Here is a 144,179-nt window from a genome sequence, read left to right as displayed (position 1 = left end):
AATGCTCTTGAGATCTGTGAGAGTGAAAGAACAACTGTGTTGCCTGAGTGGGGGAGGGATTGGTAGAGGTCAGCTTCCACCCAGGAGATGATACGTCAGTTGAATTTTGATAGATTTGCAATGGTTCATCTCAAAAGGAAAGATTGGATCTATGACCCAATCACTGATTTTTCCAGTAGCCAGGGAAATAGGTAATTGCCCTAGAGTGAAGAAGTTAACATCTTTGCTAACAGTGTTATCATTGCCATTTGCAATTTTGACCACAATGTGTAATCTTTCTTCGAATTATGTCTTTCCCTTAAGCTTATCTCTACTTATACATGTTTAAGCTCTTGGATTCAGGACAATTTAAAAGTTCTGATCCCAAAATCTTCATGAGGAACGTATGAGGTTCTTCTGTTTTAATGATACCATACACTATTTACATAGGAACTTTGCATTGTAGGAGCGACAGCTTAGTCCCCTCACTGTATTTTAAGTGCTCTCTGCATTTTATCTTATTTATTCTTTGTCTGGATTGTATAGCTAAATCCTTCTATGATCCACATTTTACAGATAATGAAACCAAGATATGGAGAAAATATAGAAATCAGCCAAAGTCATTTGAAACTACATAAGGTGATACTGAGAGCCCCAAATGTTAGGATCTGGTGAATTTCATTAACCACTTCTGAATAAGGGATGGCAAGCTTTCCTCACAGGGAAGTGTTACAGTGCTAAGAGCTTTTCTGCACAAGACAATGGCAGGGGCTTTAGTGGGATCATCTAGAGAGCTCCTGAATGGTATTCCATGTCTTTGATTGGTGCAGAACTTGACACCTTCCATACCTGGAATTCTAGAAAGTGAGAGACCAAAGAGCCACTTTAAGGAAAATCAATTTTTCAGAATAGTATTTACCATCTTTTGGTCTCTCCCTCTGCCTCTTTAACTAGAGAGTTTGGGATATCAATCCAGAAACCAGGAAGAGAATGGACTGCAATAAAAGGGAAAGAGGGCAGTTAAAGAAGTATAAATCAGAGAAATGGAGACTGTGGCCATGCCCTTTGTTCTATAGGAGGTTTCAGAACCCAGCAGCTCTGGGGAAAGGAAAAGTTGAAACGAAACCAAATTCAACATTGTGATTCATTTCTGGAAGTGAATGCATTTAAGTTTCAGAGTTGAGATTGTGATGTCAAATGAAAGGCCCATTGCCCCATGCCCCACAAGGAAGTGAGCAGTGAGAGCCTGCTCAGAGAGGAGGAAGTCTTCCTGTACTGCTCTCATTCTTCTCTTGCCAATTCTCTTTCTAGCCCCCACATCCCTTGTCATTTCGTTCATATTTCTTCCTCCTTCCTTAATAATGTCTTTAGGAAAGAATTGGATCTTAAGCTCACTGAGTCATTCTTCTGTTATATTCTCTTATGTTTTTCATCACTAGATTTGCCCCATATATTATTTAGGTATTCTAGGTTTATTCTTAAATTTACTACTTGAGATCTTGTGACTTCTTGTTTACATTTTATATGACCAATATCCCTCATTCTTTAAGAATATTTCTGCATATTTTAAATTCTTGTCCCTTCTGTAATTCAGCTCTGTATATTGTGATCACAGTCTTTCTTTTTGACTAGTTATACCCAGCTATTTATTTTGGCTTATTTCCCCAGATAATCATGCCTGAGCCCCTCAAGGTGTTTTGATGGAGAGAGAAAAACCTTGTCCCCAGTGGGTAAGCCAAAACATTAGCCCTTCCTTCTTGCTGCCAGGACACGAAGTGCTTCTTTTTTTTTGTTTTGTTTTATTATTATTTATTTATTTGAGAGTGACAGACAGAGAAAGAGGGAGAGGGAGAGAGAAAATGGGCGCTCCAGGGCCTCCAGCCACTGCAAATGAACTCCAGACGTGTGCGCCTCCTTGTGCATCTGGCTAACGTGGGTCCTGAGGAATCAAGCCTTGAACCGGGGTCCTTAGGCTTGACAGGAAAGCACTTAACCTCTAAGCCATCTCTCCAGCCCCCACGAAGCACTTCTTGCTAGCAAGGAATCTCTATTAGATTCTTTGAAACTAGGCAGAAAACATCTTTACACTATCCACCTATCAGCCCAGAGGATAGAGAAGGTGGGAGAGAACAGCTGATTGGGAAGGGCCTGGTTTCATCTCTGTCTTCCCCAAGCCACTTCGTCCATTCACATGATTCCTATAGTTGTGTAGTTATGACATGTTCTTTAACGATTACCAGAGCATTTCCAGCTGCCATGAGTGAGTCATAACCTTCAGAAGACTCCCTAACTTACAAGGGAAGGAAAGACCCTTGATAGCATCACTATAGCAATGGATCTGTAGGGCACCCGGGGAGAGGTAGACAGTCTTGGGAATGAGTTCCCAGCTCAGGCCAGTTCCTTATGGGGAGATGATTAGAAAGTTAATTAATAGCTTAGAAATCATTACTCGGCTGTTACTGTTAGCTGTTAGACTTTAGACAAGTTGCTCATGTCCTTGAGTCATAGTCTCTTCATCAGGCAGAAAGGCACAGGAGTGCCCCTCCCTTGCCACTGCAGGAGGGCTGCAGGTAACCTCTGTGGTGACAGTGAGTGAGCATGTGAGAGACTAGCTGCCATGGCCCAGGCAGCACTCTCAAAGCTCTGGCCCAGCTAGACTCCCAAACTCAATGCTCTCGCTCTGATGACTCTCTACTTGGCAGGTTGTGGGATGACCATTCCTCAGTGGCAAAACCAATGCTGTCTGTGGGATCATGAACAGAGTAGGTTTAGTCCCTGGAATGACAATAGCATGCTATGGTCTGTCCTGTCCTTACAAGCTCCCAAAGCTTCAGAGCCCAGTGAGTTTAGTCTCTGTCCAGATTCCTTGCTGGCTGGAAGCCCACGTTGATATTCCTACAGCTCTTGTCTTATCTTCCCAGACTCCTCAGGCCTTTGACAAAAGCATTTGCCTATATGGACTACATCGCCTGCTTGCTAAAGGATTGAATTTGTTCATGTTCTTCCTTTAGTGAAGAGGATCCATCAAAATGAGCCAGCCATGGCTTGTCATGCCATAAAAGTACAAATTAATCCTTAAGGCAATATTAGTACTTTGAGGCTCTGTGGACTGACCGTACATGTCTTTAAGGTGCTGGGTCACTTGATTGACAGCCATAAGCAAGAGAACCTGAAGGAAACTGCTGTGAAATTACACAGAGGTTACTGCAAAGAGAAGTAGGGCAAAACAACAACAACAATAACAACAACAAAAACCCAGAAAATATCTCCCTTTCATTTTCTTTCAATAAAATGAGTCACTTCCTGCTGTGACAACAACAAGAGAATGGACATTGGAATCATGAATTCTGGGTCTGAATCCATTTTGGGGTGTGGGCATGTGTGCATATGTATTCACATATGTGGGACCATTCATGCTCATGGGTAAGAGTGCACATGTGAATGGGGGTTAGAGGTTGATGTTGGATGTCTTCCTTGATCATATTCCACTTATTTACTGAAGTAGGGTCTCTCACTTGAATCTAAGATTCACTGATTTGGCTAGCCTCACTAGACAACTTAATGTTGGTATGTCCTGTCTCTACCTTCTGAGTGCTGGGGTTACAAATGCATACCACCATACCCACCCAGCATTTACATGGGTGGTAGGTATCCAAACACTGTTTCTCATGCGTGTGAGGCAAGCACTACTTTATCCACTAAGACATCTCTATAGTACCTTGTGTTTAAGTCTTGACTTCATTACTGGTAACTTTGTGACCCTAGACAAATTACATATTCCTAATGCTCATTGCCCTCATTTGGGAAGGATGGTCATAGCTAATATACCATAGAATTATTTCGGTTAATGAAATATATGGTGATATAAAGTTAAATAAATGCAGTTGAAATGCTAGAGACATGGAGAAGCTCTACAGATATTGTCACCAATGTCACTGGTGCAGTCCTTAGAATATGTGAATTTTAATAACCAGATTTCTGAGGTAATGGTCTTGGAATTATTGTTAAACTTTGGTATACTGAATATATTCTTCAGTTTCCAAAATGTATGTCTTAAACCCATAAGACAAAATTAACATATTTTGAGAAAGAACTATGTTCTACATGTGTAAATATCCTGCTAGCAGCTGAATAGGAGAGATACGGTACTCAGTCTCCATACATTCTCTAATGATCTTGTCCCCTGGCATTCACATTCTTGTGTGGTCTCTTCCACCTGTGCCAGGCTTGGTCTGTATCACCACCAGAATGTGACAAAAGTGATCACACGTTCTGTCTAAAATTCGATTATAAGAGGCTTGCTGTGACTTCTACATCGAGTCTCTTACTCTCTCTTTCTCTCTCTTCATCCTTTCCTCAGAAAAGATAGTGACCACTCTGTGAAAGTCTTGCTTGAAAGGATAAATTATATGACTAGCTTAGAAGTGTCTCTTCAGCCTTGTGATGAGTACAACCCCAGCAGACAACTTGATGGTGAACTCATGAGAGATCTTGAGCTAGATAGAATCAAGCAGCTGAGCAACTAGGCCCCGCAAACCTCAGAAACTGTGAAATCATAAGAATGTGCTAGTTAGCCATTACATTTTGGTGTAATTTTCCAACCAACAGTTGATAACTAGCATCGGAGATTTGATCATTCCTCTTTTTTAATTTTTTTAAAAAATTGTTTATTTTTATTTATTTATTTGAGAGCAACAGGCAGACAAAGAGAGAAAGAGGCAAAGAGAGAGAGAGAGAGGCCTCCAGCCACTGCAAACAAACTCCAGATGCATGCTCCACCTTGTGTATCTGGCTTATGTGGGTCCTGGGGAATCAAGCCTTGAACCAGGGTCCTTAGGCTTCACAGGCAAGTGCTTAACCACTAAGCCATCTCTCTAGCACTGATCATTCTGCTTTTACGCTTGTAGAAACTACAAATCAGGAAACCTAAGTGTTTTCTAACATCAGAACCAGCACTTGCTTGCCACCACGTATGCTGCCTTCCCAAGTGGGAATACACTCTTACCCTGAAGAGGGAGAAAAAAAAAAAAAATTAAAGAAACCCAGCACACTCTCTTCAAAGAAAATGTTCATGTTTACTTTCCTGTATCAAAGAACAAATTATTTTGAAAATGAGTAACCAAACTTAATATAAAATAGATGTTCAGAGAAAGGAAGAATAGATGCTTTTCAAGACAAATATCTTGCTATCTATCAACTGGATGCCAGGTTCTGGGGATAGCACTGAGCACAATGTGCAGGTTCCTTGTTCCTGTGCAGCTCCCAATCTGCTGTGAGAAATGCCTGGGTGGATTATAGCTGATGAGATGGTATGAAACTGTAACCAATAACCTCAGAGCCTGGCATAACTTGTTAAAATTTAGTACTTAGCACACATGTGATATTGGGCAAGTGACCAGTTGCTTAGTGTGTGAAGCACTGGGCTCCACTCTTCATGTTTCTCTCTCTAGTCTTACCAAATGCTAAGCTCTCTACTGCATTATCCAAATTAACCCTCATGACAATCCTATGAGTAAGCATCATTACCCCAATTTTATGGATTAGTCCCGATATCATTGTGTTTGCTAAGAGAATTAATATGTATAATCCAAATACAGAGCTTGACCCAGCATCCAGCTCATGGCAAGTGCTGACTAAATGGCTGTGACCCAGGATAAGAGAGTGTGACCAGAGAATGGGCATGTGTGCAAGTAGCTTGTTTGGGAAGGATACAGAAATATGTGAAGGAGTTGGGAAGTGACAGAGGGGGGAAGAAGAAAGCCAGCCAAGGTATACCAATTGGCAGAGCACTCCTGCAGTCACCTAGGGCGCAGGCCCACCAGGATTCGTTGAGACAGGCTTGAACATGCCTCAGAAATGAGGCACTTGGGTGAAAAGATGCACTATTCATTCTCCAGCTCTTCTGCTTTGTTGATTGAGGTTAGCTTTGCAATGCTTCCAGCTTCCCTGGCTGTCAGACCAATATGCTTGCTCTGTGATCAAAAGACATCTTCAAGCCAAGACGTCAAAACTCTTGAGTAGTTAGGAAATATCATTGATCATTCAGCAGTGGTCACAAAACTTATGTTACAAGAAGTTATTCATGCAATTGCTGCTGTTAATACTATTACCATATGATATGCATATGAAACAACCCCCATAACCTCATGTGTTAGGATATGTCATCTCCAGCTGGTGGCACTATTTATTTTAGGGGGGAGGGTTATGGAATCTATGAAATATGGTGGGCCTTTGAAAGTTATACCAGCCTTTAGTTCCCAAGTATCTTTTTGCTTCATGTTTGCTGCTATATGAAGAAGTAGCTACAATTCCCTCCTCCACAGCCAGGAGCAGCTCTGCCATGCCCTTCCTTTCATGAGGATAGGATATAACACAGGATAGGACATAAATTGTCATGGAGCACAGAATGATTATCTCACAGCCATGTGGCTAAAGGGGGATGAATAATACATTGAAGGTAAAGAGAGCAAGGGAGTCTTCCTAGGAGATAGAAGCTTGTGTAAAAAGGCCGACCAAAGGACAGGAACAAGGAATGCCTACTGGCAAACTGGAAGCAATCTGGTGGTGGTCTGAACTTTGAGTTGAAAGAATCATGAAAGATGATTTCGGAAAGGACAGCAGAAGTCAGACCAGGTACGCTGGTAAAAGTTGCAGTGGGAAATACTCAAAGCAGTCCCAGTAAGATTTGAGTTTCAACATCACACCCAGGTCCACATGCAAAGAGTGGATGCAAAGAGTGGATTTGGGGAAATGAATAAATTGGGGAGCAAAGAGTGCATCAGAGAAGCAGTGGCAGTAGTCTAGCTGAGTGCATGTGACTGGGGACAAGTGGACATGACAAAGGCTCTAATGATGATGTGTCTCACTATGTGTGTGATGTGGGGGGGAGGGGGGTCAGGAATTTGGGAACAGCTTATCTGGAGGCTGTGCCTCAGGACTTCCCGGGAGGTCAATGTGGACTGACTCTGAATTCCTGGCTGGGGCTAAGGATCTACTTCCAATATGACAGACTCTGCTGGATGTTGGGAAAAGGTCCCAGTTCTATGACCCATGAGTCTCTTCATACAGCCACTCAGCGCTCTTCTGCCGTGGCATCTGGCTTCCCCAAGAGTGAGTCCAGAGAAGGTAAGAAAGATGGAATCTCCTGTCTTTCATTACCTGGCCTCAAGAGTCAGGCCCCACCATGGATTCTTTTTGTATGTGCATGTTTGTGTGTCTGCTAAGAATGAATGTATATGTGTGAGTTTGTATGTGTGTGGTTCAGTGTGTCAGTGTACATGGAGGCTAGAGGTTGATGTTGGTTGTCTTAAGCTCTCTCCACCTTATGTTTTCAGAAAGCATCTCTCACTGAATCCAGAGATGACTAACTGGGTACACAAGCTAGCCAGCAAGCGCAGGGGTTCCTCTTACCTCTGCCTTCCCAGCAGGAGGCAATGCAGGTGGGTGCCATGGAGCCAAACACAGGTCTTCCTTCTTGTGTAGTAAGCACTTTACCCACTGAGCCACCTCCCCAGCCCCAACACTCCCACATTTCTGAAGTAGCCTAATGGTGATCCATGCCAGCCCTGCCCAATATGGGAGGTCCATACAAGGATGTGAATGCCAAAGATTAGGATCATCCAGGCCTCTCTTGGAGGCTGATTATGTGTCTGACCTCAACTCTCAGTGGTTTCCATCTCTCCCATACATTAAACCCATTCACATGTCCCAAAGCCTTGTCCTATTCAGTTAACCAGTGTGAAGTTCAGAATTTGCTCTCAAAAGCAAATTTAATTGTATGTGTCATTGGGCATTTTCCCTTGAATATTGTTAATCCAGTACAGATCTTCTCAATATCAACTCTTATCAATCAAAGAGGTAAATTTCCCACCCCCCAGCACACACACTATAATTGGATAAGCCTGGAATAATTGCTAGAGATGCCTGTTAAGACTGTTTTACTCATTCTGAAATCAAGCAGGGAAAATGTTGGGATTTTGTTAACTGGTGCTCATTCTTTTCATGCCAAGGAATGATGCTCTGTGGTTCTTGGATCTTCTCTGCTGTTTCCTTGTGTTGGACATGTAGCCAAACAAGCAAAAATCCATGTCACTGATATGATAAGAGTTGTCCATAAGCACACCATAACCTAGCCCATGTTGAGTAGTAAAACTACCATGGAAGCACTGAGGAGGATGTAGAATGGGAAGGCAGAAAAGGGAAAGTCTGCATTAGAAAAAGAAATGGAGAGGAGAGAAACCAACAAACATTGGACTTCAGGGAGAATCTTTTAAGAAGGAGGAGTAATAATGGTGTCAAATACTTTTGAGAGGTCAAATTACAAATGCCATGGGAATAATCAGGGTTCTAGATTTGGAGAAAAAGGGAAATCACAGCAATGTATAATTTCAGTAGAATAACAAGATCAGACATCAGGTTATAGTGGTGTGGGAGTCAGCAGGAGTTAGAGAGTGAGAAGCATGAAGTATGCCTATGAGAAGGAGGGAAATGTGGGTATTAAGAAGTTTTGCAAAGGAAAAACAGATTGGGCCTTATTAATCTTATAAAAGGGAATAATTAAACAACTAAAACAAAAAGCAAGTAAACAGAAATGATGAGGTCATAAGAAAGGAGCAGGGATGGGATCCAGAGTCAGAGAGAAGGAGGGCAATGCAGCTATCCTAAGAGGACAGGAAGAGACAATGGACGTACTTCCTGAAGGGTCTGGTAGAGAAGATGAAGGCTTGAGGTTTGCTGTGTGCAGGTTCTAGAGAGTTCGTCACAGCTGCAGAGAGGCAGCCCTGGAAGCCAGTGGGAAGAGACTGGAAGAACTAGAGAGGACTGCCAGGCAGAGACCATGACTTGCACAGAATGGAGTCCCTTAGGGACGTCACACAGCCAAGTGAACTTTAAGACATCATGGGCAATTGACGACTCATGAAGAAGACATGGGCAATCCATGGTAGTGGCGTTTCTAACACATTGGAAGGCTGTGGGATGTTGATGTCACCCATCTGCATAGAGACTAGTGGAGCAATAGGATCCAATGTTTATTTTGGCAAGCCTGGAATGAATTTAGAATTGTTGCTGAGGTGAGAAAAAGTAAGCTTGCTACCAAAGATATAAAGGAGACCCTGTGGGTCTGAATTTCATACCGAAGGTCAATCAGGACCCACCAAAACTACATCTCATACTGAGTAAGATGAGGATGCTGGAAACAGCCTTCCACACCATCAAGAGCAGTGCTGATCAACTTGACTGTGCCCTTTACCTGTGTGTAGCTGCTACCACCAGAACCAAGGACCAAATCGAAACAAAATGGTCAGTGCATTGAGAGTGACCTCATAGCTGATCTAGCTCTAGTAGCAGTGAGGAAGTGGGTTGGTGGCCAAGTCTATCACTGGCCATGCATATGTTTCTACTTGAACCTCAGGTGCCTTGGTCAAACAGGGCTGGGGATGTCCATTAAAAAGAGTTGCTGTAAGATGATTATTTTTCTGTGTTCATTACTGTACAGTATGTGTGTGTTTGTATAGTGTGTGTGCATGTGCGTATGTGTATTGTATATGTGGCTGTAGGTGTGTGTGATGTATGTGCATTTGCGTGCATACATGTGGAAGGCAGAAGTCATTGTTTGGTGTCTACCTCAGTAAGTCTTCATCATATTTTTTAAAGATGTAGACAATTTTTTTCTTTCTTTAAAATTAGTTACGTACACAGTGTGTATACTGTCATGTTGTTACTATCATTAGCCTCCTCTCTGTCCCCCCCCTTCTGAAGGGATCCTCCTCATTAGGGAATGTGGGTTGTACATTGTGGGGTTAACCACCACTTATGGGGAAGAGGCAATGTCTCTGTGCATAATGTGACAAGTTGTGGCTCTAATAATCTTTCTGCCCCCTTTTCTGTAAATCTCCCTGAGCCATGTTGGGTTCAATTTAAGTCTACTTCAGTGATGAGGTCTTGGGAGCCTCTATGTCTTTAGGTATCTGGTTTTATAGGAGTTGAGTGTTCTCTGTGTCTATATCCTTCACCCTTGTGTTGGTACCAGGTTCACCAAGGAAACAGCACTCTTGATCATTTTCCCTATTACTCTGTGGTTTCAGCAGGAGCCTTGGTGTGGTGCGATGGGCTGATGATCTCTTCAGGATCTGCATCCATCTGAAAAAGTGAAACAGATTCTCCAATGGAGAGTGAAGTCAGCACCAGATAAATATAGTTGAAATCTGCATTTTATCATAGAAAGTTTTTCTTTCACCATCAATTATGAGGGGTACTTTTGCTGAGTAGAGTAGCTATAAGTTTGAAGCTATAAGTTCTTAGACTTTGCAGTGTTCCATTCCAGGCCCCTCTGGCTGTCAGGTTTTCTGTTAAAAAGTCTGAAGTAATTCTAATGGGGATACTTTTATATGTAATGTGTTGTTAATCCCTAGCTGCTTTTAAGACGTTCTCTTAGTTTTCAATGTTTAGTGTCTTAATGATAGTATGCCTTGGATAATTTCTCCTTTGGTCCAGTCTGTTTGGAGTTCTGTTAGTTTCTTGTAACTTGATGAGACTTTCTTTTGAGAGAGTGGGAAAGTTTTCATGGATAATTTTGTTGATTAAGTTCTCCGTGCCTTTGGTCTGAATTTCTTCCCCTTCTGGTATTCCCATGATCTGAATGTTTGGGCTTTTAAGGGTATCCCACAGTTCCCTCATGTTCTGTTCACAGAAAATTTTGACCTTATTGAAACTTTTGGACTCATGACCTGTTTCTTCTGTTTTGTCTTCCACTTCTGAGTTTCTATCCTCCACATGGCTGACTCTATTCTTGAGAGCTTCTATACAGTTTTTGGCTTGTTCAACTTTGTTTGTATTTTCTACTGCTTTTTTATGTATAGTTTCCATTCCTCTGTTGAGTTCCTTTTTCATGTCATTTTCTGATTTTCTTAATATTTCTTGGAATTCATCCTTGCATTCCTTTATGTCTTCATTGAGCTTAGCCAGCTGGTTATTGAGGGTCCTTTTTTTAAACTCTCCTTCAGATCATTTAACTGTCTTTGGAACCCTTCCTGGTTCTTTTCTACCAGGTCTAATCTAGTGAGGACAGCATTCATACTATTGATCCTTTTTTGATTTTCTGCAAGTTCTGCTATTTGCTTGGCCAGGGTTGCATAGCTTGTATCTTCATTTTGGGATTCTGATCCTATTGTGCCTTCCATGTTTTCATTAGAGACATCCATTATGTGACTGGACAATCTTGTTGGATTTACTTACATTTGATTTTTTCATGTTATTCTTTTTGTGCTGTGGTCTGGCCATCACAGTGTAGGAGTCTTATTTAAGTTAGAAGGAAGCTGCAGTCTCCCCTTGAAGTGTCTTCTGTGATTACTCCTTTTTCTGTTTGCTTCCAGTAGGTTTCTGATGGCAGTGGGGCCTGTCTGCTCAGAGGAAAGGAGCCCGTGAGGCTGTGGTAGGGGCCAAGGGACCTGATGAAGGGGCTTGTGGTTTGGTGGTTTGGGATATGGGACTGGATGGTCAGGTGGCCTGAGGGGATGGGAATGGAACAAAGCAGATTGGTGTTGTGGATGGGCTGCGGCAGTGGGGAGGATGGGAATGCATGGTGGTTCCACGATGCTGCGTGGTGAGGGGATGGGACAATGTGTCCATTGGGACTATGTAGTAGGGGGTGGATGGGACTCCCTGGTCCTGTGACAAGGCAGGGTGGGGATATGGTATTGCAGCTGGTCAGCTGATGCATGGGGCGATTGACAAGGGTCCAGGTGGGGTGGCAGCAGGAAAAGGGAAGAAGGGGTGAAGAACAGCCTTCTGCACTGCAGGAAGTGCAGGAGGACCTGGTCTGCATGGGGCAGGGCGGCAGGTGGGAGGGCAGTTGTCCCCTGCAGGGACAGCCCAGAGAGGGGGGAATGCTAGCCTGCTGGCCTGGGTCCTCATAGCCTGTGGTTAGTGCAGGAGGACCCTGAGGCTAGCACTGCAGCGGGGATGGCTGCTTGAGGGGCTTGAGGGACTGGTGGGCCACCTGGGAGCATGGGAACCAGTGGATTCCCTGCTTGGCACCTTCCCACTGGAGGACTACTAGGATCTGCAAACCCTTAAAAGTCCCAACGAACCCTAAAGATCTTGCCTTTCATTTCCCGTGAGGTGAGGAATGGTTAGGTGGACACCATGTTAACCAGAAGTCTTGATTTACAACATTTTTATTAAAAATAGTACTTTATAAGGAAACAACCAATGACTTTTTATAGAGTGACTAGCCATTCTATTTTTCTTTTATTTATTCTTAGTGTTTCTTTTTTGGAAATAGGGTTTCTCCCTGAACCTGCATCTCACAAATTCTATTAGACTAGCTAGGTAGTGAGCTCCAGGGATTCTTGTTTCTGCCTCATCAGTACTGGGATAACAGGTACTCGCCATGTCTGGTGTGTGTGTGTGTTTGTGTGTGTGTGTGTGTGTGTGTGTGTGTGTGTGTGTGTGTGTGTGTGTATTGTGGTTTTGTTTTTTAATGGGAGAGCTGGGAATCCAAACTCAGCACCTCATACTTGTGCAGGAAACATTTTACCAACTGAGCCATCTCCCCAGTCCCACAGGCACATTTGTAAAACGGGAAACTGAGAAGGAAGAAAGGGGAGTTGGAAAATCCATCCTAATATTTAGAGGCAGAGCCAGAATGAGTAGCAGGGCCTGTTTCCACTCTTCCATCTGAATAAACACAGGCATTTCCAGCTGTCTCTTCATGTACCTGTGTGGGGGCCTGTTTCCAGGATATGGCTTCTGCCTGAGGAAATGCTGGGAGCACTGTGACGCTAAAGGGTCACAGCCATTCCTATTAGCGTTTCACAAACATCCTCTCCCAGGCCCTTGATCCCATGTGTACTAATGCTGTTAGCTCTGCTCTGTGCAGGGATGTGGAGACAGCCCACAGTCTGGTCAACTTCTCAGCCATAGGGTCAAAAAGACTGGCTAAGTTTGGGGAACCCCTTGTCCTGAAAAAAGACATCCAGAGTCAACCTGCTATGACCTTATGCTTCTTGTAAGGATTGTTTCTGCATTGGCAGCATCTCATTTCCAAGCTTCACTCATTTCTTCATTCATTCATTCATTTGGAGAAGGCCATCAACTAAGATCATAGACTTATGACAGTAATTGAAAGCAATCGTATGTGTATATACATGTATGCATTTACATATTAGTTTGGGGCTCCTACCCATTATTGTTGCAAACAACACTAATTCAACTAAGTGGGTAGGTCACAAAAAGTAGCAAGTAGAAAGGGGGTTAGTTGGGAAAGAGTAGGAAGGGGATAAGAGTGGGCAATGGAGAGGGGGTTGAATATGTCCAAAATACATTATATACATGTATGAAAATGTCAAAGTAAAATAAACATAAAATAATTTGGATTCTCCATTTGTGTCTTAAAGAAATATCAAAATAAAGTTGGTAAACCTAGTTTGTAGGTAAATAGCAAGAATTATATCATCTCTGAGTAAGAATAGTCAATATCTCATGGTCGCTAGAACCAGCCAGCACAAGTTACTTGGACAGTTAAGTTTTAAACTCAAATTGCCTTGGGATGCTAGGAAATTCTTCATGACACTATTGAATGGCCATAAAAACCTTCAGCTCACTCCTGGTTTCTGAGGAGAAGCAAGTAAATCCCTTATTGAGTTGAACAGATCCTTGTCCAGAAATTTCTGAATGGTGGAAGCTCATTATTATTCTGAGTTCAAAGATTTCTTTCCACAGCATCTACCTACTGGGACCAGTACCAATTTGCTAGAGTGACTGCACGGTCTTCATATTATGGACAATAGAGGTGAGTTATAACTGTCTTACAGAAATATCTTCTTCTATTTCTTTGTTTAAAATGGAAGTAGCTGTCTTTTTTTTTTTTAAACCATCAAAGTCTTTTCTTCCCCAACTTCAAATAAAGTACTTTCATGGTTTCAAAGCTTTTCATATTCTAAATGGCCTAATTGTTTTATCGAAAGAGAAAAGAATGGAGCCACCCAACCCCTTCCACATGCAGATATTTGGGGAACACCTGGTACCTGGGAAGTATTAAGCCAGGTCCTGGTCACAGGAGGGAATGATTTGGATAATCATGTCCGTTGCTGGACACCATCATGTTGCTGTTCTATGTGGACCCAGGAACCAGCCATGGCTCAGATCAAAGGCACAGTCTGAACTGCAGGGGAGCTGGTGGGGGGTCACCAGGAGAGAGGCAGCTGGAGAGGGACAGGGAAATGGTGAGTGGTCAGGAAAGACAGTTTCCTGGGAAGGACTGGCTATATAATTTGTGGAGTCCACTGCAAAATGAAATACAGAACCTCTTGTCCAAATGATGAAGAATTTTAAGATGACGTCAGAATACAAAGCCAAGTGTAGACCCAAAGAAACTGTGCGAGAACATTAGTCCTCAGGACTGCAAGGTTGAAATCATTGATTCTGCTCAGAGAATGCCCGTCACACTCACCCTCCTGGGGATGAGCAGGGGGGTGGGGGGGGGGTGGAAGGAGGGCGGGAAATTAAAAAGAACTTTGCCTAATCTTCCTAATCCAATGGAAAGATACCAGAACTATGTGTCCTGGCTTCTTATTTAGGACATTTCTTACATTTACACATTATGTTTTCATCTAGCAGAAAGAACGCATTGACACCCAGTATGGAGGCAATCTTCCAGGCTTGCTTATGGCGCAGTCATCTACATGGAGCCTCTTTAACTTCACTGGGCCCTGTCACACTTTCCAGGCTGGCATCTCCTGCTTTCCTCATCTCAGTGAGAGAATGATATTTTATTCTGCAGGATGCAGAACTGTCCTCCAATGTTCCCAGTTGCACCTTCTCCTTCAAGCCTCCATCATCAGCCTACTTCTGGCTCCATCACCTTGGATGTGAAGTGTTGGAACAATATTTACCTCCTTCCTTCCTCCTTCTGGTCTTGCATAAGGCCTCTGGGCTACAGCAAAGGACTTATCTATCCTAAGCCTATATCACAGTCCCCAACAAACCTTTTAGTCTTTATAGGACAGACTCCTTGGCCCGACTTTCACCACAGTCTATAGTCTTTCCCAAGCCTGCCTTTCTGCTCTTATCCCTTCCCACTGTGTCCACTTATCCCAAACATCAATCATATGTCAGATACTGCCTTCTTTTTTATACCTCCATGTCTGCTCAAGCTCTGACTTTCTTTTGCTACAGTGCAGTCCTGATACACATGTGTGTTCCCTGGACACACACAGTGGAATGCTAAGCCTCCAGTACAACTCTTACTCCCAGCCTGCTCCATAGAACTGGTTTAGAGCAATGATCACCTCGCATGCTAATTAGCAGTCATTGCCTGACATGTCCTCTCTGTGTAGGAGGTTGAGGGCCCTTGGACATCAGTGGATGGTTGTTGATCTAAATATTTTACATCTGGAACCTCATGCTCACCATGGTGGGGCTGCCATTGTCTAATTGAACACACTAGAGACATTCTGTCTCTCCTTGTATTAATTCTGCCCTGACAGCTCCTCTGAGGGAAGAGAAAATATTAGCATGAATAAGTACATTACAGTAAGTGGTGCATTGAGACTTATAATTAGGAGATAAGCATCTGGAACACATGCAATTCCGTGGTTGCAGAGAACCTGCAGGCAAGACACAGAGAGTAAGTCTCAGGTCGCAATGTCCAAGTCAGGTGGCTATTTGTCAGTGCAGTTATATAATGCTCACATGCTTGTCTGGGGAGAGTGTGTAAGCGAGATCTTGGTGAATCTGCAGAGATTTGAGTTGCAGAATGGTAGATCAACTAGTCCAGATGTGATCCAAAGTCACCAATTTTGTGTAATCTGTGGGACACTATGACCATGAGGAAATGCTTTGGGGCAATGATTTTAGCTAGCTGATGTCTAAAATTCCCAAGTGCCAGTCTTCTTTGTCACTGGGTTCTTTTATCCACTTTCCAATTATAAAACCCTGGGAGGTGTTTTATGAAGTTCAGAAAGGGGACTTGATGGGGCCAGAGCTACCCGGCAAGTGAGTGGCATGTGGCAAACAGGTTCCATAGCTTGAAACTTTTGCTAATAACTTATCCTCGGTTTCTGCTGGGAAATCCATCTACGGTGAATTAAGTAGCCACTTTCCCTAAAGTCATGCCCACTTGAAACTCAGAATGGGACATTTAGTGATCTCTACAAATGGAATTAGGTTAAGAATCACAAGATGAGATCATCCCAGATTAGGAGAGACAACAAGTCCAATTGAAGATGTTTTTGTAAAAGACACAGATGCAGAGAAGATGGTGTGAGGATAAAGAGAGAAGTTGGAAAGATGAGACTATAAATTAAGGAATAAACATTGCCAGAAGGTCTAGAAACCAGGAGAAAGGCATGGAATATATTCTTTCTCAGAGTCTCTAGAAGGAACCAAACTTAACAACACCTTGACTTTGGACTTCTGCCCTCTAGAGCTGTGACAGAATATACTTCAATTATTTCAAGACAGCCAACTGCTGGTAATTTTGTACAAATTCCATAGGAAACCAAAGTAGCACACCATGTAAGTTGGCCTTTACTGCCAATTATAAAAGTAAATTGAAAGCCCTTACTACATATGCCACTAAAGATGAATGCTTAGCAGCTACAAAGCTAGCTCAGGTGCTAAAATGTTTGCCTCTCGAGTGTGAAGATTTGAGTTGAAAATGATGGGCATGATGGCCTGCATATATAACACCAGCGTTGGGGGGACAGACACAGGAGGACTCTGAGGGTCTCTTGTCAGCCCGTCTAGCCTATCTGATGAACTCTAGACCACTAGGAGGCCTTGACTGACAGTGATAGGTAGCACTCTTGGGGATATCACCCAAGGTTGGCCTCTGACCTCCACATACATGCATACATGTGTACATGCACTCACACACAGTGAACATGCACACACACACACATCAGCATGCAGCTGTTTAGACCATTCCTAAAAGGCAATACATCCCATCAATGCCTTCTTTAGATCATTATCCAGAAGATCTAAGTTTAATAGAACATGGAGAAGGAAACAAAAGGTTGCATGGCCCACTGCATTCTATCATGCCTTATTACCTTGCTTATTAAATAAGTTAGTGCAATCAGCAGACCCTGAGCCTATTTAATAAATGAAGCAAGAGAGGCTCTAGTGGCTAACCTAGGCTAGGAAGGCACACTGAGTAATGATGGCAAACTACTCTCTTGCCTGATTCCCAAGGATCCTCCAGACTAAGGGCCCATAGCCATGCTCTGCTCACAGGAGCCTGAAGCCTGAGCTACCAGAGGGCCTGGACCTGCTTATCTGTGCCTCAACCCTGTCCCTCATTCTCCTCTTGTCCTACAATAGCACGTACTAAAGTGTGAGGTGAAGGAGAAGCCAGACTCTTGCAAGAGGACTTACGAGTCTTATAGCCTTGAAATCAGTCTGGCAAGAGGCTCTGACTTAGGACCTCATTCTTACTGAGCACTGATCTTTTGCAGAGGGTTTTGTATGACTCCTGAAAAGAGGAGTATGCATTTATCTTACAAAACTCTACTAGCCTCAGTCTACCCTTATGTAAAATGGCCATGAAGAAATCATCTTTATTTGGACTGGGCTCTCATTCTGATTCTGCCACTTACCACTAATATCACTTTCCTGCCCTAAGGATTGTACAGAATGCTGAAAGACTATATTTGATTTGCACTATTTCTTTGGCTGTTTTAACAGCCCACCATAGTACCTAAAATTGTGACCTGGGAGGCAGATAGCCTGGGTCAAATCCCAGTTCTTGTGTTTAATAACAGCATGTGATCTAGTCTCTGTGGTTATCAGTTTCCTCTATTGCTTAAGCACTTTATGGTACTACCCCATGGAGCTTTTGTAAGGACCGCATGGGTTAGTATACATAAAATGCTAAAAATGGGACCTGGAATAGGAAGTTCAGTGAGTCTTGGCTTTATGTGGTTAATATTTTTCAAAACTCTATTTTTGTACTCTGGTGACCATGAAATCATAGAACATGGTCTACAGCAGGTCCTGCTGGTCTGCCACTAAGGACATGGTTTGGAAAAAGTTACTTCTCTTTGCTGAGATCCATGTTCCTAATCTGTAACATGTATGTGCATGTTCACTGGTGAAAAGCAGGAGGGTGGAGAACCAAGGTGGCTAGATAGGTGATAGTCTAGGCATTGACCTTCAGCATTTGAAGATCATCTATGCCACTCAGCAGAAGATGCTGTCTCCAAAGGTCTACAGGGCACCTCCATCATGCAGCTTTAAATGCATGGAAGGCGTAACAAGAGACCTGTTCAGTTTGAGACAATGTCACGTCACAGTCCAGGCAGCAGGTTTTAGACTCAAGCAAGGCAGATAGAAGACAGATCTGATAAGGCCCGGCACCGCAACATCAGCGTGGAGGACAACAAGGAAGTAGCCAGTTGGAACACTCCCCACATCAAACTTAAAGTAGAACAGTACTCTGAGCTCATGTAGTGTCTCACGCCAAAACCTAAGGCACTGTTCTACTCTGTCTTCCCTCTTTCAAACTTCCTAAATAACCTGAGTGTTAGAGTCTCAACCTTCAGGGGTACTTTTCTACACAGACAACAACTTCTTGCTCCCTGTCCTCAGAGCATAGTGTAATGGAGGGTTATATATGCCTGATTGACTTGCAGATGGTTAGAGTAGACACTTCCTGTGTGACCTGGAGTACAAAATTCTGTCTGCTGGCTTCTGCCTTCTCAATCAAGCAAACAATAGGATAGAATAATCAAACTAAATTTCCTCTACCTCTAGAAACCTAAAATTTCAAATTTTCATGATAAACCTCAGTTTTTCATGCCTAGAGAGTTCTAGACCAATTTTCTATCCTGTTCTTAAAAATCTTAAAGGAAAAGGAAACTTTGAATCAGTGTTCCAAACTATAAAAAAATTCCACACTTGCCAGCTGTTTTCTCCACAAAAACACTTTTAGAAACACTCTTTTACTTAAAGGAGAAAATTTGGGCTTGAAAAGTCCACTAACCTTGCTCTAGATTCTGTTTACCTACGCTTAGCCTCAAAAATTTTTTCTCATGGGCACATACTTATACATATTTATGAGGCATTTGACTTATGTGTACAATGGGTAATGATAAGAGTAATTAGTATATTCATCACCTTAACGTTTCATGGTAGCCTTCTAGAACCCTGTGTTCCTCAACTATGAAGCTGGCATGAGCTAGTGTGAACATCAGTAGCTCAAAGATTTCCAACTTGACATTCCTAACCCTTGTTTGGTTTGTTTTTTGCTTGGACTTTAAAATTCTGCCTCTGCTTTATGGTCTCCCTGATTCAGGGGTCCATTTTATGGAGCAGCTTTAACTCTTTGTGCTCAAAAGAATCCTGTAACTTCAGCCACTTGGTTAAGAGATGCTGACCCAGAGTCATTCTCCCCCTTCTTCCGTCCCACTTTCCTATAAAGAAAGGGCTTCATCAGTAACCTCACATCTATACTGGGCATGATACCATAGTGCCCAGCGAATGGAGAGGGCTTTACAAATGGAAAACTGCCACTTGGACCTCGTGATTTGAACAACGGCTCAGCCCCATGGAGAAGGCAGCCGTGGGTTGGGTACTGCTGTTGGTCCACTGTGTCCTTGAGGACAGCAGCCGCTCAACTGCTTGTGGTTCTTGCAGATTTCAGAATTTGCCAGCTCTGCCTCAGAGGGGTCATGATGTGGTTCCTCTTAATACAATAGGGATTTCAAATCATACTGTGCGGCATAAAATATCAGTTCATCCCGGCCTCTGAGTGCTGCTGCATGTTGGAAAGGGGGAAGTGGCAGGAGGGGTGTAATTTGCGTGGAGGAATGGCAGATGTGGTTGATCCATTTTGGATTTATCTGCCCATCTGGACTTTCAAAAGAAAAGAAAGTGGTGTGGTAACAATTTCATAGCAAAGGCCACAGGCTGGTTAATCTTCAGGGATTTTTTTTGAGTTAACTTCTGAAAACGTCGATTTGGCCTATTGATTTCATATGAATTGGCTCTGACTAGCTGGAGCCCCGCCAGAGAAATCCCCCCTCACTTGGCAGGCTGTAGTCAGTCGGCCTCCTTCTGAGCTCTCTGGGGTGAGGTGCAGCTGGGTGGCTCCTGCCACGGCACGTGGGCCTTTTTCTAGGAAGTGTTTTGGGCCAGGATCAGAGATTCTAAAATGGAGACAAAGTTGATGGAAAGGGGGAAAATTTACCCTCAAAATGCAAAGTTAGCTGTATTGCAAATGGAGTCTATTTCACTTGGGACCTGGGCCCAAGCTGCCTAGCTTCAGAAAGACAGGGAGGGAGAAAAGGAAGAGAGTGAGGGGAGGGAAAGAGAGAGGGAGAAAGGTAGAAATACCAAAGTAAGGAAGACAGGGATTGTGAGAGGAAAGACAGGCACAATGAAAGTGGCAAAGAAAATCAAAAGAGATACAGGAGAGAGAAAGAAATTTGAGACAGAAAATCAGACATAAAGTAAAGCAGAGAATAAGAGTGAGAAAGCAAATGAAAGATGCTGAAGGGTTTGAGAGATGGTTTAACAGTTAAGGCACTTGCCTGTGAAGCAGAAGGACCAAGGTTCAATCCCCCAGTACCCACGTAAACCAGATGCACAAGGGGGCGCATGCATCTGGAGTTCATTTGCAGTGGCTGGAGGCCCCGGCATGCCCATTATCTCTCTGTCTCCCCCCCCCACCTCCCTTTCTGTCTACAAATAAATTAAATATGAAAGAAAAAGAAAGAGGCTGAGACAAAAGAGACCAAAACAAGAGACACACAGAGACAGAGAGATTTAGCCAGGCAAAGAAAGAGACAACCCTAGAGGCAGACAGGTGTTATTTAAAGACTGTCTCAGTGGGGCCATGAGGAGGTGTTCCTTAATACAATGGGGAATTCAACGTACACACTACAGCATAAGATTCACACATTGAGGCTGATGGCTTGGACATTTATCTCCCTGGAGAGAAAGACAGAAAACAAACGCTGGGAGGTGGCAAGGCTTCAGATAGAAAGGTAGAAGGTGGCAGCCAAGATTCCAACAAGCTGAAAAAGGAAATGTCAGCCCCTCAGTACTAGAGCATCCCTAAAGGTGCTGCTTAAGTGAGTCCCTGTGGTTCAGCAGTACTGGCCTGGGCCGCAGGAACCCAGGCAGCCCCAGCCCCGATGCAGTTTAGAGTCCCCGGCCTGCAGAACCGGTTAGTGTGTTGTACGATGGACCAATGCGTGAATCACGAACGACTGGAAACAAAACCGGAGAACAAAAGCAGGGAGGAGAAAACCCACAGGAATAGTGTGGAATCCCAGTTTCCTAGGTGCAGTTGCCAAGCAGTTCCCTGCTGTGTGCAGCACCGTGTGTCTTGAGAAGTACAAGGGCTGTGAGAAAAGCAGGGGTCAGGGAAGTCGGCTGTGTAGTCCCGAGTTCTCAGGCGCAGGGGGCTGGTCTTCTTGGGAGACCAGGAGAAATGCAGCTATCCTGAGACACAAAGGATGAGGCATTGCACTTGGGAGCAGTTCTCACCCCCAGCCTCAGACTGCAAGATGAGAAGAAGACGGCAGCTCTTTAGAGTCTACAGGAGGGAGGGCTAAACATAGCTTGAGGCAGGAAACTGGGTGGCCTGGGCTTCTCCCTTCAGGCTATGAAGTGGTTCTCTGAGGCCTCTCTGCCCACAGATATATTCCTGGGGACTCAACAGATAGTAGTGTGGATACTGGCAGCTTTGAGAAGAGAATGAGCACAAGGCTCTGATGCCCAATCCCGGGAACAATGAGCCCTGTCCGCATTCCACATCAGCCTTAGAAGTCCTAGGAGAGAGCCTGAAGACAGGGTCAGGGGTCTCCTCTTGACCAGAAAAGAGAAGTTCTTAAGCAAATGTCCCACCCATACTCACTCCCAGGACTGGTGAAATGGTTCTGTGGGTAAGACTGTTTGCTGCATAAGCCTGAGGAACCGATTTCCATTCCCAGTGACCACACCAAGCCTGGCCACACAAGCCTGTAAGCCCTGCACTGAGTGGGGACAGAGACAGGAGGGGTTTCTGGGGCTCACTGGTCATCCACTCAGACTGAAAAGAGCAAATAGCATCGCTGGGTTCAGTGAAGGACTCTGTCTCAAGGAAATACGTGGATGAGCGATAGAGGAGGATAAACTGACATATGTGTGCACAGAGCACATACATTCACATGCACACATACATGCATATATCACACACTCACACATGAAAATAAATGACTCAAAGCCCCATAAAGGCATCATGACACAGAGGAGTCTTTTCTCAGGGAGTAAGTTGAGTGATGTTATGCGTAGGAGGGATAGTGGACTAGAGAGGTGACAGCGTCTACTCCGTGAACTCCACAATTTCGCAGATGTGGCTGTGTCCTGCAGAAGAAGGATAGAAAGCCCTGGTGTGTGGGTGGTTCAATCATTAAGATGAGCTGGTGCCTTCTTTAAAGTTGTCTTTGGGGTGTCTCATGAAATTGGGGATCCAGGAGACCCCTTGTATTGGAGAAAATGGGAAATGACCCTGGGTTGGTTAGTGGGGGCCAGAAGACTGAGTGCTTGTGGGCACCTGAGCCTGGGCAGAAGTGGAAGAGGCGAGGACTGCACTATCTATACCCAGAACCAAGGTCCCGATTGTTCTTTGCTGATTGCCTGGAAATTCCGGTTTAGTTCAGACCCAAGGTGCTTGCCCGCATCAAACTTACAAAAGAACACTTGAAGATATGATCAAATGATTGCAGTCCTTCTTGTTCAAACAGCTGAGCTTTTCCTTTGGCCATCTTTGTAAATGTCCCATAGCTGGGTTGGATCAAGGGGACAGCACCGGGTGCTTTCAAGTCCCAGTGAAAACCAACTGCCCACCAAGTCCTTTCTCACGATGGAAACCACCACGAATGCCTCGTGATCCATTGTGCGTCCCTTTTGCACTATTACGAAAGCTTACTTTGAAAGAATGGAAACAAAGCGTTTTGTTTGGAAACACAGACGCTGCTCCCATTTGTAAGCATCAAGTTTGCGACTTGGCGGGTCTTTATGCTGAACACCTGGGCCGCTCTGGCTGCTGCCACTGGCTCAAGGAATGCTTCTCTATTTCAGGACAGCCCACACAATAATTAAAAGGACAATTTGCTTCTACATAAAGAATCACAGAATGTAGCCTCAAACCACATAAAAGCCATTTCTGCTCTCCCTGCCGCTCAGCAATTCCCGGCTGGCCTCAGTCTGCCCTGGGATGTGTGTTGGGGGGAGGGGGGGGGTTGGAGGTTGTTGTGTCTAGTGGTGCTTCTGGGACGTTCAGGGTCAGCAAGGTAGTGGGCAAGAGCCCTGGGTCCTACTTCTGGCCCTCCTCCATCATTCTCATAGAGTCACTCTGAACCAGCTTGCTGATGTGCAAACTATAATTGAGAATCCTAGCTCTATATCTTTTCAGCATTGTGGGACAAATCCAAACAAAGAAATGTGAGTGACAGCATTTCAAAAACCAGAAGAAGGATCTCTGCACACATCAACAGTCTATTGGCTTACCCTGTGTGAACAAATGACTAATTTCTCCGGAAGTCTGCATCTGCACAGATAAACAAGGAGGGGTAAAATTCAAAAGCACCTTGTGAGCAAAGGAGAAAAGGAAGGTAATCCAGATAATGCCAAATTGTGGGCTCCATACTTGAATGAAACTTTCTTTTTTATTTTTATGTTTTTTGTTTTTTGAGGCAGGGGGTCACTCTAGCTCAGGCTGACCTGGAATTCACTATGGAGTCTCAGGGTGGCCTCGAACTCACAACGATCCTCCTACCTCTGCCTCCCAAGTCCTGTGATTAAAGGCGTGTGTCACCATGCCCGGCTTGAATGAATTTTTCAGTTAGTGGTGTGTTTATAAATACTTAACAAACTAGCTTTTTGGACCAAAGAAAAAAATCTTTCTGGTGTAAGTACTACCAACTATGGTCAATTTGAAGATGCCAATGTGATGTCATCTAATTAGGAAAGTTCCTGGAAATGTAACGATTCTCTCTCTCTCTCCTAAATCATAGCCAAGGTTGTTGTCTTTTATAGTTTAAATTTAAATGTCACCAACAGACTCACGTTTTTCTCACTTGTTCCCAGGCAGTGGCACTAATTTTAGGAGCCCTTGGAGCCTAAAGGGGGTAAGGACTGGATGGCAGAAGTTATGTCACTAGGGGGAGGCTTTTGAAAGTTATACCCATTTCTGTTTCTGGCCTGGTACCATGGGCTGAGCTATTCCACCATGCCTTCCTTGCCTCGATAGATTGAAACTTGTGAAACAAGGAGCCAAAATAAACCCAGTCCTCCTGGAAACTTTTCTATAAGGTATTTTTAGTAACGGAACTTTGTCAACATCTGTTTGTTTAGTGAATTTCAGATTGAGAAAAGTAGAGAGTATGCCTCCTCCATGCTGTGTGACTGGGATGACTCAAGAGTACAACTATTTATCACAGGAATGCTGACCCCCTCCTGTGAAAGGCTGTCAGATCCCTGCTGAGCAGTCCTGGAGGTTTAAGTTCAGGCTGACTCACTGGACCACTTAGACAGAACACAGGGCATCTCTTCATGTTTGTGTGTCCTTGGCTCATTGCTTCATGCCTTTTGTCATTTATACTTTCCTTACCCTCCACCAACCCTGCCACTGTCATTGAAGAACTGTACTTTCCACTTAACTTTGGGAACCAAGAAAATGTAATAAAAACAGTATTGTTTCTAGTGGGACAAAATACAAGGGCATTCTAGAATAGGCTCACACAGGCTAGGGAGCTCAGGGATGACAGCCCAGTTTTGCATGAAAAGAAGATGCCTTCTGCTAGTAAATAGCTTGTGTAGATCATCGTGGTGTTTTGAACACGATCAATTTGTCTGCTTATTAAGTTAACACAACAGCCTGGAAAGTAGATCCTGGGGAGACTTGAACTTTCCTCCTAGCATCTACACTTCTCTGGGCCCCCAGGGAGGCAGAGAAACAATCTAGAACCTTGGTAAAGACAAGACAAATATGCCCTGTGTGTGGATGCATTGCCAACTGACTACAGAAAGTGAGATTTGGGGACTGGAGAGATGGCTTAGCAATTAAGACACTTGCCTGCAAAGCCTAAGGACCCATGTTCAACTTTCAAGATCCCACATTAGCCAGACACATAAAGGTGAGGCAAGCACAAGGTCACACTTGCCCACTAGGTGGCATAGCATCTGGAGTTCGATGGCAGTAGCTGAGGCTCTGGCATGCCAATTCTCTTCCCTTCTATCTCTCTCTCTCCCTGTCTCTAAATAATACTAATACTACTAATAATAATAACAATGGTATAGTTTTGATCTTGAAGAAGTTTTTGTGTAGATTATTGCTTTGTTCTAAGATTTCTAAAATAAAGGGAGGACTGTTCCTGGTTGGTTGCCCTTAACTGCAAAAGAGACACAGTAGCTATATACTGGGAATTCTTTCACAGTCCCTAGAAGCAAAAGCTATCTAATCTGCTTGTGTGCTTTCTGCCAAATGACGTAAAGGAGATCCATTTCAGTGCTCTGGCCTTCCATGGATTCTAGAAGTAAAATCATGAGGTGAGATGGACTTCTCTCTATATGTGTGTATGTGGTGTGTTCTTATATTTTCCTCTGGTGTTTGTGAAATGGGACCTTCAGAGACTGCTATGATGTGAGTGATGTGACCAGGGGCGGCTGTGAGGTGTCTGTGTGGTTAATGGAAGTCCTTATCCTGAAGCCAGTATTCCCTCCAGTCCTGGATCTTCTGAGTCAGATGGGATTATTGGTGACTATCAGGTCACATGGAACAAACTTCTGTCTTCATTCACAGCAACCACTGTGCAAATCCCTCCTTTGGAAATCATCTTAAGCAGCTAGAACATCAGTCCTCTGCCCTCAGACCTGGCTTTTTAGTCTCTGAGGGATCCATGGACCGTTAGCAGTTAATTAATAAGACAGCAGTTTGGAGAAACCCAAAGGAAACTGTCTCTCTCTGCTCTTCCTAGATCAGCCAAAATCCTCCAGTAGTCAGAGCTGGGAAAGGAGAGTCCTTTCAAATCCCCAGGAATTCCTGCTCATTCATGATACTGAAAAGAAGTCTGTGGTCTCAGACTTGTGCTGGGGCTTAGGGGAGTGGCTCTGATCTAGTCCACATTGCAGGCAAATACTTTCCAGGAAAGGCATGGGCATCTCCAGATGAGGGATGCTGTTAGTCCACACATCCAAGCCAGGGAGGAATTCCTGCAGAGGAGAAATTCTTCCTGCTATCCAAGTAAAGAGTGATGACACCTGCCAATTCTCAGAAAATGTTGTTAATAAGTACCATATATAGAACAGTGTGTACCGCGACTGAGGGTTTGGAGAGAGAAGGGGTAGACAGCCCCACCTTTCCTCACAGCCACAGCAGTTCATGCTGTGCAACCATGACAGTGAAGGTCTCAACAGAGTCATTTGAGGGTAACAGCCTGGACATAAACTAGACCCAGGATCCGATCTCCAAACATGGGAAGCACGTTTATGTGACTTTTGTGCTTTATATGGTGAGAGGAAAACTTGGTTTTGAAGTCTTACTCTGCCTCAGATTTGGCTGGTGTAGTGAGGAGTTCCTAACAACCCAACTTGTGTTTCTAACTCCATGACCCTGGCCGTTCTCTGTGATGGTGAGAGTTCTCACGAGCTTAGAAAGGTCATTCCCAACCAGAGAGCCTTAGGCTCATGTGGAGAGAGAAGGACATTTACAAAGAAAGATGTATGTGCCAACTCATGATGATCCTGTGATACTGGCTATGGAATGAGTCGAGCATGGTTTAAAATCTCTAGAGCCTTCTAATAGGCTCTATTTCATCTCCAATAGTGTCCAAAGGAACACCTAGCTGACCTGGACCTAGTGTAAAAACTCTGCTTCTGGGGAGATTAATTCATTCTCTCTTTCAATGGGGAGACCACTAAGGAGACAAAGACGAGAAGCTGACGGCAGAACATGAACTGTTGTGCCACTCTGCGCATGGGGTGGGACATGCAAGATAGATGTCCAGCAGTGTCCACAGAGGACCAACTTGATTCTCTTCCTTAATGGAGATGGAATGGGAGCTGAAGGTGTCCTTGACCTCTCTGCATGTGTGCTGTGGCCTGTACACAGAGAGAAAGAAAGAAAGAAAGAAAGAAAGAAAGAAAGAAAGAAAGAAAGAAAGAAAGAAAGAAAGAAAGAAAGAAAGGGGGGAGAGAGGGAGGGAGGGAGGAGGGGAGGTGGGAGGGAAGGAGGGAGGAGGGAGGAAGGAAGGGAGGGAGGGAGGAAGGGAAAGAAAGAAAATGAGGGAGGGAGGAAGAGAAAAATAAATCAATCTCATGGGGTTGAAATTTGCATATGAACACATTTTGCTTTTTAAGAATTAGGTGCATGTATGCGCATACATGCACATGCGCATGCACACACACACACACAATTACTGGTGACTGAGGACAAAGAAGTGATTTTGGATTCTTGTTCAAAAGCAGGAAAGAAGGCTAGAAAGATGCTCAGCAGTTAAGACACTTTACCTATAAAGCCTAATGATCTGAGTTTGATTCCCTTGATGCACAGAGTGGCACATGCATCTGGAGTTTGTTTGTAGCAGCTGGAGGCCTGGGTACACCCATATTCTCTCTCTCCCTCTCCCTCTCCCTCTCCCTCTCCCTCTCCCTCTCCCTCTCCCTCTCCCTCTCCCTCTCCCTCTCCCTCTCCCTCTCCCTCTCCCTCTCCCTCTCCCTCTCCCTCTCCCTCTCCCTCTCCCTCTCCCTCTCCCTCTCCCTCTCCCTCTCCCTCTCCCTCTCCCTCTCCCTCTCCCTCTCCTCTCCCTCTCCCTCTCCCTCTCCCTCTCCCTCTCCCTCTCCCTCTCCCTCTCTCTCTCTCTTGATCCCTCCCTCCCTTTCTCCCTCTTTTCCTCCCTCCCTTGGGCATGGTGGCCCACACCTTTAATCCCAGTACTTGGGAGGCAGAGGTAGGAGATCTCTATTAGTTCCAGACCAGCCAGAGACTACATAATGAATTCCTGGATGAGACCTACCTTGAAAAAAAAAGGGGGGTCAGGAAAGACAGAGACACTGGGACTTGTGAAATACATTGCATATCACTAGAATGATCTTTAGCACATATGTGCCCTTGACACCATCCTCAGCCTCTGTTTCATTTTCCCCTATTCTCTTCATCCCCTGAGTCTTTCCTGGTCACATAGCAGCTCATCCATGTTGCTGATGACTTGACTTGATTCACAAGCCTGGGGCTGTGAGCAAATACTGTAGGGATGAAGTTGGATTTCTCTACCACCCACCCCTAGCTGATTTCATGCTCAGCGCTGACGCCTCTCTCCTGCCATAACTGCAGAGGGCTGGAGCAGGATGAAGGATTGGGTCTTAGCACGGCCCCTTCGCACCTGCCTTCAGCTTGAGCAAGTTCCTTCGCCCTTCTTGCCACTTGGTTTTTCCACCCATCCATGGAGACTATGATCTGCTGCAGGATGACTTTGAATTTTAGAATTAATATGTGTAAAGTGTTCACATTTATATCATGCTTGCATTGACTATGTAGAAAAAATGGGTAGCCATGGTTACAGCTACTAGTGTTAAATTCTCATGCTCTCCAGCTCTCTTCCTGTATCTTCTCTTTGCACATAATTTACATCTTAGCAACACGGAATTGCTAGACGTTACCACAAGCCACCATGCTCTCAGGCTTCTGGACCTTTGCCTCCCTTTTGGAAAGTTTGTGGCCATTTTGTTAATTTTCTATTATTGTTGTAACATTTTGCCACAAACTCGGTGGCTGGGAAAAACACAAATGTATTTTCTTGCATGTCTAAAAGGAAAATGTCCATTGTGCGTCTCACTGTCAAAAATCTCAGTGCAGGCAGGGCTGTCTTTCTTTCTGGAGCTCTAGGGGAGGAGATATTTTCTGATGTTGTCCAGTTCCTGGAGTCAGCCTGCGTTCCTTGGCTCATGACCCTATCTTCCACCTTCAAAGACAGCAACAATGGCTTGAATCCTTACATAATGCTGTCCATGTGACCATTCTTCTGTAGTTACATTTTCCTCTGCGTGCGTGTGTGTGTGTGTGTGTGTGTGCGTGCGTGCGTGTGTGTGTGCATGCGCAAGTACACATGGAGGCTAGAGGATGCCTCAGGTGTCGTTTACCTCTTTTGAGACAGGGTCATTCATTGGCCTCCAATTGGACAAGCAGGCTAGACTAGCTGCCCGGCAGGCTCCAGGGATCCATCTATTTTTGCTTGTCCAGAGGCGAGATGACAACCCCACGCCACGGCGCCTGGCTTTTACAGGGGCTCTGGGGCTGGGATGCAGGTCCTCACTGCGCCGTGCTCATCATACCCTACCACACCTTTCCAACGCGCATAAGACCCCCACCGTGCTCACAGGTTCCCTGAGTGCGATGAAAACACCTTTGAAGAGAAAACATTATTGTGCCAGCTACACTTGGCAGTTTTTTCTTGTCTTCAAGATGCATCTCAAACACTCTCTGGAGTATTTTCTGATTCCTCAGACAGAGCAAAGAGGACTTTCCCTGTCCTCGTTTTGTTTTGAAAATGTATCGCTTTTGTAGACTTTACCACACTATTGTGTAGCCATTGGCTTACTCACTTGATGATCCTACAGAGCTCTGGCGGTGAGGCTGAGTTTCATTCATTTTATAAAATTCTCCTTGTCTAGTATGAGCGTCATAATCCTCATTACTTAAGTCTGCTTGCATTCCAGGTGATCCACTGTTTCCATCCCAAGAAAATACTTCCCCAGGGCTGACATGTGGTTCAGTGGTAGAACACTTGCCCAGCATGTGTAAGACCCCAAATTTAATGCCCAGCACCACAAGATATAAAGAAAAGAGAACCCCATGCCTAGACTCGAGGACTATGCCTTGTGCCACAGTGAGCATCGCTGTTAGATTTTCATCATGCTCTCCACATGTCCCACCATCTTCATTCTAATTAGGTTGCTAGAGCACAGCGCGAAGTCCCTCATTGGCGGCTGAGAAAGTGGAACCTGCCAGCACTGAAGTGCCTGCTCAGAGCTGTTCAGGCAGATATGCAGATATTACTGGTAAAGTGGAGGAAAGACCCATCCTGAACCCTTTCTCTCTCCCTCTCTCTCTCTCTCTGTGTGTGTGTGTGTGTGTGTGTGTTCATGTGCATGTCCGTGTATGTGACTGTAGGCACACATGTGCCCTGGCATATATGTGGAGGTCAGAGGACATTAGAGAGCATTATTTCTTCCACCTCATTTGGAGGCGGGCCTGTTCTCTCTGGATCCTCCCTATGCTGCTGTTCTTTGCTGTGCTCACTGTGAAATTGTAGGAAATCCTGTCTGGGTCTCTCAATTCATCAGAAGTCCACCGTGAATTCTGGATTTTTGTGGGGGGCGTGAGAAATTAAACTTGGCTCCTCTGGCTTGAGCTGCAAGAACTTTATCCAGTGTGCAGTTGCCTCATGCCCTAATCTGAAGTTTCTAAATTATAAGAGACATCGAGTCTATTTAACCAAAAATGCACTATAATGATGAAGAGATATTTAACTCGAGAGACAGTGTTAAATCAAAAAGCCTCATGCTTTAAGTCATTAGTTTAAACTAATTACATGAGCTGTTCACTTACTCTGTTACTCATGAACACTGGTCCAGGCTTGGTTAGGATTATGGTTAGGAAGAAAAGAGGATTCTAATGTAAGTTCTGCTCTAATGGGAATCACAGGACAAGAGACGTTCAAATGCACTAAAGTGTTTGCAGCACAAGATTGTGTGACCTGTCGTCAAAAGGCATGGTCTGGCACTGTGGGCTTGGGTCAGGATGGTAGTCTAGTTCTCAGTCTGGAATAAGTGTTATAAAATGTTTTTCAGCTACATGGACAGGTATGAATCAGATGAACATGAATAAAGCCTATGTCTTTATATGTATTTTTATGTTTTTGTTTAGAAAGTTTCATCTGTGATCATTCAAAATGTTTTCTTCCTCAAGCAGGACATATATCAATGTAATTATTGTGCTTCTTATCATGCATTTGCCCATCAATAATATTTTTCTCATAGACAAAACAGGATAAAAATCTTTAGTCACTGTTTAGTTCCTGAAATTCCAAGTCTTCAGATAAGTAAGGTTTAACATATGTGATCTAATAGCTACACTTCTTCAGCTGAGAGAGGCTTACTGATCACCCAAATGTACTCTCCAAAAATATCATAGCTGGGCCTGAAACATTTGGAGAAGTCACATGTTGTGATGCCTGCTCCCTGAAAGAATTCATAGGCATGGACAAATGAAGGTGTGGTTGCACAGGAAAGACTGGAACATCATAAGAACCAGTTTACACTCTATTTTGTATTTTATTTTATTTTAGAGAGAGACAGAGACAGGAAGACTGAGAAACAAAGAGAATGGGCATGCCAGGGCCTCCAGCCACTGCAAACAAACTCCAGATGCATGTGCCGTCCTGTGCATCTGGCTTATGTGGGTTCTGGGGAACCAAACCTGGGACCATAGTCTTCACAGTCAAGCACCTTAACCACTAATCCATCTCTCCAGCCACAGTTTTTCACTCTAGACTTATAACAAGAAGAATCTTATATTTTTTTTAAAAAAAATGCAGTACAGTGGAAGTCCTTCACTGTGACCCTGGCCCACCCTCAATTCATGAGTCCCTAGAGCTCACGCACTGGGCTGCCTTTGGCCTATCAGCTTTATTTCTTCCTCCATATCTTTACTTTTTTGTGTATGATATGGGTTCTCATATAGCCCACGCTATCCTTGAACTTCCTACATAACCAAGGACCTTAAACTTCTGATCCTCCTGTTTTTATTTTCCAAGTGCTGAGATTACAGACAAGCAGCATCAGGTCAAGTTTATGCAGTGCTGGCAATTCAACCTAAGCCTTCATGCATGCTAGACAAGTACATGACCAGCTAAGCTACACCCCCCATCTTGCCAAAGACCTTCTCTGGGTCCCCTCTGTGAAGCCTCCCTGAATGCAGCAGTGAATCATACTGCTGTTGCCCCCGTGTTCTTATAGTCCTGAGCTCATATCAATCACATGAACTCTTTTTGCACTGGTCTCCCTACTACACAGAGAGGTTCTCAAAGGCAGAGCTATCTTTTCCACCCTATGTCTTCTAGTTCTTGCAATATAGCAAGACTAGGAAGGTGGTGAACACATGCTGGCTGCATTAGAAGTACATTCAAGTTTACCATCATCCCAGTCAGGATCTGCTTACTGTTAATGACTGTGTGCATAAAATACCGCATGCTTATCCATCTTCCACTATATCATGGGATTTCGGAAGCCACCAGTCATAATTAATGAGACAAAAAGATACAGACAGCATTACGAATGAAGACAAGGAGATAATGCAGCCCTCTCCACTCCATTGAGACAAAGCTACTTCTGTGATGGCATTTGGGTCATATCTAACTTTTTTTTTGCCAGTGTGCCTTATGTTTTATGATTCAATTATCTTTGTAATAAAAAGTATGCTATTAAACAGTGACTTCTGCCTCACTAAATCAGGATTGGGCTGCATTCCAGGGTTCTTTTCTTGGTTACTTTTTTGACATTCCTAACCACTCGCCCAAGGAAATATTTTCCTCTATGTGTGCTTCCCACACATTCTTTAAAAAAAAAAATAAAAAAATAAAAAAAAACTGTTTAACTCCTTTATTCCCACCAGTGCTTTGAAGGACTCAAGTCTACTGGCATTGAGTAGTCTAGGAAAAACATATGCCTGCTCTTGCAAAAATAGTAGCACTCTGAGCAAATGACAAGGCAGGGCAGGTACCTCCCCTTTTAAATATCACTAGGGTATATTCATTGCTCAGGTACAGCGTCACATAGGGATTTCTTTACACAGGCATATACTGTATATTGTGCATAGCCTCTTTGCCATCCTCTGTCTCCCCTCTCCTGTCAGTCTCCTTTGCTCACTAGACAGTTTTCCACCTACTTCCATCTCATCTACATTTACATGTATTATATATCCATATAAAATATAGAATCTACAAATGAGAGAAGACAAATATTTGTCCTTCTAAGATTGGCTTAATTTGCTTAATATATTAGTGTCCAGTTGCATCCATTTTTCTGCCAATGACATCACTTCATTTTTTCTGGTTGAAAACATCTGTGGTGTATATGTACCACATATTCTTTATGCATTCCTCTGATGATGGACACCTAGGTCAGCACTGTGACCTAGCTATTGTGAAGAGTGCTGTCATAAACACTGATGTGCAGGAACCTCTGTGATGTGTTCACTTGGAGTTCTTTGGCTAAATACTCAGGAGTTGTATAGCCAAGTCATATGGTAGATCTATTTCATGTCTCTCTGAGGAAACTCCATGCTGATTTCCATAGAAGTTGGACTAGTTTGCCTTCTCACTATCAGTGCAGGATTCCTTCTGCATACACCCTCACTAGCATTTGTGCTATTTGTTTTCTCAGTGACAGCCATTCTGAATGGGGTGCAGGTCTGTTTCTTGACTCAGGTTCAATGTGCCTGGAAACATTTTCCCTCACCTCCCCCCTTAGAATGGAGTAAAAACTTCATTGGCTGATTATTTTAGTTTTATGGCCTTGTGTGTCTCTGAATTTTAGTGCCAAGAATAAATCCTGACACATCCAAGACAAAGAATGAATGAATGATCAATTTTGGATACCGTGGATGGGCAAATCTGGCTACATCCATTCCTGTTCTGTGGTCAGAAGCTATAGAAAGCAACTGCGGCCAAGCTCTGTGATCATTTGTTCCTTAGTTTTTGAGCCTATGCTCTTTCTCATAGCAGTTACTCATTATTTTGATTGGACCATTTTTACTTATTGAACTGTTGCAGCTCTTTACATGTTATTCATAATAATCCTTTCAATTTGATGTAACATTTTCCCCATTATGACTCATATCTTTAAATCTTGTTTTAGCTAGCTTTTCCCAATAAGAATTTTTAAAACAAATTAAGCCACATCTATTTTGTTGTTCTTTTATCTTTTGCATATTCTTGTTTAAGGCTCACCTGCTTCAAGAATATATTTAAAAATATTTTTATTTGTTTTACTTGCAAGGAAGGGGCTGGAGAATGGGCATGCCAGGAACTACAGATACATGCACCACTTTGTACATCTTATAGTTTTATAAGGTACTGGGAAATGGAAGCTGGATTGTTAGGTTTTGCAGGCAAATGCCTGAACCACTGAACCATCTCTTCAGCCTAAGAATACATTTTATTACAATATTTTAGTAAGTTTTTTTCATATTTAGGGTTTTAATCCATCTGAACTTATTTTTATATGCATGCAGTTCTATATATATTTAATGAATAGACAGTTGCTTATTTTGTTTTTAAATGTCCCATTTCCTATAGAATTCATACCAAATTATATATTTGAGTCCATTCCTGGGCTCTTAATTATGTTCCATTGAATTATATACATGTTCTTGGTTCTGTGGCAACTTCCTCCAAATGAGACACTGAGCTGAAACACACCCTCCCAGAGCAAGGAAGTATGTTCAGGAGACTCTGGAGGTAAAGGAGCTGAGAATGCAGTAAGTGCTGGGGTTAGGAGGGCTCCAAAACTTTCTGCAAGCCATGTGGTGTGCACCAGCCATCAGAGCTGCACATCACCTATGCTGGGTGGGCTTGTCAATGATTTTTTTGCCTTCAGGTCTTTCACACTCCTGTAAGTGGCCCTCACCACAAAGGAGTTTATGCAATATTTGGGAAATCAGAGAATGATTGGATGAGGAGATAATACTGAGCTGTAATTTGAGGTAGGATTTGGCTATTGACAAATTAAAGGACATTCCCAGAAAACATAATTGCTTTGACAATAGGACAGAGACCTGAAAACACTGATTAGAACATTGCCAATCCATATGACAAGTGTAACTTACTGAGAACTAAAGGAAAGTTTGGAAAGATGATATTGGAAAGTATATTAGAAGAATCAGACTGTGAGATGATCACCTGAGTTCTGAGCTCAAGGCTGGAGCAGATGAGCTATCTTGAATCTGGGTACAGTTAGAACCCTAGGGAGCTTAGCCATGGTGTGGGCTGTCTGCCTCTGGGTGCTCTACATCCACGAGTTCAAATAATCAAAGACCAGAGACTAGAAACTTCACTCAGTCAGCAAAGTACTTGATGTCTAAGCATGAGAACCTGAGTTCAGATCCCCAGAACCCAGGAAAACTGCTGGGTGAGGTGAAACGTGCCTGAAACATCTGTGTTGGGGAGGAAGAAGCAAGGATTCACTAGGGCTTGCTGGCTCCCAAGAGTCAGCGAGAGTCCCTGTCTCAAAGAATAAAGGGCAGAGCAATTGGGAAGTACAGCTGACATTAATCTCTGACTTTCATAGGCATGCACACATACACCCCCCCACACACACACATACAAGTGCACCCTCACACACTTACATAAGCAAGAAAAAAATAGTCACAGGTTGAAGGCATGCAGAAGATAATTCATCTATAACGATCATGCATAGACATTTTTCTTGTCATTTAAGCAATGTAATGGTAACAAAAATTTAGAATTTGCATAGCATTACACTGTCCTTTGTATTGTAAGTCATTTGAAATAGTCTAATGGGTAAACTCCATACTAGTGAGAGATTCTGTCTCAAAAATAAGGTGGACAGCACCTGAGGAAAAACACATGATGCTGTCCTCTGTCCTATGTGTGCGTACACATGTGCACACGTATGCATGCCCACATGCATGCATACCTCCACACACACATATACTCATATGTAGAAAAATTGTATAAGAAAGACCGTGTCACTCATGCTGGTGCCATTATATGAAGGATGTGCATCTGCAGACATTGGTGTCTGAGATGTGTCTTTCAAACAATCCTCTGTGAATTGTAATGGGTGACTATGTCTTGGCAAAGTGATGCAGTCAGTGGACATAAAAGAAAAGCAAAGACAGCGATAGAAAGATAAATCCAGTCACTGTCTTAGGACCCTGTGTAGAAAATAAACAGGCCCAAAGAACTGCGAAAAAAAAAAAAAAGTTTCCAAATTATTTTGCTCAGCATTTTCTGTTTCTGCCTAATACACTGTATTAAAAGGAAACGGATGAAGACTGGAAGGCCAAGCCTTGTCCTAGGCAACAAATCAAACAGAAAGGCTGTCTCATTTGCTACTGCCATGAAAGGTCCCAGGTACTTAAAAGTTTTAAATTGTGTGTGTGCTCAGGCTAGCCCTAGTGTCGCCGTAATGGCTGATCTATGGAAGAAGCACTTGGAACAATCCTCCCATCCAGTGCAGAATTTCTTAGCCTTGGTGCTATTCGCATTGTGGACCAGAAAGTTCTTTGTGAAGGCCATCCCGTGCCTGGATGTTCAGAAGCATCCTTGGCCTCCATCCACTAGATGCCACTAGCACCCTTCAGCCAGCCAGCGGATAAGCCCAAGCACCTCTAGACAACGTCCCAAGACCCCCTAGTTTAGAGTGCATTTGTGCCAAGTTCTTTTTTCTCTCTCTCTCCCTTTCTCTCCCTTTCTCTCTCTCTCTCTCGATCAGTAGCAAGAAGTTAGAAGAGCTGAGATGGTGGAAAATATTTAGACTTGGAGCTGAGCACGTAGCAACCCTTTGTAGGTAGAGGCCCTTGGACAAATTGCATATAAACTCATTAAGTTTCAGCCTCTTTGCCAAGAAAATGACAGCAGTCATAAGTCCATCACGGGACGTTTTTAAAGGACAGATGAAATGACGTGTGTGAAGAAAGACATGGTGTGTGGCAGTTGCTCAATAAATATGCGTTGAGTCAGGTGTAATTATTCTCATTTGTTTATTGCCATTTTCTTAGTTAGAAGGACAAACTCTAGTCTTTGCTATATAAGTCCTTAAAATGACCACTCCTTGGCACAACCTTAATCCCAAATGTTAGGAGTTCTGCTCCTGTCTCATACAAGTCACACACAGTGTTGAGATAAATACCAGCCGTTCAGGCTATACAAATCCATTACCAGTCAAGACAGGACAGCTGACCCTTGATTTGGTTCTATTCAGTCTCTGGAATGATAATTTTTCCTGGTAGCCATGACTATGCAAAATAAGCCAGCCCTCTTGTTGGGTAGCTGTGCATTTCTATTACTATCTATCTGCACAATTTAAAATGTGACTGGGAAGAAGGCTGGGAAGCAGTGAGCCTTCATTCTGCTCTTGAAGGTGGTGATGGTAACTTTTTGTCAGCTGGAATAGGCACGTGGCTAGTTCTCTAGTTTTCTTAACCCTTTCAAAGAATTTATCTTTTTTTTTTTTTTTTTTTTTTGAGGTAGGGTCTCACTCTAGCTCAGGCTAACCTGGAATTCACTCTGTAGTCCCAGGGTGGCCTTGAACTCCTGGAGATCCCCCTACCTCTGCTCCCAAGTGCTGGGATTAAAGGCATGCGCCACCACACCCGGCTCGACATTATCTCTTGACTAAGGGTTACTTCTTGCTAAACCTTAGCCCATCTCATCACTGTCTGTAGACACACTTTTCTTCTATCAAAATTCCCCTCCCACTCTCCTTCAACACGTCTCCGTGTCCTGATCATGATGGAAGTAGAGGAGATTGCTGTGACTCTTTATTTCTCATTACACATCTAGTTTGCACCCTTTTCTTAATTTTCAAAGCATAAGACACAAATAGGAAAAACTCTATATTTTCATCACATACAAATTTTTAAATCCCTTTGGACCCCTACTTGAAAGATTTTCAGTATTTTGACATATTTTTCCCACTTCTTATCTTCCTCACATCACTGGTCTAAAGGGAACCTATTATAACTTCTCTAAGTTTTTCTTAGCAGCGGCTTTAGGAAGAAGTTAGAGGTTACCATGCTAATGTATGAAAAAATATTTTGTATTTAGCTAGCTTAGTTGTTTTAATAATTACTCGAGCCTAGTCACGCTTAATGAGAATAGAAATGGAATTATTGCCACTCTCTCTAGCTAGACACTTAACAAAAGACAAACAATTTGTGACCCCTCCCTCAAATAATAGTAGTTACTTCCACTTCCTGGTTCCCTTTGCTTCCTCTGAACCCAGCCTCCCAGGACCCTTCATGTCCCAAACAATTCTCCTGCGACTACTGGTGGAAGTGGTGTTGGAAACAAGGGCTGATAATTATCTTGGACAGGAGCCCAGGAAAACTGCCTTTTGCACACAGTAGGCATTCATTATGGGATTTAATAGAGGCCCCCATTGCCCCATAGCTCATAGCCGTGGGTGGAATTTGTATCTTGAAACAACTCCGCAAGATTTAATCTTTAGTGCCTGTATGACATGTATGCGCACACCAAATAAACTCAACACAGGACTTCAAAGAGGCGCCGTGTTTGCTGCTTTAACACAGCAATCAAACAAGGCTGAAAAATAAACCATGGCCTTGATTTAGTAACTAATATCTACCTTGAGAAGTACCCACTGGTTTCTGGGGAAACTTTACTGTTCTTTGCCAAGCCAAGACTTGGGAGTTTCCATGGAGACATGCCTACGTCACCTAAGAGAGGCCCAAAACACAGCGTGCTGGACATGAGCATGTAGGTGAGCTCCTGCTTGATTTTGGAAACCTAGGGTAGACATCCCTTCGCTTCTGAGGCTGACCTCATTGTCCAGCAGACAGCAATTGATTCCTTTCTCTCTGATCCCCAACACTCTATGTGAATCATGTTTACTGCTCTTCAAAGCTTGCATTGCAAAGATTGCTTTTTAGATCTCTCCCAGTGGATTGAGGACAAAGATAAAAACCTTCCTTTTCTGTGGAATCCATCGAGAATCTATCCAAAGTCCAGCTTAGATGAAGACTGCTAAAGAAACCCACCATAGAGGACCACATGCCATCCACAGTCCACCTGTAGAGTGAAGCTTCACTGGCTGCCGGCCCTGTTTGTTTACTTGTGTTGTCTGTGGTGCCCTGGTGCTAGGGCAGAGCTGAGGAGTTGCCTCAGCCAGCAGAATACTGGCAAAGCCTAAACAGACTCACTGTCTGGCCATTTCCAGAGAAGGCTTGCCAACCCTGCATAAAGACACACGTCCTGTTTCAGAGCCAACCCCAGCGGTACCACAGGACTGCTAAGTTGAACTGGAGGCCAGGGTATCACTGACGTGAGATAGTCCGTTTTGTCTTCTCCATAGGCCTTAACTCTGGCTTCCAGAACCTCCTCTCACTCTTCTTTTGGCTTCCTTATTTTGTCTTCATCCATTTCATGTCCCTGTCTATTATTTGGGGAGTTATTTATATCCACTAACCATTATATTTTAGCATATACGCTGCTGAAGCAAACACTAACCATTATATTTCAAAGCATATTTTATATCAAAATAAGAAATACTAATCACACCAAGTAGCAAAGGCAAAATATACATATTCACAAAACCTAATTCCAGCAATATTTAGGAACAGCAAGAAAGACACAGTATACACTGTGAGTGATTGCTTTTAGACAGCTAGGCTCGAGTGAGTTTTCCTCGTTCTTTTACGCTTTCTTACCCAATCGTAATGAATCCATCCTATCTGCCAAGCGTCTCTGATTTAAGCAGCCTGGTTTCGGTGCTTCTGTCATTACCTAGACACCATGTCTAATAGGGCCTCCCACATCGTTGCATGTTGGACACACTCGTAAATCTACCTGTGATTCATCTACACTCTATTTGTGAAACTGCTCTGGAGAAAATTCATTGAGTGTGTGGAAAATATTATAGCCATTTTTTGGTGCAATCTTGTAAAAACAAAAACATCCCTGAAGTCTAATTTGTGATACTAATTCTACCTGCCCATCTTACTCACTAACACTGATTCTACATTTTCAGCTTTCTTTTTGAACTAGCTTCTTTTTAATCTATATTTCTAGGTCCACCAAAGGCTAAAGGAGGAGCTAGCCAACAGGGTTTGTTAGCATGGAAAAATATGAAACCACTGTGCCTTTAAAAGCGGACTGTCACTACAACTTTGCTGTCTCTTAGCCATGTGACCTTGGGTTTCTTCAGCTTTTAGAGCCTCTGTGTCCTCATCTGCAAAAACAGTGTTACTAATAACTCACTGGTTCCTGGGAGGATTAGAGATGGTGATTTTCCTTAGCATGTGTATATGTGTGTAGGTGCATGGTGCGTGTGTGTGTGTGTGTGTGCACGCATATACATATAAAGGTGAGCAGTCCACATCAGGTGTCTTCCAAATCACTCTTTACCTTACTTTATAAGACAGGCTGTCTCCGTGAACCCTGAGCTCACTGACAGGGCTAAACAAGGTAACCAGCACACTCTTGGATTCTTTGGTCCCCACTTCCCCAGACCTGAAAGGCAAACACCAGCATCCCCAGGTTTTTTTTTTTTTTTTTTTTCTGGCATCCAGGGCTCAGTTCTCTGTCCTAATGCTTGTACAACTGTTTTACCCACTGAGCAGCCTTCCCATGGTCCACAGAGTGGCTTTGAATGAAAGCACACACAGTAGTATAGTAGTGATCAGGTGCTTGATAAGTGGTCTTTCACGAATGAAATGAATGAAAGTCTCTGCAAGCAGTGAAAGTGCTTGCTATGGAAGGAAATGCAAGGTGCTTCCAATGGAAGAATCCCAGGAGGAAGCGATACTTCCTGCCTCTCTGACTCAGCCTGAAGCAGGAAGAGTCTGAGCTCACGTGCTCTGCTAGTTACACAGTCATCGATTTGAAAGCAAGGAAGGATGAGTCAGGGGACCAGGACGAGCCCAGCTCTAGAAAAGCTTTGTCTTTCCTAAGTAAGTCATCACTGCTTCCTGGGCCTGTGCTTGCACATCTGTAACATGGAGGTTGATTTGTATGAGAGTTCCTCTAACTTTGGGGGCTTACGAGATGCTTAGCAGTTAAAAGCACTTGCTTAAAAAGCCTGACAGCCTAGGTTTGATTCTCCCTCTCCCTCTCTCTCTCTCTCTCTCTGTGTGTGTGTGTGTGTGTGTGTGTCTCAAATAAATAAATAAAATATATTTTAAAAAGAATTCCTCTAAGTTCTGTGGTTTCTAATACAAAAATGCCATGGATTCAGAACACTGCAAATTGACCAAATGAGACAATGATACTTTTTAAAAGTTCACCTTGAGAATGAAAGCATACAACTTGGGTGCTGCATCTTATAGAACCTCCAGAAACATGATTTTCAGAACAATCAGAGGATCTGGAAATACAATTGTTAAAATTCCTGTCTAACAGAAGGAAAACTGGTCTGTTATCATGTAACTGTGAAATGAAAGAACCTGGATATAAACCCATGTCTGCCAGAAACTAACATTGGCAAACTTACTGGCTGTTTCCCTTGCGGAGCTCTGGCTGTCAGTGACCCTCACTCACTCGTCCATGTGCTTTCTGTTTGATTGTAGCTTGCTCTTCTTTCACTCTAAGACTTGCCAAGCATGAAAAATCATTTGCCCAGAGTCATCTTTACAGTGTTCATACTAGATTTTATGGAACAAGAGATGTCCCAACAGGGGGCAGTCAGGGACATCAAGAGAGGAGAGGGTAAGCTCCAAGTTTCCTGAGATTCTCTGATTGGTGGCCAAAGCTTTTGTCCCATGGCCTCAGCAGGAAGTGCTGAACAACTGGGCCCAGGAGTTACTCTGGGCCCTATGTACAGGGAAGTAGCTATTCTGGTAGGAAATAGACTTCCCTTGTGGCTTTAGTGCTGGACTGCTGAGAAAAAGTCTCCTATACCTTTGGAGGCTAAGAGTCCCCACAAGCAAATTTATAAAGAAAACTTCTGACAGATGCTTAATTCAGCTTAATTCATAGTGCGGATGTCTTCCTCAGAGAGATTTTCTGTTTCTATTAACAGCCTCATGGGTCCCGCTCTGTAACCCACATCATAACACATTGTCTACTATAGTGTCTACTCATCACACGGGGGTTGTAATTATATGTTTATGTATTTCTCTTTAAGTGGGATATGAGATTTTTAGAAGCAAGGGCCATGTACTTTTCCTATGTATACACTTGTGCATGTGTAGGTATCTTCTATGTGACCTATTCAAGTTTCCCAATTATTCAGATTTGGTGTTTTCTATATTAACTCTGGTAATATCTTCATAGTGGCCTCAAGGACGGTACATAACTTGCATTTCTGCCCTTGGTCAATGTAACTCATTTCTTAATAGTGACAGTGACTTCTTCACTGTTTTGACACACACACTGAGCACAGTCTGGAGGGATGCTTTCCCTCTTTCTGGAATTTTCTTCCTCTAGAAACATCTAGCAACCTCATTCTCTCTATTTTTTATTAGTTATATACATACTCAGTGTGTAAACAGCCATGTGGGTACCATTGTTAGCCTCCTCCTCTTCCTCTTCCCTTTGCAGCGACCTTCCTTGTTAGGGAATGTGGGTCATGCATTGTGGGGTTAGCCATCAGTTATGGGTAGGAGGCAATGTCTCTGTGCATAATATCCCAACATGTGGCTCTAACAAGCTTTCCGCACCCTCTTCCACAAATTTCCCTGAGCCATGTTGGGTTCCTTTTAGGTCTACTTCAGTGATGAAGTCTTTGGAGCCTCTGTGTCTCTGGATATCTGGTTTGGTAGGAGGTGAGTGTTCTCTGTGTCTGTCTCCTTCACCCTTGTGCTGGTACCAGGTTCACCAAGAAAGCAGCACTCTTGCTCATTTCCCCAGTTACTTTTGGTTTCAGCTGGGGCCCTGGTGAGGTATTATGGGCTGATTCTCTCCTCAGGATCTGTACCCATCTGAAAAACAGAGGCAAAGTCTCCAGTAGAAAGTGAAGTCAGCACCAGATAAATGGGATAACCATTATTTTTTTTAGAGAGAATTAAATAGGTGTAGGCCCTCTTGTAGTCCATGATTGGTGGGAGCTTGATAATGGAAAGTGGGCTCATTTTTTGGATATGGTTCTGACTTGTTTCCAAGCTCCAACTCTGGGTTCTGTTCCACTGAGCAGATCAGTTAGCCAAATCAAGAGCAGTTGGTTACCCACCATGGCTTTGTGCCACTATTGCACTTGTGTGAGCATCATGTCAGGTTGTTTGCCGCTGAGTGGCTTAGACCATGAGTTCCTTGGACAGATGTTGGTCAGCTTCCCCCAGTCACTCCTGTAGCACCTTCTGGCACTAGACGAGCTAACTGGAAGAGTGTCAGTCCCCATTCTCTTTTTATTGTCTTTTTTTGTGAAACCACCATCTCAGTGGAGCTAAACATCCTCTGTTGAATAATTCTAGCTGCGTCTCTGAGTACCGCAGTACTTCCAACACTCCTTCCTATATTTAAGTTTTTTCTCTATTGTGGCACTACCAATTTTTATCAAAAAACTTAGTATTCTGACTTTCATCTAAATGGAAAGTTCCATGAGAGAATATAATCTTTGGTCAGTTGGTATACAAAAAGGTATACTGCCTTTTTGCTGTGACAAAACACCCAACAAGAGAGACATAAGGAAAGACTGGATTATTTGGTCTCCTAGTTTAAAGGGATAGTCGTGACAGCAGGAGTATGAGGCAGCTTGTCCATTGCACCCCAAGTCAGGAAGCAGAGAGAAGGAAAGATGGTGCTCAGACTGCTTTCTTCTCCTCTCATCTCTGTATTCAGTCCAGGACCCAGCCCGTGGCATGGTGTGACCCACATTCACAGACATCTTCCCTCCTCAGGTAAACCTCTGGATACACTCTAACGGCCACACCCACAATTTAAATCTAGTCATGTTTAAACTGAAGATTAACCGCCACAACTAGTATAGCCCATGACCCTAGAAAAGAGACCCCAATACAGTGAATGCTCACACACAATTATTGAGTTGAATTAAATCTATTGTTTTTTTGTGATTGAGGAACTAAGTCCTCCAGGAGAGTAAGGCCAAGCTCTTCCAATATTTTGAGGCTAAATATCCCAGCTAAGACCAAACTCCTAAGGATGTATGTTCCTGACACAGAATTACCTTCAAGAAGTGATGGCTCCTTTAGGAAATAGCACACATGTGTGCTTTTTAGAAAGCCTTATTTCAGGCTGGAGAGATGGCTTAGTGGTCAAGGTACATGCCTGTGAAGTCTAAGGACCCAGGTTTGATTCTCCCGGTCCCACGTATGCCAGATTCACATGGTTGCACATGTGTTTGGAGTTCATTTGCAGTGGCTAGAAGCCGTGGCATGCCAATTCTCACTCTATTTCTCTCTCTGTGTGTGTATCAACAAAAATAAATCTTTTGGGCTGGAGAGATGGCTTAGCGCTAAGCCTAAGGACCCCAGTTCGAGGCTCGGTTCCCCAGGTCCCACGTTAGCCAGATGCACAAGGGGGCGCAGGCGTCTGGAGTTCGTTTGCAGAGGCTGGAAGCCCTGGCGCACCCATTCTCTCTCTCTCTATCTGTCTTTCTCTCTGTGTCTGTCGCTCTCAAATAAATAAATAAATAATTTTAAAAAAATAAATAAATCTTTAAAAAAAATGAAAGCCTTATCTCTCCTTATCAAATATTTCCAAAACTAGATTTGCAAAGTAGGTGTTTGCCAAGCCTCCTGGAAGGTGGAAGGAGGGATGAGTTCCCCTGCCTTAGAGAGCCTGGCTAGAGGAAAAACCTTTTTTGGGGGCCTGGTCGTCTCCCTTTTATCTCTCTGCTTCTATGAGTCATTAGCTCTACTGATCACGTCTAAAACAACGCTCCTAATTGCTTCTTGGAGAGCTGTGTAACCTCATGGAACATTGCCACAGGCCTGTGAGGATCAGCCCCTGACTCTGCTTGGTAGTAATTTCTCAGGGACTTTAACTCAGCCTGTCTTTAAGCTGAATGTTTATCATTTTTTTTTTCCTTTTTATTATTTCTGGCTCCTCCCCTGCCTTCTACATCTCGGAAATCTTTAAGTATTTGGAGGGCCTCTATACACCACAGGTCTCTTGCCTCAAAGAGGGCACCTGGCCAAGAGAAAGGAATTAGAGCCCCTCTTGGCTGCGCTTATGAAGCAATCACATGGCTGCACAGCCTGCCATTTGAAATGTGAAGCCGTGTTAAAGTACAGATAAGGCAATGGGTTCCAAAGAGGTTAGAATAGCCTTGTAGGGTTTCAGCTGAACAGAGAGGGAAAGTAGTAATTCTTTCTCACCTAGGGCAACCCTCTCTTCTCCAGAATGTGATTTACAAGGAAGGTTAAGGGAAAGGACCTCTCTCTAGCCTCCCATAACTGCCTCCATAGGTGAGAAGTTACGAGAGTGAAAGACTGGCTGTTGTCCAGGAAATTCCTGGCTCTCTTTGGTACAATTTGGTGAATCCACCAATAGTTGTCCTCTCTTATTGTCAGCAATCCCAGATCCTGTGGCTTCCCCACACCAGAGAAAGCCTCACAGCCCAGCTCAGAACCAGCAATGAGTATTAGGATTAAAAAGAAACCAATGTGAGAGGACTGGCTCATGCTTTTAATCTCAGCACTGGGGAGGCTGGGGTAAGAGGAACCCCAGCAGCTCCAGGACAGCTAGGTCAGCCTGGACTACAGTGAGGCACTCCTTCAGAAGAGAAAGATTGAGAGAGGGAGGGAGGGAGGGAGAGAGAGAAAGAGAGATAGAGAGAGAGAGAGAGAGAGAGAGAGAGAGAGATTCACTATACCACCAACTCTAGATCACAAATAGACTCTAGACCTAAATCAACTTTGTGCAAAGTTTCAGTCAAAAATCAAGAAATTAGAGCTGGGCTTGGTGGCACACACCTTTAATCCCAGCACTCGGGAGGTAGAAGTAGGAGGATTTCCATGTATTCGAGGCCACCCTGAGACTACAGAGTGATTTCCAGGTCAGCCTGAACTAGAGTGAGACCCTACCTCAAAAAAGAAAAAACAAAAACCAAACCAAGAAATTAAAAATTTGACGTGATTGATTTCACCTGACTCCCAAGTCAGTGTTTCTGAGCACATCTTGGTGTGTTCTCTACAGGTTTTCTATCCTTTCCATGTCATCCGTAGAGCTCAGCCAAAAACGCACAACAGTCCCTGGTGAAAAATGCTTGTGGCTGACAGGACTAACAGGAGAAGGCAAGTCTGCAGGAGAGAACCAGGTGAGGCACGAGGTGCAGGGGCCCACTGTGGCATCACTAAGTGCTGTCGCAAGATGAGGAGTGGTGGATGGGGTGACAAATGTCTGCCTGGTATGAAGACACAGTAGGGGCAGGCCTGCCTGTGATGTGTCCCAAACCTCCAAGGATATCCAACCCTATGCAATAAAAGCCAGGTCAATGGAGCAACCAAGTAAATGCCAGCTGCCAATGAAAGAGGGAGTGGCTTTCTTGCAGGGATGGCAATCCTTGTCACTTTTCAGAGGACTTGAGAGGATTTACAAGCAATGTGTCAGTTGATGATGAAGGATCTCCTGTGGATAAAAGCAACAAGCAGTGAGGGCTCCACTGTCACAAATTGAAAGAACTACCCAATGGATTCCTTGTCTTAATCAGCTGGTAAAAGAATTCCAGATATAACATAATGGACAAAATCCTCTCCTGGGCTGTAGAGAATTTTTAGTGGTTAAGGTGCTAGCCTATGAAGCCTAAGGACCCAGGTTCAATTCCCTAGTACCCACATAAACCAGATGCACAAGGTGACACATACATCTGGAGTTTGTTTGTAGTGGCTGGAGGTACTAGCATGACAATTTTCTCCCTCTCCCTTTCTCTTCTCTCCATCTCTCTGCTTGAAAGTAATCAAAAATTTTTTTAAGCCTCTCCCATCTCTGATAGGATGTTCCTGTTGGCAGTAAGGCTCTAGTCACCAGGACCAATCCTATCTATAGGTTTATAAGTCTCCATCATATTTTTGGACTGCTTAAATCACTAGAAGTGTATGATAATGAGCTCTAAATGTCTATTAACTTGAGAGGCTTCTCTTGAGACTGTGCAGATCTCATAATGCCTGCCATACTTGGCCCTCCTTACCTATGGATTCCACATTCACAACTTCAGTAGCTGTGGATCAAAAATTACTCAGATGAAAGTGCATATGTACTAAACATGTACAGTCCTTTTCCCCAACACCATTACTCCTCCACAGTTCAGTGTAATATTACCATTACATATGCAGCCTTTCTTGCATTGGGTCTTATAACAATCTAGAGATGGTTTAAGATATGCAGGAGGATATGCACAGGCAGATGTAAATATAAGGCAACTTTATGTAAGAGACTTGAGTATGTAGAGTTTGGAATTTGGAAGGGATCCTGGAACAAGACTTCTGCAGAGAACTAAAGGACAGCCAGGGCTAGAGAGATGGCTAAGTTGGTATTCCCCAGGAAAATGTCTGTGATCTACTTTCAGCAGCCAAAACTTAAACAAAAACAAAGAAAAAAGAAACAAAAAAGCTTCTGAAGAGGTCATGGACCACTTTGCACCATCCTCAGTGACATCAGACCACTGGATGATGGCACACTCTAATTCCTGTCCCTTGTTCGCTGTGGGTCACAGAGTCACTGTCTTCATGGAACCAGCAGAGTTACAGATGTGCTTACTGTCCAGGCTGTAGTGCATGCCAAGGACTCCTGCTTTGCTCCCCTCCTGATGATAAGAATGGCCCACTTTATCTCTCCAGGATCCCATAGCCAACTGGCTCCTTTCACACAATGAAAGCAGAGAATGAGCATTGCACACACACTTTCAGTATAAAACATTTGGGTTCATTTGATGCTTTAGGTCGGTTTCCTTGAAGCAGACCCTGAGATGGCAAGCTCATGAGAGTGACGTACTAGGATGTGTCCCCAAAGGAGCTGAGGAAGAACTGGAGAACCAGGACAGGAAAGGAGAAGAATGCAAACCAGAATATAGCTTCAAGCCATGTCCAGCTTTATCTGATCTCACAGGGTGGTTTGGGAGAAAATGTTCAGACTCTCATCAAAGGAGCTGAGTGCTCCCATTCTTCACTCTTGACAGTCCCTGAAAAGAGCCACACTGGTAGGTTGGGAACTGGTGGGAATGTATAGCTGTCTGAGATCCTGGTCAAAAGGGTTATAGTAGACTCATGGACCTTGCAGTAAGGGAATAATGGTACACAGAAATGCAAATGGGTCTGAGACTATCTGGACAGGACATCATGTCTACCATCAGCATGTCCACTCATTCATCCATACCATCTTAAGACTTTGTTGGTCTTAGATATGATGTACCTTTAATATAGCATGGTCTCTCAATGGTAATAAATATCCTTCTGACTTCTGTGTGTGTATATGTATGTCCACATGTGTAAATACCCATGTGCACAGATGCACATGCATACATGTTTATGTGAAGGTCAGATGTTGATATTGGATGTGTTCTGCAATCACTTCCACCATATATTTTGTCTTTCTTTAAATTTTAGAAATTTCTTTAAATTGGGAAGAGTAATATACAAACATATAATAACATAATCATGTTCCTATCCCTTTATCCTATTTTGTCCCTTCTCCTCTGCACCATATCCCATGAAGACCCTCCTCTTTCAAGGCAATCCTTCCTCTGTTTCATTGTCTCATTCTTGTTGTCTTCCTCCATTCTTCATGGAACACTGCTAATGAGCTCAGAACCTTTCTGGTCTTGTGGGCATATCAGTAACCCCTGAGGTTTTATGAATGCCCCAGCTGGTTAGTTTTGAAAAGACACTGCCCTGAGGTTCTCCCATGACCCTATGGCTTTCACATTCTTTCCTCCTCCTTTGCAATGTACCCTGAATCTTGAAGGGACTGATAAAAATCTCCTTTAGTGTTGAGCTCTTGATTAGCCCCCGATTTTCTGCTTTGATGAGTTTTGAGTCTCCTCAGTGTCTGGCACCACCTCCACAGAGAAAAGAAAAGGTTCTCTGATTAGCAGAGAGAGCAGAATTCATATTCATGCTGCCGCTTCCTCCACAATGTTCCCTGGGACCTGGAGGATGTGATAGAGATGACGTATCCAGTGCTAAACACTAGGGTTTCTCTTCTTCTTGTCATTTTGGTAAATCTTGGGCCTCCCTAGTATTCACCTCCATCTGTAAAAAGAAGGTTATCTCACCAAAAATGAAATCACCACTAACAAATTGGCATGAACATATGCATCTAGAAGGCTTTTTGATGGGCATAGCAGTGGAAGTTTCCCTCTGGGATCCTATGACTTTCCAACCCATAGGCCTTTGACTCTGTTTTCAATATCAGGTGTGAATTTCCTCCTGCTAAGTGGGGATGCATATCCCATCAGAGAGCAGTTGATTACCCCCCACACTTACATGCCAATAGTGTATCCATGTTTCCTGGCTGGTTGGTTTTGTAGCCTGAAGGATCCACTACTTTTTCAGATTATAGATGATTTTCTAGCACTACAACAGCTAGCTGGTAGGGATATGGTTTCCATTTTAGTTCCAGCCTGATTTCTCAGTGTCCTGTAACCACAGCAAATACTGTCTTTAGCAACAGGATCTTGCCATCTAGTTCTGACTTCCACCTTACTTTTTTGTCACATGGTCTCTCACTTTTCCCAGAGCTCACAGGGTTTATATCTCACCTACTCAGTTAGAGTCAGCATGTCCTAGAGAGCCTCCTGTCTCTACCTACCCAGTACATTCAGCTGGGGATCTAAGCTCAGGGCCTCATGACTGCAAAACAAGCACTTTACTAGCTTAGCTATCTCCCAATACCCACCCAACCAACTTCAAGTGGTAGTTAAGTAACCTTTGGGTAAATTTTACTGGAAAGATGCTGACACATTACAGGTTCCACTGAATAAATATGCCCATGTGTCTGCTTGTGGGACATTCATGTTTTGTTGAACACTGTTCAAATAAGTCATTTAGAGTAACCTTACAGAGACCGCTGCCAAGTCTTGCTGGCTGAGACTCTCTGTGCCTGTGATCTTGGTCATGTGCCTTCCTTCACCAGACTCTTCTGCTCAGCTGACCATCATGACCACCAACCTTCTCAAAGAAGACAGAGATTTCTCTGATCAAATCTGTAGTATGTCTCCCAATTCTTCAAATATTTCTGTCTGTACCTTATAGAAGGCAGATTTTTAAAACATTTTTATTGTCTATATATATAATGCATTTTGGTAATCATCTTCTCTTACCACTCTCTCTTGCCCCCATACTTCTTCTACTGAACCCCTTCCTCTCTCCAACCAGCTCCAGAAAGCATATTTTTTACATACACCACCTATGGAAAACTGCTCTGTGAAGGCAAATAGTCAAATAAAACCATTTTCCATTTCCTTACAGTAAATAATCCAAAATCTACCAGACTATTAAATCAAGTCTTTATCTTTGTGAGCATGTTTTATTTGCTTTTCCAACAATAAAGACTAGCCACCTGCTTCATGATTTTATGCAAAAGAACATGTGATCTGACAAGGAAATCTCAAGAGAGTGTCATTTCAATTTTATCACAACTTTAGTGGCCCGATGTATGGTTTTACATTTTCTTTCTCACTCTTTGATTCTTTCCCTCAAGTAAATAAAAGTTTATGCCCCTTTCTCCTTCTTCCTAGATCACCCAGAAAAGGAAGCGACATACACACACACACAAAAATCCCTGAAATCTTACTCTTAAACCACATCAGTCCACAGTTAGATTCTCCTCGCTGATTATGATAACAATTCCTGGTTCTTTTGCCATCCTTCCTAATCGTGGGTATGCAGAAGTGGTGGGCAGTCAGCAAGAGTGGGCTCCCTGCTCGCTCTTTCCTCCTCCCCCTTCAGTGTCTTTAGCCCTGCCAAATTCCTTTCTGTGTTCTATCAGCTCAGGCATCTTTACAACTTCTTTTAGAGTTTATGTGTATACTATTCCCATGAGCACACACACACACACCTACATGAATAAAACAATATTTCTATTTATTTATTTGAGAGAGAAAAAGAGAAAGAGGCAAAGAAGTATAATGGGCATGCCAGAGCCTCCAGCACTGTAAATGATATCCAGACGTCCAGACACACGTGCCACCTGTGCATGTGGCTTATTTGGGTCCTGTGAAATCAAACCTGGGTCCTTTGGCTTTTCAGGTAAGTGTCTTAACTGTTAAGCCATCGCTTCAGCCCAAAGCCATATTTTTGAGCTCGCACAATGTTAAACAGCTTCCCTGCGTCATCTTATTTGAAAACTTATAGATGCTTTTGCAAAGTGTATTCCTTTTCTCAAGAACGTTTCTGTGACTTACAGAATCACATAGCAGAATGCATCATTGAACCCACGTTGCATTTTATCTTAGTGTAATGGCTTTGGTCTCAGTATCTACTCACTATGGTATGCTTTGAGACTTCAACTCCTACACCATGATACGATGTTAAAGTAAAACTTTCTGATTTAAGGAAATGAAACATTTAAAAAATCAGCTAACAAATACATGAAAAAAGAGAAGTGCCTCTTCCTAGATTTTAAAATATATGGTGTAAACCAACTAGCATGAAAGAACTCTTGTTTATGATTTCCAAATTCTTATTTTGTAATACAAGTGCTCAAAAACATGTTCAATGTGTTGTTCAACCCAATGACAGTTCTATAGCTTGCAATCCAAAATGTCATAGTGATTAAATACTGATTAGTCACCTGCTATAAGTTCACTGGAATGTGTTGGGACATGGAGCCTATAAAAGCAAATATAGCCTTGTTAAGCAGTTTGGTCACATCATGTACAGGCTCACGCAAGGACACTGTCATCAGGAGAAAGGCTTAGATTGTGTGTGCTCTAAGTACATTGAGAAACTGGTTTCTGGAAACCCCAACTTTTCATTGAATGCTCTTTAAAGCCAAGTTAATGTGTTTCCTACAGTTATAACAATGACATATGAGTCAGCCTCGTGGTTTCGAGATTCCTAAACTGCATCTGTGTGGCTGCTGATGTAACCAAAAGTAACCTCTGAGTCTCTGAGATGGAGATGAGGAGGGCACACCTTAGCTGATGAGCCACTGACTTCCATTGTTACTATCCCCAGCACACTTCTGGTTAGATCTCCTAGGGAAAATACTCATTAAAACTCCCTTCTCCCACTGGAAGATTTTCTTTATTACCAAGGCAAGATGTTTCTGGGATTCAACCTGAAAAGGTACCCTGATTAACATAGTCTGGGGATCCATCAAAACAGGAAAAAGAATGGGCTTGAGTGTCACACAGATTTGCACTTGAATTCTATCTAGTTCTGCCACCTACCAGATACATGATTTCAAAATGGGCAGTTCATCTCTCTGAGCTCATGTTCTAGAATCCAGAAAAGCAGAAAATTATTTCCACCTCACTGTGCTGCTAAAATATGAAGTTAGATAGCATCTGATCAAACAAGAGGGCCAACATGGACACAAGGCTGTTTGAAGCATACTTACCCTCCAAGGACCTCTAGCCTATAACCAGAGGATTCATTAAAATTCCCCAGGTCTTCACAGAAAGCAAAAGTAAATGAGAAAATGTTTGTGTAGAGGGGGTCCTAGCCCTTGCAAGGATACTATTTCCTGTGAAATTCCACTTGTCAGTCACCATGTTGTAGAAAAGACAAGACATATGATAGAGAAAAAATTCTGTCCTTAAGAATTGGAAATGCTGGGCGTGGTGGCGCACACCTTTAATCCCAGCACTCGGGAGGCAGAGGTAGGAGGATTGCCATGAATTCAAGGCCACCCTGAGACTCCATAGTGAATTCCAGGCCAGCCTGGGCTAGAGTAAGACCCTCCCTCAAAAACAAAACAAAACAAACAAACAAACAAACAAACAAAAAAACAGAATTGGAAAGATGGATGTGACCTATGAGAAAAAGAAGAACATCAAGATACTAAAATTCCAGAATGTTAGAGATAAGACATGATGAGCTTTCTGAGAGCTGTTGAAAACTGCTATCCAGCAGAAAGGAGTAACAAGGCTTTGCTGTAAGGACAAGTCATAGTAACTATGTCCTTATTTCCAGGTTAAACACTTTTCATATATACTATGTATTTTGAACCTCTCACCAACACTGTGAGTCAGGAATCATCTTGAGAGATTAGAAACCTGACACATAGAAGTCCTGGGTGAGCCAGGCTTTCTATATGTGAGTTCTCTATAGAGACAGCCATCTGCTGCTCCTGTATTATACCCCCCCCATTTTATGAGTGTATTATACAAAGTAATGGGTTTCATTATGACTTTTTAAATTTTATTTATTTATTCTCAAGCAGAGAGAGAGAAGAGAGACAAACAGAGAATGGGCACACCAGGCCCTCTAGCCACTGCAAACAAACTCCAGAGGCATGTGCCCCTTGTGCATCTGGCTTACATGGGTCCTAGAGAATTGAACCTGGGTTCTTTGGCTTCACAGGCCAATGCCTTAACTGCTAATCCATCTCTCCAGCCCTTATTATGACATTTTTTTTTTGTAATGAAACGTACATGTAGTGAAATGCACTTTGATCATATTCACACACCTAATTACTCTCTCTTGTCCTCTCTCCCCACTGCTATTGGTCTCTTCTTCTTCTAAAATATTCAAATTCTTCTTCAATTGTGTCATGAAATTGGACTATATTCTGTAGATCTGTGGCAAGGCAGATTTGTATACAGCTTAAAGACCTTTCATGTGTTGGTGGTACTATTTCAAGTGAAGGAAGAAGGAAAATGCAAAAAAAAAAAAAAAAAAAGGAAGAAAGAAAGAAAAGAAAAAGAAAAAAGAAATGATGGGGCCATTAAACTGCTGTAGTGAAACTCAACAGTGTGGTATGAATAAGTTCCTAAGAGTTTATTTAAAAAGAAGAATCTTTAAGCAAGGTGTGGTGGTGCATGCCTTTAATACCAGCTCTTGGGAGGCAGAGGTAGGAGGATCACTGAGAGTTTGAGGCCATCCTGAGACGACAGAGTGAATTCCAGCTCAGCCTGAGCTACAGTGAGACCCACCTCGAAAAACAAAAAAGCAAACAAACAAAAAAAGAATCTTTAAGAATTATTAAACATCTGCATCTTATCAAAGGCTGATATGCAAATGAGAACATGCTTCCTTATTTCAATGAAATACACACTCATCATATTCTAGATAGTGTACATAATTTCTGTTGGTTATTTCCTCAGCCCAGTGGAATGAATAGTATTAGTATTGTTTAAGAGATGAAGAGCAACCACACAGACGATGAAAAACAGGAGACTGAGAGACATTAAGCACCCAGCCTAGGAGCAGTCAGCTTCTCAGTGTGAGAACGGGATTTGAGCACACTCCCCTGCTCCGGCGCTTGGCCCTCACTCTTAGCAGCAGCTTTCCAGAGGTTGCCCACTAGCACATCATACATTTTTTTTTTGTACTGAATTATGAAAAAGGCACAAGAGGTGTGGATTATTATTATAAATTTTTAAATAAAGGAACTGAGGTTCTAGATCCTTACTGAGTTCTCCATGGCCATACAAGTTGGAAAAGGCAGCTTTAGACTCGTGATTCTGAACAGCCCAAGAGCTGAACCCAGGGCACTTGACCCAGAACAGCAAACCTTTGTTCCCACGTCCATATTGTCAGCATGATTCTTGAGACAATCATGGAGATTAGCACAAAATTTATGTTCCAACGAAGAAGGAACTGTTTTTGTTTGTTTGTTTGTTTGAAAAATGTCTTATAGAAAATGGGACTATCCTCTTTGCTGACCCTCAACCTCGTCTACTCTCTTACCAACCAACATATAATGAGGTGTAATTCCAAGAAGATTCAGGAATGTTCAAGAGCCTTTGTGTACAGCAGAGAATAAGTACTAGGAAGTCTCTGTTCTCATACTGCTAACAGGGTCTCCCAAACACCTTCTTCCCCAGACACACTTTACAAATATTGATGGAAAAAGAATCTATCTTTAAATTTTGTTGGCTTCTTACTAATTTGTTCCCTGAAAACTCCATTGTTTTGGACTTCATCCAACGTGTTGGGGTTCTACAGAGCTGTGACTTTAGTGAGACAGACTGAAGTGACATTTTGACTAACATATTAGCCCCCATCCTTCACTAGGATAGATTATCAATTTGTCCTCAGCAATAATGTCTGCAAACAATGCCAGGCAGTGACCTCAGAACACTGACAGGTGGCTGACAAATGCAGACACCTTCACAGATCCCTTCGGCATTCTCTTACAATGATTTCCACTAGAGATCACTTTCTGGTCCCATGGTGGACTCCATGCACTTATCTCCAACAATTCTGCTGGCTGGAAGAGCCACCCAATGGACAGTCCTTGGAATGGTGATGGGATGGTGGCATATCTTATTTTGCTTCCCTGCATATACAGGACTGGAAAGAAGCAATCCATAGGATAATTGGCCATTAACAGTTTCCAGTTGACACTGTCTGGCCCAGAAGAGCTATGATCTAATCTATGCTTTAAGGAAACTACAAACAAGTGTCAACAATCAGTTTCTAAGGCCAGTGTCCAAGTTCTGGTGTCATGGTCCCCTCTTCATTGTAAAGTATGTCTTGTACTTTGTACCGTTGTACCGTTGTCATCTCAACAGCAGGCAGGCTGTGAATGAGCACATGTTACAGTTAATAAGACCTTGCTGTTTCCAGTACCTCATTCAGTACCCAGGGTAATATTAAAAGGCAAATTATCTTATCACAGATGAGTATACTAAACCATGCAGTAGCAAAACTAAGTCTATCAACCACCAGGATAATTCTCTATCTTCTGTGGTAACATACAACAGGATATTAATCTAATAGGAGGATGTTATTTGTAAGTTCCCTGTAAAGACTGGAATACACATAAGCAAACAACCCTCAGATATCTACGTGTACACATACACACACATTCATGCATACACATACGTACATAGGACTTCTGTTTCTGTGTACAGCATGAACTGATTTCTCAGTGAAAAATAACTCTTTTAAAATGTAAAGAAGCAAATAGTGTGTTTAGCTATGGTTTCTAAACTTCAGCTGAATAAACAAAGCTAGATTTGTGGGAATTCTCACCTCCTTTCTAGACTTCACACAAGGACTTTCATGGTGCCTGAAAAATAGAAGAATGCATTCCACTCTGAAGCCCATTGCTATTCCCCAAAACACTTGAAAATGTACCCCTCACATAGGATTCTGGGGGCCATACTAAGCATGGCTACTGGGCTTCTTTGAAAATGTCTCAAGGCTTTGACACTCAGTACACAATTCTGTGGCATACTGTATCACCCACCAAAGGTGCTGGCACTTTTCAGGATTCTGCATGGGGCCTGCCACAGCATGCTCCCTCACTCTGGGCTCTAGGGTAGGATGACAACCTGCTCTCACCTTGTAGGGCCAGTTCTGCCTCCTTCTCCACCCCAGCGTCAGGCTCCCTCAGTAAGTTGCTTGGATGGAGGCTCTGGGATGGGAATAAAAATGAGGTATTCTCTAGCTGCCTTTTCTTTTCAAGGTTGTTACCTAAAAGTTCTTAATAAATCCCTCAAGGGGAGGAAACTTGTACTCCAAACATGTTTTTTTTTCCCCAAACTTTAATTAAATAGGGAACACAAATTAATATTCTAATAAGTTGGCCTGCCAAGAATAAAGAGGAGGAGGAGGCAAAGTGTCAAGTACAAAAAGTCATTTTGTAAACACCCAAGTGGGTTATATATATGACTACTGTGTCTGTGATTGTCACTGAGATCGTCCTCTGATGCTTTGGCACTCTCTCAACACTCTTTGCTAAAACAGGGACAGGACTTCAGAATGAGAGACTGAAACAAACACTTTGTCATAAGGACAATGTCAGGCTCTCCAAAATGAACAGAAAGCTCCTTCCTTCTTAAGTAGTATGCTTGGTTCAAGAAAGGAAAGTTTGCATGTATTGACATGTGGCAATATAAATAAAATGTTAGCAGTTATAATCAAGCAGTACCTTAAAAAAAAAAGTAGAGGAGAAAAGCCAAATGATTATCTTTTTAATATTATTTTATTTTGTTTATTTATTAGATAGAGAGAAAGAAAGAGGAATGGGTACACCAGGGCCTCTAGCCGCTGCAAACTAACTCCAGATGCATGAACACCATGTGTATATGGCTTATGGGGCTCTGGGGAATTGAACCTGGATCCTTAGACTTCACAGGCAAGTGCCTTAAGTGCTGAGCCATCTCTCCAGCCCCAAAAGATTAGCTTAATGAAACTTACCAAACTGTCCTGATTGAACTAGAAATAGTACAAAAAGTTGGAACCAAGGGATACTTCTTACATAGTAACAGATATAAGAAGTCAAATTCAAGCAAATGCCAGGTTCATTACCATTCAATTCAACAAGAAGGCACAAATGTCCATTCCTGTCTTGTAAAATTTAATATACTTTGAAAAGTTTAAGTTAGTAAAATAAAGTACAAAAGATACAGCTATTTTGTTGTTGTTGTTAAAAAGAGAGAAATGGCTTAGCAGTTAAGGCACTTGTCTATAAAGCCTAAGGACCCAGGTTCAAGTCCCCAGTACACATGTAACCCAGGTGCACATGGTGGCACATGTGTCTGGTATTTATTTTTAGTGGCTAGAGGCCCTGATGTGCCCATTCTCTCTCTCTCTCTTCCTCTCTCTCAAATAAATAAAATAAAATCACTATTTTCTGTTTGTTACCAATGGGGAAAATACCTAAAATATTGTTAGAATTTGGACGGGTTACACAAGTAAATATATAAAAGCAATAACTTACTTATATAGTAGGGAATTGAAATGTCCATAGAAAATGAGTAAATTCATGATGTAGATTAAGGATGTGACATAAAAGCAAATTTAATTGCATCATATTTTTGAAGGATTTAAAATTTTCAGCTGCCTAAGTATAACAGCTATATTTAAATTACTCAAAAGACAACATAGGAGTAAATATTCCTGACCGGGTTGAGCAAAACCAGGTTTTGGTTTTACGGCACCAAAACCAAAAGTAACAGATGAAAGCAGAGGTAACTCGGGTACCAGCGCACAGAAGTGAGCTACATGGACCTGCAGGTGGTTGTCCTCATAGATTTGAAAGCAAAGCTGGTAGACATTGAAGACTCAGTCTTAAGGATGCTCTCACTGGCTCACGTTGGAAGATGGAGGGCCTTGGAAGGAAGAGTAGCTGGGCCTGTCAAATGGCTATTGGGAGGTAGAGTCAACCAGGAGGAGAGGGGAGGCCAGTATAATTTCTTACTTTGGAAAAAAATAAAGGAAAATAGAGTCGCAGATTGGGCAAATAATCCATCATTGGTGATACCAAATAGGGCATTGGGGGCACAACACAAATCTACTTAGAGTATTCCCAGTATTAGCTATGCATGAAGGTTCACTCCCACATCCTGCTTCTTTTACTTCCTCTACAACATGTAGATGAAATTTACATTTCAGGTAATTTATAAACCAGAAAGGCTTCTGGGTAGTATGATACAGTATAAGATATCCTTGGATAGACAAGTCTTGGCTCGGACACTGAGCAGCATCACGGGTCTGGGTGAATTACTTATCAAGTTAAGTAGTGGTTTCCATTTCCCTGAAGTAGGGGCAGCAACAAATTCCACCAGGATTCCAGGCTAGGAAAGAGCCTGTTCTGACTGCCATCAGCCAACACAAGTCTGCTCCCTGCTTCACCTCAGCATTGCCTCCAACCTTCAGCCCTCAAGCAGAACTCCACGTAAGTCCTCAGACTCTCCACCTGAAACTTACTGATTTGCACTCACATCATTTAGGAAAGAGACAAAGAAACTATTGCAGCATTTTCTTAGTGTATAATTTTTTCCATGGATAGCCTTCATCTTTCTCCTGACATTCTTCCTTACTTCATCAAGTAGCTAGCACACCTTAACACACCTTTGTAACTTGAGTGATAACTTGCATAAGCTCAGAGACATTGCTATAGCAAGAGTCCCTTGCAGTTGGGGTGCCAGGCAGCTGGCCTCCCGACTCCCGTCCTCTACAGGAGCCCATGCTCTGCTCCCCGTGGATTTCAGTGATAATTCACATGCTTGGTGTCCAGGAGTCATCCCCACTTTCAGGGTGCTGCTGCCCATTGTAATCACCTACGAATGGATAGTAGACTGTCAAGGGAGATTTCGTACCTGATGCCAGCTAGCCTTGTGCATGATGTGGTTTGAGAGATAGCTATGCTTCACACAGAATGGTTCTTGGCAGACAACCGATGGATGAGTCAGGGCAAAAAGCAGAACAGAACCATGGGGAACTTTAGTCACTGCAATGGCATTTGACATTCAACAAACATTTAGCAAACTGTGTTGAGTTCTTGTGTGTCTCCTCTCCATTTCCTCAGTCACCCCTCTTCTGTGTTACAGAAGAGACGGGCACAGAAATGTTAGGAAAACTCTGTTCAACCCCCAGCTCACCATTGATAAAGGGGGGATCTAAACCCAGGTCTCCAGAGAAGGAGTCATTTCTGCCATGTCACCACCATCTCTGCACACGTGTCATGGGTATGGAGGAATCCTGCCCACGATTATCTGAGAAGGTTCCGAGTTGTAGAGTATAGTTTGGAATTTTAAGAGCACATTTTCTCTCTCTCGTTCTCATGCATATGTGAATATGAGGTGTGCATTAGTACTCATATGTGTGTGGGAGAGTTATGTGGAGGGCAGAGAGTGGAATCAAGTGTCTTCAATAACTCTCCACCTTGTGTTTTGAGAAAAGGTTTCTCGTTGAACCCAGAGCTCACAAATTTGGCTAACCCAGCAAGTTTTGGGAATCTTCCTGTCTCTGTTACCCCACTGATGAGACCAAAAATATGTGCCACCACACCAGGCTTCCATGTGGGTGTTGGGGATTTGAATCCAGGTGACAAGCACTTTTCCAACTGAGCCATCTCCCCAGCCCCTAGGGCCATGTTCCTCTTAGAATAACATTCTCCCTGACATCACATAGGACTTTTGGCTCCAGTGTTTATTCCTGAGCTCTGCAGTGACTTGCCATATAACTCCCTTGGCCTAGTCTCCTGTTAGGTTCTGTCAATACATAGAAAAGCAGAGGCTGATTCATGGTCATTATGAGCACCATAACTTGGAGTCTAGCAGAAAGGATCTCTAACCAGTAGCTGTACAAAATAGATTATCAAGAGTGTAGCTATCTATTCCATCTTTCTTTAGCCCCACTTTCTGAACAGCTTTAGTTCAAAGGTCCAATCCAATCCTGCCCAAATCACTATAGCAGCAGTGGTGTTTCTGAGCGAGGAGTGTGACTCAATGCCAACCTGTTTCAATGGGCAATGGCCTGCTACTAGTTGCTGCTATCAGTATCCAGTGAGGAAGGCCTCAGCCATTGTCACATCAGTATTCTTAACTTCCTATAGCATGCTCTCATGTGGGACAAGAAGTTCCCACTGATATCCCAGGTTTTCCTCTCACTCCTGACACAAGCTACATATGCAGCTTGGACATGCCCATAGCCTGATGCCACAAGTCTGCATGCCGTGGGTTTGTCCTTTCAAATAGTCTTCAAGAGAGCTGGGTCCTTTAGTCTTGTGCTCTTCTGTCAATGCATGATATAGTTCCTAAACCCTAAACCATGCAGGCCCTGAGCCAAACATATACGTTGGAGCGGACTTGGACTCACTTCTACAAAGAGGTCATCCCCTTAGGTCTTATATCTGCATATAAAATAGCATGATATATTCTGGTAGGACAGATGCTCAAACCAAACCCGAGAGTAAGCCACTGCTCATGTATGTGGGTCAAGATTCCAGCCAGAAAGTGAACCAAAAGTCACTTGTCACCAGAGCAGAGAAGCTGGATTGCATAGAGCTTCAGTAATTTAGAACCTTTTAGATGCTTAAGAATCTCTTACATTCTTATAAAAAATCACTGTGAGCCCTTGGTAAGTATCCATACAGCAAGATATGTGGTCCAGCCTAGCTGGCTACATTTCCTTACTATTATTATAAGATGGATCCAATGCTAAGAACTAGAAGGAATCATTTGACTTTTTTTCAATTAATGGCCCTTCTCTTTGATTTATCAAGACCCTTGTCTCCTATTGCTTGTTTCTTTTATACATATTTTTCATCCACCCTCTAAACAGAAACAAAACTGATTTCTCATGAACTTGGTCTTGGGTTTAATTGCTTGATCAAATAACTAACTCCACATGGTACTCTTTCTCGCCTGATGCTGTTCTCCTGGCAGATCTGACTGTATTTGCTCTTAACAAACAACACTTGGGTGGACCTACAAGGGAGGCGCTGGCCTGGGATCTGGGAAGCATCTCTTGCCTGCCTGTCAATATCATTTATCATCACCAGCAGTGTTGCCAGTTACTTAGCATTTATTTGGGGCAAAACCGAGGACCGACATCTTTTAATCTGAATAATCCTTGCAGTCACTCTGAGAAGGAGTCACAATGATGTCTCCATTGGCGCTTGACAAAAGTGAGCCTCTCTGAGGGAAGTTAAGAAGTCAAGATCAACTTGAGCCTTCTGGAATTTCTGGTGACCCACTGAGCAGATATGGCAGACTGCCTTCTGGCTTGAATCTGCCCCTGTGGATCCTTACGGATATCCAAATGGTGTCCTATGACAAGCTCTATTCAGAAACAACAGCACGATCCCTCCGTAATCAGGTTACACTGGGAGGTTCTCCTATACCCCTGCCACCCAGATAGTAGTGCCTACTGTGGCCAGCACAAGCTTGTGAGTAAGCATTTGCCCTTCAGGGTTCATTTCATGAGCCACAGGAATAATGCTTGACATCCATCTGGAACCTCTTAGTGTTCCTTGCTCTCACACATGATATACTTCTATCATAACTACAAGATCATTAAAGGCAGGCATCATTAGCCCCATGCATTGAGTCACAAGTTTACGTGATTCAGCAGCTATTGACTGAGCACTTACCCTGTGCCAGGCTCTGCTCAAATCCATGAAGGACACAATAAGGCTCATCCAACTCTCAGGAAGCTCCATCTAGGATGGATGTGATTTCTCCAAATGGCAGTGAGTAAGCTCACTGTGGCACTGTAGCTGTCAGGAAAAAGGAACTCTTCCCAGTGCAGCCAGAATGGCCAGAATGGTTTCAGGGAGTGCAATCACAGAGGCTGCAGAACTACATAAATAGCTTTCAGGCCAGGCTAAGGGCCTGATAGCCACAAGAGGTGGGCTTGAGGCAGGATAGAAAGAAAGAGACATTTTGGAGACATGAGAAAGGATTCTAAAACTATATATATATATATATATATATATATGTATGTATATGTATGTATATATATATGTATATATATATATGTGCATAATATTATAGTGTTTTACATTGCTGAACAAACATCTGATCAAAAGCAGCTTATAGGAGGAAAGGGTTTATTTCAGGCTTATAAATTCCAAGGGAATACCATTAAAAAGAAACTGGCTCATTTCCATAGATCCAAGCAAAGAGACACCATCAAACAGCCAGAAAACACCAAAAAGCACAAACAGCCAGAGCTCCAAACTGCTCTCCACACACCTTAGGGCTGGACTCAAGATCCACCCCTAGGGATGTATCCCTTGGAGCAGGGATCTGCCTGCGAGGGACTCATGTTGCAAGCTTAATTTTAATAAAACATCTGAGTTCATGGGGCCATACATTCAAACTACCACATTCAAATTACCATAGTAGAGTAGCCATGAGGACACTTCATTGTAACTGTCTTAGAGGAGTCTACACCCATGCTCTTAGATGCACTTGCCCTCTCTTTCTGAGCACCCCTTCTTTCTCCCTAACCCCTGTGCTTAAGCTTGATTAAAGTGTCTTTTTAAATTTTTTTATTAGTAGTTATTTATTTGAAAGAGATACAGTCAGAGAGAGTGGAAGAGAGAATGGGCATGCCAGGGCCTCCAGCCACTGCAAATGAACTCCAGATTCATGAAGAACCTTGTGCATCTGGCTTACTTGGGTCCTGGGGAATTAAACCTAAGTCCTTTGGCTTTGCAGGCAAGCACCTTAACCACTAAGCAATCCCTCCAGGCCTTGATTAAAGTATCTTTAATATGACCTTCAACTGTTAGTGTAAGTCTTTTTCAATGTTGAAGCCACAAATCTTGGGCTTAGCTCAAGTTGAGGTTCCTAGAAGTCTGGAGGAATGCCTCAGAGTGTGGATGGTGACAGTGTGGAACCATGTCTCTATTCCCTCACCACTGACTGGCTCAGAGCACCTAGAAGTGGTCCAGGTTGCAAAGAGTCCCCACACTATACCTACCCTACAAAGGGACAAATTAATTCAGCCCCCCCACAACCAGGAAAGCACTGCATGGGAGCAACCATTTGGCTAGGCAGGAAAAGACCAGACAAGAGCAGAAGAAAAGAACTCCAGTGGACACCTGCCATGTGCCAGTGCACTTGTGGATGTCATCTCTGAGTGCTGGGCAAGGACACGACTTTAACCCCACACTAGAAATGAAGAGCAATCCAGGAAAGCTGGTTTCACCAGGTTTCAATTCTTACTGGTCATGAGATCTGGCACACATTTGCCTTACTGCTCCGATTTCATCCTGAAGACACGAAAAGGAATCTGAGCAAAGGCGCTAATAACCCAACAGTGCTGCTGGATATTGTAAGAGATGTGCACGATGATGGTCTGGGGTTGCTTGCTTCGTTGGGAAGGGGACGATGGTCAAACCCCTCAGAACACTCCTTTGACCATTGTAAGTCAAGAAAGCCAGCCATGAGCAATGCACAGGTATGGTGGAAAAGTAGACTAATGAGAAATGGGTCTGGCTTCCAGTCACACTCACTTCATATCCTCACAGACATGCCACTTTACTGTATCCAGATTCTCCAGCTTCAGAGAGGGTCTGTCTGTGTCAAGTCTCTGATTGTATGAGGCTACCAGACCAAGAGGGCAGTCAGCACTGTAGAACACACAGAAGAGGAAGAAATGCTGCAAGTCCCTCACATACACCACCAACTTTGCTCCAGCTTTATTTGCATGGTCTCTGAATCTCTTTTTCTTCATGTAGACAGTGAGTAGCTAGGGAGATGTTTTCAGGAAAGCTGAGGACTCATTTTCTCTCCATCTGGGATGGAGATATATATATATATATATATATATATATATATATATATATATATGTATGTATATCCCACTAAAGTCAAAGAAAAAAAGAAAAAAAGAATCTCCTCTACCTTCTGAACTCCCTGTCCCTAGTACCTTCCATGTACTCCTCCTTCCTTCCCACACCTCCATTGTCCCCCTGCCATTTCCATTACTTATTAAAATATCTTGTCAATTTCACCACCGGCATTACACTGAGTGGCATTTACTAAACTCTCACATAGGGTTAGGGACTCTGCCACCCACTTCCTTCACACAGTCTGTCTCATGGAGCCCTGCAAGATATGAATGGCATAGCTCCAGGTAGGAAGCTGAGGTCTTGCTTGTGATGCTAAGTGTTCCTGAGACAGTGGCATAATTGTGGAAGTGTGTGCATGTCTTCTCTTTCTTTTTTTTTTTAATATTTTAGTTATTTATTTTTTATTTGAGAGCGACAGACATAGGAAGAAAGACGAATTCCAGACGCGTGCGCCCCCTTGTGTATCTGGCTAACGTGGGTCCTGGGGAATTGAGCCTCGAACCGGGGTCCTTAGGCTTCACAGGCAAGCGCTTAACCACTAAGCCATCTCTCCAGCCCATGACTTCTCTTTCTAACAAGACCGGGAACATTTAGGGGGCAACGACTGAGTCTATACACATCTCTGTGATTTCCTCAGAGTCAGTGAATTCCAGCAGCATAGACAGAAGGAAGCGATGGCTCATGTAATGAGCACACGCAGCGGGCTGTAGAGGAGGACCCAGTCCTCCTCCACCCCTTCCCTTGCTGCCTCCAGCCCTGCTCTTGGATTCTCCTTGTTGCTGTAAAAGCATCTATGTTTCCTGTTCTATAAGAATAAGAAACCCATCTCGAGCACATGATGTGACTCATGTAACCCTGAGCATGGCGATGGTTGTTGTGATCTTAGTTTGATCACATTCTGTAATCTGATTGCATTCGGTAATGGTAATCTCTTTTCAGAACCCTGTGGTCTCCCAGGCAAGGTACCTGAAATCATTACCCCCCCCCTCCAGTCCCCCATCCCGGGGAATGAAACAGAAATGCTTTAATAGTGCGAGAGCAGGACAGCAGACAGAGGCCTGTTTGCTATGGTGGCCTGGTGTTTTCCTCCAGCTGGATGGAGGCCCCCTGGTCCTGTGGTCAGCCTCAGGGCAGACTTTCTTGTCTCAGACCTGCCTTTCAATCTGGCTTCTCCCAGGAGTCCAAGCTTATAAACAAAAACCAATCAGAGCAAATAAAAACATTATCTCATTGGTGCTTGAGTCAGCTGCTCCAGATGTCTTGGGAGGCAGTACTGGGGAAGGGGTGGACAGAGAGGTGGCACAGAGCCAGCCAAACCTCTGCCCAGCCCTTAGTGAGGCTGTAACGGAGTGCGCAGAGATGACGTTTTGGCTTGGGATGTCTGTAGTCAATAGGACCGCCTTCCCTGGCATCCCAACCCCACCTTCCCGGCCAGACCCCACACATGCTCACAACCTTCCGGACATCTAGCTGTCAGATCTGTACCATCAAGGCTGGCACAGAGTGGCTACTCCATTGGAGAAATGGAGAGAAAGGTCATGGTTACAAAGACCCCTCCACAAGGGACAGCCTGAAGCCCAGAAAGCTCAGAAATCGGTCCCACAGTCAGGAGCAAGCCAGTGGAAGAGCTAGGACTTGAGTGACCGTCATCTGCTCGTAGCTTCTGTGATCCTCCCGCTTGTAACCCACAGTGTAAGAAGATGAGTTACCTCAGAACCAATTGCCAGCTTCCCTCTCCTCCCTCCTGTTGTGGGAGGCATTTGGAAGGATAGGCTGAGGCACTATGAAGAGAGAAAAAGCACTTGCTGTGGTTCCACAGCTGTGCACCTCTGCTGCCGAGCTCCAGCAGACACAGCCCGGGCCTGGGAATCAGGGAGCTGGGGCTGAGGCAGGACGATTGCTACAAAAGCTCTCTATGTACCCAGCAGAGCCATCACAGCTCTCTGACTCTGAGTGAGTGCTCTCTCAATGAGCCCCATGCCAAGCAACCCACTCAGCTCTAACTTCCTGGCCAGCATTAGGTACCTCACTGTTTGGCACTATCGTCAAGCCTTCTACCTCTTCAGATTTTCCATAGACAAGAAACTTCAGTCAACACCAGGCGTCCATGGTGTGCCCACAGAGCTTAGCTCAGAGCCAGGGGAGGTTCACCCACCGAAGCAGCCAGCACGAGCCATCCAAGTGGATTCTCTTCCCTCCAAGTGTTCCAGCGATGCAGAAATGCTGAGGAGAACTGTGCGCCATTCTCCAGTTTTCCTCATGTGTTTCAGGAATTGGCTCCCTCCATCCTTTCATTTTCCAGACATGATGCAGAGAAGTTGACATTTTCCACCAAGTCTGAGAGTCCTACATGAGGCCTCTCTTGAGGCTTTTTTTTTTTTTTGGCTGTTTATTTAGGAACTAATTAGTGGTGGTAGAACCAGTGTAGCCTCAGGGTCAGTGCCAAGACCAGCAGCATCCACTTATCTACCGTAGTAGGAGGTAGTAGGATGAAGTCCAAAGTCCGCCACAGTCTGATGTAACAAGGCCATGTTGGAAGGGGACTGAGCAGAGTATAGAAAGTGGGGAGATGGATGTGAAAGGGTTGAGGTAACTTGTAGGGAAGAAATTTCCTGGATTTAGCAGAGAATTTAGACTGAGCCATGAGTGGTAAGTTCTCCACTCCTCTCTTTTATATGCTAGCGTAGCACGTTCTGGTCTGAACCCAAATTAAAACGCATGTGATATATTGGAAAAATACCATGGTGTGAGGATAGGTGAATGAAAGGTTTCATTGTCCAGGAGAATTTGATGCAGTCATTCTGTTTACATTTTATCACATGGACATCTTCTCTGCCAGTAGCATCAGGCGTATAGAAGTGACTGACAGGGAGATAGGAAAACAGGCAGGGTCAGGATGACACTCTGTGGAAGCTCTAGGTAGCCTGGTGGGAAGACATCTAGCTTGGGGGGTGGGGGGAGGGTTGGCGGCTCCGGAGAAGGCTTCATGGTGGAGGAGGCATCCGAGGCGAGGCTTTGTACACTGCATGGCACCAGGCTGCTCAGCACACGGGGTGCTTTTGCCACTTCGCTTGATTTGTGCTTAGCTGGGGCTGAGTAAAAGCAAGGAAGAGTGAGGTAGCTCAGCTGGATGAAACGCAGGCAGCTGTGGGTGAGGGAGTGTGATTAGAATATTCTAGGCCGAGGGCTGGAGAGATGGCTCAGCGGTTAAGCGCTTGCCTGTGAATCCTAAGGACCCCGGTTCGAGGTTCAGTTTCCCAGGTCCCACATTAGCCAGATGCACAAGGGGGTGCACGCGTCTGGAGTTCGTTTGCAGAGGCTGGAAGCCCTGGTGCGCCCATTCTCTCTCTCTCCCTCTATCTGTGTTTCTCCCTATGTCTGTTGCTCTCAAATAAATAAATAATTTTTTTAAAAAAGAATATTTTAGGCCAAAAAGGATCACCTTGGATTCTTCATCGGGTGGGCACTTCTGATTACAATGTCCAGACCATCACTGTCAGGTAACATAGCTCCTGGACACATAAGGCACTCAAGTTCATTACAGTTAAGTTCCAGACTAGCATGAGTAATTCATCCAGTGTTATAAAGCTCTGTTTATATGTTGTCTGCCTTACTCGCCAAAGGAGCTAGAGACCATTTCAAACATCGATGTTCTAAGTAATTTAGAGGCATTGGAAGTTTATAACTAGGATAGTGACAGGCAGACTGCTGTGGCTGAGGACTGTGAAATCTGGCTGTGACAAGGAGTCCTTTGAGAGCCTATTCTATGACTCCAGGAGAGTCTTCATGAAGATAGAGAAGAGAATGGAATAAATCCTGTCCTTCTGTTACTCCAGGTGCACTTGGATGATAAGAAGTAGACTGGAGATAAATTCTATCTAAACACCGATGGCAAGTATTTTCTGGGGCTGGTGCCTATGAGCGGATGGACAGGAGTTCCTCTTCCCTCTGTGGTGAGCACCTGACGGCTTCCCATATATAGTTGCTCTGACACACAGAATCCCAAGGCTCAGCTCCATCACCAGGTGCTGAAGTCTACACATCTTGAGTTTAAATCTCAGTCGGTGCTGCTATCTATAGGATTCGAAAGTTCTAGAACTTTGTTTTCTCTCTTTCTTCACCTGAAAGACAGGATAACAATAGCACTGCATTCTGAGTCTATCAAGGTCTAAATGAGATGATATTTGGCTTTGTTTTCAGATGTTGGAGACTGAATTCGGGGCCTGAGTGTATGACATAGGAGTACTTCTATCATTGAGTTTTACCCCTAGCCACATTTCTACAATGCACTTACAACAGAACCTCACACATCTTGCCCATCACTAAGTACAATGCTCATGGGATGACCATGGGCTTAAGGCTTAGGTCATAGTTTAGGGCTCATTTTTTTATGTATTTGAACTATAAATGAGTCCTAAATCTTTTACTTACGTTAGTAGCTTAGAAGTCTTATTTCAAGTGATTTGTGTTTCATTCCTCCATCTCAGAAATGGGAGTGGAGCTAATACTTACCACATAAGGTTGTTTTAAGGGCCTGATGAAATTATCTGTGATGGACTATAGACTACCTTGCTCATGGGAGAAACACACAGGCACCAATGTCTCTATTGCTGCTCCTGTTCCCATAGCTGCTTTTGCTCTAGTCAGCAAACACGGCAATGCCAGGATTCCCTTGTGCTTACTGAAACACTACACTATGTCTCACTTATATATGGCCTACATTGATAGGTAGAAGCAGTAAGGACCTGGATTTGAAGATCTGTTTCTTTTTCCCATTGGAAGCATTTCTTCTTTCTCTCCTCTGTTTCCTGCTTTTCCTTCTTCTTCCTCTTCCTCTTTCCCTTGTTCCTCCTGTTTCTAGGAGTTGCCCCAATGTCATATTCCAAGTTTCTAGGAGCCACACCTAAAGGGGACTCTCAATAAGCAAAAAGTATTTTGAAATATTTGTTCTCTTCACAAAAAAAATCTGGCTTCCAATGCCCTATAATCCAGACGGTGATGTCAAAGGCTGGACACTGAGGCATTTCATTCACATACTGACCCCATGACCTATGTGCCCACTGATCTCAAACAATAGGGCCCTGGGTAAGTCAAGGGCTGAAATTAGGCAACATGGCCCCTTAACTTATGGACCTATCACAGGTGCCTCTTTACAAAAGACTTCTCAATTACTAGAATTTCCTTTGGTTCTTTCCCCAAAGGGCAGTCTCAAATGCCAAGAATATTTTAGATTCCCTGGCAGATGGCCCATATGCCTGGAAACTGCTGAGTGATAGAAGTAACACCCATGCCTTTTTAAAGCCCCTCAGTGACATCACCAATCCCCCACATCCTTCCCTGCCTGGTCCTGTGTATAAATCAGATATGATTACATCCTTCACTGCTCTGTTTCTTTGAGTCTTCTGACTCTGATGCCATCATGCCTACCTGATATTTTATACCAAGGAGATCTTGGGGGAGTTGAGGGATTGTGTTGAATATTGATTTGTACAAATGAGTTACTACTCTCAAATTATTGATTTGAGCATTAATGGAATATCTGTAATAGGAGTATGGAGTAACCACAGGCTTCTGCCTGCCAGCCATGGGGTTAGACCTTAGCACTTGGCACAGATGTGCTCTGCAGCTTAACTGTTGGCGCTGGATCTATGATCCTTCATTTATAGGAGAGAACACCAGAGTCAAGAGAGCTGATCATTAGACAGGTGGTCAGAGATGAAACTGGAGAATGTGTCCCCATCTCTGACTGTTTCCTTGCACATTTCTTCTGGAGCCTTCTGGAAATCTTGTAAGTTTTGAGTGAAGATAGGACAATTGACAACACTGACCTCATCCAGAGCCCTTATCTTTTCCTCAATTTTAGCCATGCCTGAATGTCAGGGGGAAATTGGTGCATATGTCACCATACCTCAGTGAACCTGGAGGGAGACCTGGTCTGGTCTGGCCTGCCCCAGTACTTCATAACCCTGTGTTGAGCAAAGGCTGAATGTGTGCATTGGCGTGGAGGAGGAGTGGCAGTCGAGGAGTGGAGGAAGTGGATGTCGGGCTACGCTAAGGTCCTTTCCTAACAAGTGGCTTCTGACTATAAACGTTCATTAGAGCTCATGTGGAAGATGAAAAGGATAAAGAAAGTAAAGCAAAGCTGCTAATCCTGATGTGGTTCCTTGTGGTTCTCTTTTCTATAAAACTATGCATAGTTTTATATATTGCAATTAGAATCATGCAGATTCATGCCCCAATGTTTTTACTGAAAAATTTATATGAGCTCTAGGGAGATAACTCAGTCACTAAAGTGCTTACTTTATAAGCATGAGGGCCTGAATTTAATCCCTAGTACCCACATAAATGCTTGGCATCACCAAATTGCCATCTAGGTTCTTATGCCTATGCCCATATTAGTGCCACTCCCACTTTTTGTTAGAGAAGATTCTCTTTTCAGATGATAAACACTCAAAACTCATCAAAGCACTGAGAAGAAGTAACAGTTGAGTGTTCAACACTGAAAGAGATGTTTCAATCACCCCCTCCAAGGCTCAACAACAATTATAGGAGAGGAGGCAGAAAGAACTTAAGAGCCAAAGAATGGAAAGGAATGTTTTGGAATATAGACACAAAGTGGCTGGTGCATTCATGAACTGACAGTGGCTATTGTTACCTTCATAAAACCTGCATAATGTTGGGCCCATTCGCATGTCATCACGGATACTGGAGGAGGGCAAAAAAAAAAAAAAAAAAAAAAAAAAAAAGATATCAAAATAGAAAACAGAGGGTGCCTTCAGGAGGGATGCCAAAGCTGATCACACTCCCCAGGACCTAGAAGAACTAAGTAAGCCGCCCAGGTGAGTGCTCTTCCCACTGCCCACCATAAACCATGCCAATTTAGTCCCATGAGTAGAACCCTGGCCCATACAGCTCTGACCGAGGATGGGGGACATTTGAGCTGACCTCATATCCTGGCCTTGCCCAAGTTGGTCACACTCCACAGACCAGAGCTACATGAAGACTGCACACACAAGGAGGAGAGTACTTAGCTTCCAGTGTGCCCAGCCCAGACCCAAAGAGAGACTGCTAGTCTGCGCACACACAGCTGAAGGTTGACCAGGCCATTCAACACAGGCTCCACAAAATCCAGTTTTTGCACTCAAACAGAACAAAGGGATTATCTTCAGATGAGCAAACCCCAACACAAAACAAATAAGACAAAATATCTCTGCCAGGAATGCCTAGTCTCAGAGTGGAAGCCTTCAATAAAAACTACTTAGAGGGAACTCCAAAGAATTCCAAAATGCAATTTTCATAAGCATATTCAACAAACTTAATGAGGCCATGAGAAAATGGCTGAATGAACTGAAAGAGAAACAAGAAAAAGAACTCAATGGACAGTAGAATGAACTCAAAAGAAGCAATGATCAAATTGCAGAAATGAATTTTAAGAAACAATAAGGAAGTCAAACAAAGAAATGAAAATAGAATTCAATAGACATAGAGACACTAAAGAAAAACCTCATGGAAAACAAAAATGAAATAAATCATTTAAAAGACTCCTAAATCCAGGCATGGAGACACACACCTTTAATTCCAGCACCTGGGAGGCTGAGGTTGGAGGACTGCTTTGAATTTGAAGCCAGCCTGAGACTATATAGTGAATTCCAGGTCAGCTTGAGATAGAGCAAGATCCTACCACAAAATAAAATAAAAATAAAAATCATATAAGTCTCCTAAGAAAGCCTCACCAATAGACTAGATCATGTGGAGAACCGATTACCAGGGCTGCGGAGATACAGTATAATGACATAGTAATAAAACCAGCTGGGACTGACACAAAAACACACACATCAACAGAATAGAAGTTCCAAGTATAAGTTCTATAGTCACCTGACCATTGGCAATGAGGCCAGAAAAGACAGCCTATTCAACAAAAGCTACTGGAGATGCTGGATAACCTCATATTAAGGAATGAATCAAGCCCCTTTTCTCTCACCCTCCACAAAAATCAACTCCAAATGGAGCAATGGCATTAACAAGATCTGAAACTATAAAACAACTGGGTGGAAGAGTAGAGGGAGCACTCTAAGATGCAGGTATAGGACAAGAGCTTCTGAATGGGACCCCAGTGGCCCAAGGAAGAGGACTTAACCATGGGGCCCTCATGAAACTCAAAGGGTATTGTACATTGAAGCAAATTATCAACAAAGTCAATAGACAACCTAAAGAACGGGAGAAAATCTTTGCCAGCTATATATCTGACAAAAGTTTAATACCTAGAATATATAAGGATCTCAAAAATGTATGCAATAGCAAGCATCAGGGAACTAGAGAAATGGCTCAGCTGTTAAGGTGTTTGTCTGCAAAGCCTAACAACCCAGGTTTGATTCCCCAGTACCCACATAAAGCCAGATGCAGAGGATGGCCCATGCATCTGGAGCTCATTTGAAGTATCTGGAGGCCCTGGTGTGTCCATTCTCTCTGTCTGTCTCTCTCTCCTCACTCTCTGCTTGAAATAAATAAATAAAATTATTTTTAAAAATTATCAATCAACCCAGTCAAAAAAACAGGGAAGGCAACCAAACAGAGAGTTCAAAAGAAGAAATACAAATGAAAATCTTTGTAGATGTTCAACATATTTAGCTATCAAGGAGATGCAAATTAAAACTACTTTGAGATTCTATTGCACTCAAGTCAGAATGGGTATCATCAGATAATCAAATGACTATAGATTCTCGCGAGGGCATAGGGAAAGATGAGCCTTCATCCACCATTAGTACTAGTGCATGCTTGTACAGCCACTATGGAGGGTCCTCAAAAATCTAAAAAATAAATTGACTATTTGATCCAATTATACCACATCTGTGCATGTACCCTGAAGACTCTACACTTTATTATAGAATTAATTTTTCAGTCATGTTTGTTTCTACTCTATTCACAATACCTAGGAAATGTAAACAGACCAGATACCCACCAATTGATGAATGGAAAATGAAGATGTGATATCTGGTACATATACACAATGGAATTCTACTCAGTAATAGGTAAGGTAAAATGAAATTATGAAGTTTTCAGGAAAATTATTGGACCTGGAAACAATTATATTAAGCAAGATTACTCAGGCTCATAAAGACAAAAACCACATGTTCTCTCTCATATATGAATCCTAACACTGAAAAGCTGGATTTGTTTATAAGCTATAATAAGCATCAATAGTACTGGTTAGGAAGCTAGAGGGAGTCTTGGAAAGAGAAGATGCAGGAATATATCAGAGGAGGGATTAGTAGACAGGTGAGTGGACATACAGAATTCAGGGGATGGAAGGGTCTGTGGGCAGGGTTAAGAGAGGGAAAGGAAGGGGGAAATACCCAAAATTATTGATGGCATGAATCCATACTGTACCAACCCACTTCTTTGCTAGCTTAACACACTCTCTTAAAAAGACAGAGATGAAAGAATGTGAGCATGAATTTGGGAAAATATACCTATAGGGAGTAAAGAAAGCTTTACCCTAAAACCACAGGCTATTGTTGATACATCCCAGTGCTAGAAATGGGATACCCCCAAAAGTGAGTTGTTGGTTATCCAAGCCTATAAAGTCCCCTAAACAATGCAGGATATTGCCAAAGCACTTGTTTATCCACCATAACTAAATGGTAAGACCCTATTGCTAAAGATGCCACAGGCTGCAGCCATAGAACATTGAAAGATCATGCTGATATTGAGATGGAAGAGTCAGTTCCCTGCTTGCTCACTCTGATAGTGCTGGAAAGTCACCAAACAAGGTGAACAAGCAGTGGTTCTTGCAAGTTACAGATATATCTGTTGGTGCAATAGTGGCCCATATGTTATGGGGTTAACTGCTCTCTGATTGAGGAGGCCCACTCAGTGTGAGGCAATTCATGCCTGATACTGAGAATCAAGTCAGAAGCCAATGGCTTGGAAGGTTATAGACCCTAGAGGGAAGCTGCCACTGTTCTTTGACTAAAAGGAGAGGTTATATCTGTCAAAAAAGTCTTTTAAAAATAGTCTTTTAAATTTCCATATTTACCTCCTTTGACCCATGCTACTCTCACTTGGCTACTCTCACTTTTGGATCAGATTTTCACAGATGGCACTGAATACTAGGAGGTTCAAGGTATATCTGAATGACAAGAAATAGAGCCAACTGCTTAGCATGAGACAAGTCAACTCTATCACATCTGTCAGGGCCCAAGAAACATGGCAGAGAAGGCAGGGGATTAAATATGAGCGCTGCTCTCACTGCGAGCACAAGAATCTCCTACAGGGAGATGACAGTATACACTGAGGCGACTCAACGCTCCTCAAAGCAGAAAGACAGAGGCTGCTTAAAGCTCTACATTCAAATAGACTTATACTATGCCCTCCGAGGCTCAGGAAACATTGCAGAAAGGGGTGTGGAAAGAATGTAAAAGTCACAGGGTGGAAAGGTCTACTAAGAGGCACTGCACACTACCATTCAGAAACTGACTGGTGTATTCATGACCCCACAGCAATTACTGATAACCCCACTGAGGAAGGCCCTCAGTGGAATGAAGGAAGGAAAGGGGGACATTAGAGCATAATACAGTGTAAATATGATGAATTTGCAATACGTTCATATATTAAAGTTCTCAATAAAAAATTAAGTCAAATTTCAGTTTAAATTATTCATTAAGCAGATGAAGCAGTAGAATGTAGCAAAAAATATGTAAAATTTACATAAAAAATAGAACAGGTAATTAGAATGAATAAAAGGTTCAATTGAAAGGGCATGGAGGAACACAAGAAAGCAATGGGAGCAGATTATGGTCAAAATACATTATGCCCCAGGGCTGGAGAGATTGCTTAGTGGTTAAAGTGCTTACCTACAAAGGCAGGTTTGATTCCCCAAGATCAATGTAAGCCAATGTAATCCCTGGCATGCCAATCTCTCTCTATCTGCCTCTTTCTCTCTCTAGTAAATAAATAAAAATTTTAACATACCTCAAAAGGGGCCCAACTGAAACTAAGGACAACTGGCGAAATAAGCAAGGGTGCTGTTTTCCTGATGAACCGGATTCTAGCACAAAGGGGAAGGAGACCAACACAGAGAAAAATCAACTCCTACCAAATCAGAGAGCCAGAGCCTCAGACCCCCAACACCTCAGCACTGAAGCAGACCAAAAATGAACCCAACATGGCTCAGGGAAATTTTGCGGAAGAGGGGGCGGAAAGAATGTCAGAGTCACATGTTGGGTCATGATTTGCAGAGACATTTATCATACCAATAACTGGGGGCTAACTCCACAATGCACGACCCATTTTCATTAACAAGGAGGGTCTAATGGGAGGGGGTAGATCACAGATGAGCCTAAATAATGGTACCAAACTGCCTGTATTTACTGAAAAGAAAACTAATAAATTAAATTAAATAAAAAAAAACAAAAAAAACTTTAAAAATTATGTACATCTATGAAAATTGCCAATAAAATAGTAAAAAAAATAAATGCTATGTATGGTGGCATGCGCCTCTAATTCCAGCACTTGGGAGACAGATACAGGTAGATCCTTGGAGATCACTGGCCAGGGAGGGACTATACCCTAATAATGGGTTCCACTTCAACGAGAGATTCTGACTTAGAAAGAGATGTGGTATGGGGACACTGCTTAGTGAATGAAGCACTCTCTGCTTAAGCTGAAGGACCTGGCTTCCACTCCCAAACCCCATATAAAAATCCAGAAGCTGCCTGACGTGGTGGTGCACACCTTTAATCCCAGCACTCGGGAGGCAGAGGTAGGAGGATCACTGAGAGTTCAAGGCCACCTTGAAACTATGTAGTGAATTCCAGGTCAGCCTGGAGACCAGAGTAAGACCCTACCTCGAGAACCCCCCCCCCAAAAAAAAAAAAAAAGAATCCAGAAGTTGTAACTGGCTTCTGTGGTAGCAACACTCTGATGCTGACAGTAAGAAAAGAGACAGGAGAATTCCCAAGAAAGCTCGTGAGAAAGGCAGTAAAGAAAAGCAGAGCAAGAATCCAGAGAGAAACCCTGCCTCAAATGAAGTGGAAAAGCAAAGACTGACTTGAAAGGGGTCCTCTGGTCTCTACATGGACATCATCTCATATGTGCTCCTGTCTGTACCCACACACATATGAACATGCACACATCACATACAGGAAGATAAGCATACACAAAAAAATTTAAAAGCTTAAAAAAGAGGTGCATTCTGTATCTGAGGATGATACCGAAGGTTGTTCTCTAGCCTCCACATACCCACGCACACATCTGCATATGCAGCCACATGCACATGGCCCACACTCATATAAGCATGCATGTACACATGCATACACATATCCAACAGAATTACATGCATTCTAAAAATACTTGATCTGCATATTTTTGTGTTGCAAAATGTAACACCGTGCATTTTAGCAGTCTTTTTCATTGGGCATCTGAGGAGGTTTGGTTCTTTAATTCATACATGAAGCTATCGAGGATCCTGTTCTAGATTAGTCTTTCTCCAGATTTTATTTGGCTTCTAGGGAAATGTGAGTGTTTCTGATAGAAGTAATTCAAATAGCCTATGCTACCACTCATCCATTGTGTTTGTATTAAAAGGCAGTCATAACTGGTGCCACGGCAGCTGTCATTTGGCCGTGAGTTCATTATCAAGCATGAATAAAAGACTGAAAGAATTATTTGATCCTTGGTCAAGATATTGATAAAATATTAAAGTCAGACTTAATATATATAAGAACCTAACCTTCTGAGTATTTAATCCGCTATATTTTTCTGAGCTCTGTCCCTGTAGCTGAGTACTTTCATGTCTTGTACAACCAGAAAAAAGAAAGAAAGAAAAAGAGAGAGAAAGAAATGAAGGAAGGAAGGAAGAAAAAGAGGGAAGTAGAAGCAGATGAATGAGTAAAACCAGAATTCTGATTAACAGGCTGCAGAAAGAGAAAGACAACATCAGTGTGAATTCATCTAACTGATTACTTCCTCTTGTGATCCCTAGCATGCATTTCAATCACTTACTGTCCATCTACAAAGTGCCAGAAAACTCCTGCTCAGCCTGTTCTTTAACCCTCTTACCCATTTTCACTGACAATTCCTTTTTTGTACTATTGATGAGAGGTCACTTGACACATTGAAGTCCAGATTCCCAGATGTCCTTAACTCACGTGCATATATACAGTATAGTAGACTAACTCATGGTTGAAGCAATATTACCATTTTTTTATTTGAAATGCATCTAGGAGAGTTCCGTCAAGTAGCAAAGACTAATAAAATGCAAAGAAAGTCTGCAGGTGGCCTGTCATCTGTGCCTTGCCATATAGCTGGACATGTGCAAGGAAGCTTACACTCTGGCCATAGAGCTCATCTTACTTGTATATGTAGTGGTCACTTCAATACCAGCCTCACTCTGTGCCCAGGGGGGCAAACACATGCCTATCCATCTCACCCTTCATTAGTGAAAGGAAGCGGTAGAGAAGGACCTCTGTGTGGGATTGAGGGGCAAAAAACGTTCATTTAAACCTAAAGTGCTAGGCAGTTTATTTTAATAATTTTTAAATATATATTTTATTGACAACTTCTAAATTTACAGATAACAAGCCATGGTATTTCCCTCCCCCCCCGCCCACTTTCCCCTTCACAATTTTGTTTCCGAAGTGATAGATGCTTCCCTGATGGTCCAGCAGGGAAATGACTGAGGTAGAATTGATCCTGACAAAAGGTTCCTTTACTTGTTGCTATAACAAAACACCTGACCAAAGCAACTTATGGCAGGAATGGTTTATTTTGACTCACAGGATGAGGGGACAGTGCACTGTGGTAGAGAAGGCTTGGAGGAGAAGAGCGAGGTGACCAGGTACGTCGTGTTGGCAGTCAAGAAGCAGAGTGCTGGTGCTCAGCTCACATTCCCGCTGTTCTCGTTTCAGCAAGACCGGAACTCCAACCCACGGGATAGTGCTGCCTTCATTCAGTCATCCTTCCCTCCTCAGCTAAAGCTCCCTGTAAACACCCCACGGACACACGCAGAAGTGTACCTCTAAATCCTGTCAAGGGCACAATCAAGGTCAAACATCTCACTGCTTAACAAACCACAGGGCAGGAAGGTGTGTGACGAAAACAAATCTCTGCTTTTCCCTTTTCTCTATGTAATTCTGACTTTGCCATGTGATGCCCCCACCTTGAAGAACCGAGGTTATGTGCTGCAGTGTTCTTCCACAGTTTCCTCTCTACACACACATATACAAATATTACCACCTCACAGATACATCTGCTGACATGAACTATCACGTCCAATAAGAGCATTGAATGCTTTCATGTGAGATAGCATATAGGTTTATGTTTGTTCATATGTGTGCACACATATCTGTATATAAATATAGGGGTTTATAAGTTTGTTGTGAAGATTGAAATATAATAATCCAAAGAAAATTCGGGCTGGGGAGACTGCTAAGTGGTTAAAGGTGCTTGCTTGCATAGCCTGCCGGCCTGGCTTGATCAGGTTCGAATCCCCAGTTCCCATGTAAAGCCAGATGCACAAAACAGAACATGCAATTGGCATTTGTTTGCAGTGGCAAGCAGCCAGGTGACATGTGGAGAATGGTCATCCATCCTTCGCTCAAGGTCTCCCTTAGTCCAAGAATGTACTGAGGTCCTGAGCACCTGCTCTTTTCCAAACCTCATCTTGGTTGCCAAAGATGAAGAGATTACAGGATAGGCCCCTGACTTGAGAAGCTCCACACAGAGTTAAAAATTAGCCTGGTCAAGTACATAACAGGGTAGAGGTTTGCCAACACTACACATGATCACATACATAATCCAGGACATGTCACCAGTCACTGGAGTTTCCAATCATGGGACTGAAGTTTGGCATGCTAACACCATCTGTCATTCATTTAGCTTAAGAAACTGAAACATCCCACAAAGTCAGTTACAAAAATCTGGCTTATTTATTTTCAGGAAATCTTCCATTTTCTTTAAAGGGTCCTGAGGATCATGTGTCTCCTGGCCCAGGAAAGAAGGAAGTTGATTGGTGTTGTGCTCATGCTTATAGAAGCAATAGGACAGTAGACACACGGAATGAGGAACATAGCACCTGGAGACCAATGCTCACTCCATCACTAAAGAGTTTCATGGTCCAGGATAAATTACTTTTCTGATCCTCAGCTTCTTCAATCATAAGATGGAAATAATACACCTGTCCATCTCACAGGGCTGTGGTAAGGATAAAATGAGATTATCATGCAACTCCTGGCACACAGCAGGCTAGCCTGCCATATCTTACTGGAGCTCCTTCTGCCCGGTGACGTGCCCTCTCTGAGGCTTTCAGTTCTCTCTCTCTCTTCCCCCACCATAGGCCCCTCCATTCTCTCACTCCTGGCTCTGGAGGAAAGAGTGAAGTGGGAAGGGAAAGTTGAATTGGTTTTCATGTCTACAACTAGGTATAATGTATTATGAAGGAACTTCCTGTTCCTTGTTTGAAATCATCCTTTTAATGAGCGGGCATACCCTCTAAATGTGATCTTCCTTGGCTCAGTGTCCACACTGCCTGGAGGACATTAAAAGCCCCTTTGCCCTAACCCCTTTATGCAATCTTCCATATTCTTTGATTCCCACATTAAGGTTACATTATTGCTTAGAGTTTAGACCTTTGAAAATCATTTGCTGCACAAATACATACATGTATAAAACATAATGGTATTATTCATAAAAATCAAAAGAAAAAAATTAGCCCAAGTGTCCATCAACTGATCAATAGCCAATACAATATGATTAATGCACATAAGATGTCAGCCATCAACAGGAATTTGACACCCATTAATGCCACAACGTGATGAACTTTGAAAACATTACATCAAGTAAAAGAAGCCAGGTATAAAAGGCCAGGTTTGGAAAGGAGCTATAGGAACCATTTGGGCTAGGTAGGTGCAGACAAGTAACACCTGATTATGACTTTGTACACAGGAGACCAGGAGGAACCGATTGACGGGTAGGGGCTTCCTTTGGGGATGATGAAACTGATTTAGAGCTGAACAGGTATGATGATTTCATAGCATTGCAAATGTTCTAAACAACTCCTAACTGTTCACTTTAAAATGGTTAGTTATTGGCTGGAGGGATGGCTTAGTGGTTAAGAGAAGCTTAAGGATCTAGGCTTAATTTCTCAGAACCCCACGTAAGCCAGATGTACAAGGTGGCACATGTGTCTGGAGTTTGTAGTGGCAGATAGCCCTTACGTGCCCATTCTCTCTCTTTCTCTCTCTCTCTCTCTCTCTCTCTCTCTCTCTCTCTCTCTCTCTGTACCTCTTTCTCTCTCTCTGAAATAAATAAACTAAAGTTAAAATGGTTATTTGTATATCACATGAATTTTGTCTCAATGACAAAATTATTTGCACTGTTTTATATTCTCTAATTCTAAGGTTTTGTGATTTTCCTCTGCAAAGACAGGACTCAGGTTGAGTTACATCTCTAAGAACATAGTCAGTTTCATTTTCTTTCCATTCTGGAAAAATCTATTCTCAAAAGAAGTTCCTTACCCTCTCAGCCTGACAGAGTGAGATGCCAGCCATGTTCCCTATTACTGATATTTCCATAGGTTCATTCCACATAACTGGACTTTTTTAAAATGTAAAGTAATCTGAAACCTAAAGTCAATGTCAGTGTGTGTGAGAGAGAGAGAGAGAGAGGGATGCATGGTATGATATGTGGGGCATGCAGACACAAACAGGCGCAGTATGGAGACCAGAGGACAACATCAGGTGTCCTTCTCTATCACTCCTCTACGTGTTTCCTTGACATAAAACCTCTCTGTGAGCTTGGAGTTGGTGGCTGTTCCCTCAGACTATGACCAGCAAGCCCTAGCGATTCTTCTGTGTACACTCTCTACAGGACTGGAGGTACAGGTGTGTGTGGGTCCTGGGGCTCAAACTCAGACTGTCTCAGGCCCTGTAGGGTCCTTATGCTTGCATGGAAAGCCCTTTTTACCCACTGAGACATTTCCCCAGCCCTGATAAAGTCAGTTTTTAAAAAATTATATTGCAATGCCATTCGTTTTTCTGCAAGCTTCTCACTTGGTACAGTCAGGTGAGGTGCATTTCCATTTGAAGACCTTGCATCAGGCACTCAGTTACAGATATAAACAAGGTCCTGACATCCTAAAGAGCTTCCAGCAGAGCAGGGAGTAAGCCAGGCACATGCTGGCTACAGCACTGGCAGGACCAATAGGCCTTATGAGAGGCGTGCATCCGCTGACAGAGGCCCCCTCGCAGAGAGTACTGTGCATCTGCATCAAGTCTTGAAGGACAACTGTAGTGTGAGCAGACAGGGGGCTGACAGCATTCTGAGCATAGGAACTGTGTGCAGGGAAGAATGGAGAAGTGAGAAATAATTGCTTAAGAGGCAACATGGAGAGAAGCGTGAAGGAGCGGTCTGCCGACAGGGACAGCAGAGCCTCATGCGCCCTAGCTTCCCGAGTCTCAACTGCGTGACCAGCAACGTTCCAAGAGCTGCATAAAGGTGAGGAAGAGAAGCAGGGCCCCCCCCCCCATGAACAGGGAATAGGTACACGACGCAGGTCACCCCAAATAACGGTCTACTTAAAAATCCATTGCTGTCACGGACGAGGCAAATGCTGAGTTCAGAGTGAGTGAGCGTCTGTGTGCATGCTGGGAGGCTGGGGGTGCTACTTAGAGCAAGCAGGTGGCCATACTCATTTCTAGTGCTGTTGAAACAACCACAAACTTGGTGACTTCAAAACAAGAACAAAAATATTGTTTGCCAACTCTGAAGGGCAGAAGTCCAAATTCCAATTAGCACGGCCATATCCCCTCGGATGGCCGGGGAAGTGAACCCTGCCTGGCCTCTCCCAGGTTCCGGCTCACGGCGTAGCTTGACTTGGCTCACTCCAGTCCGTGTCTGATTCTTTCTTTGTCCTCTTCTCCCAGTGTGTGTTTGAGCTGTCTCCTCTTTTTATACGGACATCTGCCATCGAATTTAGGGCTTCTCTAAATCCAAGTTGAGCACATTCGAAGACCCTGAAGTTAATGATGTTCAACGCCTTGCACAGTCCATTTATCCAAGTAAATATCCCCTTCGCAAATTCCAGGCTACGTTAGGATTTGAGCATATCTTGATGACAGGCCACTGCTCAACTCACTGCAGAGGTTAGGGGAGGACTCTCTAAGATGAAGACATCCGTGGGGAAGATTGACTTGTAAAGCACAGGGTGTGGGAAGGGGATATTCTGGAATATGTACAAGGTCAAAGGCATTGCTTAAGAAAGAGCTATGGGTGTCTGTAGAAACGAAGTGGTCTCAGTAGAGCTGAGACCAAAAGAGGTGGAAAGGCATCCGAAAGATACAGGAAGATGCGAGAGGAAGTCCCTGGATCACAGTCAGGCTGGAAGCGGTCTCAGGATGACTCTCACTGGCTTCTCATTTTGTTTGCAGCTCAGAATTCTCTCTGCCACTACCCAGCACTCTGGAAGGTTTCTGCTCCATCATTAAAAGGCCTTGCCAGGGGGATATTACCTTCTGCAGAATAAAGCCCTTTGTTCATAACCATTTCAATGTCATCTAACTGGAGAGACGGCAGCTTTGCAGTGACACGAGGAACCTGAATCTTATTGCCAACTTCCAGTTTCGATACAACATGCCCCATCAGGCCCCAATTGTGAGTTGCTGGCTAATGTCCTTGAGCAGTCCCTACCCAGTTTTACTCCAAGTCACCAGGGAAACTGTGATGGTGAGCTCTGGCCTGAAGTCCAGGGAGTGGAGGAGAAGTGCCAATGTGGAATTCTTATGGGCTATATTGCCTTGAGAAAGCCCCCTCACAGCTTCAGGTTCTTCACCTAGAACATGAAAAACATAAAGCTCATTGTCACCTCAATATTGTGAGACTCCAGCCCGATGCTGTATTTGAAAACATCTGATGAGTTGGAAAGGGTTTCACATGAAGACAAAGGTGCTGTCCTCAGTATTGAGAGCCTAGAATGAGGGCACACTCAGGATTCCCTTCATGCATACATGTGTCTACTCTGCACTGACAGCCATGGGTCTTCAGTCCCCAAGGGGTTAATGTGCACTGCATTCTCCAAAGGTATCATGGTGGCATTATCTACAAAACTGGAAAGGAACAGAATTCCAATTTGTGCCCCCATATAAACAAGCTTGTCTTTCAGCTTGACCCCATAGAAAACCTACTGAATTGGACATGGGAGAAAAGAAGGGAGGGAGGGGGGGGAGCCACCTGAGTAATTAATCACCATTTTGTCCAGTCCAATTTGGTTTTGAAGGATATTCATTAAGACCAACATACCTGCCAAGGCAAATCCTGGGAGCCACGGGAGTGGCCGCTTGGACTTGACGTCTGTATTATCTGCAATCCACTCGTTGGCAAACTGGTCTCAATGAAGGAAATAGTTTGTGGTAATGGGAACCATATGGGCTGGTGGCTGCTGTCAGTAAAAAATCGTGCACATGGCCTGTGTGGTTAGACATAGCTTTGAGTTAAGCAAGAAGACAAAGCAGGATGGAAGAGGAAAATTGCTTCAGAGCTGATAGACAGAAGGCTATCCTTCTCTGGGAGGATTCAGGGAGAGGGGACCTGGCCACAACGGCTCATCAGCAGCAGAGCCAGGCCTCTGCAGAATGACTTCTCACACTCTGCTATCAGCCAAGAGGGACTCAAGAAGACTATCTGCGAACAAGGATAAAGCTCATCACATGTACAGGAGGTCTCTCTAGGATGTGTCCTGGGCATAGAATCCTCTCCTACCCCCCCCCCCCACCAGCTATGGAGCAGGAACCCAATGGAACAATGCAAAGAGGCAAGACTGGAAGTCCAGTTTTAAAAATTAGACATATATTTTAGGCTTTTTATCAAATGTGTCATGTTTTGTTGAATAATAGAAACAGCCTGGATTTAAAAATTATTTGATTTTATTTGGCTGTAATAACAAACACCATATTGTGCAAACACAAACAAATATCCAATTTTTTGCATTTCCTGTTGATTAGTTTGTAAAATGGAAGTAACATAGCCAGTCATAATTGTGCTTGGGTTAATATTCCTTACATTTAATAGAATGCTTCCTTCATTCACTCATTCATTCATTCATCCATATATCTCTTCATTAAGTTTTTACTGGGTACTTACTAGCAGTCAGGCATAGTTAGAGGGAGATACCAATTAAAAAATGATATAAGTGGCCTATTTACATAGAGTTTACAGTCTTGTACATATTCTATATGCAGAAAAGAGTGATGGATAAAATTTAAGCAGGAAAGGGAGATTGAGAACATGAGGACTGGAGGTTGGAATTTTAGATTGGGGTTGTCTAGGAAGTGACATTCCAGCAAAGTTTGAAGGAAGTGTCACTCCCACATAGAAAACACTCAAATAAAAATCCCAAGCAAGAATGTGTTGGTGGGGCCAGGGGTGGTGGTGAATATGGCAGCAAAAAGACTAGAGGAAGCTGGGGACATGTAAGAGCTATGTGACTATATGACCCTGTCCTGCCAGGAGGTCTTGGCAAGGCTTTGAATAGATGAGTAACAGGATCAGCCTACTGTTGGCTCTATGGGAAGTTTGTACAACATGGGCCCGGGAGATGGCTTAGTGCACATGAGTACTTGCTGAGCAAGTATGAGGAACTGAGTTCAATCCTCAGCACACAAGTAAAAAATGTTGGCATGGCCATGCATTGTCTGCAACCCAGTGCTGGGGAAGGTGGAGACAGGAGGATCACCGGGATTCCTTGGTCAGTGAGTCTAAATGAAAACCAGGGAGCTTCGGGTTCAGTGAAAGACTTTCTTGGGGAAATAAGGTGGAAGTGAGATAGAAGAAAATAACTGGCATCCTTCTCTGGCCTCCACTCGTGTGCATGGGAGCCACTTGTCTACACACACACATGCGTACACCGCCCAGTCTACACACATATGCGACAAAACAACAAGAACAAAAACAGAAAATTTGCAAATGAACAAATACAGAAGTTGCAAATCATTGAGCGGATATTGCAAATCATTGAGAATTCAGTGTCACCTGGGCTCAGTCTGGACAGATTATGAGTCATCCAGGTAGATGCTGTGCATGTGGTCGGCGAGAATCATAAACCTGTAAGTGGTACTTAAGACCTCGGAATACCGAGATCAATGTGAGACTGAGGAAAGGTAGATAAGAAAAGGTACAAATGTTTTTCCATCAAGCTCCAATAAGGAGTTGCAGAGCTTAAGTAATATTTTTTTTTTACCCCCTAAGATGGTGATCTATCTCAAGAACAAAACACTGAATAAACACAAGTCATATAGCATGCACAGATGGGACTGTTATTACTTTATACCTTAAATTAAAACTAAAAACCAGAGAATTCTTTTGGTCCATATCAAATGGTTAATAGCAGAGCAGAAGTGCCAACCCAGGCACTCTGACCCCAATTCTGAGCATCCTTCTGTCCAGTGCTGTACTTAGTATCCAAAGAAAAGGTTCACCTTTTGTCCTCAGCCTGTTAGGCTTTTCCAAGTTTGAAATAAAAGCCAGGTTACTGTAGTAGTCAAGTACCCTTACTTTCCAAGATGAGGATATTACTATATTAGAAAACAATAGAAAAAACTGTATTTGGCAAAGTTCAAAACCTAAAACAAAGTATTTTTAAAAGAAGAGATAAGGGGAAAATGTCAATAATAAAAATAACAACCTAACAATTATAATCCTGCCTTCTCTTTTCCCCACAGGTACACCCTGTGTCTGGATATCTAAGTTGCATTCTCTATGTATGGATGGGGTAGACATAAAGCAGATACACTCTTCCCTGTCTTCTAAAATCAGACAGAAGTGATGGAAAAAAAAAAAATAAAATGATCTATGGAGGTCACTGAGTGATGGGATTTGGAAAAAGGTCCTAGCTGCTTTGTATCACTCTTTCCCCTATAGACTAGCACTGTTTTGTGGAATGTATCTGAAAAATAGTGAAAATGAAATTAGATTTGATCATTTCAAAGCCCATTTTAATCGACTTTTAATGCAAAACACATATAGAGATCACTACTATAGATAGTAGTATGTCTTTTAAAGATGAACAGGCTATGGCTTGGGGAGATTAAATAAATATTAAATAATTTTACTAAAAGTTAATATAAAAAAGTGCTGCTATTAAAAGAAATGTGACCATAAGCACTAGAAAAATCTATACATATTTTTTAATGTGCTTTACTTTGAATTTTTGAGATTGACAATCATGAAGTCCAGTTGTGCCTGGGGTCTCACTATTTTCTGAAGTGTGAGATAATCTTATCTGTGTCTGTCTTCTCTCTTTATGGTTTAGGCAATATCACTCCCAACAGATCTCCAACGGTTGTCCCTTTCACAAAAACTGCCTGAGACTTCTCCATTCACCAAAGCTATTTCAGGTGCCGGGTGCATGGGGCGGCCTGGCAAGGACTACATGTGCTATACGGGGACAAATTTTGCATATGGAAGAGAAGGAGAAAAGGTTATAATAGCAGGCCCACTCAAGAATCACAATGGAACTTGGATGCTGAACTGAGCCACCCAGAAGTACCAGGTAAACAGTTCCACATCCTGACTCAGCCGAGTGCTGAATCTCCACGCCCGTTTGTCTTAACAAGGAAGTTTAGTGATGGTGATAGCTCTGTCTGCTTCGCTGTGACAAAATGCCTGACAGAAATAACTACAGAAAGACAAGGGTTTCAGAATGTCCAGCATAGCAGGGATGGTATGGCTGTGAGCAGCTAAGGGGGGCAGTAGGCATGCACAACAGAAGCCGGGCAGAGAGAGGAGGGAGAAGAGAGAGAGAAATACTAGACCAGAACCGAAGGCAGCAGGACCTTCAAAAGTCCACTCCTTAGTGACCCGTTTCCATCAGCCATGCTCCACCTACGACAGGCTCCACAGTCTTCAAAACAGCGCAAGCTTCAGACTGAGCGTTCAAAACATGGGCCTGTGGGAGACAGAGCTGCTTCAAACCAGTAACAGTGAGTAACTGAAATGAGGACAAACGTGTCTTTATTGCAAGCCTCAGAAACACCCACAGCAGTACTTCTTATTGTATTCCAGACTTGAAAACTTGACTTTATTTTCTTATTCCGGCCCACACCTTAGGTCTTGTCATGATTTCAGCCAAAGAAAACCATTTCAGACAGAGCCATTTTAGGCTTGTTCTGAGTCCAAAGTAAGGAGACAGGAAGTAGGAGGTGACATTTGATTTTCTGAGGTTTCCTGCTCAAATTTAAGAGCAAAAAATTCAGTGTGGGTTGTTTGAGTCAGATGAAAGAGGGAGAAAAATTCAGTTCAATTCAAGTCATCCCACATTAGCTGTGCAAAAAGGAAGAGGAAAAAGTCATTCATTTCTGCTGTCACGCAGCTGGCAATTTGCCTGAAAATGGTAAAAATCAATATAGAGATGTGTGTATAGTAAGGTAGAACATGACATTGAGAGTGGATGGTAATATGCTGTGAGGGGTGTGTTATCATATTCATGGGGAGTGAGATAGCAGAAAGAGCTTCTTTTGACATTGACATTTGAAACCAGCCTTCAAGAAAATATAGGATATGACCAGATGGGAAAGTAGCTAGAAGGGACAAAATGGGATAAGGGAAAGAGGCAGGAAATCACAAGTTAAGGAAGTATATTCAGAGAGAGGTGGGTATCTGTATTTGATGCAAGCTATTTTGGTTGTTGAGTTGAAGTTTTAAGTGCCCTCTATTGAAAGAAATGAAACCTAATAGGCTTCAATGCACTAGGTTTAGTCCTAGGATCAACACCTATATTGGAAAGCATGTCAAGAGAAATGGAGGAATAAGGCAGAGACGTGGTGTTCAGTCTATAGCCGCAGGGGTGGATAACGCAAAGACATTACCAAGACTGGTGTTTGAGTCACAACTAGACAACAGATACTTGAACACGGCCTATCAGAAACGATAGGTACAGGGCTCTACAACCTTGGATGACAGAAACCTTATTATACAATGGGAAGCCAAGGGAAATCTCTTGGAAGAAGTGCTATCTAGAAGGGAAAAATAAGATCTATTGAAAGAAATATGGGAATCATTCTAAATAGAGAAAATAGAATAATAATAAATAGAATGTGGGTCAGAATGCATCAGAAATATTTAGAAAAATGAACATCAACTTGAATAAATGGCTTCCTAACTGAGAACAGTGGATAAAATGTAAGTATATGGAATTTAAAAGGATAGAAATTTCACTGATCTTTTACTTAAATTTCACTTTTTTTTCCAAGCATAAATGTAGATAACAAATCATGGCAATATCAAGAATACCTTCACTCTTTATCATTAGAAATCAGAAGCTTTACATTAGCTTGTTGAAGACGTAGTAGAACAGCATCTATATTAAGTGCAACTGTAAAATCCCCAGAGTATTAGACCTGATGCAAGATCAACTTTAATGTGCCTGTTGGTGAGCTCTTTGTTGCTGTGATTGTGTTGTTTCTGAGGTAAACCAGGACAGTTTATTTCAGCTCATGGATCCAGAGTTTTCTTACAGAGGGGGAAGAGTGAGAGAGAGAGAGAGAATGGTGGCACCAGGGTCTCCAGTCACTGCAAACAAACTCTAGATGCATGTACCACTTTGTGCTTCTGGCTTTATGTTGGTACTAGGGAACCAATTCCAGGTTGTTGGGCTTTGCAGGCAAGTGCTGAGCCATCTCTCCAGCCCCTGGAGATTTCTGTTCATAGTTACTCATCCCTGTTGCTTTGGGCTGGTGGCGGCAGGTGCACTGAAGTGGGGAGCACACATTAGAGGAGACCTATTTACTTCAGGGTCCTGGAAAGCAAAGAGAGGAAGAGGAGTCAGAGCCCTAGATCCCTTTCCAGGACATTCTCCCAGTGATCTAACTTCTGCCCACTAAGCATCACCTCCTAAAAGTCCCCCACCTCCTGACAGCACCACCATGGAGGCCAAGCCTTCAACATGTGGCCTTTTGAAGAAATGCTGAGATCCATATCATAGTAACATGTTACTAAGGAAGCATGTTAATCACCTTATCACAAGCTGTTATGTTGACAATCATATTTCAACACAGTTGTTTTACTGATTTCAAACTCCTTTTCCTCAGGAGGCACACATACATCCCTGAAGACCACCTAAGATGTGTTTAAGTTTAGTGACTGAAGACAGCCTGAGTAAGAAGAGGAATAAGGTCCTAAGAGCAGGTTGAAATAAGATTCCAAACAGCCTCTAGAGTATCAAACCAAGGGGCTGCTATATTGATCAATAATGCCTTGATCAAATAACAAAACATTTCAGCCCTTGTCTCCACTTCCATGTATGACGGCAAGCCTAGGCCACCAGGGTTGCCCTCTGATATACCCTGTAGACTACTGATACTAAACCCAGAGTTCAACTTAACACAGGACTCTGCTGAGAACCAAAAGCCTTCCCCTTCCTCCCCCCAGCCATGTAATCAAATCTACCTCCTTGCTTTGGTATTATAATTCATAAATTATTCCCAAGTTTACTTTGAGGCATTTTGTAATTTCATGGACCATGGGAATAGTAATTTATTTATTCACTCATCCATTCATTTAGTCATTTACTTTGCATGTGTGTAGTGTGGTATGTGGATGTGGTGTGCATGCAGGGGAGTCACACTGAGGGTGGTTTGGATGAAATGCCCACCATAGGTGCATGAGTATGTGGCCCACGGCTGGTAGCAATTTGGGAGATGTCTTGCTGGAGGAGGTGTGTCACTGGGGGCAGACCTTGAGCTTTATCACCGCGCCCCTCCCCGCTTGCCAGTGATTGCTCAGCTCACTCCTGCCACTTCTGCCAGCCTCACTGGCTGGCAGGATGTGATGCTCAGGTGACACCATCCTCTCCCTGCCAAAATGAAGTTTCCCCTCAAGGCTGTGAGCCAAAAGAGAATTGTTTTTTCTTAGCCCATCAGCTGCTTTTGGGTTGATGTTTTGTACCAGCAATGTGAAGAGAACCACAGCATATGTGCTCCATGTCCATGTGCACAGAGGCTGAAGGAGAATGCCAGGTGCCCTCTTTAACTCATCGGCATGTTTCCTTGAGACGGAGTCTCACTCAGTCCAGAGCTTTCCTTTTCTTGATGAGCCTCAATGAATGTCTAGTCTCTTCTCGTAGGACTAGGATCTCAGACATGTTTGGCTACGTCCAGCTATTTACATAGATGCTAAAACTTTAACTAAGGTCCTCATGCTTGAAAGGGTAGTGCTCTTACCTTTTTTCAAATTTTTTTTTGTTCATTTTTATTTATTTATTTGAGAGTGACAGAGAGAGAGAGAGAAAGGGCACGCCAGGGCTTCCAGCCACTGCTAACAAACTCCAGACACATGTGCCCCCTTGCGCATCTGGCTAATGTGGGTCTTGGGGAATCGAACCTTGAACCAGGGTCCTTAGGCTTCACAGGCAAGCGCTTAACTGCTAAGCCATCTCTCCAGCCCTAGTGCTCTTACCTTTTGAGCCACCTCTCCAGCCCTGGAATGTTTTTAAAGGAAGGGAATAACCCTAATGCTGTTGACTCTTTTTATCACTTTATTCCAAATAATGCAATCAAAAAGACATGAAACAAGGTTTCATCAATTGTCCTAACTATTGAATAAAGGTGTGAGAAGGTCAACCCCTTCCCCTCAAAAAGAAAAGACATCTCAGCAAGAAAAAGAAATCATTTCCAAAGAAAGAAAACTGACAGTCCGGTCATTTTAAACAATTCTTATGGGCTGGAGAGATGGCTTGGTGGTTAAGCGCTTCCTGTGAAGCCTAAGGACCCCAGTTTGAGGCTCAATTCCCCAGGACCCACGTTAGCCAGATGCACAAGGGGGCACACACATCTGGAGTTCATTTTCAGTGGCTGGAGGCCCTGGCACACCCATTCTCTTTCTCTCTCTCTCTCTCTCTCTCTACCTCTTTCTCTCTCTGTCTGTTGCTCTCAAATAAGTAAATAAAAATAAACAATTTTTTTAAAAAGAATACTTAAAAAAACTTTAAGATAAAAAGTATAACAGAGTCACAGACACTGAAATGCCACTGACTGAGTGTGGACAGTGGAGTGTGGCTTATCTCTGAGAGACTCAGGATAGTGGGCATTCTTGAAGTCATCTAAACCTTCTGTCTGGGAAACAATGGTCAGGAATGTGATCTCACTATGAAGCAGTTTCTACTGTACTTGGACAAGTCCCATCCCCTAGGGAAGGAGTTCATCATTTGACATTGACAATGCACTCTCATCTTCCTAAGAGAAGAGCTGGTTGATGTCCTCAAGGAGTGAGTTGAGGAACTGATGGACCAAATGCTTTCTCTCTTACCCAGAAGTGAAAGTACCAACATGGAGCATTTGGTCACTATAGGCAACAAATGTAAAAGCCATTTCCTATTCAGTACCTTGCATGCCTCACCAGAGTATAGTGGATATTGTGGGAGAGACTGAAGGATCATTTGTTCTGACAAAACCCCACAGAAAAGAATTTGTTGTACCAAAAATGAAAAAGAGAGACAATTGACTATCACTCGGCTCTTATTATCCTTTATTAAAACATGTCTTCCTGGGGCTGAAGAGATAGCTTAGCAGCTAAGGTGCTTGCCCTCAAAGTCAAAGGACGCAGGTTTGATTCCCCAGGATCCATGTAAGCCAAATCCACAAGGTGGCACATGTGTCTGGAGTTCGCTTGCAGAAGCTGGAGGCTCTGGTGAGCCCATTCTTTCTCTCTCCCTCTCTCTCTCTCTCTCTCTCTCTCTCTCTCTCTCTCTCTCTCTCTGCCCCTCTTTCTCATACACACTCTCTCTCAAATAAATAAATAAAAGTAAAAAATGTTTCCCTACATTCTTACTACCAATTTAATACACTAAGAAAATAATGAAACATGAACTTCAATTATCACAGTAACCTAAATGTTTGTTTCCCTTGTTCCTCTTAAAAATTACAATTCTTTTTAGTGTAGGGTTGGTGGGTTTTGTTTCAGCTTCAAACCTCACACATTTATTAAATACACCAGAGTGAAAACTGGTAGTTATAACTATCTCAACAAATAGTATTTGTCTCCCAGCCAATTATGTCAGTGAAGATGAAATATTAATATAAACTATAGTTCACACTTTCCTGGAAATAATTTTTAATTAAAAATGCGACATAGGCTTCTATTTTATGTAGTATACTGGAGTTGCTTTCCTTCCCAGGGGTCAGTTTCCAAACTGCCAGGAATGCTACACTCTGCAGTGAGGGTAAGTCTCCAACTCAGCTTATCGCTTCATTACCAACGCTAGCACCAGAAGTATCTCAAAGAAAGTTGTGGATGAAAATGTAAAGCAGCACCCCACCACTCCATTCACTTCGCTCTATGCGGGTGTGCACGCAAGGAAGCGGAGGAGTAATTCAACCTCATCGCATCTCTAGCAGGTTTCCCTCTCCTTCCCACTATCCCCAGACCTGGAAAGAGGATCCCAGAAGGTCCAAGAGTCTGGCTAGCAAGGTGACAGCCAAGGACCTGCCAAGGGTTACATTCTGACTGGTTCCAATAAGCAATTTATCTCCCTGGTGTAACCCAGCACGGAACAGTCGCCAGTTTATGTGAGCAGGATGTCCTGGACTGGATTTCATTACAGGACATGCACATGTAAGCACATACACACACACACACACACACACACACATATGCACACATGTACAAGAGTCTGGAATCTTGTCTACAACTCATGCTGAGATACAGAAGCAAGGTGAGTGAAGAAAACCTCAAACCAGAACTGTAGAAGTCAGTCCATGTCTTCCTTGAAGCTCACAAAGCCCCAGTGAACATTTGGTTTTAACTTAGGTGCCAGGGTTACTTCCATGTCCTGACCCAGCTCTCATTTGGATTGCCACTCTTGTAAAAAAGATGATCGTTTATCTGATTAATCCCCTGAGCATTCTAAGGCTTGATCTTGAAACGGAGAAAGAAGAGGAGGAAGAAGAGGAATAGGAGGAATAGGAGGAAGAGGGGGAGAAACAGAGACAGAGAAGGAAGGGATTAAGCACAGAAATGGCTCTAAAGACAGAACTCTGACCTTGAGTCCAGGTCCCTGGAATCTTATATCTTACTGCCTATTTATAAACAGCCCTGAATTTGCCTAGATAGCAATACTATGCACCATTTTTTTAATACAAGCTCCAGTTGGGCGTGGTGGTTCCCTGCACTCAAGAGGCAGAGGTAGGAGGATCACCATGAGTGCGAGGCTACCTTGAGACTACATAGTAAGTTCCAGATTAGCCTGGGCCAGAGTGAGACCCTACCTCAAAAACAACAACAACAAAAATTCCAGCTCCAGGCCAAGCCCTGGGCTCACCATTCTGCATGCATGAGCTCATTTATGACTCACAAGGCCCAATGAGATTGACAGGATTTTATGAACAGAGAAACTGCAGCCTACAAGCTCGGGTGACTTTCTCTGAGGCGAACGACTGATAAATCACAGAACACAAGTGACCCCTCTATCAGAGTTCCTTAGGCCACAGTCACACCTGGTTCAAGTTGGCATGTATTCTCGGTGCACAGGGAGTGTGCCCCCAGAAGATGCAATCCATACGTAACTTCCTCCTTCATCCCTAGATGCTGTCCCTCCACCACCACCCCATCTCCAGTGATTCTGAAAATGTCCCACTAAATCACCTCCAAGGCATTTCATAAATGTCCCATTAAATGTGATCTGAAACTGTGAGTCTAATCTTACCACAAGCTAAAGGTGTTAGACCAGTTTGTCAGCCCCTTAATTTGCACACTTGGGGCAAGTTTGACTTGGAGCCTGGTGGGGGTCCCTGTTCTCCCTATGGCTGAGGGCCAAGTCAGGCCCCCTCCTGTTTTCACACAATCGGTTGTTTGCATGGAAACGCAGGCCTTCGAAAGGACCCCTGCTGCACTTCATCTTGCAGGATTTGGCTCGTGATTTGAGCCAACTGAGATCATTTAGAAGTTTGATTTTGTCATCAATCATATTGTCTATCCCTCCCAGCTGCGTGTCAACCACAGATGTGATAAGAGGGTTCGTATATATCTCTGTCCAAATCATTGGTACCAAATACTAAACAAGGATCAGGGGCATGCTTCTGCTCTGATATCAGGGCCTGCACAAAAATCCTTGTCCTAGGATTTGTCCTTTGGCATTCTTGATTTGCTAATCCTCCGTGTAAAAGCTTTAAGTGTACAGCCTTGGTAAGATGCTCCTTGTAACCCTCATGGGGCATAGTGCCAGTGGCTGAAGCCAAACTCGGTATGTGCTGAGAGGTGCCACAGAACACATTGTTGACTTAGTAGTGCTGGAAGACACAGATTTAAGTCATATACCCCTAGCCTGAATACCAACAGAAAATCCTCCTGGTGCCTCAATTTCTCTACCCATAAAATAGGCACGAGGATCCCTCTAAACAGTCTTATTTGGACAGAGAAGTGCTCAAGTTAATTTATAGATACAAATGTGCTTACTCAATTAGGTCCCTCTGTGTTTATGGTTCAATCTGAAATACATTTCTCATCCTTTTCCCACTAATTTCGCTCTCGCCCTCTTCCTCTTTTGCTGCTTCTATTCTGATTTAAGTATGAAGTGACCCTACATAGGCTTATGGGCTTGAATCTTTGGTACCCAGCTTGTGGCACTGTTTTGGGAGGTGGGGCCTAGCCACAGGAAGTGGATCACTGGGGGAGTGTTCTTAAGTTATGGCTTATGCTTCTGCCAATCTCGCTCTCTTCTGATCCACCTAGATGTGAGTAAACTTCAGTCACCGTGCCTTCCTATCATGATGAACTTAATCTCCTCAAACTCAACCAAAATCAATCCTTTAGGTGCTTTGTCACAGTGGTAAGAAAAGTAATTAATACAAAAAAAAAAATGCTTCCGAAGTAATCTTTTCTTGGCTTGCTAAATGAGCTAATTCCATCTCTTCTCAAATCTCATATCTGTTTTCAGATGTTTACCATCTCGTATGTCCCCATTTGTCTGGTTATTTGTCCATATTCTTATCTAGAAAATGGCCTTGAAAGTCAAGAGCTGTTCCTTAGGTGTCTCTGTCCCTAGTATCAGCATAAGGACCTGGGACACAGGTGACATTCAATGCCAAGACACTCAGTTCTGCTCTTGCACCAGTGATGGCGGCAGGCAGTGGTTTGGTTGCAAGGGTTTTTGCTTAGGACACAGTCAAGTGTTACCAGTAGTCCAGCTTTATGGCCAGGCTATCCTCAGTCTGTTCTTGAAGCAAAGGAAAGCCTTATGGATAAAGTCAGTTCCAAAGCTCTGTAAGAGAACAAGTATCATGTCTGTTCTGTTTGCCATCAGCACAGGTTGAGCTCTCCAGAAAGCAAACTCTGAGATAGAAGTTTACATACAAGAAGGTTCCTGAACAGGATCTTTGGAATCAACCCCTGTGTGAGAGAGAAACAAGAAGATTGGGCAGATAGAGAAGTCAGTCTTCACTGCAGTGACCACAAAAGACTCAGCTGGTTCTTCGAGACTTATTATTGGGGACAACCTTTTGGAATTGTCCAAATAGAAGCAAAACAGTTGAGTATCCTACTGACCTGCCTCAAATAAAGGTTGTGTCCACAGAGCCTTGATCTGGAAAGTCATCCTCCATTGAGGACATTCCCAAAGTATCACAGCTGAGAAACAATACGCAGAGCATGTCTCCTCATGGAAATGGAAAGTATCTGTCAGAGTGCTTGTGACTAAAAACACATAGTCCATTGTAGCCCACAAAGGATGCTCCTTGTGTGGGTGAAAGACCTGTACAACCTCAAATAGAATCCTGTAGGTTCTCTGTAGGTCACCCTTTCAGTGTAAGCGTCTGTAGAGAGGACCACCACCATGCCAGGGCCTGTGAAGGTGCTCAGCTCAGGGAAGCCCCTTCCCCTAATAAGGGAGGTTAGTTGTACACATGCTCAAAGAGATGTAGAAGTAACAAAAAGGCTGGTTGTCTTGAAGCTGAAGGGCAAGAGATAAGCAAATTCTGATCAAAAATTAGTGTAAGTCAATGACGTTGACCAGAGAACCTGCCTCATTCAGTGTGTGCTAGGGGGAAGGAGATGAATTGAAATGAGCAATTCTAGAAAGCAAACTATTGTTTTGTTTTTGTTTTCATTTCACATTGTGCTATAAACAACTGGCTTGCCAATAATATAATAACCATTCTGAATACTAGGCAGTCCTATTTTCCTACTCTTCTTATAAAGTATTTTAATTATTCCATTGTTTTTATTTTTATAATTAAATCAAAATTACTGGCATACAAGACTAAGTTTCATTATGATGTTCTTCAAACAAATATTCTAGATTGATTCTCCCTGCTTTCCTCACGCCCTTCCCCGTGTGCCTTCACTTCCCCAGCCTCCTTTCTACTTTAGCTACCAGAGGGCCTTTGATTTTTATAATTTTTAATTATCATAACATCAGATCTCAATTTTAAACTATAATACGCAGCTCCCAGGACTTCTATAATAATAAATATTATAACGTCCATGAAAGAGCCCTGTAGATTGTTAGCCCTTGGACTTAGGCATCTTTCTTTATCTCAGCACTGTAGAGTGAAGTTCTGGTCCCCCAGAAAGGGCTTCCATAGCAGGAAGTGACTTCTCTGTAGGGCAATCTCACAACAGTCTCCAAGGGACACCTCTCAGTGGTCTTGTGGACTCTTCCTCTTTCTTTAGCCCCGCTGTCTTGCTCTGCTCACCTTTTCTCCTTGATTCTGTTCTCCGTCCACCTTACTGAAGCTGAGACAACTGTTCCACCGTCTATCTCCGACTGTGATATGCCCACATGTGCTTGCCATAGGGAAGAGTCTGGGCTTCTTGGTGTCGAGTTCAAGACCACACATGAGCAAACCTACAACTAATTCTCCAAGTACATCTCCTGCTTCTCCACTGTGCCTGTTGCCTTGGTTCTGCCAAACTACATTATAGTAGTTCCCCAAACTCTCCATCTGTTATGTCTGTATCTTCTAGAATTCTCTTCCCACATGTTCACTCAGCAAACTCCCATTCTTTTTTCCTAGGCATTGTCTAAGAAGTTGCCCCGCTCCACACCCCTCCCCATGCCCAAGGGTGTTTCCTGTGTCATGTGCCCTCTTCTAGTAGAACTCACTCTTTTTCTTCTGTCTGCTGGGACAAGATGCTCCTCAAGGAGGTGTCTTAAACACATTCAAAATCTTATCATTGAGCACATGTAAAATTTCAGTCCAGGGATTCGTTAACCCTTTAAAAAATAAATTTTGTCAGAATTGCACCTCATAGCATAAAACAAATCAACCTCCATTTTCCCTAGCTACTCTGTAATGCTGACTTCACAGAGTCCCCAGCCACCCAAGCGATCTCTCATAGTTGTCATCTGGAGAGAAGGGGAGCCTTTGGGGGAAAGTCAGAGCCCCTCAATTACCAATTCTGACAACTTTCATTTTAGCCTGGATCTCCCCATGCAAACAGACAGTTGACACGTGATTGGAGAAGAAATAGAAGTATGTTTCTATTAAAACCATGTTCCTTAAGTTGTCGCTCTGAATTTATATCCCTCTGGCCTTTGCCAAGTTGGCTCTGGGCTATATGCTGTCCTGAAATGAGAGCATTCTTCTCATGGTCCCAGGAGATTCCTACAATGCCTGGAGATGGAAAACAGACTCCGAACCATAGGTTTGGGAATGTGTGGAGTCCAAAGCCTCACTGCCATACACAATGTGCTTTGGATGACCCCGCTTCCTTGTGCACCTTTGATTACAGCTTCTGGGGATACAGAAGAGGTTGAAGCTTAAATGATGATCCCACAACCCAAGAAGATGGGCAGGAAGTCTATCAGGAGCTGTGAGAGGCAGAGAACTCAAGGTAAAAGAAAATGCTACCAATGGTCAAAGGCTCATGGCCTTTAAATAGAAGCAATTGTGTGCATGAAAATGTTGTATTTGGTTAAAATGAGCAATTATTTGACACCTATCACTTTCAAGACTCTTGCTAAGTGTGATGATAGAGGGAGGGTTGGGCACAAAGGTCAATGTTTTACACTGCCCATTTCTACTGGAGAAAAGGGGCTTGGAACTAAATAGCCATGACTAGCAGTAGAAAGGGTACGTGTTATGAGCCTTAGAAAGTGTTTGCCTTGTGTCTATGAGCAGGAGAGATAGGACAGGCTACCAGTCACCAGATTCAGACTCCAATACAAGTTTAGCTGGTCACTGTGGGCCTAGTACTGTACCTCTCAGGACCTCATTGCTCCAACTGGGTGAGTCCAAGAGCTAGTTTCAGAAAGGAATTAAATGGACAGTAAATGAGATCCAGTGTGGGATCTGCCCACAATTACCCTCTCTTCCTTCCTTTTCACTATCCATCAGAACTGAAATCCATGACCTCGTGAGTAGCCCTAGGCAGACACAAGTCCCAAGAAGAGTATGAGGAAGAAGACCCAAAACCCTCTAGAGTCAATGATTTTTCCCCATTCTTTCAGTTTCCAGAAAAAGTCTCTTCTGCTTATCATTGGATTTGCCAAATGTTCTGATAATCAGGTTAATTGTACTTAGTTCATTTCCTGAGAGGTGGAGTTAGGCTCACTTAAGCCAGGAACCAAAGAGGACTGCCGCCACAGCGGCTTAGCTATTGAGGCTTCCAGACCACAGAGTGGGTAAGAAGGGGAAAATAAACAAAAGTGGTGAGAAAACTTGGCCCTCTTCACATAGATATACTGTCCTGGCCCATAGACTTGCGGGTCGTGATCCAGCTTGGGGATCTCTGCTTACTTGATGATGGCTAATGGCCGGAATGCGCAGACTTCTGTCAGAAGCGTGAGGATGGCTGATTTATGTCTTGGTGACTTCTTTCATTCTATACATAGAGCAAAGTACATTACCCAGTCTATAAACAGGGGCAGTGACCCACTTTTCCTTTTGTGGTTCTTTCAAAATTCAACTAAACAGAAATACTAATATCCTTTTATACTGGACTTGGTGAGCTTAAACACAACCTAACAGACTGTCAGAAGATGATGATGGGTTGATGGTAGTTTAACTACCTGTAAGTTCTATAGCTACCTATAGATAGCTGTTTCAATCCCTAGCTGGTAAAGATTTCACCTTTCCAATAGGCATAGTAATTGCTACTCCACTGGAGTGGTCTATGACTTAAATTATTTTAAGTCTGCAAAGAGTGACACATTTCTGACTTACTAATTATTAGTTCTTTTCCCCTCTGCAAGTCATGCAATATTGGGTAAATCTTTTATTCAGTCTAAGAATATCTCTTTTGCAAAATTTATCTGTGCTACTTCTCCCTCTTTATATCTTGATGCCTAATCTGAGAGGTTAAGGTGAAATGGAATGAATGCACTTGCACATAGAAAAACATGAAATCAAGATAAAATCTATTGTGGTAGATCTTTTCGCTGTATAGGAACAGCAGCCCAGGAGAAGGGTGGAGAGTAAGTCCTTAAGGGCCTGCCTGGAGAAAGGTGTGTGACTCGATACAGCTCTTGCCTAACATGTACCAAGCCCTGGGTTCCATCATCAGCACTTCCAATTTCATAAAGCAGTGATTTGTTGTATTCCTTCAATCATTTCATAGAGCTGAGAGCCACTTAGAAAGTCCTACCTCTGCTTGAACTTCTAGACTGATCAATTATCATCAAAGAGCTGAAGAAAAGATGGAAACTCCAGTTGCTATTGAAGTCAAATCATGTTGGCTACCGGGCCAGTTACCAAACCCTTTGAATACAGTACAAACTCAAAGCAATAGCGAGTGGCAAAGCTTGACGCCAGCTACGTGATTAACTGGACAAAACCTATACACTTTAAGCCTAGATCAAAAAGAGTACTCCTTCCAAAAGGTAAACCTTCTCGAGCATTAAACCATGATTCATGCTAACAAGGCACTTAGGAGTCAGGTAAGCAGACAGCCTGGTCTGAGGAATTAGACAGATCTGTCCCAGTGAGTGGGAATGAGAGAATGATCTCAAGGACCTTCATGTTCAGAGGCAAGACATCTCTGACCTGAAGCTAGAATAGAATCTTCTACCCTGTCAATAAAACAGGGAGATCCATGAGAGCAGGGCTACCTCCTACTAAGTTTGTATCCCCAGTTTCTAGTGCAAGGTTTCTCATAGGTTAGGTTTTCAGGAACCCAACTTTCTTCTTTTGTTTATTTATCTACATTTATTTATTTTATTTATTTATTTTAGAGAGAGAGAGAAAGAACACAGAGAGAAAGAGAGGAAATATAAGAGTTCCAGGACCTCTAGCCACTGCAAATACACCCGGATGCATAAGCCACCTTGTGCATCTGGCTTACGTGGGTCCCATGGAATCAAACCTGGGTCCTTTAGCTTTGCAAGCAAGTGCCTTAACTGCTAAGCCATCTCTCCAGCCCAAAGAACCCAACTTCCCATGCTCACAACAGTAAGTATCCACGATTAAGTCATAGCTTAACCCCAACTCTTCTCCTAAGGGTATTCCTGCTCCACCATCTCCCTCTGCAAGACAGACAGAACTCTCACACCAAGCCAACCAGTCCATCCCCTTGATGGACTTTGAATCTCTAGAACACTGAAAAACTGTATTTCAACTGACAAAGCCTAGAATATTTCATGATGGAAGCTCACGCGAAGACAGGGGGAAAACAGAAGCATCCTTGCACGGTACTTAGCACTATCATCTACCCAGTTGTCTGTGCCACACGCCTGGAGACATCACTGACTCCCCTGACATCTCCTGCCTGTCTCAATTCACATCACAATGGCTCTAACACAATCTCTCTTCACCCTGCTCTACCTACACTCAGGACTTCTCTAGAAGACTTGCCAGGTCCTCTCTCTCCCTGGGACCACTGTCTGTCTTCACACCTCAGCATGTCTCTCTGGGGGCATGTTGTTTTGCCAGAAACATCCATGAAGAATGTAACCTGATGCTGCCTTGTGCAAAAGCTGTCACTGGTCCTGGTAGCCCCTAGCCCCTACAATGGGACATTTACTTCTTTCTTTTCCCCAAGAGGTATGGTCTTACTCTAGTCCAGGCTGAACTGGAATTCACTATGTAGTATCAGGGTGGCCTCGAACTTATGGCAATCCTGCTACCTCTGTCTCCCGAGTGCTGGGATTAAAGGTGTGCGCCACCACGCCCGGGAAAGACATTTACTTCTTAGATGGACATACAGAGGTTCTAGAGAAGCTATTCCCACCTTTCTCCCAGCTTCTTCTCTCCCATAGGTGCAGCAGCTCATACTCACCCACACAGCTTTTCCTTTATGTCCCATAATGTATTTTGTGGCTTATTTTTTTTTTTTATTCTGAGTCTTTTGTTTTGCTTTGGGTCTGTTTGTTTTGGCATTGTAGTCCTCCATTTTCTTCCTTTTTTCTCTAAAACCCAGTCTAAGCGTGGCTTCTTAATGATGTCACCTTTGCCAGTCTCCCAACCCCTTACAGTTTTAAGCTCCCCCAGCAGCCCCAGTTCCTGACCACCATGCTAGTCAGGCAGGGGGATCATAGTTGATCGGCTCATTCTTGTCTGATTTCCTTTAAGAATAAGCCGCAGGCTTCCTGAGGAGAGGTGCCATGTCTCATTTCTGTCGGTTCATGGAGCCTATCCCATAGCATTGCTCATGGCAGATATCTCAGGAGCTGCCTGTGGGATAAAGATACACTCATGAAGTTCTGAGCCAAAGGAGAGAAACTTGCTCTTTCTTGTTACATAGATGCTAACACTTAGGATCCTTCCTTGTATTGGTTACTTTCCTCATTGTGGTGATAAAATATGTGACAGAAGCAACTTAAGATATGAGGATTTTAAAAAATATTTTTATTTATTTATATATTTTAGAGGGAGGTGACAGATAGAGAAAGAATGGACCCACCAGGGCCTCTAGCCACTGCAAACAAGCTCCCAATGCATGCTCTCTCTTGTGCATACAGTGTGTATGGATAATGGGGAATCAAACATGGGTCCTTAGGCTTCACACACAAACACCTTAACCACTGAGCCATCTCTCCAATCTGGAAGGATTTATTTTGACTCATGGTTTAAAAAGGGATACAGTCCCTCACAGCAGAAGACATGGTGGCAGGAGAATGGGGTAGCTGGTCACATTGTGTCCACAGTCAGGACGCAGAGGGATGAACGCTGGGGCTCAGCTCGCTTTTTCCGTTTTGCCTTCTTTATTCAACCTGGGATCCCCGTGTGGGGGTCAGTGGTGCCACATTCCTGAGTCTTCTTTGCTGCATTCATCATCTCTGAAAATGCACCCACAGCCATGCCTGGAGGGGTGGCTTCTCCTGCTAATTTCAACCCACTGAAACTGACGGTGAAGATTAGCCACCTCACTCCTCCAATCTCATTTATTTTTGAAGTGAACAAGCCACTGAGCTGCTTAGAGGAAGCCCAGACAAGATGAGCTTTAAAGCCAGCTGGTGCTGCTACCTAGGTGTCGTGTTAGCTGACTTCCTGGAGTAAACTGGCTCACTTCCCTGAGCTTCAGTCTCTCCAAGTGAAATGAAGCATTTGGAGAAGTTGCAGTTTTCCTTCCTCCATGTCCTTCAGAGAACCTTCTGTAGCAATGCCTTCGTGCCGATGTTTTCTAACTCTAACGTGACGTAATAGCCAGAAATGAGTGTCACTGAGAGAGAGGACAGAAATAGTTACCTGTGGCAGCTGATGTGAAGGACACCCCATCTGACTAGTATTGCCTCTGCTTCTGGCATGACAAGAGTGGCCAGATGTCCCCATCTCTGAGCTGTCTTGAGTACATGGCACACATAATTGATGTAGGCACATGAGAGAATGGAAGAAGCAGGGTGAGTGTGTGATATCTTTGAGTCGTCACGAAAACTTTGTAAATATCCTCTGCTAGTTCCCAGAGAGGATGGGAGGATGCAGAGAAGGCAAATGACACACTCAGGTTTGTATGCTGGCAAGGAAGGGAACGAACACTGGGACCTGGAATCGACTGTCATACTTGGCACACTGCAGTGTGGGAGCAGGGCCCTGGACAGCGGGCATGAAACAATGCTTGCTGTGCCATGTGTGCTGAAGACTGTGCTTTGTGGGGGGGGGGGGGTATATGTTTTCCTTGCCCATGAGGCCTGCAGCATGACCTGGTGTACAGAGTTGGGGAGGTTAATATCAAATCTTTAATTTGTTCTAGCATCTGGAGTTAAATTACTAATTCTTAGCTAAGGACCCAGGTTCTAGTCTCCAGTACCCACACAAGCCAGATGCACAAGGCTGTGCCTGCATATGGAGGTCACTTGCAGTGGCTAGATGCCCTGATACACCCATATTCTCTCTCTCTCTCTCTCGCTCTCTCTCTCTCTCTCTCTCTCTCTCTCTCTCTCTCGCTTTATCCCTGTCTCTCTCAAATAAATAAATAAATGACTTCTTAAAAAAAAAAACCACAAACAACTCTTTCTAAGGAGTAACCAATTATCAGGCAGAGACCAAATCATATTGTCTTACTCAGCATTCCCTTCTTCAGTGTTCCTGTTGCTTGGACCTTAACAAATATCATACATAATCTGGGCATGCATGTATTTGTCCATGCAGTGAAAGGAACACCTTTTGAAACTCTGACCAGGGAAAAGCAAGGCTCCGAACGCATTGGGAACACCTGGACTATGGAGTACAGTTTATGTTGTTATGTAAATTTTTTACTATTCCTCCAATAATTCTATACTTTCTGGCAAGTTTTTATATGAAGAATGATCCAACTCACTTCATCCTAAACACAGTTTCTCTCCCGAATGTGCTTATTCTGAAAATGCCACAACTACATGGTGTTCGAATTTTTGGAATTAATAAGTATTGAAATGTTCTACAATTAAACAAAATTGTTAACACTACTGAGTTTCTTGTAAGAAAACAGGAGTTAGTAAATCAGACTGTTGCTGTGATAGTGTGAAATGAGAGGTATGTATGTTGGAGGACCAATTGCTGGTTCCTTATATGCTGTCTTGAAATGCAGAATTCTACTAAAAGATGCCTCTGTTTATAATGCATCTGGTATAATCTGAAAGAGGCTTTATAAGCAGGTTGGGCAGGCCCAGCTTGTAAGTTAATGGCAGCACAATGAAGGTACAGCAGATAAATCCAAGGAAATATGATATTTATAAAAAAGAGATATCCTGAGCCTGCTCTCCTTTATCAAGCTCCCACCAATCATGGGCTACAAGTGGGCCTATAACTATTAAACTCTCTCTAAAAAATAATGGTTATCACATTTATCTGGTGCAAACTTTACCCTCCCTTGGAGAATTGCTTCTCTTTTTCAGATAGATGCAGATCCTAAGGATAGAACCACCCCATCATACCTCAAAAGGGCCCCAGCTGAAACTAAGAATAATTGGGGAAACATGTAGAAGTGCTATTTTCTTGGCAAACTGGGAACCAGCACAACGGTGAAGGAGATAGACTCAGAGAACGATCGACCACTACCAAACCAGATATCCAGAGACACAGAGGCTCCCAAGAGTCAACACAGAAGCAGACCTAATATCAACCCAACATGGCTCAGGGAAACTTGTGGAAGAGGGGGCAGAAAGAATGTCAGAGCCACACGTTGGGTCATGAGACAGAGAGACAATTTCTCCTACCCATAACTGATGGCTAACCCCACAGTGAACGACCCATATTCCCCAATAAGGAAGGTTCCTGCGGAGTGGGGAGGACAGGGAAGAGGTTAACAATAGTACCAACTTGACTGTATTCACTGAGTACAAAAAGTTTTTAAAGAAGATATGCAATTATGGGAATTAAAAAATCTGTAATTATACAAGTGTCAGTAAAGCAATTCCAAAGCAAAAGATTTTTTTTTTAAATTTTTTTGGTGTGGTCAAAACCAGACTGCAATGACTCCATATCTTTTTGTCTGACATCATATACATTCTTTGTGGTCATCAAAGACACATAATGGCCATCATCTGAGGTAAGATTTTATTAGAAGGGAGACAGAACTTCTCTTCCAGATGCTATCTGCTATCTTTCCACAAGCCCTGACAGGAGACAACTTTTGCTTGCAATGCCCTCAGATCAGCATGACCACACGAGCAAAGGTGGGGGCTAAGGATATAATAATCAGATGGCAGCCTGCTGGCCCAGCACCCACAAGGCCCTGGGTTTGATCTATAGCATCACACGAAACTGGGCATGGAGACATACGCCTGTAATCCTAGCACTTAGGAGGTGGGGATAGGAGGCTCAGAAGTTCAAGGTCACCTTCAGCTTGGGCCTCTTGAGTCCCTGCCTCAAAAGAAAAAAAAAAAAAAAAAAGAAAAGGTGACATCTTGAGGAGAGAGATCCAAATTAAAACTGTCTTGGTAGATAACCAAAAATATGTGAAGACATTTCATATTTTCACCTTATCAGTTTATTATAGCTAGAAGGAAGAGGGATTGTGCTGTCAGAAAACGCTGCATGTGTAAGTGATGTCTGGCTTCATGGTAAGTCTTCTGGGGAAATTTAGGTAAGACCCTGGTGTGACAGGGACAGAGAAGCACAGCAAGAGAAATCTGCAGGGTAGGGAGAAGTGTCATTGCTATACGTCAGTAATAACCTGGCTCTGTCTCCCACACAAAGCATCATTGCTCTCCCTCTGTCCATGAAAGTAGCCAAAAAAAAAAAAGAAAAAAAAAACCAGAAAGCGAAAACATGGTTTGAACTAAATTTAATAACAAAAAAAAGGGACTTAATTATTTCCTGGGCAATTGAGCAAAGAAACAATAAACCAGATAGTATCTGAAATAAACGAATAGACAAAACAAGTACAAAAACTTTACAACCCACAAAGGAAAGCAACAAACAGTGAGTTAGGTTCTCCAGAGAGGCAGAGCTCCAGAATCAATGGGACATGGGCACTGACAGCGAGAGGTTCATTCTTCAGAAAGAACTAAGGGTCCTCAAGAGCCTGGAGCTCGATCCTTTTCTCATCTGAAGGGCAAGCCAGCAGGCTGAGCTCCAGGGATGAGTGTCAGCTGGTGTAATTCTTTCTCGCTTACGAGAGTGGTCTGTTGTTCTATGAAAGGCTTCAAATGATTAAGTGAACCCTACCTGCATCATGGGAGTGCTACCTGAACTTTTCCAGGGAAGAGACAAAGAGATGCTTATTTATTCCTGGTAGGGCACTGAGGACACATCAAGTTCAATTACACCAAAATCCAAACTGATGAACCGATGACTGGGGTGACTTTCGGGAGGTGAGGGCTCAGTCACAGAAGCATGGGTGCCTCAAAGGCAGCTGTATCACCAAGAAAGCCCACCCCAGCGTCATGCCTGCACTGATGAGGACTTAGCAGCTGCACTTCTGAGCTCACTCACAGACTTGCTGGCAGCTTGGCTGGCCGGAGTCTTTTCTTCCCATCCGTTGTTTACCTACTGCTCGTACAATCCTGAGAAAGGGCCTCGTGAACCTTGTTAAGTTTCAGGAGCTTACCACAATTAGAGCTGTTTACTTCCTAAAACTCACAGCTTCCCTCAGCCCCCCAGAAGGGAATGTTTCCATTCGAAGGAAATTGCTTCCCAACAGGTGAGAAATGTACTTTATTCTAAATGTAGCTATTTAAATGTTAATCGCTGGAGAGATGGCTCAGCAGTTAGCGTGCTTCCTGTGCCAGCATAAAGGCCGAGAGGGCCCGACGGCCTCACGACTTTGAATGTTCACATCCTGTGTAAATAGCTGTGCAGAGCCATGAACACCTGTAACCACAGTGCCACAGAGGAGCCGAGAGCCAAAAATATTTGGAACCCTTCAAGCTCTGGAATCAGTAGACTCCAGCTCAAAACAAGACCCACCTGAAAGAGCAGTGGAGCTGGGCACCTGATGTCATGCTCCAGCCACTGCAGTCAGGTGCCCCCCCCCCCACCCACAGTAAGCAATTGTATGGACATCACACCATCCGCCATACAGGCCCATGCACTTGCACACACATGCACACAACAAATTAATGTTGGGCTGGACAGATGGCTCAACTGTTAAAAGCACTTGCTTATACAGCCTAATGGCCAGGGTTTGACTCCCCAGTACCCACATAAATCCAGATGCCCAAAGTGGCATGTGCATCTGGAATTTGTTTACAAGGGCAAGAGGCCCTGGCGTGCCCACTTGCTCTCTCTCTCTCTCTTTCTCTGTGCTTGAAATAAATAATAATTACTTGTTTTAAGGCTAATGTTAATCTCATAAAACATAAAAAGACTTCTGTGAAAGAGCATCCAAAATAATGTATGATTATATATCTGGGCACCATAACCTGGCCGAGATAACAGATTTAACCATCACAGCTAGTTTATGGAACTAGTCTTTGTTGAAAGCTTTACAGTTCCACATGTATGCTTGCAACCTTTATCTCCTTTAGTCGACTCAATGCATTGAGTATGGATTACAAGGTGAGGCTGAAATGCAGAGTAACAGGAAGCACACACAGCTAGTACGAAAGCACGTAAGTTACCTGAATCCACTGATGGAAGTGGAAACGAACACAGACTCCAGACAGATTGTCAGTGTGCCTCTTCCTTGCTTTCTTAGAAAGTAGCAACTCAAAAAGTGTGTGAATTTATCGGCAGAAATAATTCAGTTCCTTCATTTGACGGCAAGGAAAATGGAAAGAGGCTGCAAAACACCCGTTATGTTCTCCCATTTAAAAAAAATATATTACCTGTGAGCAATGATTTTACTGGTGCCTTTTCTTTTTCTTGCTAGAAAAGATCCAATTCTGGCCATGAAGAGTCTTTTCTGTATTTTTAAATGTATGTATACTTCTTGGCATGTGGAGGTGTATGTGCAGGTGCACGTGTTTACACATGTGTGCAGGGGTCAGAGGACAATCTTGGGTGTCAACACTAATAAGACTGTCCACCTTTTTTCTTGAACGGGGTCTGTCATTAGCTCAGAGCTCACCAATTAGGCTAGCCTGGCTTGCCAGTGCACCCAGGGATGTGCCTATCCCAGTGCTGGACGACAAGTGTGTCATCCCACTTGGCAGGCAGGTGCTGAGGCTTGAACTCAGGTCTCCTCTACATGTGTGTGTGTGAGGCAAACATTTACCGACAGGACTGCCTCCCCAGAATGGCTTTTACATATGTTCTAAAGCAGCCTCAACCATGGAGCTCTTACACACGAATTTCACATAACATTCGTTCAGTGCCCAAATGCATGTCAAGGAAGAAGTTAATTTCCAGAAGACAGCACTGGAAATGATCGTGCACACAACTCTATGGATTGTGCAACAGCATATGTAAATTTCAATAGCAAGGAAAATTAAAATCAGAAGAATCTTTAAGGAAAGTAGTAATGGGTTGTAGGCACACAGGAGGATTCCAGGTGTTGGAAACTTTTTTCTTTTAAATCTTCTCAGTTATTTGAACACATTCAATAATTCCATATTCTTGACCCAGTTTTCAAAAGAAATTCGGAATCTGACCACATTCCCTCCTTTACCTGGTCTAATCTACCACTCTCTTGTTAGACTCTTGCATAGCTACTGGTCTCTGTGAAAAAAGTTGACTTTTATAGTCTGTTTGCCACACAGCAGTCATAGGAAGCTTTAATAAAAGGAAAATTAAGTCACATCTCCTCTATGCTCCAACCTCTCCAGGGTTCATCTTACTTAAAATCTGTACTTAATGTGGCCTTCAGCAGGTCCACAGTGGATATGTCGAGGCCCATTCCCAGTGCTTCCTTTTACTCACAGTGCTGCGTCCAGGTTAGTTCTTTGTGGTCCTTGTTCACAGTAAGCTTGCTCGCTGTCTAGATCCTGACACTCACATGAGTGAGGTGCACATGGGGATGGGAGGTGGTGATGCTCAGGAGGATAAGCATGTAACACACACTGTACTGTGCGGCTAGGATTTGTGAACTCGGCTTACTACATATATATTGCATGTCAAACAAGAAAAGAAATAGGACAGAGTAGAAGAAAAAGAGAAGAAAAATTGGAGAGTGCTTCTTTTCATCATGGTGGGAGCATGGTCAAACTCGGAAGACCTTGGTGGATTTTAGTCTTAGAGCAGATACTAATTCAGACGGAGAGGAAGCGAGGCCATGGAGTGAGGGGTTTGCCACCAGTAAAAGTCTGCTGAGCAAAGCTCAACTCCAGAATGGGACTGGGGCAGAAAAGTTGAGAAGCGTTGCCTGTCATAAGAAAACCACAAACACACTCTTTTTGAACATCCTGGAGAGAGGAGAATGCAAAAAAAAAAACCCATGTTTTCTCCCCGGGAGATTTGGTGAAAGAACAAAGTGAAATATGACCTACTAACAATTGGAAAATTTAAACTGCTCTTTACCTACGTCCAAAACTACATCCAAAGCTCTGAAGCCATCATGTGGATGATGGCATGGGGTCTCTTCAAAGAGGTGGTGTCTGGTCCACTGGGGGACTCAAAGCAGCTAAGTAAACTTAGGTAGAAAATTCTGATATGATGAAACCTTCCTTGAGAATGTCATGACCTTCACCTCAGGGCTCTTTCCAAAAAGCACGCCATGCACATCCAGGGATAAAAGAACCGAAGGAAGACAGGGTTCTTGTCCCGCCTCTGCCCCTTAGAGATGGTTGTGACACAAAGGAAATAGAACTGCTTTAGGCACAGGTTTTGTATGATTTCTAAGAACTGCTTGGTTTGGGTGAAAAGAGAATTTTCCCCGAATGTGAGCCTGGTGGATTTTTCTAATTATATGCTCTAATTGCAGCAGTGAGCCTGCCCCGGGTTGCCCTGCCTCTGCAAGATGTTGAGCTTGACTCTGGAGGTAAAGGGTACCCCCCAAAAGCCTGGCAGGGCCCAACGGCCCAGAAGCTGCCTGCAGTTGGGTCCTGCTGCCAGCAGGTACAGAACAGACTGGCTGTGGCTCCTGGGGGCTCAGAAGGACCAGTGCCTACTAAGAATGGCATGCTGGGTTTTTGGAGAAGGATGCTTGGAGATACTGGGTTCAAGGGAGTCTCTGGTTTCTTCTAAGCAATGATGCTGTGGGATAGGGACCATCAAAGTTACATCCTTCTGAGGGCAAAGACTTCCCAGTAAGGTAAGGAGTGTCACCTCTTCCTATCTCACAATCACCACTATAAGTGGAGGGACAGTGACTTGCCTTTAATACCAAGATATTTAAATACATAAATCTGTGCAAGTTTAACATAGCAGGAGTCGTGTACCAGAATGTTCTCCATTCTGACCCTTTTCAGCCACTCTCCTCCTTCAATCCTTGATTCTGCTGAGTCCTTCCCACCTTCCTCCTATCTCCTTACATGTGTTGAGTCACAACTTGACTTCCTTTCTCAACACCAGCTAATGCTGATATTTTCTTTGGGTTCTCTTTCATTCTTCGTGACATCTTGGGGCTGTTTTGATTATTCCTTTTCAATGTGGAAACTGAATTAAAGGAAAAGCTGAGAATAAGCCTTAAACCGAGAAAACATGGGCTCTTGGTGGCTTCATGTGACCAGCCTCAGTACCACCATCTCAATGTGATCTTGGCTGGGCCTTGAGTTAGGATCAAAAGACCTGGGTGGGAAAGAGGAAAGGAAACACAGCTTAGAGCTGGAAGGAGTCAATGCTTATTGATCATTTGCTCTGAGCTGAGTTCCGGGCTGAGCTCCTCACACCAGTCATCTTATTTAATCCTCCCAACACCTGACAAGGAGGGACCTGCTGGTCTTCATGGTAGAAGAGAAGCCTGGAGCTTGGATCGTTAAATCACTTGGTTTGACTAAGCAGCCAGTTACTAGGGAGGCCATGTAGCCAGAGAACACCAGCTTGTATTACTAAGCGATTCAGTCACCTTATCTCTCCACATTGTGACATCTTGCAAAGGAGTTGTATTATCCATATGTGATGAAACCAATTGATAAAGGTGGAGTAACTTATGTAATATCACACAGCTAATTGATGATAGAAAGATTTTTAACTGAATCCTTTATTTCCAGAGATTGTCTTTTTTTGTTTTTCCATTCAATCACGTGGCTATGGTCTCCAAAATGAAAGAATTCCTAATTTATGAGGAACCATAGACATAGCTCTGATAAGGGTCTCTGAGAGCAAAATGTGGATGAAGCAAGGCTAACTGTAGTTGGAGGACCAGGAAGAAACGTCACGTTTCAAAGACACCACTTTAGTCTGAGCTGCTGCGGGGGTAGAGGGGAGGTGCTGAACTTTAGTTCTGTTGATTGCTCCCTTCCTTGCTGCAAAAAATCTTTAACGATAGCCAAATAGAAATAAATAGCAACAGGAATGACTTTCCAAGAACACTAAAGGGTGTTTTTGTGTGCCATTAAAAAAAAAAAAAACATGGTAATAATAACAATCACTGAGCTGTGATGGCATCTTTCACCCAAGCACCTACTGCTGACTCTTCAGCCTCATCAATAAATGAGTCGGCCTTCCCTGGCCCAGTGACAATTTTCAGATGGAGAAATGGCTTCAAGGACAGTTCCACTGGGTTTCTGCAACTGGGTCACCCAGGATTACAGAGAGGAAAGATTCCAGGGGCCTTCTTGCCACTGAATTTGGCTCCTCGTCCTTTAGGAGCACCAAGCCTGTGCCGACACCTGCTGTGAGCTGCTGGCCTCGCTGGGGCTCGGAGGTCTGTTGCTCTGGTGCTAGAAGCAGAATAAGCCTCCAGCCCTGCTCTTGTTCATTGCACCATGCCAAGGTTTCATCAGCCCTCCTTGAGCAACCTAGAGTCTTACTTCAAATCAGACATTTCATAACTGCATTGCAATGGGTCTATTTGTCAGAGCTTGGAGAAGAAACCAGGTCAACTCCAAGAACTGAACCAAAAACATGGGCTAAGTCCTAACAACTAAATCCAGGTATATAGTAGAGTACAAAGAGAGGAGGAATCTGGAATGGCTTCATACAGGGAGTCCTGAGCTGAGGTGTTCAAGGATGAATAGGGAAGGTTCCAGCAGGTAAGGAAGTAAAGGATCCTCCAAGTGGAAGGGGAAACATGTCTAAAGGTAGGGAGGCATGAGGCCATATTATGGAATCATGAAACTATGACAGAATGGCCTAATCCCTGAGGAGCTCCAGAGTAATGTAGTACGGGAAAGTTACAGGAGGCTCTCCTTAGGATCTCTGCGACATCTGAGATTTTCTGCAAAGGTCTGGGTGCATGGACATGCTATGGCCTCTTGGAAGAAATGATGAAGTTCAGAGTGACTTGAGTTGTCACACTACCAGGATTAAATGGAACTGCCAGCTTGCAAAGATCATGAAGATTGCCCCGGTTTCTGCAATGGTTCCTTAGGTGAGGCGGTAGCTTGTCTAGGATCCTAATACTCAGAATAATTCGCCTCAGCTAGGGATGATGGTTGGTGACTGCTGAAACCATGAGAATAATGGATAATTGTGCTACTTAACTGCCCCTCAGTCCCTGGAATGGAGAGAGATCAAATCACCTGAGACCAAGCTGGAGCCACACTGCATGAGAAGCACTTACTGATGCTGGTCTTGGGAACTTGAGAATGGCCCTCCCCCAAGCCTTCTCTCTGCACCATGGTCCCTCCTGCTATTATGCAGAAGAGAGTCCAAATCCTTGGATCTGCTCCTAATTAGGTCAGGGACTTATTTACAAAGCCATCCAGTGATCAGATGTCACTCTGGAGCCTGTGAGATGTGTTAACATCGCTGCCACAATCCCTCAGCCCAGAACACCAGCCCCAAAGGCACCACATGGCAGCCACTGTTGTTGCTGGTGATTACTCAATAATAATGAAAATAATCAATAATAACTAACATGTGGCTATTGCTTTGCCTTTTAGTGAGCCCTCTTTCCATACAATATTTCCTTTATCACCTACAATATCAATTTCAGGTAGGTATCTCTAACAATCTCTAGGCTTTACAAATGAGGAAATTTAGCCTCCAAGAGATTAGGCAAATTGCAACGCACCATACACTTAGGGAGCAGACAAAGATGCCAGGCCAGCTCTCTCTGACTCCAGAGCCCATTGGCTTTTGTTCAATGTGTTTGCTATTAAAGTCTTCTGAAGTTCTGCAAAATAATACTCTTTAGTCCTGGGCCTAGTGCTGCTAAATGTCCTGTTGTTAGACTATCCTTTTGCTCAGATTCAACTACTCATCTTGGGATGAGGCTGGTAGTTTTGCTCAGCAGCCAGGCATCAAGCCACATATATACTCAAGATTCTTGAATTCTCACTGCAATGTTCCAGAAACACGTCTGTCTCTGAAGGAAACCATTGTGTTTTCCTTGCCCCAAACTGTCTTCCAAGGACAGTGACTGACACGTGGGAGATTCTCAGTCTGTATTTACTGAATTGAGATGAGTACTGTTACTCATATTTCTGTGAATAAAAACAAAACAGAAAAACAAGTGGGTGATGGGGAGAAGTAGAGTGTGAAGGATCTGGGGAGATGCCTGAGAAAAGTGCTTACTGTGCATGCATGAGGACCTGAATTCAGATCCCTGGCACCCATGTTAAAAGAGTTGGATGTGATGGTGTGAGCCTGTGAGGCCAGCCCTGAGGCTTGCTGGCTATTTAGTCTAATTGAGTTGGTGAGTTCAGGGTTCAGGGAGAGATACTGCCTCATAAAACAAGGTTTAAAGCAATAGAGGAAAACACCCCCACCACCAACACTGACCTCTGGCCTCCGCCCCCCTCCAGTGTGAACATACATATAAACACATGTGCACATGGACACATATACATGCAAAATATAAATAAAAATTTACAAAGGGACCTGAGAAATAAAGGGAAAAGTTTCCAGCTTGATCAACTCTGTGTGTGGGGGGGGAGGTCTATTATGTATTACTTGCCTGTTTGGATGGGGCAGGGAGGACTTACAAATGATAGTCACTTCCCAGTTTTATTTGCTTATTTTTAAGAGGCAACACATTTCAGAACTTTGTGAGGAAGACATAGAGGGACCTTGTCATTGTGTCCATTTCTAGGAGATTCTATACATCCTTCCAGAACCACTAGGAGAGTTGCCTTTGAGCTAACTAATATTGTCTCTCTGTTGTGACCAAGGCATGTCCTTTTCCTCCAAACCAGACAACCTCTGAATGTCTAACAAAGTTAATAACTTAGTGTGTCTAAGACCCCACTCTTTAGGATTGTCATGGGGAAAACATGATTTCCCCCATGTTGGTGCTCTTTCATCTTGGGGGTAGGAGTGGGGGATGCCTTCTGCATCTCAGAGGCAGCAGACATCTATGATTAACTATACAAAAATGCCAGTGTGATGATAAAAGCTGTACTTAGCTTTGACTCCTCTGCTAAAGCAGAAGTCTGGGGGATGTAACATTTGAGGACTTTTTTTTAAATGGAAGCTTTTGTTAACATCAGATATCTAATTAACTTAGGTTTTTAAAACGATGGAGGTGCTGTGTCCTCAAGAAAGATGGTTATCAAAATAGTTTCATCTAACATAATTACCCCAAATCTGCTATGGGAGAAAGCATGTAAATGTTTCTTTTTTAAGAACGGCCAATGTATTGGATGACATGGAAGCATTTTGTTGTGGGCACCCAGTCTATGCAGTTGAGGCTAGATCAACTTACCAACCAGCATAATTATCGTATCCAGAGTTTGTCCTGGGAAATGCCTTCCAGAATCAGGGAAAACAGCATCTGTGCCCACAGGACGAGGTGGCTACCCCCAGGATGAAAGGCTCCAGCTGCTCTGCAGTTATAATCAAACCGGCTCCCCCTCAGCCTCCTCCAGCTCATCCTTCACGCCATAATAACAGAGTTGCTGGCTGCTGATCTCCAAAATGGTGTTTAGGACATCAAATGCTTCAACCACCACCTATGTACATAATGACTCCCAAGTGTGTGTCTCCAAACCTGCTTTCCCTCCCCCATCCCCAAAGCTGCCTCGGCAGTGGGCTAGTGGACATCTGGATCTTTCTTCAGGATCTCTAAGGTTAATGCATCCCCACATGAAACTCAGCATCTTCCTTTCTGGGTCTCTAGCCACAAAGGACTGTCACTCAAATTACTTATCAGTCCCAGCATCATCTGTTCATCCACAGCCTTCACTTTAGGGGGTTAATATTATTATTTTTAAAAGTTTTGTATTTATTAATTTGCAAGCAGGAAGAAAGAAAGAAAGAAAGAAAGAAAGAAAGAAAGAAAGAAAGAAAGAAAGAAAGAAAGAAAGGAAGGAAGGAAGGAAGGAAGGAAGGAAGGAAGGAAGGAAGGAAGGAAGGAAGGAAGGAAGGAAGGAAGATAGATAGATAGATAGATAGATAGATAGATAGATAGATAGATAGATAGAAAATAGAGGGAGGGAGAGAGAGAGAGAATGGGCATGCCAGGGCGTCTTCCCACTGCAAATGAACTCCAGATGCCCGTGCCACTTCATGCACCTGGCTTTATGTGAGTACTGGGCAATCAAACCTGGGCTGTCAGGCTTTGCAAACAAGCATCCCTAACTGCTGAGCCATCTGTCAAGCCTGATATTATCATTATCATTTTTCTGGACCTTATATAGTAAATCAGTTTTCAGTGTACACTTTCCAGAGGACTGTGGAGAGAGTACGGAGCCCCTGTATCCCAGAGCGCTTGCTATTAACATGTAAGTGTTGTGCTGTGGTGCAACAAATGAACCAGCACTGACACATTATTAACCGGAGCTTATACGTTATTCAAGTTCTTTACATTTTTACCTAAGAAACTTCTTGTGATCTCATATAACTTTTAGTTATTGTGTCTCTTTAGGCTCCGTGTGGTCATGATAATGCCGGATTTTTTTTTTATTTTTATTTTAGGTGATTAGGACGGTGTCGATGAGGACTGGTCAGCAATATTGCAGAATCACCTTCCAAAGAAACAGCAGACATTTTCTCATGATAAAATGAAGGATAGATTACAAGAAGGAAGACTGCTGAAGTAAAATGCTGACAGTATTAGCATTTTCACTCTGGACAGAACTAATCACTGCCTTCATTTCATAGAAGAAGGCTAATTATTAATTATAAAATATCCTAAAATATCTAATACTGAATCAAATCACAAATCTCCCTCATACGCTTTCCCTTCATCTGCAAGCTCTCCCAGCATTAAGCTCTGTATTTCTGGCATTTGACACTGGGTGTGGGACAGACCTATTTTCACATTTACAAATTGTGGTACTAGAACTTACTGCTTAGGACTGTTGGGATGATTTAATTAAAATATTAAAATAGTTGGGATAACGCCTTGCACCTGGTTAGTGAGCAATCAAATATATGAACTGCTACCACATTACTAATATCTGTGTCGTGCAAGATATACTGTAGACACAAAGATTTGACTTTGACCTCATGCAGGAGTAAGGTAGTAAATGTAATGATTAGATGGAAACACAGAAAAGCTGAGCTCAGCTTTGCACTTTAACAAATAGTTTTCTGTCAAGTTCATGTTGTGTTGAGTTTACTTTCCTGCTTCTATACTGACCATCATTTTATTGTGAACAATAGTCCAGATCCAAAAGAAACACAAGACAAGGCTCAGCCTCAAACCCTCATAAATCAGCTGCTGGATGATTGATAACACAGGACGGCAAAGGATGACGCGCCAAGCAGAGGAAACATGGGTGTGAGGAGTTCAGCAAATGGGCTGTGCCTGTGTGGGCTGTGCTGGAGCTGAGGCCTGCGATGTGAGCACTGAATGATGAATCGGATTGGGATGGCTGGAGAGGAAGGCCAGCAAGCCATAGGCCAGTATCTAGAAGAAAGGAGGATGTGGGAATTCAGCACCTGAGAAGAGGCACCAGGATTTAGGCAGAAGAGTGTAAAAGGACAAGACTTAAGGCAGAGCCCAGCAATGAGGTGGGGCTGGCCTCAAAGTGGCCCTGAGAGTAATGGAGAGTCATTTGTGTTACTGAATGGGAAGTAAGCAGATGAAGATGAAATTTCAGGAGGTGGGCATGCCTGCAGAGGACATGACGAACTAGACAAGGAAAGCAAAAAACTTTAACATTCTAGGTCACTGGGTCACTCACCCACTCTGTGATCATATATGTACATGGTAAATATTTATGGAGATCCTATGAAAGCCTGGAGCACAAGGAGGTAAATGAACCTGGGAACCTGCCCTAGACAGTTTTATGTGCTAGGAGAAGACAGATTAAAAAGGTTTCTGTTATAATTTAGAAAATATATCATAGTGAAAAGTGAATAATACGTGGTAGATAGTTAGAATATACATATATTGTTAAAAACAAGGGGCTGTAGAGATGCCACAGAGGTTAAGACACATACCTGCAAAGCCTAACAACCCTGGTTCGATTCCCCAGTACCTGGGTAAAACGATACACAGAAAGTGGTGCATGTACCTGGAATCCATCTGCAGCAGCTAGAGGCCCTAGTGTGCCCATTCTCTTTGTCTGTCTTCCCTCTATCTCTCTGCTTGCAAATTAATAAAATATTTAAAACAAAAAATGTGTATATGGAAATGCAAATCTAATGTTTACATCTGCATTACATGTAATGATTACATTATCTCTTGCCCACACATATTGTGCACATTGATTTTGCAAAGTAAATTTGAAGGACTAAATTATTAGATTCAGAATAGGGAAGAAAGCAGTTGTAGGGAAGAGAACTATATTGTCAGCCAGAATAGTGGTTGTACTGGCAAAAAGAGATACCTATCGGTTGGAGCCAAGGCAAGGAGCTGAAGGTGTTTGGAACAAGTTGAATGCTACAGGAGATGTTAATATTATACAACAGTCATTGCCAAGAAGCATAGAGGGAAAGAGGCATTCTTCTTTTTTAAAAAAACCAAACTTCCTGTTTCTTTACTATTGCTTCATCTTTGAGAGAGAGAAACAGAGAGAGAAAGAGAATAAGGCTCACGTGCAACATTGCATGCTTGCATCACTGTGTGTCTGGCTATGTGGGACCTGGAGATTCGAACATGTGTTCTTAGGCTTCACAGGCAAGTGCCTTAACCAATAAGCAATCTTTCCAGCCCTACTTTTGCATTCTTTTATATTGTTGTCTACCAGAAATTACCGGGCAATTTGGACTTTTGTAAAATTGAGGAAATCTGAGCTTTGCTCCACAACTGGGCACAATACTGCCAGGAACTTAGCATTAAGTAAATGCTATGTTATCTTCACTAGCCATCCCACTCCCATAGTAATGCTTAGAGCTAGGTATGTTTTTCCTCAACTGCCTCATGGGAGAACTCACGTCCTTTACTTTTCCCTGAGGCAGGGTCTCTCTCTAGCCCAGACTGACCTGGAAATTCACTATGGAGTCTCAGGGTAGCCTCAGATTCACAGCGATCCTCCTACCTCTGTCTCTCGAGTGCTGGGACTAAGGGTGTGCACCACCACACTGGCTCATGTCCTTGTTTGAAGACTAGTGTTGCTTCTTTTCAAACCTTGTAGAATACTTTTTTTTTTTTTTCTCACAATTTGGCTGAACTTCCTGACCTAATTTCCCCTAACAAAATACATGTTAATGAAGCTGAGTGTAGTGGCACACTCCTTTAATCCCAGCACTTGGGAGGCAGAGGTAGGGGGATCGCATGAGTTCAAGACCCTGAGACTACATAGCGAATTCAAGGTCAGCCTGGACTAGAGTGGGACAGTGAGATCCTACCTACCTTGAAAAAACAAACAGACAAAAAAACACATGTTAATGATGCAAAACTGCACAATTTTACTTCACATGGCAATGCATGTGAAGAAAATAAACCTGAATTTTGTTAAAAATAGTTTAACATGCTTTGCTTTGCTCACTTAAAATGTAATGTTAAACATTTAAAATGATTTTTAAAAAGAAAAAAAAAGGCTTGATGGCATCAAAGAGCCTTCCACTCTTATTAGAATTCACCCTCTAACTTGTTTGGCAAACGATATGCAATGACTTCCCATGTCTATATGAGCTATCCACCTACAAATTCCCTTAGAAATATCTGTCATACATTCAACAGGGCATATTTAAAGTTATAGAATTCAACTATTTTAAATATTTTTAAACCAAAATATTTCAAAAGAGGATCAATAATTCTAATACTAGAATAGACTTCAGCTATCAACTCGTTTAAGCCACAAGCCAACACCCTGCTGGTAGAGCCTGCCCTAATAAAAAGCAGGCTTCTACTTCCTTAGTCACAATCCTCTGATGCTCACTCCCCATCTGGAAGACATAGAGCCGATCATGGGTATTTATCAGGCTGGACGCTGTCATCCACAGTCACTCACCCAGAGAAGCGAGAGTCCAAGATCCAGAAGCAGTTCTGTCTGCTTTTAGAGTCTTCCTGTCTATTTAATAGTGGCCTTCTATAGCTGGGACTGACCTTGACTCTGATGCATCAAAGGCCATAAGAAACACAATCAGGTTCTTTCAGAAAGCATGAGATAGACAAGAACAGAGAGCTGGTGCAGTGGCTGTGGGAACAGAAGTTTGCTGAGAGTCAAATTTAGTGGGTGGTTTGGTTGACATGAAGGAAAATCTAGGGCCTGGGAGCTGGTGCTCTTGTCATTTCAAAGGCCTTTGTGCTCTCCGTGCTGAGTTTTCTGTAAGCCCATCCTTCTGGACCTGGCATTTTGAAGTCACATTTGTGCCAAGTGTAGAATTTTGTGTTCCATGAATGATTCAAGACGTGTATGATACAGGGAAAGCTACAAGCTGGGTGAACGTGTTCTGCTCCAGCCATTGGCACAGTTGACTCATGCCATCAACAAAGTATTCATTTTATTACTAGTGTGAGAGAGAGATGGAGGGACATACGTGAATGGACCACTGGGGAAAATAAGCCGCAAAAAGGAAAATGAAATCCCACGTGGTTAATAGGTAGTTGGACAGCCCAGGGAGCTGCCTCTGGGTCCTTGCAGAACACCTGGAATTTGGCCTCCTGGGCCACAGAATTATTTCTTATTATGAGGTGTGTGCCTTATTCTGTGTGTGATTGGCTTCATTTACTTTTAACTAAACCCCTGCAGGCTAATCTTGAGTGAATGATGGAGTTAGAAGGGTTCCCCTAACAGCAGATCCTTATAAACAGGAATCTTAGCCGGGCGTGGTGATGCACACCTTTAATCCCAGCACTCAGGAGGCAGAGGTAGGAGGATCGCCGTGAGTTCAAGGCCACCCTGAGACCCCATAGTGAATTCCAGGTCAGCCTGGGCTAGGGTGAGACCCTACATCGAAAAACCAAAAAATAAAAAATAAAAAAATAAACAGGAACCTTCAACTCCTTCAAACTACATGATGCTGCTTTGAAATTATCTGTGAACTCCAGTGTCATGAACATGTCCCTGTGTATACACAGCACATGCACAAACTTTTCTGAACGTCACCCTTTCAAATGTCAAAGCAATGTTTGAGAATATCTCTAAAAGCCATTGTTTCTAAAATAATAGTAAGAATTGTGAACAATTTGGCTTGAGATGGGTGGAAAGGAAAATAGGGTCAGAGCCCAGTAATTAAATTTGAAAATATGCTGTATTTTCTCAGCGTGACTTCAGTGTTTTTTTTTTTTTTAACCAACTCTGGTATAGTGTAGCAGATAGAGATTTTGCCTCCAGAAATCATATGAAAACTGACAACCTCTATGCTCATATTTCTTTCAGCATGATTCTTAGATCACCTACCTCAAAGTCGCCTCAGGAGTTTAGGAAAATAAGGAACCCTTGGCCATATCTGTCTTACCAAATTAGACTCTCCAGGGTGGTGGGGCCAGGAATCTGTATTCTAGAAAGCAGCCTCTGCCAAAGTTTCTGCTTCTATATGTGTGTGATGCATGTTTACATGATTGTTCATGTGTGGACACATATATGGGGAGGTGTGTGTGTGTGCGTGCATGTGGAGGCCAGAGATGAACACTGAGTATCTTCTTCAATCACTCTCAACCTCACACATCCAGGCACGGTCTCTCACTTGAGCCTACAGCCCCATGATGTTGCTAATCTAGCTAGCCAGTTTGCCTCTGGTATCCCAACCCCACCTCTCCAGCACTTGGATTACAGGTAGGCCACTGTATCCGCCCAGCACTTACCGCTCAGTGCTAGGGAACCAAGCTCAGGTCCTCGCACTTGCACGGTATGCCCTGTACCAAGTACACCACCTCCCTAACCCTCAGGTAATTCGTATGCACTTAGACTTTTGAGCTCTTTGGCCATAATTCTTAACAGCTACTGTTTATTTCTGGATCTCAAGCAGGGAGAACATTCTTGTGGCCTACGTACTAGTGGAGAGCGACCCTACCAACCCTCTCGGAACTGCTAACAGACAGGAAGTTGCAGTGTACTTCTCCTAGAATTTCAGAATAAAAAAGATACTCAATTAAATGCTCCTCTTGGCCCCCATAACACAGGAGCAACCTCCTATAGAAAAGACAGGGCACAGATGAACCTGCTATAGGCAGACATACCTCTTTTGCCCCCAGTTAACACCTATGGAAGTGGGCTGTGACAGTGTATATATCAAAGGATGGAAACGCCTACTCATCAGAATGTTAATTCATCAACTTCCTTAATTCCAAGCCCAAGAGTGTTGGATGCTTCCACTTTTGGAAGAATATTCCCATGGCCTCTAGAGCAAGTGCCCAATGTCTTACTCAACAAGAACTGAAACAGAAGTAACTGAACTGCGGCCCCTGGAAACCACCCTGGGCCTGTTAGAAGACATTGGCCTAAGTCTTGGGCCACAGATCTGCCTCTGGGGCTGTTAACTAGGGGGCCTCAAGCATACTACCGCTGCCCATGCAATTCCATAAGCCACATTCCAGCATTGTCCCTGATGCTTCCTCCCACTCACCTCACCCCTCCCCCCGTAACCCACCTTTATATCTTGATATCTTCATATCTGTATACTTCTTTCCATTGGCATTTGTATCACCTTAGGTCTGAGCCACTAAAGGGATCCTTAACTGACCACTGCCCTTCCATTTTTGCCATCCATCCATCTCAGTTCATTCTCCTCATGGCATCACTCTTTGATCTAAACCTTCAATAGCTTGCAGCCACCTTAGGGTGAAACTAAGCTTCCTACCACAGAGTACACAGTACATTGTCTGGCTGTGGCCCAGCCTACCTCTTTCACCAAGCCTAGGTAACCTCCTATCCTGCTTTCCTGGCTCAAGGCACCTTAGTATTCCTCTCTTGCAAACATTTTTTTTCTTCTCAGAAGCCTTCATATATTTTGTTTCCACACCCCCCCCCACCCCAGGAGCACTTTTCACATCCTAATTCACTCACTTAACTCACTCATTCTTCAGATCTCAGTTCATTATCATTGCCCGGGGGAGCATTCTTCATTACTCCTGCGCCTTCCTCCCGGCCTCTAAATCAGTTCCTCCTGTGCAGCATGCTCCTAGATCCTGCAGTCATCACCATTTGTAATTGTTCCTTGCCTGGTGATTGCCTGTCTCACCCGCTGCAGTATGAGTTACATTAAGATGGAGACAATGTTGGTTTTGTCCAATGCAGCCTTTCCCCCAGCATCTGAGCACAGAGCCCGAGATGGAGGAAAAAGGGTGTTTGAAGCTGCTGCTGGTGCTGCTGCTGCTGGTGCCAGTGCTGATGTTAAAGAGGGTCTGGCAGGTGGCAGCTCTGGTTCTGAGTACTTCACTTGATTTCCTTCTCTTAAGCCTTGCTCAGACTATGAATCAGTTGGCATTCTATTGAGCTTCTCAATGCGTGAACATATTTCATTTCTCTTAGCCTCATTTTCCTATCAACAAACTGGAGAAATATGTGAGTGAATCACACCCCAAGTTGAAGTTCGCTATACTTCCCCTAATTACTTACAGTGAGAGAACAGAACCTATTGAAATTGTTCTGACAGTGTAAAAAAATGTTTTGATTTTCAACCTATTTGTTAAAAAAAACTTAGTTTTCTCCTCCCATACAGAAGAAGAGAAAATGAACCAAACTGTAAATTATTCTCTTGTTTCTTATTTATATATTAATTTAACATGGGAATTTTTATGAATACAAGGAGTTAGTAAGAGTTTGTTAAATAGAAATGAGCTTGGGATGGCCACCAGGTCTGTTTACTCTCTATGGTTTATCGTTTTTCCACCTTCTAGTGACCAATCTCCATCTTCTTTTTGGTATAATGATTGTTTTAGGGGAAGGAAATGAGAAGGAAGGTGGAAGGGAGACACAGAAGAGAAGGAGGAAGAGCAGGTGGAGAGAGCTGTAGAACTCCTGTGATAGCAGCTGAGGACTCTAGACGTGAGAGAAGCCAGGCTGCCTGTTTGTAGCTCTGTGCTTAACCCTATGCTCCCCTCTCCCCTCACCATTAGTCTTTGTAGGATGATCAATGAAGTGGATATTCCTTGCTTTTCCTTTACACTGCAAGCTGAAGCTTGGTGCAGTGAAACCTAAGTCTGAGCAGTGAGTCTAGGAGTGCACATCTACCCCAGCTCAGAAGTACACGGGTGAAATAGAATTGGAAGAAGGGGGCATCCCTCAGGAGGAATTATAAAAGGCTTTGTAAAGGAAAAGGAGCCTTTGGGGTTGGTGGAAAGAGGGGCAGGATGCTGATAGTCCCCGGGAAAGTGGTGAGAACAAGAGAGAAAAGATTATGAAGGCAGAAAGGGTAGAGGGTATCCACCTGGCATAAGAAGTATGGGCGCACCCAGAAAGGAGTCATTAACATGAGCTAATACCAAGGTATGTAGGGAATGGTGGTGCAGCCTAAAGGGAGGAAGTGGGAGCAAAGACTAAAACTGTTTTAGAGAATCTTGAATGATAGGATTTAGAAACTGTCTAGGTACCACTGAAGCTTACAGTTGAAAGACATTGTTGCAGTCAGGTCCACATTGCTGGCAGAAATCACCCCACTAAGAGCAGCTTAAAAGAAGGATTTTGGGGCTGGAGAGATGGCTTAGTGGTTAAGCGCTTGCCTGTGAAGCCTAAGGACCCCGGTTCAAGGCTCGGTTCCCCAGGCCCCACGTTAGACAGATGCACAAGGGGGCGCACGTGTCTGGAGTTCGTTTGCAGAGGCTGGAAGCCCTGGCGTGTCCATTCTCTCTCTCTCCCTCTATCTGTCTTTCTCTCTATGTCTGTCGCTCTCAAATAAATAAATAAAAATAAATAAAAAAGAAGGATTTTGGCTTACAGACTCAAGGGAAAGCTCCATAATGGCAGGGGAAAACGATAGCATGAGCAGAGGATGTACATCATCTCCTGGACAATATCAGGTGGACAATAGGAACAGGAGAGTGTGCCAAACACCAGCAAAGGGAAATTGGCTATAATGCCCATAAGCTCACCCCCTCTCAAAGACTCCAGGAGCTGTTAATTCCCAAATCTCTATTAGCTGGGAACCTAGCATTCAGAACACTTAAGTTTATGGAGGACACCTAAATCAAACTACGACATTCTGCCTCTGGCCCCCATAAATTGACAACTACCCATGATATAAAATGCAATGCATTCAGCCCATCTTTAAAAGTTCCCATAGTTTTTATCAATCTTAATGATGTTCAACAAACATCCCTGTAATCCAAGGTCTTTACCTGAGCCATAATACCAAACCTCCCTCCAAAAACCCATAATGGCACAGAATAAACATTCATATGGCAAAAGATGCCATTGGGTATAGCAAAGAAATATTCAACCAACACAAGATTTAAAACAACCAGGGCAAACTCTGTAGCTCAAAGTCCAACAACTCTTTTTGTCAGTGACAAATCTCTAAGTCCAATAATTCTAACCAGCAACAAGTCTCTGGAGTTCCAATTCTGCCCCTCTAGCTAGGCTACTCACAGTCCTGGAAAGATTCATCCCAGGCTGGCAGCTTACCTTGGCAGCCATCTCATGATCCCGGCATCTCCACTGGGTCTCCACTGCCACCCATAGTTCATTGTTATGGCTCTATCAGGTCTCCATGAAGACATCCAGCAAACCTGTTTCACACTGCCCATGGCCATTTCCAAAACACAAGACTGAATTGTAAACTCTTATACTCCACAATACCAGGTAGGGTGCCAACTTGTTAATCCAGGGAGGAATAAAGCACATTCTGAAGAACAGGACACTCCTTGAGCACTCAGGCCCCTTCAAAAGAGTCTACTTTCTTCCTGTTGCCCCAGTGCAGGTCAGCTGACCCAATCTCAAAGGTTTTAATCTCTCATAATTGCAGCTGAACAGGCAGAAGTTCCAACCCAAAGATTTCATTTCTGTGCCATGTCCTTCTGCTCACTCCAGTCCATTTCCACACAATGCAGCCCTGCACAACTTCTCATGACACAACCATAACAGCAAGCCTCTCACACAAGCTGTTTCTAGCCCAGTCTAGACAAAGCTCTTTCTCACCCCCATAAAGCCAAACCTCACAGTCCACAGTTCTTACTGCCTTCAGGGTTTTCAACTCTGACCAGAACAGTCCATCAAGCTGTACTTACAGCACTGCAAGGCCGCTCTTAGGCCAAGGTTCCAAATCCTTCCACATTCCTCTTGAAAATCAGCTCCAAAAGGCCAAAGCCACACAGTCAGGTGTCTAAAAGCAATCCCATTACTTGGTACCAACTATACTGTTGTAGTCAGGTTCACAAGGAAGGCAGAAATCACCCATTTAAGAGCAGCTGTGTGAAGAACAGGGTTTATTTTGGCTTACAGACTCGAGGGGAAACTCCATGATGGCAGGGGAAAACAATGGCATGAGCAGAGGGTGGACATCACTCCCTGGCCACCATAAGGTGGACAATAACAACAGGAGAGTATGCCAAACACTATACAGGGGAAACTGGCTATAATACCCATAAGCCTGCCCCCAACAATACTCTACCTCTAGGAGGCTTTCATTTCCAAATGTCCATCAGCTGGAAACCTAGCATTCAGAACACCTAAGTTTATGGGGGACACCTGAATCAAACCACCACAGACATCAAAAAGATATTTACTTTAATCTAGCTACTGGGTGGGTATATCAAGCAGATGCAGAGATATAAGAATGTAATTAATATGTGTTTCCCATAGATGAAGCTGGCGTTGTTGAGAGGTGTACCGTGCAGTGTTGAGCAGCATCCCAGGCTCCGCCCACTCCATGCCGCTCATGACAGCCAGCAATAGTCCCCGGCATGGCTAACTCTTCTGTGGGAGGCAAAATCCTTCAGGCACCTGAGAACCATTGATCTAGGCAAGAACCAATAACAGATAGACTCAAGAGTGTTACAAAGAGGGAAAAAAGGAACATGTAGACCACTGATTTTTCAAGTGTATGTATGGCAGAACAAAGAGAATTTTCATGCTTCAAGCACGAGTGATTAGAAAAACAGCAGTAATATTCACCAAACAAAAAAGGAACTGGTGAGGAGGGGCAGCGTGAGACAAATGAGAAGGAACTTCATGTTTTAATTATTAATGTTTCTGGAAATACACATGGAAATTATGAGAGATGTCCTGTAGATTAATAGTTTTCACTCAAGTTCTCATGAGGGAATAAAGATACAGATCAATAGCATATGTGCAAAGAGAGGTTGGGAGCGAGTGAGCTAGGTGATTAAAGGCAATTTCACTGTAAGATTACCAACCAGAGTTCAGATGCCCAGAACCCCCACAAGGTCAGATACTAAGTGATTCATCCCAATGTGCCTACAGCCATGGGAACTGGAGTCAGAAGAATCCTGATGCTCATACATCAGCTAGTCTGGACTTCCCAATGGCAAACAATAAGAGAAACAATGTCTCAAACAAGGAATAAGGTGAAGTCCAACAACCCAAAGTTGTCCTCTGATTACTACACACATGCTATGATATATATACATACATTTACACACATGTCATACAAACACACACATATATATGCATGCAAAAAGTGAGAAAGGGATTATTAGCTAGATATCAGGTAATAGGTAAGTGAATGAAATCATGGTAAAATTGGTTACAAAAGGGGCTGAAGAGATTTCTCAGTTGTTAGCACACTGTCTGCAAAGCCTAATGACCAGGGTTCAAGTCCCCAGTACCCACATAAAGCCAGGTGCACAAAGTGACTCATGCATCTGGAGTTTGTTTGCAGTGGGTAGAGACACTAGCAAGGCCATTCTCTCTCTCTGTGTCTGTCTGTTTCTCTTCTGTTTGTCTCTTTGCAAACAAACCAACACATAAATAATTTTTAAGAAGAATGCTTACAAAAAAGATTAGAAAAGAATTGAATTCAGACCCACATGTAATATTTCATGCTCTAGGTCATAACAAGATAGAAATAATGTTTAGTCTCCATGATGTGAACTGCATAGTCAGTGAGAACAAAGAGATATTCCTACAAATCATATTTCCTTATAATTTTAAGATTCATCTCAAAATTTCTTTAGAATTCTGTATTCTAACCCATGTGCAATCTGGCCTGCCTTACTGTGAAAATATAGTAGATTCTCCACATCAGCAGTTCCATCATTTCCCCAGCACAGCAATATACATGTCCAAGCTTGAGGTACAAGAATAAATAGAGGGATATCAAATTGGGTGTCTGAAAAAGCAGAGTTCAGATTCTTCTCTTGCCACTTAATGAGGTGTATGGCTGGTTTTGTTGTTGTTTTATAAAATGCATGATCTTGAACAAATACCTTAACTGCTCCAAGCTTTGATTCTCAGCAGTAAAGGGAAGCCTATACTAAAGAATCAACTTCCTCTGTGAAAATCATGTAAGGTGAAATACATAGAGTACATAATAGAAGTGCAATGAGAAGAGCCTCACTCATTGGGATGAAAAGAGGCATGAGATACTAAGAAGACAGCCCTGATAACTCAGGATCCTGGTGTCAAGCAGGGATGGCATTCCAAGAGTGAAATTATTTTGAGACATTGTCAATGGGCTCAGGCAATGCACAGATGAAGGCACCTGAGAAACATCTGCAACTGAACTTTAACTGAACTTCTGAGGTCTGAAAGTGTCTATAAGATATGCACTAATGATGATACCCAGATGGAAAACTCAGGTAAGATAAGGCATTGATCATGGCCATATGCCTTACAGGTTTTTAGTAAGACATTAGAAAATGCCTCATTGCAAGTTTCTTGCACTGTTTCACATAAATGCATGTGTGCATGCCCCTCCCTCCCTCTCCCTCTCTTTCTCTCTCTCCTCTATCCATCATGCTTCTATGGCCAATCAAAATAGAACAAATATTAGATCTTAAACATAATTGGACAGAACATAACTCCTCAGCTGCATTATCAATCTCCATAACAAAACATGCGCCATATTGCAAAGTTAGCAAACAATGGAAATACTTTTCCTCAAAGCATGTTCTATGACTTGTGTTTAGAACATATCCTAAAATAAATTTGTCACAAACAATGCCAGCCAGGATCATTTTAACACACGGACTCTACTGCAATGGTGCTCCCACAAAGAAATCCTCCAGCATGGCAGCTAACACCCCTCGCCAGTGTGGTCGCATCAGTGCAAGCCCTGAGGTGGTACAAGAGCTGTTAAGTCCACAGACATTGACAGTTCTCTATACATATGTGACACACTGGATAAAATCACAGCATGCAATGAGCTGATGGCAGTGAGACTTCTTTAGGGTCACTGTACCAATATGTATTATATTTTTAGCCTTTGGGATAGGGAGCTAAAAAAATTAATATCAATTCTCCCAGGTAGATGCTGAGTAGACAAACTATATGTATGTGATTTATTTAAAAGCATCTGTAGGTCTTAGAAGCAAATCACCTTCAGTCACTCTTAGAGATGCTTAGATACTGAGCTGTGATGTCTGTCCATGAGGAACAGTTTGAGATGCAGACAAGTGTATGTGGAAATGCTCAGGTGGCTGGAGATAAAGGAAAGTTTCTACTTCATGTCAAAACAAAACATGAGGACATTTGGTCACAGTTGGCTCTTATTGGGTACTCACCTTTGTCTACACTTTTCTCTGGATTAGTGGAATTCTTTTTCCTCTTTTTTTTTTTTTGTAAGAATCTTTCCCCTTTGTCTTGTCATATATGTGCATGTGTGATATTTGTTTCTCTTTTAATTTAGGATTCTTTCTCATGCAAATTCATTGTGACCACTTTAATAGAGTAACTATGAGAAACAGATATATCTTCATTTAATTAAAAAAAGGATATATATTGGGCTGGAGAGATGGCTTGCCTGTGAAGCCTAAGGACCCCGGTTCGAGGCTCGGTTCCCCAGGACCCACGTTAGCCAGATGCACAAGGGGCCGCACGCATCTGTAGTTCATTTGCAGTGGCTGGAAGCCCTGGCGCACCCATTCTCAATCTCTCTCTCTCTACCTGTCTCTTTCTCTCTCTCTCTCTCTCTGTCACTCTCAAATAAATAAATAAATAATGAACAAAAATTTTTTTAAAAAAGGATATAAAATTTCTTTTTACTGCTTGTGAGTTCTATGAAAGGAGATTTCCTATTCTGCCTGTGGGCAAGGAGTAGTTTGTAGCCTGTTGGAACTTATAGTTGCTTTTCTGATCATGTCTATACATCAACTATAGAGAGATAGTGGAAATTCTTGTGTTTTATTTTTAAATACCAAGAGAACCCATTCCCTCCAACCAATCATATGAACATCAACATTGTAATAATCCACACAAGTTAACACACTCTCCTTTGACCTTGGTATGTTTTAAGCCCATTGTGAAAGAGCTCTAACACACAGGATAGAAAATGAATTGACATCACTTCTGTTCTGGGCTAAGACACAGACATTAAGAGAGGATGACAGGCCTTTCCCTACCAAGGCCTGATGTCCCAGCAGTGAGGAGCAGGTCCTGTCTCCAGAGCTCTAGCTGGTTGCAGTCAGAGGAGATGCAGCTGGGCAGGGAGACAGGAAAACTGTGCTGATCTCCTCAGCTAGTGGGGGAAAAAATACATGTTGATAGATAGATAGATAGATAGATAGATAGATAGATAGATAGATAGATAGATAGATAGATAGATAGAAAGATAGATAGATTGATAGATAGATAGATAGATAGATAGATAGATAGATAGATAGATAGATAGATAGAGACAGATGATATAGATATAGAGATAGAGATAGAGATAGAGATAGAGATAGAGATAGAGATAGAGATAGAGATAGAGATAGAGATAGAGATAGAGATAGAGATAATCTTAGGCAAACATCCTTAACTTACTTTAGAGATTTTCCCTTCCCTCTTCTTCACCCAGAACATCAGATACACTTTTCTCACCTGGAGGAGGCAGGCGCCACCATGCCCCTCAGGCCCTCAGCATCCTGCCTGGACCACTGAATGAACTTCCTAAGTACATTATTTTTATCTCTGCCTTTCTCCCATCTACTTTTCACAGGACCTATGAACTTTCTATGGCAAGATTAGAATTTGTCATTCTTTGAATTGCAGTCATGCACTTTCTTCCCATGACCAAAAATGTAAACCTCATTCCTCTTAATGTGTAGCACAAGAAACACCTCGTCCTGGCCCCTGCACCTCTTTCTGGTTTTACCTTCCCTCCCTTTTCCACAGTGGGCCCTCTACCCCAAATTCAGGGGTTTCATGACAAGTGGGTGCCTTCTTTCCGTTCTGGTAACGTTCACATGGCATCTGGCTGTGGCGAGTCCTATCTCATCTGCAGTATTCATGCTCACATTCCGTTTCCACGGTGACTTCTTCACATAGACTTCTTGCCACCAAGGACAGGGGAATAAGTCCCACCTTGTGTCCCTGTGCACCTTTCTGCATTCCTTAATGAGCAGCATTGGAGAACATAATGCTAAGTAGGTACCAGGGGACAATGCCTAGCTATTTTTGTCTGACCTTGGGCAAATTCCATAACCTATTACTCTATTTCTTCAACTGAAAAAGGAGGGAAAGAACAGGATTGCTATAAAAACATAAACATGTCAAGTGTTTCAAACCCTCTGAAGAGGATGCAGACCATCATATGCATCCAGGAAGTGCTTGCTATTATTACGTCCACTAAAACTTTATTAGTGTCATGTGTGTTCAAATGTCTCTTCCTGTCTAGAGAAGAGGGAGGTGACCTTATTCATACTTATAATTCTGGTATCTAACATTTCCACCTCGTAGGGCCTCAATAAATGTTTACTGAATGAGCATATTATTTTCTAGGCAGTAAAACATAACTATGAATCAGGAGATTGTATCTCAAGTAAATTGAATTTTTGCTTCTCCATGAAAAAAAGGGAACAGTATATGAATCCATGAAAAACTGTCTTAAGAAAGACTCTTGAAGCCAATTCACGAATCTTTTAGTGATTTGAGACCTTGGCATCTTGGTCTGAGTGTTGGTTCTTCTAGGTCTGTGTGTCACTGGAAGGGTGGCTTTTTCTCATTTGTTTAGTGTATGTATGCTGGTCTCAGTCACCTGCCAGACAGTGTTCAAGAGCTCAGAGATAGAGCACTGCACACGGTAAGAAAAGCTCCCATTCTTGTGGACGTGGATCAGAGGGAGCAGGCACAATATGTAGAAAGAAAGAAAGAGAGAAAGATAGAGAAGTAAATAAAGAAAAAAATGAGAGAAAGAAAGGAGCCGGGTGTGGTGGCACATGCGTTTAATCCTAGCACTCAGGAGGCAGAGATAGGTGGATCTCCCTGAGTTTTAGGCCACCCTGAGACTACATAGTTAATTCCAAGTCAGCCTGGACCAGAGACCCTACCTTGAAATATCAAATAGGAGGGAATACATCCCTAATACTGAAAACTTAAAACCGGTAGTTATGAACCCTAGGAGTGTAACGTCTGCTGCTGTCTGGCTAAATGTATATACTATGCTCATCAAACTGCCCAGTAAGCACCTCTCTTAATGTTCATACCCTTATATTTATGCTACTCTCACTTTTGGTAGATAATCTTCTCTTTTCAGATGGCAGTGACCTTAGGATCACTCAGAAGGCATCATGGTGCTGGAAATGACCGAAGTGCTCAGTACTGCAATGTCTCGATCACACCTTCCAAGGCTCTGGGTCTATTGCGGAAGAGGTGGCAGAAAGAATGTAAGAGCCAAAGGAGGGTAGGAATTCCTACAACATGCTCCCCCCAGACACAAAATAGCCTAGATATCCATGACCTCACATAACCTGACACTACCTACACAAGACCATCATAAGAGAAGGAAAAGATCATGACATCCAAATAAGAGAGAGACTGATTGAGATGGGGAGGGGATATGATGAAGAATGGAATTCCAAAGGGGAAAGTAGGTGGAGGGAGAGTATTACAATGGGATATTTTTTATAATCATGGAAGTTGTTAATAAAAAAAAATTGAGAAAAATAAATAAATAAATAAATAAGCCTCCCCCCCCCCCACCACCAAAAAGAAAAAAGAAGGAATGAGAGGAGAAACAAAGAAAAAGAAAAGAAGAGACGGAGGTGGAGAGAGGAAGGAAAGAATGAAGACAGGAAGGAAGGAGGACAATAATGATTGGCAAGTGCTACAATTGGACTACAACCCTAGAGTATGTTAGAAATTACCTGGGGATAGCTATATTTCAAAGGATTTGAGGAAGAAGTTTTCTGAGACCTACAAGGAGGCATTGCAGCTACTACAAGGACCTGATGAGAGTCTAAGCTTGAAGCATTCCAGAAATCCTAGGAAAGCCTGTGGGATGGAATTTGAAGTTAAGATTAGCATGAGGTTGCTGAGGAAGGCAGGTGCCCTATAGGCCAGGAGAAGGAACACAATTTTTAATATTTATTATTATTATTACTACTAACAAAATGTTTCATATGGATAGATCATATGTTGGTACCCTCTTTTCCCTCGTCCCAGCCCCCATTCCATTGGGGCCATTGCTCAGTGGGGTTGCAGGTATTCCCCATGGGGTTGTAGTTTTGCAACAGGCAATTGCTGGAAGGTTTAGAGCAGAAGATTAACATGATTTGATTTGGACTTTCAGAGAACTTGCCTGAAATGACATTCAAGGCAAGAATAGCAGCAGTGGAAGAGTGAAGAGGCGGAACCAATAGCCAAAGTTCAGCTTGTGTCCAGGGAGCAGAGCTAGTTGCACGCTATGGCCTAGAGTCTTGACAAGGAGGGACTGAAGGTAGGAGGAAGACAGAGGACTTGAGGACAACTCCTTTGCACAGAGTGCCAAAGGAAACTCTGATGGCAACTCATTCCACACTTAGAAATACAAGTGACATGAAAGGCTGCAAGTTATTGGGTGGGGACAGACAGACTGAGAGTGAGAGATTGGGACTTATGTTTTTGAAATGGGGAGTTTGAGGGCTGGAGAGATGGCTTAGCAGTTAAGGCACTTGCCTTCAGAGCCTAAAAGCCAGTTTGATTTCCCCAATTCCCATGTAAAGCCAGATGCACCAAGTGGCGCATGCATCTGGAGTCCATTTGCACTGGCTGGAGGCCCCTGGTATGTTCATTTTCTTTATTGGTCTCTCTTCTATCTCTCAGTCTGAGATTCCTTCTGGATATCCATATGGAGGGAGTGTGCAGGATAAGCAGGACATGAGACCAACAGGAGGAGGTGAGAACTTCACACACGTGGTGGGATTCACTGTCGTTCAGCAAGCAGTGGAAGCTCTAGGGGCAGGTGTGATTAGCCAGGAAGAGTATGTAGCTAGAAAGGACACAACCCAGGTACAGCAACCCATAGACATAGAGAACAGGGGACCAGAAATACACCAAAAGGAAGCAGCCAGGATCGAAGGACAAGAAGATATCACCCTGAAGCCAGGAGCTGAAAATGATTTATAATGAAGGGAAGAGGAGATGGGGTGGGGTTGAATACTGCTCGAGAGGTCAAGAAGAGAGTTGAATTTGGCTACATGGAAAGTCTTTGATGAACTGGAATAGATCAGTCTCCTATTAAGTTTGTTTATCTTTAAAAAATAATGGAGTGTGGAGATTGCTCAGTGGTTAAAGGTGCTTGCTTGAGAAGCCTTGATGGCCTGACATCAACTTCCCAGAACCCATGTAAAACCAGATGCACAAAGTGATGCACATGTCTGGAGTTAATTTGCAGTGGAAGGAGGCCCTGACACACCCATTCTCTCTCTCTCTCTCTCTCTCTCTCTCTCTCTCTCTCTCTCTCTCTCTCTCTGTCATGTCTATTTACCTCTCAAATAAATATTTTTTAAAGGAAAGTTATTTTAAATATTTTTAAAGCATAACTACTTTTTTTCCTTAAATCATTAAAAAGAATCCCAAGGCATAAAAGAAAATTATAAGTGCTGTATTGGAAAGGGACTCAGAACTTCTGCAGCTCCATATTCTGAGCCCTATATCTGATCTGTGGACAAATTCAGGCAGCTCTGGGATGTCCTTGGTAAGAGATCCAAAGCCACTGGACTGAAGCTTTGATAAGTGCAATTTAGCCAGGAGAATGTAAGTGACCAAGTGCTGGTGGCTCCCAGTCTGATGACCCACAGGGTCTATTAGCTAGAAAGTATCCTACATGACTATATTTTTTTCTGTTTTGAAGAATACAGATTCCAGATCAGAGGTGAGGATGCTTAGGATCTGCTACAGCAATGGTTCACTTCGGTTTCAGAAGCCAGTTCTTTTCAGAGGAGGCCATGGCTGCTTTGAGGTGTGCCCATTCAACTGGTTTGCCCAGGCGCTACCCATCTGCCACACCTCCAAGAAGCATCCAGAGCCCTTCCTTTGTTGCAAAATGATTCGGTATCATTTACATAAACATGGGGATCGGAGCATGTGTCTTCACATGCAAGCTGCATATATTAGGAGATGTACAGGGAAACATCTTTAAAGATCAGGCTCAATAGAAGAAACTGCTTGTTTGCATAAAAGAACCACCAAGCTTATCATGGTGTATGTGGTCCATCTTCTCTCCAAAGCTACCTGCTGTGTTTGCAGTAATTGCAGAAGGAATGTTTGAGTGTGAAAAGTGGGAGAAGAGGAATAAAGAAAATGGGGTAGAGAAGAACATGATGGTGTATACTTCTAATCTCAGCTCTCGGGAGGCTGAGGCAGCAGGATTGCTGAGAGGTCAAGGCCAGCCTAGGCTACATAGTGAGTTCCAAGCCAGCCTGGGCTACACTCTAAAATTTGATCTCAAAAATCAGTTATTAAGTGAATAAAGGAAATGATAAAATAAAAATAGTCAATGAGGAGGACCACTAGTAAGTGTTCAGTAAGTGGAGGGACTGAGATAAAGTTCTATGTCCATGGTGCCGCCCTGTTGTTTCAAGTACTCTGGAGCTAGGCCTGAGAAAGGATGGGTGAGATACACAAGGCCAAACTTCTTAGGACCTCCCCCTTTGGCATCTCTACATTGGATCATCTTCCTTCAATTAAGGCTAAGCTACCCACTCAGATTGCAAGGTTTTCCTGAATGAAGTGTGGTCAGGGGCTAGGGAGGTGGCTCAGTGAGGAGAGTGCTTGCCCACAAGCATGCATATCTGAGTTCAGATCCCCAGCACCCTTCATATCAAAGTCTGGTGTGGTAGCACATGTCTGTAATCTCAGTGCCGGGGAAGGAGTGACGGGAGGATCCCTGGGGCTCTGGGTGGAGTAAGAGACCCTGTCATGAAAAAATAAGATGGAGAAAAATTGAGAAAAAGACCTGACATTGACTTCTGGCTTCTCCCCACACCCATACGCACATACACATGTACACACAAAAGCGTGTTCATGCAGGTACCAACACAGGAGACCAAGAGTGATTGTATCATGGTTGTAACAGGTGTAACAGGTGCCCTGATATCTATCAAGCAGGCCCTTCACAGTTTATGGAAGTCTCTCCCATATGCAAAAAGTGGAGTCTTCCATTTATTTTTAGTTTTTGTTTTGCTTTGTTTTTTCAAGGTAGGATCTCTCTCTAGCCCAGGCTGACCTGGAATTCACTATGTAGGCTCAGGGTGGCCTTGAACTCATGACTATCCTCTTACCTCTGCCTCCCGAATGCTAAGATTAAGGTGTGCATCACCACGCCCGGCTTATTTTTGGTTTTCTAATTAAATTATTTTTGCTACCACTCCATTAGCCCCTTTAGAGTTGCCTTGATCTGTACAATATAGCCTTGGAAACAAAGTTACCATAAGGATTTCCTATCATTGTGGTGAGACACAAGGGTGGTTATTCTAGATTCTATGAAGCATTCTTGATGCCAGTGGCACAGTCTGATGCTTGGCCTTAAGGCAAGTGAGAACTAGCAGAGGAGCTTGCAATGAGGGAGGTGGTAGGGGGTACAAATGTAATAAACATGGCAAAGGTCAGGAGATCCATAGTGAGAGAGATCCTTCAGGTCACCTGCCTGACTTCCTCTCATAATCACCCACCACCAGAGAATCCCAAACTCCAGGTTGGGCCATTTTGTCCTAGGTTAGTCCATTAGCATCCACATCATCAAAGAACATGGAAACTGGAAGCTGGGTGATAAGTTTAGAGACTAGGAATTTTCTTCTGCAACATCCTGGGATCCCCAAGATGTGACAGAGGAGATAGGGCTTATAAACATAGCTCTGCTCAGTACCTAGCCATCTCACCTGGCTGGGGAACCTTTCTTTCAACTTGTCTTCAATAGTTATAAGAGGCCTCTTGTGTCACACCTTCCCGATCCTGATGGATAGACCTACATTCTCATTTGACAGACTGCCACAGAGAAGTTATGTGTTCCAGGTCACAGAGCTCATACAAAAGTAGAAGGTACTTGCTTTTCAATTCTGTTCTTCTCGGTAGCCCAGAATCCAGGACATCCATGGAGTGGGAGAGGAAACTAGCACTCAGGCTCATTTACTGATGACACAGCTGGCCAGAGTGACACCCTCCCATCCTTCTGCTCTGTGCTTAGATCTTGAACTCAGCCTGGGGTTTTGATGTTTGGGTGCCCCTCTCCCAACCTTTCTCTTTCATCTTTTACAGATTCTGTGGTCAAGATATTACCCCTGGGAAGTAAGTATCTTGTTTGGCAAGCACTCATGGCCACTGGGGATCCAACTTGCAGGGAAGCACTTGGAAAACATTTCTGATGACTCGGGAATAAGGGCAGAACACACGGTTCCGGCTGGATTTCACCCAGAAAATCCTCTCCAAGTTTTATGGCAGCCATGGGCAGAGGCCAGTGGTGATGCATAGAACTTCCCTCAGGGTGGGAGGTGAAATGACGTGTGTCCATTCGAGGTTACCTCTGGTCATTTGTAGCCTGAGATTAATGGGTCCCCAATCCTAATGCAGCAATGATAGTGATCACGCCCAGATTTTCATCTTAATCCGTGGAGCTGAGCAAACATCAAAAAGCTCAACAGGTTGGCCCAGATCATTATGATAATGATTAATAACAGGCTTGTTGACAGAGCTTCCATCTGCATAGCTTGACACTGCCTTTATGCAAAAGACTCTGCTGCATGATGGGAAAACGAAGACAACACTGCGCTGGGAGCTAAATGAGTTTCCTTAAACAAATCAATTTCTCTGTGATTTTTACCCAAGTCTGATCTTTAAATCCCTGCAAGGAAACTTCCTTTTACACCATGGATTTGAAAGCCAATTTATCCACATGCATGGATCTGAGGAGAACATTACATAGAACAAGAGATCATGTAAATTCGTAATGCAGCATATACACTCTGTTGATCCCAGGAGTATCTGCCTCCTCATCTACATGCTAAAAATTCCAGAGATAAGACACTGTTCTTAAGCATCTTTTCTCCTGCACCATTTAGCCCAGTGTTCCAAACATAGTTGGTGTTCAATAAATGTTTGTAATCTTGTTGAATTTAGGATGACAACTATAAAGAAGTTTCTGGCATAATCATCTTAATTTTAAAGATAAGGAAACAGAAGTCTACAAAGTGGACATGGATTATTCAAGGTCACTGGCCTAATAACTGGAGTGAACCTGAGTCGAGAAACATTGTCCCTTGCCTAACCTCAGACGACTCTTTCCACACTGTCTTTAAAGCTTGAAAATGACAGGCCAAAGATACCAGCCTCCTAGCAAATCCTCTATCAGAAAGGTTTGACAGATATGAGCCAGGATATTAGTGCTGCCAAATCTCCAGGGCCGTCTCACACCCTCCCTAGAAAATCAGACAAGTCAATTGAGTCACAAGCAGCATGCAAGTCTCAAGTGAAAGAAAGGGGGTGATTGTTTATACAATGGGCTGAAAGATAGGGCTCAGAGTTAAAGGCACTTGATTGAAATGACTGACAGCCCAGGTTCATTCAATTCCATAGCACTCAGATGAAGCCAGTCAACCAAAGTAGTACATGTAGCTGGAGTTCATTTGCAATGGCAAGAGGCCCTGGAGTACCCATTCCTTCTCTTCCCTTTCTTTCTTTCTTTTTTTCTTTCCTTCCTTCCTCCTCTCTTTCTTTCTTTCTTCCTTTCCTTCCTTCCTTCCTCCTCTCTTTCTTTCTTCCTTTCCTTACTTCCTTCCTCCTCTCTCTCTCTCTCTTTCTTTCTTTCTTTCTTTCCTTCCTTCCTTCCTCCCTCCCTCCCTCCCTCCCTCCCTTCTTTCTTTCTTTCTTTCTTTCTCTCTCTCTCTCATAAATAAAAAAAAATAACTAAATAAAAGGATTTAAAAACAAACTGACCAACCTCCAAGACATTTCCAGTTATACCAAACACCAACAAGGCAGAATATCACAGAGCTTTATGTTGGAAATCTAGAACTTTGTAGACTTCTGTTTCAGACCATCAGGCTTGTGCTGGGTACTGATGCCCTTGTCATTGAGTGTCCCCCACTCCCCAGAAGTTCAGAGTGATTATTCTAGCCAATAGATGCATTTGCACATGGCAGTACAAGCTCTCCCCAGTCTGGGCTTCACACTGGTAGGGAAGAAGCTCAGTGGATTAGGAGCTCAGGCTTGTGGATTTGGCTTCATCAGTACATTGTCATCCAAACAGACACAGCAGGTCTCACTTGTACAAGTTGCCATGCACCGGTTAACGTGATGAGCAATGTGGTCCTAGACCAATGACAGATGTGTGTCAGCTCATCCAAACATGTGTCACTCAGGTTCTTGTGGAAGGTAATAACACACACCCACTCTTCTTCTATTGCTAAGAGCTATTCCTCCACCAGACCTCCAGTTGATTTCTTTTTTTTTTTTAATAGTTTTTGTTCATTTTTTAAATTTATTTGAGAGTGAGAGTGAGAGAGAGAGAGAGACAGAGAAGCAGATAGATAAATAGATAGAAAGAGAGAGAGAGAAAGAATAGGAACACCAGGGCCTCCAGCCACTGCAAACAAACTCCAGATGTGTGCGCCCCCTTGTGCATCTGGCTAACGTGGGCCTGGGGAATTGAGCCTTGAACTGGAGTCCTTAGGCTTCATGGGCAAGCGCTTAACCACTCAGCCATCTCTCCTGCCCTCAGTTGATTCCTTTAATAAAAATAAATGCAGGTGCTCTTGAATTTCTGCTGGGACCACTTTCTAATAAATTTAATTATAAGCTGAAAATATGTTAAAGATGCACTTACTACATCTAATCTAGTAAACATCATAGCTTAGCAGCATAGTATACTGTAGGATTTTTATTTTTTCCCCCTAATCTTGATCATATCAGTGATGGGGAGTTAAGGCTTCCTGCTGCTACCCAGTACTGAAAGACATGGATATAACCCAGGATGTCAGTGTTGACAAACCTCCAGGTCTGTCTCACATCCTCCCAAGGAAAAATTTGCCAGCCTTGGTTTATTTCGGAGACAGACTTAGAGAAGTTGAGATTTTGCGAATTGATTGGATAGGGAGAGATCAATATTCAAAATGTGAAGTAGAATCTCTAATGCTGAATGGATATCACTTGTGTGTGCATGCATGTGCCTGCGTGTGTGTGTGTGTGTGTGTGTGTGTGTGTGTGTGTGTTCATGTCCACATGTGTGTGGGTGCGCATTCATGCAGAGGCCAGAGGCTGACGTCACGGGTCTTCCATAGTTGCTTCCCACCTTATTCTTTGAGACAAGGGCCTCTCCCTAAGCCCAGAACTCGCTGATTTGGGTAGAATGGCTTAATCAGTTAGTTTTGGAGATTCCCTGTCTTCTCGGTGCTGGAAGTAAAGGTGCATGCCACCATTCTCAGCATTTCAGGTAGTGCTGGGAAGTGCAAACTCAGATCCTCCTGCTTATACAGCAAGCAGTTTATACAGTTTATACACTGAGCACCTTTACCACCCCATGCATCACTTTAAACCACCATAAAGTCAAAAACTCTTGAGTTCTCTGCTGATAACAAACTGGGAACTATTTTGAAATGAGTAACTTGATGGAATGTTTAATGATTTATTTGCTAACAAATTTAGAATTGCCCCCCTCTATTCTTGTCAGAAGAGAAAAAAGATTTCCTGGTTGATCTGTTGGTCTGAGGTAGGATCTCAATATAGCTCAGTGTGGCCTCCAATGCGCTGGGATTACAGATGTGCACCACCACAGCTAGCTTTCCATTACAATGGACCAGGGTTAGGGGTCAGACCACCTGGAGTTCCAATCCTTGGCCAACCCTCTAAGTAACTATGATTAGCAACTGTTTATCCTCTCTGAGCCTCTCTGTTTTTATCCTTAAGAAGGTAATAATAGTTTTACTACTACAAGTGTTGACTCTTAATATTAGCTTGAAAATTATATTAATACTAGATCTCCCAAAACAAACAAGACAGACTTCTGTCAGACCACTTGATGACCCACCAGAGGTTAATGGTAGAACTGTACTGCCGAAGACATCATAGCTATTGGCACAGACCTTCAAGAGACCTGTTTAGAATCTGGAAGGGAGCCAGTCCCCAGTCAATTAGCCTATCTAGTGCTGGAAGGTGCTACATGAGCTACCAGGGGAAAGTGGCCAACGTCTGTTCAAGCAACTCAAAGACTAAGCAACTCAGAAACAAACAACCTGATGTGATGTTCGCACAAGTACAATAGTGGCACACAGCCATGGTGGGCAACCAACTGCTGTTGGATTGGCTAACAGATCTGCTCAGTGGAAAGGAAACCATATCTAGAACTGGGAAACAAGTCAGAATCATATCCAGATAATGATTCTGCTTTCCATTGTCAAGCTCCCACTAATATTGGGCTATAGTAGTATCTATACCCTTTAAATTCTTGCTAAATTAATAATGTTTATTCCATTTAACCAGTGCTGACCTCACTCTCTGTTGGAGAATCTGCTTCTCTTTTTCAGACAGGAGCTGGACCTAAAGAGATAAATGACCCAGTGCACTTCACCCTGATTCCAGCTGAAACCACAGAGGAATTGGGGAAATGAGCAAGAGTGCTGCTTTCTTAGTGAATCTGGTATCAGCACAAGGGTGAAGGAGATAGACACTGAGGACACTCAACACCTACCAGACCAGAGATCCAGAGGCTCCTAAGTGTCCATCACTGAAGTAGACTTAAAATGTTCCCACCATGGCGCAGGGAATTTTGCAGAGGGGCAGAAAGATTGCTAGAGCCACAAGTTGAGACATTTTGCACCAAGATATTGCATCTCCCCCATAACTGACTGCTGCCCCCATCATGCAAAACCCACAATCTTCATTGGGGTTGATCTGCATCCACAACTAGGAAGTCCTCTTCAGTAAAGGGGCAGGGAGGAGAGAAAGGATGGTATGGAACCATATGTGTTATTTACATACTAAATATGTCCATGTCTAATAAAAATAAAACTTAAAAATATATTAGCAGGGCTGGAGAGATGGCTTAGATGTTAAGGTACTTGCCTTTGAAGCCTAAGGACCTAGGTTTAACTCCCCAGAACCCATGTAAGCCAGACGGACAAGGTGATACATGTGCACAAGGTCACACATGTGCATAAGGTGATACACACACCTGGAGTTCGATTGCAGTGGGTAGAAGCCTTGGCATGCCAATTCCCTTTCTTTCTCCTCCTCTCTCTCTCTCCCTCCCTCTCTCTATCTCTCTCATACACACAGACACATAAAAAATAAATAAAAATTGTATTAATGCAGAACATAAAGAGGTTATGATGCATGTCTCTATTCTTCTCCTGTAAACTACTGCTTCTGGTTCATTCAAAGCAAAATGTCCTGGACTAAATTAATTCAAATCTGGTTCTTTCTTCCCTGTTAGAACCTTAGCCAACTGAAGGCTGATTCACTTGCTGCTGAAAGCATGTGACTATAAGTCTTCTGACACACTCATGGCCAGGCCAACCATCAGCTGGTGGGATTGATCTCTCTTCCTTTGCTGCTAAGGAACCCCGGATCTGACATATAAGATGAGGGTGTGCCCTGTGGGGCAACCAGGGCATTTTCTGTATGTATAAAAGGATATGTATCCACTTGACTATGCCGCACCCAACAGGAGCGCCTGTGTGCTTCGTGGGGAGATAGAGTTGTGTCTACATGTGTGGTGCAATTCAGGGTCTGAGTCTGTGGAGTCTTCTTGATTGCCTCCAGGTTTTTTTTTGTACATCAATTCCTTTAACTATAGTACCTGAATCTTGATCACTTTCTTGAAGAGGAGCTTGGCATGGTCCTTATGAGACCAGTAAACTTCATTTCACCCTGCTCTTCATTCCTGGGCCCCTTCACACCCTCTATCCACCTGCTCTACTACATTTACAGGAATTTGTGGAAGACCTAGAACATGTTTACTGGAACTCAGCATCTACAGTGTCCAGAACAGCTCCTGGTATGCTGTAGATCTCACTATAGAACAAATGAGTAAATGAATAAATAGTTTCAGGGCCAGCCCTGGCCTTGGTATTATTACTGCCCAAAAAGGACCAAGGGCCTTGTAAGACAGGATTGGCTCTTGATCAGCAATCTGTAAAGCATTCAAATATCAAGAGGAAACAGCTTCCTACAGCAGGTGCACTGGCTTGTATAACACAATGATCATGGAGTGGCTAATAGATCAGGTAATTTGTCCACTTTCCTAGAGTGAAGTTTTCAGCTGGAACTCGCCTTAGCTTCGAGAACCATATGCATGATGCTGCATGCCTCCTTCAATGGATTTCAATTAAGCTTAATATATTATGACTCAAGAGCTTGCACACCAAGGCTTGGCACTTAATATTGTAATTACCCCTTTTGATTAGAACTGCCTTTCATAAGCAAATCGAGGCAGTGGTTTGACAAGCTTGAAGAATTGTTTCTGGAGCTCACTCTACAAGTTCCACAAGGAATTATAATCATGGTAATTACTGTCGAAGCCAGATTCCAGTTCTCGGTGTACTGGATGTACTGGGAGGTAAGTGGATAAGAGTCACACACTGCACCCTTTCCCCTCTCAGTGTGAGCTGGGAGACTGAACATGAGGAACAAGCCGGAAGCAAGCACAGCTGTGGTATGTTTCTTTGACAGGATTCAGCCTTTAGGACTTAGTACTTCAATCACCATGTTTTTTTTTTGGTTTAATTGCTCCTCCCTTCCCCACAACTGGACACACAGTGGGTGGAACCTACTTGTCCAGTCTATGCTCAGTTTTGAACTGCATACCTGAGGTGGGATAAACCCACAGTCTTTGTCCTTTGTGGGACTCTCAAGGTAATGGTAAAGTGATTGTGGAAATTAAAACTAGAGAGAAGCAGGTGTGAATGACCCCAGGACAGGGCTTGGTTGTACATTGTGAGGGTCCCAGTCAAGTTACAGATAAAACAGCCCATGGAGATTGGGTTCAGGCTCCATTCAACATATTCAGGAGTCTGGGCTGGTTTTCATAAGACAAATGTCTCTCCAGGGACAAGAACCTTATTCCAAGCCACAAGGGAGTCTTCAGCCATAAAAGTATTCAGCTTACAGATGAGCAATGCTGTCTTTTTGTCCCATGGCCACGTGCTGGCTTCCCTAGGAGGCTAGAAAAAAGTTCCACATGCTGAAGAGAATCATCTCCCAATGGGACTCAGAAAAAAGCTCTGAGAAATGACTACTAAATTCTCTTTTCCAGAGAAAAATTGCTTATGTTGGGGAACCCTGCTCTGTGGAAATGTGATCTTTTATGCCAAAATCCATGACAGTGGCTCCCCACTGTCCGCACTCTATAGAGCCCTTCTCCCCCATCCCGTGGCTTTTTTTCTCCATTACCCACAGCCTGAAAATTCATTTAAAAATTAACAGAACCAGAAGAGGGAAAAAAATGCCACAAGAGCCAGATTACTAGCAGATGTTTTGGGGGTGCTAGCAAGAGAAAAGGCAAGTGAACAGGCATTGGGAGGCTGGGGTTCCCTTGCTACACAGAATTCAGTGAAGATCTTTGGAACCTATCTCCACTCACTTAACGCTCTTTCCACAAAATTCCTGGGAATAAGAAAACATGCCAAGCCTACTGCTGAGCTCCTCAGCCTCAGTAGTAATATGACATTTATTGAGAGCTGACTATTTGCATGCTCTATTCAAAGGCTTCACAGTTTAGAATACACTAACTCAGTTTCCATAGCAATTTTATTGTTAACCCTCAGTTGAGAAAACAGTGACGCAGAGAGGTCAACAATTTTGCCAAGAGTCCCACAGGTAGGAGGAAGTGAGTTCCAGTTCATATCTTATGCAGTCTGCTTCTTTCATCTCGTCTAGGAGTCAACCAACGTTTTCTGCAGAGGGCCACTTAGCAAATGGCTTGAACTTCGTGAGCCAGATGGTCTCTGTTGCACTGCCTACCTCTGCAG

The sequence above is a fragment of the Jaculus jaculus genome, chromosome 1 (genome assembly GCF_020740685.1).
Source record: "Jaculus jaculus isolate mJacJac1 chromosome 1, mJacJac1.mat.Y.cur, whole genome shotgun sequence".
Lineage (NCBI taxonomy): Eukaryota > Metazoa > Chordata > Mammalia > Rodentia > Dipodidae > Jaculus > Jaculus jaculus.
Note: the sequence above shows the minus strand (reverse complement) of the source record.